The sequence below is a fragment of the Carassius auratus genome, unplaced genomic scaffold (genome assembly GCF_003368295.1).
Source record: "Carassius auratus strain Wakin unplaced genomic scaffold, ASM336829v1 scaf_tig00217198, whole genome shotgun sequence".
Taxonomy (NCBI): Eukaryota; Metazoa; Chordata; class Actinopteri; order Cypriniformes; family Cyprinidae; genus Carassius; species Carassius auratus.
Window position 1 is genome coordinate 219,254 of NW_020528938.1, and position 144,179 is coordinate 363,432.

General features: G+C 37.9%; 1 protein-coding gene and 1 pseudogene across 1 annotated transcript; both read left to right on the forward strand.

Annotated features, from left to right (window-relative positions):
* The first annotated feature begins 530 nt into the window (after nucleotides 1-530).
* Nucleotides 531-4,869, forward strand: LOC113100215 (patched domain-containing protein 3-like; annotated as a pseudogene).
* An 8,081-nt stretch (nucleotides 4,870-12,950) lies between these two features.
* On the forward strand, nucleotides 12,951-118,684 carry LOC113100219 (E3 ubiquitin-protein ligase rnf213-alpha-like). The gene is made up of 66 exons (XM_026265009.1): nucleotides 12,951-13,317; nucleotides 13,982-14,097; nucleotides 27,046-27,179; nucleotides 27,450-27,586; nucleotides 27,659-27,829; nucleotides 27,898-28,106; nucleotides 28,188-28,477; nucleotides 33,343-33,608; nucleotides 42,076-42,276; nucleotides 42,448-42,640; nucleotides 42,758-42,813; nucleotides 46,838-46,982; nucleotides 47,090-47,242; nucleotides 47,328-47,426; nucleotides 48,656-48,778; nucleotides 54,023-54,215; nucleotides 54,328-54,501; nucleotides 54,581-54,733; nucleotides 54,825-55,426; nucleotides 55,522-55,681; nucleotides 55,776-55,993; nucleotides 56,073-56,207; nucleotides 63,963-64,127; nucleotides 64,214-65,486; nucleotides 65,611-65,792; nucleotides 65,892-66,047; nucleotides 66,130-69,714; nucleotides 69,813-69,937; nucleotides 70,019-70,114; nucleotides 70,254-70,375; nucleotides 70,458-70,589; nucleotides 70,677-70,735; nucleotides 70,848-71,001; nucleotides 71,098-71,233; nucleotides 71,338-71,529; nucleotides 71,946-72,073; nucleotides 72,240-72,397; nucleotides 72,503-72,712; nucleotides 72,800-72,987; nucleotides 73,382-73,502; nucleotides 73,587-73,687; nucleotides 73,790-73,972; nucleotides 74,066-74,232; nucleotides 74,323-74,428; nucleotides 74,506-74,620; nucleotides 83,719-83,926; nucleotides 84,819-85,015; nucleotides 85,098-85,220; nucleotides 86,005-86,109; nucleotides 87,751-87,993; nucleotides 88,083-88,170; nucleotides 91,785-91,819; nucleotides 91,957-92,057; nucleotides 96,364-96,520; nucleotides 101,954-102,128; nucleotides 102,225-102,319; nucleotides 107,948-108,199; nucleotides 108,736-108,868; nucleotides 109,302-109,382; nucleotides 109,495-109,675; nucleotides 113,109-113,310; nucleotides 115,068-115,145; nucleotides 115,386-115,583; nucleotides 117,037-117,126; nucleotides 117,211-117,389; nucleotides 117,824-118,684. Exons 2-66 carry the CDS (start codon nucleotides 13,995-13,997, stop codon nucleotides 117,975-117,977), a joined length of 14,844 nt encoding a protein of 4,947 aa, XP_026120794.1. The 5' UTR covers nucleotides 12,951-13,317; nucleotides 13,982-13,994; the 3' UTR covers nucleotides 117,978-118,684.
* The last annotated feature ends 25,495 nt before the right edge of the window (nucleotides 118,685-144,179 follow it).

Genomic DNA, 144,179 nt, shown 5'->3' on the forward strand with positions numbered 1-144,179 from the left:
TACCAGCTTTCTCGTATTCCGAGTTTCTCCTTAGTCTTCTCGTCCTCCAAGTTCCCGATCCCGTTCCTTTCTTTTCCAGTTCCCTCCTTTGTTTGTTTTGTTTTGGACTGATTGTTTGGTTTTGACTCTGGCTTGTTTCGACCACGATTTGGATTATTCTAATAAATACATTTGCAAATGGATCTACTCTCTCCCTGTGTCTCTCTGGTACACGAACGTCACAGAAGGACTCCATCAACGAGATCCAGTAGTATGTATTTTAAAACTTCCTCCCCAGCCACTGAGCGGGATAGAGGAAATGGTTTTGAGGGTACCCGCCTGGTCGTGTTCCGTGGGACCAGGGGAGGTTGCTCAGGAGTGAGTAGTCGAGAGCAGGTCTGGCATCGCTCTCCACTGTGGCCCCCTGTCGACCCTGGGTTCGGATGGGAGCCGCCGTCTCCCCATTGTGGACGGAGAGGGGAGAGGAGGCGCAAGTCTGCCGAGCCAGCGCCGCTGCACAAGATGGCCGCCAGTTCAGTGCCGCTGCAAAGATGGCCGCCAACCCAGCACTGCTGTGCAGAATGGCCACCGACTCAGCGCCATTGCACAGGATGGCCACCAACCCAGCACCACAAGGCAAGATGGAAGCCAGCCCAACACCATGGCACAAGATGGTCACCGGTCCAGCGCCACTGCCCAAGATTGCAGTCAACCCAGCGCCGAGGCAAGATGGACGCCAGCACAGCGCCACAGCACATAGTGGTCACCCTCCAGAGTTGAGTCAGGTTCCGGTTGACCCTCCAGAGTCGAGTCATATTTCCGTTGACCTTCCAGAGTTGAGTCATATTCCTGTTGACCCTCCTGTGTTGAGTCAGGTTCCGGTTGACCCTCCAGAGTTGTCTCAGGTTCAAGTTGACCCTCCAGAGTTGAGTCAGGTTCCAGTTGACCCTCCAGAGTTGAGTCAGGTTCCAGTTGCCTATCCAGAGTCGAGTCAGGGTCCTGTTGATCCTCCAGAGTTGAGTCAGGTTCCGGTTGACCCTCCAGAGTCAAGTCAGGTGCTCGTGGACCCTCCAGAGTCGAGTCAGGTGCTCGTGGACCCTCCAGAGTCAGGGTTAGTCACCGTCGACCTTCCAGAGTCTGGGTTAGTCACCATCGACCTTCCAGAGTCAGGGTTAGTCACCGTTGACCAGCGCAACTGCCCAAGATGGCCGTCAACCCAGCGCCATGAGGCAAGATGGACACCAGCACAGCACCACAGCACAAAGTGGTCACCAGCCCAGCGCCACAGTTCAATATGGCCGTCAGCTCAGCGGCAACGCCCAAGATGGCCGCTGAGACGTTTTTGGATTATTTCTCCATGCTGTCAAAGATCCTAGAGATTCCCAGGAGTTTTCACGTCACGTCTGTTGATCCTGAGACTGTTCACGTCACATCTGTTGAGCCAGCAACTCAGTACAAGATGGTCACCATCCAGCGACACTGCACAAGGTGGCCGCCAGCCCGGAGCCACTGCAGAGGATGGCAACTACAGTGGGGTTTTCTGAGTTGAGTCAGGTTCCAGTTGACCTTCCAGAGTCGAGTCATATTCCCGGTGACCCTCCAGAGTTGAGTCAGGTTCCGGTTGACCCTCCAGAGTCGAGTCATATTCCCATTGACCTTCCAGAGTCGAGTCATATTCCTGTTGACCCTCCAGAGTTGAATCAGGTTCCAGTTGACCCTCCAGAGTTGAGTCATATTCCCGTTGACCCTCCAGAGTTGTCTCAGGTTCAAGTTGACCCTCCAGAATTGAGTCAGGTTCCAGTTGACCCTCCAGAGTTGAGTCAGGTTCCAGTTGCCTATCCAGAGTCGAGTCAGGGTCCTGTTGACCCTCCAGAGTTGAGTCAGGTTCCGGTTGACCCTCCAGAGTCAAGTCAGGTGCTCGTGGACCCTCCAGAGTCGAGTCAGGTGCTTGTGGACCCTCCAGAGTCAGGGTTAGTCACCGTCGACCTTCCAGAGTCTGGGTTAGTCACCATCGACCTTCCAGAGTCAGGGTTAGTCACCGTTAACCAGCGCAACTGCCCAAGATGGCCGTCAACCCAGCGCCATGAGGCAAGATGGACACCAGCACAGCACCACAGCACAAAGTGGTCACCAGCCCAGCGCCACGGTTCAATATGGCCGTCAGCTCAGCGGCAACGCCCAAGATGGCCGCTGAGACGTTTTTGGATTATTTCTCCATGCTGTCAAAGATCCTAGAGATTCCCAGGAGTTTTCACGTCACGTCTGTTGATCCTGAGACTGTTCACGTCACATCTGTTGAGCCAGCAACTCAGTACAAGATGGTCACCAACCCAGCGATACTGCACAAGGTGGCCGCCAGCCCGGAGCCACTGCAGAGGATGGCAACTACAGTGGGGTTTTCTGAGTTGAGTCAGGTTCCAGTTGACCTTCCAGAGTCGAGTCATATTCCCGTTGACCCTCCAGAGTTGAGTCAGGTTCCGGTTGACCCTCCAGAGTCGAGTCATATTCCCGTTGACCTTCCAGAGTCGAGTCATATTCCTGTTGACCCTCCAGAGTTGAATCAGGTTCCAGTTGACCCTCCAGAGTTGAGTCATATTCCCGTTGACCCTCCAGAGTTGTCTCAGGTTCAAGTTGACCCTCCAGAATTGAGTCAGGTTCCAGTTGACCCTCTAGAGTTGAGTCAGGTTCCAGTTGCCTATCCAGAGTCGAGTCAGGGTCCTGTTGACCCTCCAGAGTTGAGTCAGGTTCCGGTTGACCCTCCAGAGTCGAGTCAGGTGCTCGTGGACCCTCCAGAGTCAAGTCAGGTGCTCATGGACCCTCCAGAGTCAGGGTTAGTCACCGTCGACCTTCCAGAGTCTGGGTTAGTCACGGTCGACCTTCCAGAGTCAGGGTTAGTCACCGTTAACCTTCCAGAGTCAGGGCTAGTTCCTGTTGACCTTCCAGAGTCAAGTCAGGTGCCCGTTGACTTTCCAGATATGAGTCAGGTTCCGGTTGACCCTCCAGAGTCTAGTCAGGTGCTCGTGGACCATCCAGAGTTGAGTAAGGTGCTCATGGACCCTCCAGAGTCAGGGTTAGTCACCATCGACCTTCCAGAGTCAGGGCTAGTTACCATGGACTTTCCAGAGTCAAGGCTAGTCACCGTTGACCTTTCAGAGTCAAGTCAAGTCACTGGTCATCTTCAAGGACAGAGTCAAGTCACTGGTGATCTTCAAGGACCGAGTCAAGTCACTGGTGTTCTTCAAGGACAGATTCAAGTCACCGGGGTTCTTCAATTTTAGACATTATCAATTACAATGCTACTGAAATTGTTTCTTCAAACATAACATATCCGATGAATAATAACATATTTTTGGGAACAACCATTGGCAGTGTAACGCTGGATAGCTCAGAGATCACCAGTGCCAGAACAGTCAGGCTTTTTTACTTTTTAGATAAGAAGAAGACAAAGGAAACCCGTTGCTGGCTTGATGGCTTTCTAAAACTCTTCTTTCAAATCCACAGAACAAAAAACGGTAAGCTAAAGAAATTATTGTGATTTATGATTTATATCTACATGTATAAAAACACCTGATTTGATTGTGTGTGTGAGTCATCAAATGTGAAGTAATCTCCAATAACTGAAACTAAAGCACCTAAAGACATTTTGACAACAGTTACAAAATTGAGAAAATGAACCAAATTCATGTACATTTTCTTCATTTTACTGCAGGCTATTCAAGTCCTGTAAAGATTTTACCTAACTAATTCTTCACTGAGCTATATCCTAACTAATTCTTCAAAGTGATTATAAAGAACAGTCATTTGTATTTTTACAGGTCCATGTGTCTTACTTTACATCTATATCAAGACAGAATGAGTTTGAGAAGAATTCAGACTCTATCATCCCCCTTTTCTCTGTGACATATGTTCTGGCCATTGCCATTTCAGTTCTGTCTTGTTTAAGGTATTGTAAAGAATTTAAAATACCATTAGCACGTTTCTATCTATTCTAGCTATGTTAGACATCCCTCGTGTCCTTCTACAGGTTAGACTGTGTCAGGACGAAGGTGTGGGTGGCTGCGTTAGGTGTGGTCTCCGCTGGTATGGCCGTGTTGGCCAGTTTTGGACTGCTGCTGTTCTGTGGGATGCCATTTGCCATGACCGTGGAAACAGCCCCCTTTCTGATTCTTGGTAAATATAATACATTTCCTCACCAATTAGGCATCTCACAGCTGATGTTAACAGGCTTCGCTGTTTTCCAGGTGTTGGTGTTGACCACATGTTTATAATGATCTCCTGCTGGCAGAAGACTGAAGTTCATAAAGCTGTTGAGGTTCGCTTAGCAGAAACGTTTAAGGAGGCTGGTGTGTCCATCACGATCACCACGCTGATGGAAGTTTTGGCATTCTACATCATTTTGGCAACACCCTTCCGCTCAGTTCAGTCCTTCTGCTTGTACACCAGCACAGCTCTTCTGTTCTGCTACATCTTCAACATCACCTTCTTTGGTGCATGTCTCGCACTGAATGGAAGGCGAGAGGAAGGAAACAGACACTGGCTGACCTGCATGAATGTCCCAGAAGCAACTGATGATGCTATAGCTTGTTGTGTTGGTGGGGCGTATGATGTAGACACACATAAGGAATTTGAAATGCCAATGGATTCATTCTTTAAACACTATTACAGCCCATTTCTGACAAGAGTGTGGGTTAAGACCCTCGTGTGTCTGATCTATGCCGGATATTTGGCAGTCAGTATCTAAGGGTTCTTTCAAATACAGGAAGGTCTAGATGTGAAAAATTTAGCAGAAGATGGCTCTTATGTTGGTAGTTACTATGACAAAGAAGATGAATTCTTCTCTGCCTTTGGTCCCAATGTAATGTTAGTTATAAAGGATTAAGATTTTCAATACTGGAACCTGACTGCTTGTAAAAGTCTTGACTTGTGTTTGGAAAATTTTCAAAATCTGACAATGGCACATTTAGGCATTCTTAATGTTTCTTGGCTGAGTGAATACATGACGTTTGGACGGAAAGCTGGTTTCAATTTAGACAGTGAAATGCAATTCAAAAGCCATTTAACTGCATTTCTTAATAATTCTGGTTTTAGCCAAGATGCTAATTTCACTAACAATAAAATTTATGCATCACGTATGTTCGTTCAGACTGCAGACATCCGCACATCGATCAATGAGAAGAACAGGCTGAATGCATTTAGAGAGACTGCAGTAGAATGTGGGAAGTTGCAGATACCAATTGATCTGATTGTGTAGCACCCTGCCTTCATATATTTCGACCAATTTGCTGTCATCATCACTAATACAATCCAAAACCTAGTGGTTGCTACATGTGCGATGTTAGTAATTTCACTCCTGCTGATCCCAAACCCTCTCTGCTCTCTCTGGGTGACGTTTTCCATTGCATCTGTCATTGTGGGAGTGGCCGGTTTCATGGCATTATGGGATGTTAGTTTAGATGCCGTCTCTATGATCATTCTTGTTATTTGTATCGGATTTTCTGTGGACTTCTCTGCTCACATATCCTATGCTTTTGTGTCAAGTGAAAAATCCTCAGCGAATGAGAAAGCCACAGATGCCATCACTAAACTGGGCTATCCGATCGTTCAGGGAGCCGTGTCCACTATCGCAGGTGTGGTGGTGCTTTCTGCTGCCAAAAGCTACATCTTCAGGACCTTCTTCAAAATCATGTTCTTAGTCATTCTGTTTGGGGCCGTCCATGGGATCGTATTCATACCTGTGCTCCTGACCTCCGTTGGCACTTGTAGTAACAGTCATGAAAAAAGCAAAGAAAATCTTCCAGAGCACAGTGACACAAGCGAACGGAAAGTTAAAGCAATCGTGATTCAGAATATATGGTCTGCTCATCCTGACTGCTACTAAGCTTACTTAACTTATGGAGACTAAATTGTTCATAAGTGTGTGAGTGTGTGTGTGTACGTTCACCTTGTGATGAACTGGCCATTTGTCCTGGGTGTTTCACAGTTTCTGGCCCATGACCCTACAACTTTTTATTTTTGTATGAGCTTAGATCTATATGACACTTTAATGATTTGACCATGCAACAAGAATCCTAAAACAGTAATTATTCTGTTATGTTCTTATGTATACACTCCATGTTACATTTCTTGTCCATTTACATTTTAATCAAGGTTTTCTATTTCTTTTTTAAATCCTTGTCTTCAATATTTCTTTCAAACAATATTTTCACTCAAACAAGATCCAACAATGATTCAGAAGAGTGCCCTCTGGTGGCTATCATGAGAACACCAGCTGATGGCTTTGACAAATATAGTCACTGGTTAACAGCCAAACCGTAAAACTGTGTAGTAAGGTGACCAGATGTGCCATTTCCTGGAGAAAAGTTCTGGCCAGGATTTCTAAACTGCCTAAAAAACAGGTTTTGCTTAATATTCTGTTTTCATACTTGCAGAAGGTGATGATCTAAAAGTAGCTTGACCAATAACATGCAGGCATTGTACATAATCAACCAATCATGAATCAAGTAGGATTTTCAAGACAAGTAAAAATTATTGTCTTGATTTCAGAAAAAAAGGTTTTGATTAGAACAAGCAATATAATCTTCCAATGGGGTAAGCATAATAATCTTATTTCAAACTGAAAATATATAAAAACTTAATTGTTCATTAGTAATATGCATCATTAAGAACTTCATATTAATAACTTTAAAGGATATTTTCTCAATTCAGATTCCAGATGTTCAAATAGTTGTATCTCAGCCTAATATTGTCTGATCCTAACAAAATATACATCAATAAAAGGATTAGTTTATTCAGCTTCCAGATGGTTAAATGTCACATCTATCAATTCTGAACATCACAAGACAAGCTACTACAAAGTCACAACAAAAATAAAAGTAAAAAGAAATACAAACCCGATTCCAAAAAAGTTGGGACACTGTACAAATTGTGAGTAAAAAAGGAATGGAATAATTTACAAATCTCATAAACTTATATTTTATTCACAATAGAATATACATAACATATCAAAAGTTTAAAGTGAGACATTTTGAAATGTCATGCCAAAAATTGGCTCATTTTGGATTTCATGAGAGCTACAAATTCCAAAAACATTGGGAGAGGTAGCAATAAGAGGCCTGAAAAGTTAAATGTACATATTAAGGAATAGCTGGAGCACCAATTTGCAACTTATTAGATCAATTGGCAACATGATTGGGTATAAAAAGAGCCTCTCAGAGTGGCAGTGTCTCTCAGAAGTCAAGATGGGCAGAGGATCACCAATTCCCCCAATGCTGCGGCAAAAATACTTTTACTTAAAATTTTAGTCAGCTAAACACAAAATTGAAAGTTTACCTACAAGTTCACTTAACTTAATATATTATGTTGAATGGACATGCACAAAAGTTTGTACAACTAATGGACCTTTAAGTTGAGCAAACTCAAAAATCTGCTGAAGTTTGTTGCCTTAAAATTTTAAGTTGGCCCAACTTATGATTGAGGCTACCAGCTTTAACAGATTTTTGAGTTTACGCAACTTAAAGGTCAATTAGTTGTTTACAAAACCTGATATTTGAAGTTGCTTTAAAAAAAGCTCTCAACTTTTTTTTTCTTTTTTTTTTTTGGTTTTTACATTACAGTTTCAGAACTTTAGGTTTTACTCAAGCAGTTTAAAGTTCAGCACAAAACTGCCAATCCAATATGAGTGAATTAATTTGTTAAATGCTACTCAGTACAACATTGGTCTTCAAAAAAATCTTTGAATGGAGAGAATAAAAAAAAAAAACAATTATTTCATCAATATGAATTTTTTTTTTTTTTGTAGAACAGCAAGTTTAAATCACAAACCAAATCAAGTCATTTCATTCGCAATAAAATTAATTACAATAGAAAGTTTTTTTCAAGTTAAGAGCTTATTTGTCACATTTGTGTTGCAAAATTAAAAACTTCTACACCGTTTTTATTTGATGCTTTCCCAATTAAATTAACTATCACAAAATTCAAGTCCAAAATAATGTGCAAAAATAACAACGGGTCCAGCCAAAAATGTATTGGCTTCCATATCTGTCCTTCATATCTATCACAAGCAATATAAAATTAACTGCAATGGTGATAAAAGTGTGTGCATAACAACAGTTTGTGGCTCGCTGTCTTTTGGTTCTGCATTTTGAATAATGATATTTGCTTTAAAGTCTGTAATGGAAAAGCTGCAATGATTTTGACTTCTGTGACCACTGGATGATGAAATCAGATGTGTTTCAAAAACCACACTGGTTAAAAGGGCACCTTAAAGTTTCATGATTTTTAAAAAATGGCTCCTTATATGTTTGGAGTAATAGGGTGTTTTACAAATTTCCTTAAAGTCACACAATTCACCATTCAATGTTAAGTGACTCTCACGTGAAGATAAGCACTTGTGTAATCTTAAAATGTGAGGCGTCAACCAGTGGTTTTAAAGGAGCAGATGCAATCTGTGTAGAGGCAGGGTAGTTGGCAGTATCTTCCCTGGTAGTGGCACAACTGGTCATGTTACAAAAGGACCTCCTGGGCAGGGTGTTCAAATCTGCATATGTTGCACTGCATCAACCTAATAAAAAAAGAAACCACACAAAATAACGTTAGAACTAATTATTTTGGCAACAACATACAATTTTATTTTATTTTTACCACCAGTGATACATTAATTAATTGCTGGAGAACAATATAAAATAACAACTTAAAGGGATAGCTCACCCAAAAATCATAATTATGTTATTAATAACTCGCACTCATGTCGTCCCAAACCAGCAAGACCTCTATTTATCTTCAGAACACAGTTTAAGATATTTTAGATTTAGATTCCATGTGACATCAGAGGGTCAGTTAGAATTTTTTAAAGCATCAAGAATACATTTTGGTCCAAAAATAGCAAAAACTACGACTCTATTCAGCATTGTCTTCTCTTCCGTGTCTGTGTGAGAGAGAGTTCAAAACACAACAGTTCAGTGATATCCGGTTTGCGAACGAATCATTCGATGTAACCAGATCTTTTTGAACCAGTTCACCAAATCGAACTGAATCGTTTTAAACGGTTCGCATCTCTAATACGCATTAATCCACAAATGACTTAAGATGTTAACTTTTTTAATGTGGCTGACACTCCCTCTGAGTTCAAACAAACCAATATCCCGGAGTAATTAATGTACTCAAACAGTACACTGACTGAACTGCTGTGAAGAGAAAACTGAAGATGAACACCGAGCCGAGCCAGATAATGAACAACAGACTGACTCGTTCACGAGTCAAGAACCGTTTCTGTCAGAGGTGTCCGATTCGAGAACCGAGGAGCTGATGATGCTGCGCATTTATTGCGGTTTATTGAATCAAACTGTCCGAAATAACTACTGGTGATCCGAAAACCGACAAGTCAATGTTTTGTTCATTATCTGTCTTGGCTCGGTGTTCATCTTCAGTTCTCTCTTCACATCAGTTCAGTCAGTGTACTGTTTGAGTAAATGCATTACTCTGGGATTACTGCATTACTCCTGGGATATTGGTTTATTCTGACTCAGAGGGAGTGTCAGTCACATTAAAAAAAAGTTATTGGAGACACGAACTGTTTTAAACGATTCAGTTCGATTTGGTGAACTGGTTCAAAAAGATCCGGTTACATCGAATGATTCATTCGCGAACCAGATATCACAAACTGCTTTGTTTTTAACTCTCTTTCAAAACAGACATGGAAGAGAAGACAATGCTGAATAAAGTCAAAGTTTTTGCTATTTTTGGACCAAAATGTATTTTCGATGCTTCAAAATATTCTAACTGACCCTCTGATGTCACATGGACTACTTTGATGATGTTTTTCTTACCTTTCTGTACATGGACAGTAGACCGTACACACAGCTTCAATGGAGGGACTGAGAGCTCTCGGACTAAATCTAAAATATCTTAAATGGAGGTCTCACGTGTTTGGAACGACATGAGAGTGAGTTATTAATGACATAATTATGATTTTTGGGTGAACTATCCCTTTAAAGCACTATCTAAAAAGAAGCAAGTTGGTTAAACGAATATCAAAAAAAAAACAAAAACAAATGAATTTAAGCTTTAAAATAGCTCTTAAGTTATTTGCATTTTTAAAACATACAGATTTATAGCACGCCAAGCAAACATAAGCACATAAATTTAAAAGAAGTTAAAATAAGAAAAAACATCTTTGAGACGAAAACACACAAGCTTATCTTATACGGTTACATTTGTTTAAAAAAAAATATTAATACACTTATAACTTAAATAACCTTATTCAAAACTCAAAGGCACCCACACTGCTGTACAAAATGGACATATTATAAACAAATAAAGAAAACTCTATATCCTTAACAATAATTAAATCCCTTTACTTAATATGATATAAAACAGTGCTTACCTAAGTCATGATACTGTCTGGAAAAAAAAAGCCACCGAATGACTAAAAGACTTCTAAAAGATGAAGCAGGAGAGGTTGAACTGACCAGTTTGGAGCCACCTAAGCAGCTGAACAGAAGCACAAATTGTAAACAAATACATTCAGACCTTACTGTTAATTATTCTCATAGCCTGCATAGAACATTAATTTACCTGCCAGAGTGATTGCACTGTCGAGAAAAAAAAAAACTTGCGCTCGTCTGACACTTCTCATGCAACTCGAAGACGAAGCATGAAAACTGAAATGACCAGTTTGGAGCCACCTAAGCAGCTGTACAGAAGCACATATTGTGAACAAATACCATTCAGACTTTACTGTTAATTATTCTCATAGCCTGCATATAACATTAAGTTAACTTACCTGCCAGAGCGATTGCACTGTCGAGGAAAAAAAAACCTCGCGCTCGTCTGACACTTCTCAGGCAACTCGAAGACAAAGCAGGAAAACTGAAATGACAAATTTGCCGCCACCTACACCGTTGTAAAGATGTACATATTGTGAACAAATTTCATTTAAATCATGGCTTTAATTGATACACAAAGAACCACCACTTACCGGAGTGATAACAATGACGGACCAACGTTAACTTGGCGCCGCCTGAGGCAACTCTAAAACGGCATACAAAATCACATATTTTGAACAAACACATTTCAACTCTTATGGTAAATATTATATAAAGAACAGCACCTACCGGAGAGATCAATTTACACTGTCAGGCAGAAAAAATAGGTGACATCTGACCTGAGGAAACAATAAGACCAGGCGGGAAAATTTAACTGACTAACTTGCCGCCACCTATGTTGTACAAAAGCGCATATTGTGAATAAACTTCATTTAAATCATATTGTGAATTGATACACATAGAACTACACTCACCAGAGCGACCACAATGAGGGAATAAAGAGAGGCCGCTTAAGGTGACTCGAAAATGAAACAGGAGAAAATAAAATGGCGTTGTTTAAAAAAGCATTCGAACTGCGCATGCTCATCAGCCTTTGTGGGCAATACTAATAACCAACTTAAAATTGTTAGTTGTTCTAACTTGAAATATTAATTTGGTGTAAAAAATTGACCTAAACTCCTATTCAACTTACATTTCTGTGTTATCTCAACTTTTTTAATGTTAAATTGTTGAATTAACTTTAAAAACTGAGTTTGCAAAACAAAATGTAAGTTGGATTTTTTTTACAGTGCATGGATAAGCTTTGTACTTTGCTGGTACCCAGCATTCATTGCAACATGAAGCTTTTTTACCCTTGAAATTAGGTTAATAGAGCAATTTCAACAGGTGTCTTTGGTCTCAGGGTGGTAATTGGAAATTCAAATGTCAAAAACAGCACATCATTGTTAAACTTAAGGCCTACCCTTATGATTCCCATAGTGCAATATATTGTTTTTTATTGTTTTCAGAATAACAGAAATTAATTCAAGACACTCCGTACCATCTTGCTTTATGTACAGCAGGATTCAATGGCAGTAAATCATATCCTTTTTGACTTCTTTCAATAAAAGAAAAACATACACAAAACAAAAAATACAACTTATATGTATGTACAGGTTACAGTATGTTGAACTGGATGACAGAGTGACTTATAGCAATTAAAACTTTTAATTCTGAATTAGTAAAGCAGAATCTAACTGCCAGGAGAAGAGCTTGGAAAACCACACCAACATGCAACAAATGCAGCCTGCAGCAGCAAAAAGGAAGTAAATACAAATGCACTGAATTTTTGTTTATTTAGATACTGTTCACATTATCTTAATTATTAATTTTGACTTACCATTGTATCAGGTTTCTCATTGAATGTTAAATGAATCATGTTAAAGAGACTTGAATTGTTACCCTTTGACGATTTTAATTTTGAATTAACAGGGTTTACTTTTTAATTTTAAGCTGCTTAATCAAAAAAGTTTGAAGTATTGAAAAAGTATTCGACTTTAATTTGAATAATTTAAATGAATAACATCTCGTTATGGGAGAGATCTCTTTGAAGCCAGAAATTGAGATTTCTTTTTATAATTTTATTAATTATGGGGTTAAAATTCATTTTTTAAACAATAATGATTCCTATGTATGTTTCACATTTACAATAAAATAAAAGAACTGTAAAATAAACAAATTAATTAATCATTAAATAATAAATGGGGTTAAAATGATTTCACTATTCACCATTAAGAATAGTTTTCTTTTACTTTTAGGTTGATTTGCTGCAGTCGTTTGGTTGGAAATTCCCGAAACTGGGAGTGCCTCCAATAAAAATAAACCCATTAGGTTCGCTAGGGAAAAGGTGGATGTGCCTCCTCTGATTGTGTAGATCAGTGATCCTCAAATCTGACTCGCGAGATCCACTATCCTCTACCCTAATCAAACACGCATGAGTTTGCTAATCAGTGTCTTCAGGATCATTAGAAAATCACAGGCAGGTGTGTTTAATTAGAGTCGGAGCTAAACTCAGCAGGCAACTGGATCTCGCCAGCCAGATTTGAGGATCACTGGTGTTGTAGATCGTTTTACCGTGCTTGAACTACATAAATAAAATAAAAAAATAAAGCAAGCATTTGTCAGCTTTCGCATTAGACTGAGAAGCTTTCATAAGTTTGAATAATTTACATTTCTACATTTCAGTATTTTTTTTTTTTTAAAGAAACTAACAGTTTTGGCTGTCATTTCATGTTAAGCTGATATTTAACCTCATGCGTTCGTTTTTCCCGTTACCGTTAATGTCATTGACTTAATAAATGGATACAAGCCCTTTTTTATACTCAAAACGAAAGTAGATGTAAGATAAAATGCCCTGCCCTTCCTCATCAGCTGTGTGTGTGTGGAGAAAGCAAACATACGTGATCTGATCTGATCGCCTGAGCTGTGTCATTGTACTGTATACACGATGTGTGCTCATCTGTGACTCCTTCACTGGGTAAGAAACAAATCTGAGAATCCACTCGCTGTTCAGTAGGATTGTGTGTTTATTTGTTGTTTCATTTATTTTAACACTTTGTTTCCATGTTCTTTATCCTTACTCTCAAACTCAATGTCTTTCACCAAGTTTGGGAGTGTTATTATGCTCAAGACTAAGCTAAGGGTTAGGCTTCTGCATAATTAGCCTACTGTAACAGCTGGCTTTGCTTGTATTGAACTGCATCAACAACAGTATTATAAAATATATGAACTTTTACTAAACAGTTAAATGTAGTAATGATGATATTTATACTACATTCTTACCTTGTGACAATTGCATATGGTATAAGTTATTTTGCTCCATTTCAGGTCAGTAAATGTCAAGTGACTCATACAGTCAGAACTGTTTTTACAGGCTTTTTTGAACTTTTTCATTCAATGTCCGAACCCGAACTCAACATGAGGGTTAAACTAGTGCCCTGAGACTTTTGGATACCATTTGTTACAGTCTGTTTTAAACACATACACAAAGTGTTGCCTCTCTGCTGTTAATTGACAGCAAGAATCTGTATTCATAGAAACAGAAACTGAAAGCAATATGGAGTTCCTAGAAATCATGTAACCATTTGTGTGTTTTGCAACAATGGATAAGTTCCATTTTCTCATTCTCATGCTATTTGCAGGCATCATCTCAGAATGAAGTGTCCTAAATGCAATCATGAGTCTTCGGAAGTGGCACCAAATTTCTGCAGTAATTGTGGGCACAATCTGTCATCTCTCTCAACTAAAACAGCAACAGGTAGGTGCTCAAGTCTTCATTGATTACATATCTCTCCATTTTTCATTTGGTTGTTCGCTCTTTTATTTGGTTCTTACAAATATTTGTGTCCTTATTTTGGATGCTTATTTTTGTCCCTTTTTTTTTTTTTTTTTTTTTTTATCAAATAATGAATGTTATTTAATATATACAAATTAGACATTAACTCTATTTTGATAGGACATTTAATCGCACGTATCGCATCTAATACAAAGTGCTGTATTGTGTACAGTTGTGTCTGAATTCACTCACTTTCTTCATGTGTGGCATGAGTGAGTAGTTTCAGTGAACCGTGTAAAAGTATACACTTATATTGTCTGATGCATCTCATGAGTTCATGAGGGTGAGATGTCATGAACACTGTCCACCCCTCGACATGAAATTAAAACTGACACGTTTCTAGTATTATTGTGCATAGTTCAATTACACAAGTTATATTTTTGCTAAATTTCATCAAAATATAATAATTTGTGTCTAAAACAACTTACACTTCACTGTAAAAAAAAAATTAACGTAAAATCAACAGTAACTTACTGGCAACAAATAGCCAGTAAGCTTCAGTATTTTATTCCACGGTAATATTACTGTAAATCTGACTACAGTAGTTCACAACATACTGTATAATAACTTACAGTATATTTATACTGTGAAATTGATTAGTTCATGTTTTTGCACTGTATTTTAAAATACTGTGAAGTTACTATGCAGTGTAATTGATTACGGTAGTTTTTATATTCACATATATACAACATATAACTAACTACAATCTGTTACGTGCTTAAAAAATAATGAAATCTAAAGGCTTGTATGCAAAACAATTTTCACACAGTTATATTACTGATTATTAGATGTCACGTAAATTATGACAACACTCATAAGTCCATTTAAAAACTTTTATTACAATTTAATTAAACTAAAATCACTCTCCAGACTTTACAGGGCCAATCCAGATCTCAGGTTTTTGCTGCCTACAGAGAACAAAACACAAAAATTGAGTTGCACTACAGCTTGACAGACATCAATGTGATAAACAACTTGAAAATGACTTACCTCTTTATGAAAGGGGGGGTGAAATGCTATTTCATGCATACGGAGTTTTTTTACACTGTTAAAGAGTTGGATTCCCATGCTAAACATGGACAAAGTTTCAAAAATTAAGTTGTAAGTTTGAAGGAGTATTTTTGTTCCAAAAATACTCCTCCTGGTTTGTCACAAGTTTCTGAAAGTTTTTTTCGAGTATGTCTCTGTGTGACGTTAGATGGAGCGGAATTTCCTTATATGGGTCCTGAGGCACTTCTGCCGGAAGAGCGCGCGCTCCCGTATAGCAGAGCACTGAGAGCACAACAGACTTCACTGATCAGAGCGAGAGCGTCGCGAAAAGTCACAAAAGAAGTGTGTTTTTGGTTGCCAGGGCAAGACAACCCTGCACAGATTACCAAAAGAGAAACAGCATTAAGGGACCAGTGGATGGAGTTTATTTTTACAGAGCATCAACGGAGTTGTGTTCGTGTTTGTTCCCTGTATTTTGAAGATGCTTGTTTTACAAACAAGGCCCAATTTGACGCCGGATTTGCACATAGTTTATTTCTTAAGGATAATGCAGTCCCAACGAAAAAGGGTCACGATCGTGTGTTGGAACCGCAGGCGGTGAGTAAAACTGCTTCAAATATATCTGTGTTGTTAACTTAGCTATCGGCGCGTAAGCACATCAAGTAAACAACATGCGATGTTGTCATCAAACACGATACACACTTAAAGAAGTTTAAAAACATATTCAACACTGCATAGACCTACACAGAGATATTAATTTCACAATTCATCCCCTTTCTGAATTTCCTTCATACAATTAATGTAAAAATGCTCCTGATTACATTTAAATGTAATGTTGGTATTTCCCAATAAAATAAAATATTGAAATTGGATTTTTGTTTGTTGATACATTTAACTACACTGACCAATTTTTCCTCTTTACTAAATCAGTACTTAAAAGTCTTAACTCTACCAATTCAGCCAGTCATAATTTGTGAATTCCTTGATGAAGCTGGCAACATATGGATTCAGGGCCCTGTTTCTACATTGCACCATCCTGCTGCCATTATGGCTCTGCTGAAATTTGGCTTTGCATTTTGTGTTCTCTGGATTTATCCTGACCAAAAATCTGTAAATAGAAGATTTAAAAAAAATATATATAAATATACTGAATAATTAATTTGCTAAAAAAAAAAAAAGCCAAGTCTCTCACAACAGTGTATGCTACATTTATTTTCCCAGCTTGGGAAAGTAAAAAAAAAAAAAAACTTAAAATGTTCGCATGGGTTTGAATGACCAGTTCTTTCACTGTGGATGTGGACAAGCAACGATAGCATTAGTTGCAAAAATTTTTTATGTAAATCAGTCCTGAGTGACCACACTGGATACAAGTGTTCATTTTCTAGTACTCACCATGATCTGCTCATGCCAAACCGTTTGAATTTTTATGGATTCATCAATAGTTACCTTTGGATGAATTCCAGGGTTGATGCAGCCTCAGCTTGTTTCTCCAGGTTGAAAATGTAGAAAGAAAGAAGCAAAGAAGACAGCCAGGACAGATGTGAAGTCATCCTAGGGTTTAACTGACTGGGTGACCACCTTTCCTTCTATGCAGAGCATCAACTATTTTGATGCCAGGATGGAATCTCCTGAAAAACAAATTTGAAAACTTGACCTTATAGGGCCGAATTATCTCTTAGAAGCAACTAAATCAACTGGTGTAAGTCTGAATGACAAAAACACCCAGCATGATTAATCTTGGTGTATTTCGAAGAGTTAACTGAGCTTCAGCATCTGCATGGGTACTGGTGACCTGCATGCAAAAGGTCAGACAGAAGGAGCGCTTATGTGGGAGACAGCAATGTATCTTTATACATATATTCATTGGCCATTATATGAATCCAGTATAATAATTACATCAGCAAGAAGGAAAATGGCATCATCTTTCTCTTTAAAGAAGATCATCATCAGCAAAATTACAGCAATTGTTGACTCCATGTTTTCGCCTTGGAGACGTTCAATGTCGGTCTTCAGTCTTCACTTTTGTCCAGTGAAGAAGCTGAGTTTTGGAGAACTGGAGCACCCTCCTTCCTTTTCCAGCAATGCATTCTCTCAGCCTTTCGTCAAGTTCGAACCCAGTAAGTGAAGTGCTGCATTAAAACTTCTTCATAAACAGGAAAGGCCATTCTCTTTTCAATTCATCTACACTAAGTGAAGGTGTGGAGCTTATTGCACTGCGCTGACTTGCATAAGTTAAGACCATCAAATCATTCACTCTTACACGATCTGATCCACTTGGTCCTTCCTGAGAGAAAATAAAGTTCTTCTTTTTTATAGAGTAGAGAGTAATTGAGATGGCTGCCAGTTTATGCATCCATAGCGGTCAGTTTTTGCAAGTTTTTCTGGCTGTGCTGGGTGAACATCATTAGTATCAGCAGGTTTTTTGGCTTTGAGATCCAACAAAGTAAAATTAATTAGTTTAACCCAAGCTAAAGAATAAAAATTTGCATTTGATCAGATGCAACTACACTCACAATTTAAGAGACACATTATTCGAATGCTTGTTGAAAGCGATAGTTTTTAATCTAGATTTAAACCGAGAGAGTGTGTCTGAACCCCGAACATTATCAGGAAGGCTGTTCCAGAGTTCGGGAGCCAAATGTGAAGAAGCTCTACCTCTTTTATTAGACTTTGCTATCCTAGGAACTACCAAAAGTTTTTTGCAGTTTTTTTGACCTTAGGGAGCGTGATGGATTTTAACGTGGTAGAAGGCTAGTTAGGTACGCAGGAGCTAAACCATTTAGGGCCTTATAGGTAAGTAATGATAATTTGTAACTGATACGGAACTTAATAGGTAGCCAGTGCAAAGACTGTAAAATTGGGGTAATATGGTCATATTTTCTTGACCTGGTAAGGACTATAGCTGCTGCATTTTGGACTACCTGTAGCTTGTTTATTGAAGAAGCAGGACAACCACCTAGAAGTGCATTACAATAGTCCAGTCTAGAGGTCATGAATGCATGAACTAGCTTTTCTGCATCAGAAACAGATAACATGTTTCGTAGCTTGGCAATGTTTCTAAGATGGAAGAATGCATTTTTTGCAACATAAGAAACAGTCGTGCAACAGCAAGACAGCAGCTTGTAAGTGTTTTGTCTTGTTTTCTCATTAGACTACTGTGTGATTGTCATTGCTAGGAAAATTTTATCATGTGCAGCCATCGTGTGAATCCTCCTCGTGTGAAGACTAATGAGTGTAAAGACAATCGACTCTACCTGCGCGACTCCACTTAACAAGGTCACAGACAGGGCACTTGAGTATTGCTTTTCTCCTCTTTCTTTACTTTATGTATAGCTTGTTCTCAAATATTTCCTACACTAGTTGTCACTATGTGCTTTCAGATCTCTACTATCACTACTAACACTCGAAGAGCATGCTACATGCATCTTATGAAGGCATTTCCCTCTGACCTCTACTACTATGCTCTCTATTCCAGTTGGTCTCTGGAACTGCCAGTCTGCAGTTAACAAAGCAGACTTCATTTCTTCTATTGCTACTCATTCCGGTCTCAACCTCATGGCACTGACTGAGACTTGGATCAAACCTGAAGACACTGCCACCCCTGTAGCCCTCTCCACTAATTTCACTTGTTCCCACACTCCTCGTACCACTGGGAGGGGTGGAGGTACTGGTCTCCTTATGACCTACAGCCATCACCTACAGGTAATGGTTCATTTGAATCATATGCCATTACTGTAACCCACCCTGTCACTTATCGTCCCCCAGGTCAAATGGGAAACTTCTTGGAGGAGTTGGATAAGATGTGCTGCTATCAAACTTTCCTGAAGATGGTACTCCCCTAGTTATGCTTGGTGACTTCAACATCCACCTAGATAAACCCCAGGCTGCTGACTTCAACACTCTGCTCGCCTCACTTGATCTCAAGCAAATGTCTACTACAGCGACTCAAAAATCTCGCAACCAACTGGACCTCATCTACATGCGCTGTTGCTCATTAATGCTAACCTAGCACTTACTCCTGAAGCTGCACACACTCCAACGCAGGTCACCTTTCGACGGAACCTACGCTCACTCTCTCCATCTCGCCTATCTTCTGTGGTTTCATCCTCGCTTCCTGCACTCTCAGTTTTCAGCTCTAGACACCAACAGTGCTACTGACACTCTTTGCTCCACTTTAACATCTTGCTTGGACAACTTTTGCCCACTGTTGTCTAGACCAGCACGCACCGCCCCATCTGCCCCCTGGCTGTCCAAGTTTCTCCGTGAACATAGCTCTAAACTCAGGGCTGCAGAGGGGAAATGGCAGAAATCAAGAAACTCTACCGACCTCAGTGTGTATCAATCTCTCCTCTCTTCCTTCTCTGCAAATGTCTTCACGGCTAAAACATCCTACTACCGCAACAAAATTAACAGCACTTCAAGACTTTCTCTTCTTAATCCGCCACCACCTCCACCACTCTTTCAGCAGACGACTTTGCAAGTTTTCTTCACAAATAAGACAAGATCCATCATTGACCAGTTCTCCACACCACAGACTGAGGACAACTTCACAATGCCAGACGGACACTCTTTCTCTTCCTCCTCCTCCACTCTCAGAGATGGATGTTTCCAAACTTCTCCTGTCCAATCATCCTACTACTTGTCCACTTGATCTGATCCCCACTCACCTCCTCACCAAGCGATCTCTTCTTCAGTCATACCTTCACTTACTCACATTATCAACTCCTCTCTTCACTCTGGAACAATTTTCCTCAGCATTCAAGCAGGCTTGGGTAAGCCCACTGCTCAAGAAACCATTTCTTAATCCAGCGCTTCTTGATAACTACAGACCGGTATCCCTTCTTCCATTCATTGCAAAGACACTTGAACGAACCGTTGGTTGCCTGATTTGTGAGTAGCAGTAGTTGACACTCGGTTGAGATCAAAAGAGGTAAACAGAGTGTGGAAGTCAGCAAACAGAGGTTTATCTAGATGAATGTTGAAATCTCCAAGCATAACTAGGGGAGTACCATCCTAAGGAAAGGTTGAGAGCAACACATCTAATTCATTCAAAAAGTTACCCAGTGGTCCTGGGGGTCGATAGACAACTAAAAAAATGTATTTTAAGAGGGTAGGTAACAGTAACTGAATGAGATTCAAAGGAGCTGTTGATACCCAAAGATGGTAAAGGATTAAATTTCCAATCTTAAGTGATGAGCAGACCAGTATCTCCACCTCTTCCAGTCAAACGGGGGGAAAGGGAAAATTAGAAATTATGGGAGAGTGCTGCAGGTGTAGCAGTGTCCTCTGGTTTGATCCAGGTCTCTGTTAGGGCCATGAGATTAAGCTTTGAATGACTAATAATAGAAGTAATGAAATCGGTTTTGTTTACAGCAGACTAGCAATTCCAGAGACCAATAGGAAAAGAAAGTAGTGTATTAGCAGACATAGGCAAAGTGTGCAGGTTGTTAAGATTTCGCTGTCTGCGTTGAGTGATGCATGGTTTACGAGTGGTAATGATAGTAGGGATCTGAAAACACATAGTTTATAAACAAAAAATGAAACCGAAATCAAACAAGAAGGAAAAAGAGATTAATCAAAACAATACTTATATCCCCTGACGGTGTCGCATGGTAGAGTCGATGGTCTTTAAACTCTTCGGTCTTTACAAGAGGGCTTAACTGGAGGGCTGCAGCGGTATACTAATATTTTTTTAAACCCAACAAAACAGAAATTTTAATTCAGCTGAACGCACTGTACTGTTTATCACAACAAAGGACTAAGCAAGCGCACAACACTGATCTCGTACTCTGTCGCATACGTTGTCAAACGCAGCACGTTTCAACACAGTAAACAAGTGTTTCCTAGCAATGACAACTGCATATGACATGACTCATGGCTCACTGCAGAGTTGCCAGTTTTAATCATAACCGCTCTTACACTGAGTGAATGGTTAGATGTATGATGGGATAGTATAAAAAAAAAATCTGTCTTTCCAGCATTATGTTAAATTTGACTGGTAAATGATAAAGAATGATATTAAAACTTGTTTTGAACAATTTCTTTGTCATTTGAATATTAATTTTAAGTAGGAGGGCAAAAAATCTATTTAAATTGTAAATCTGATTTTTTTTTTTTTTGTGAAAACATCTGCGGAAACCCTGAACTTTTGATTGATTGACCCCTAACTAAGCTTACTCGAGGTATGTGGTTCCAAAAAGTTATCTGCACGTAAATTCATTCAATTTAGAGTTTGTTCCTGGTTAAGACTGGTTAAGTAATGAATCGACAATTCACTATGGAAAAGGACGCTAAGAAAAAGTGCACCATGCGGTTTCTTTATTCTTTTGTTCAGTAGTTGTTTACATGCCTAGTGCATATCGCCACCTAATTTGATGGTTGTGCAATTTTTTTTCTTTTTTTTTTTTTTGCATTTAATCTTGAATTCTTGAGAATATATATTTATATTGTTTGTTTGATGCCAATTATATATTAAATCCTATCAGATATGTATTTTGATTTAGAATTTATACATTATCATCTCATACGTGGATCAGCATTTACTATAATGTAAAGTGTAATTGATAAATATATATAATATAAAAATGTAACAACCTTTTTTCAAATTTATACAGATAACTGTTTTATATATATAATATATATATATAAATAAAACCATATTAGAATAATATATTAGCTTATTACTTCATCATTAACATATATATAAAATATGCTTTATTACATATTGTAATATTATATAATGTTGTATCTGTCACACCCACTGAAGGATCGTCAGTAGATCACACGTGTGCTGAAGTGAACTAACCCTGGACCATAACCTGTTCTGGAGCAGGTTATCTTCAGAGTTACTTACGTAGCCTGAAAGTAACATCCGATTTTGGAACTAAAGCTGATGTTATCCGCTTGCTTATCCTCAAACATAGATGTCACACGACAAGCTTTTTGGAATACCCTCCAGGGGTGTATTCCAGAAAGCAAGGTTAACTGATCATCTGCTAACCCTGAGCACTTGGTTGATTAACCCATACCTTGCTTACTTGAGGTATGTTGGTTCCAAAAACGCGTCCGGGAGTAAGTGGATTCAACTCAGAATAAGTTCCTGGCTAACTCGCAAGACATTCTAAACCTGTATGTGGGTTGTTACAACTACATGTAATAATATTATGCGCAATCTGTCATTCCCACTGGAGTCTAGTCAGTAGGTCACACATGCGCTGATAGCTCTTAAGTGAACTTGAAACAGAACCTACTACGGAGCAGGTTATGTTAATGGAATAAGTTACTATGGCTACTAACATATTCTGAAAATTGAAACTGAAATCGGAGTTTATCCGCTTATTTACCTTTAAACATACCTGCTTCCTGTACTATACCCCAGGTTCAGCGGGATCACAAAGCTTGATATAAACACAGTCTGTCAACTCAGGGTTGATCCAGAGTGTGCATCTGAAAGTGTGACACGTGCAGCAAACAGCCAATCGCACAAAACACGGAGAGCATTCTCGCAGGAGTCAGTGCAATTCACTTCTCTGTTAAAAATGAATAGATGTTATTAAAAATATAATTTAAATGCGTTTACAACGCAGAAATAAACACTGCTGTGACTGCAGCAGCAGAAAGAAAATATGCATTAAGTATGCATTATATATATATGGAGTTATATAGATAACAAAAAAGTGTGAAACAACTGAAAATATGTCATATTCTTCAAAGTAGCCACCTTTTGCTTTGATTACTGCTTTGCACACTCTTGATGAGCTTCAAGAGGTAGTCACCTGAAATGGTCTTCCAACAGTCTTGAAGGAGTTCCCCGAGAGATGCTTAGCACTTGTTGGCCCTTTTGCCTTCACTCTGTGGTCCAGCTCACCCCTAAACCATCTGGATTGGGTTCAGGTCCGGTGACTGTGGAGGCCAGGTCATCTGGCGCAGCACCCCATCACTCTCCTTCTTGGTCAAATAGCCCTTGATGCCTTCAGTGTGACTCTACAATTTTCATAGGCACCGGTACCATTTTAAAAGTATCAATTTGCCACCGGTATTGTTAAAAACCTGATCGATACCCAACCGTATTTCCATATAAATAGCACTAATGGGATCACATTAGAAGTAATGAGGTGATTCACTCCTTCCTTTTATACGGATTACTAACTGTCACCGATCCCTCCTACATCTACTTCACTATATTACAATTAAATCTAATCTAATCTTGACAAACCATATATTGTTGGAAAGGTCTAAGACTCTGAAATATATATATTTTACCAATGTTTTTTATTAAATTTATGTAGGAAAAGTAATTAGATTAATTTATGACGAGTGCACCCTCAAAAATCTACATTATAACAGGAGTCTTGACCTTAGAGAAAAAGGCAACAAAGTCATCTTGTTTTTTTAACAATCACATTTTAGAAATCATGAGAAATGATATCAACTGAAAACTTCAAATCTAAAAATTCATCCCTTAAACCCATTTTAAATGAATAAGTTTGGATCGTGCACTACAAAGTCTGTTTAAAAATATGAGTGACAGTTAAGGGGTTAAAATGAGATTATTTTGTTTTAATTTTGAATTGGTTTACTTAAAAGTAGACATTTCAAGCTTTCTATACATATGTATTATATATTTGCTGATGTTCAGGTTGTTTTATTTATATGTCTGTTAAGAAAGATTTTAGAGACCTAGATGGCAGAAAGTGCACACTCCGTTTTCTTTATTTTACAAAAGCACAGCATTTTGTTGTTATTTTTAGTATACACAAATAAAAGGAGACCCTCTATAAATTGGAATAATGTATAGCTCTTAAAAATGGCCATACAATGCTGCCATTTCTGATGGGCACTTTCAAAGCATTGCTTTGTGAAGCTTTGAAACCTTTGCAAAGCGGTTGTTTCAAACCGGCAGTTTGGAGCAGGGGCTGGTCCATGAGCTCTGTGAATCCATGAATCACTTATCACACCTGAGCGCCAACCACTTGCTTTCTCTCGTGAAGCGAACAAGGAAGTGACTAAAACTGCAATTCATCAGTCCCATAGACTCCACATGTTAAAATGCAGAACTTTACAGCAGAAAAAAAAAAACAGATTTACAGCCTGGTGCAAAAAAATGAGTTTGGTCTATATGGTAAAATATAGCTAATTTTGCCCTTCATCACAACTGTGAGGGGGGTTAATTTGTTAATAACTCATCAGTTTAAATTATATTAAGCCTTAAAGTTCTGCATAATTAAGGGGGGTGGTCACTTGAGTGACAGGTGGATTGTCGCTGCTGTCGAGCTAGGTGGGCGTGGCTTCAGCAACCAGCTCCCGCCTTTTTGCCCATTTTCGATTTGTCCAGGAGAGTCGCATGGTGACGCGCTGCCAAGATGGCACACTTTGAGCTTCAAACAAGCTTTTCAGGAGTTTACGAGTGATGTCACGGACACTACATCCATGTTTTTATACAGTCTATGATCACACCCAGTGTTGAACTATGGTTTTTACCAGATCTCCGATCCGATTTATAAATTTGAGTTTTTAATTAGACATTTGTGTAAAGGGAAGAGTAGTAACTACTAATCAAACAAAACAAGCCCTGCAAATTAGTAAAAGAACAGATCAAGATACATTTACTTGAGAAGCAAAATGCCTTTGGGGTCACATTAAGTCTTGTTTTCTAAAATAAAAAAAATTAGGGATTAGGGCTGCACGATATTGGGAAAAAATGACATTGTGATATTTTGTTTTTCTGCGATTTTATATATTGCGATATGAAATAATTTTTTTTTACAAACAAAAATGGGGTGAGCACACATTCTGATTTTAAATGATTAGAACATTGACAGTGTCAATTGATTAATATGAGCGAAGGAGAGAGAGCGTGCGCTCTATCTCTCTCGCGCGCTCTCTGTCGCACACGCTCTCTCTCTCGCGCTCTCTCGTGGCTCGCGCTCTCTCTCTCTCTCTCTCTCTGCCCTGTTAAACTTGCATGTGTCTTTCAGTCCTGTCAATGATAAACTTTCACTCGATGATGGTTAAGCTGTGCAATTAATCAGCGAATCACATTCGTTAAGGGCCGTGGAACAGCTGGCCCGTACAGTTAATGAATAACGGATCAACTACGACAGCCTACATCGCACATCCTGCGATGTGACTATCGTGCATTCATACATCGCGATATCGATGCTTAAACGACACATCATAAAGCCCTATTAGGGATGTCCAGATCTGATCAAGTGATCGGAAATCGGGCCAGTTCACGTGGTTTCAGACTCGATTGGAATCGGAGGTTACCTCCCGATCAGGACTCGGATGTACATAATAAACGTGTGAGTAAATACAGATTTAAACTCAAAGATACAGGATAGTCTGAAAACAGTTTTCTCAGAAAAACAGAAACTTTTGGAAACACAAAGACATTCATTTACAATTAATGACAATACATGGTTTTTCAAGTCCAGCAGGTGATAAATAAAGTATTTGAACAAGGGAAGTGCTGATTGAGATGGCATTTATTAGGGTATATAAACTATTCTGCCTTATGTGATAAACAGTGTTTGTAGTATAGAAACAAATCATGGTCCCACTTTATATTAAGTGGCCTTAACTACTATGTACTTACATAAAAAATAAATACAATGTACTTATTGTGTTCATATTGTATTGCAACTTTTTTTGCTGCTATTGAGGTGGGAAAAAGGTAAGGTTAGGGACGGATTTGGTGGTATGGGTAAGTTTAAGGGTGTGTTAAGGTGTAAGGGATGGGTCAATGTGTAATTATACATGTAATTACAGAAATTAATTACAGATGTAATTATGTGCAGATATTTTTCAAATATTACTATAATGTAAAAACATGTATGTACACGAAGTGTATTGTACCAAATTAATCATTAAAATGTAACTATATAGTAGTTAAGGCCACTTAATATAAAGTGGGTCCCAAATCATTATTATTTGTTATCGTCCAGCAGTTATAGATTTATAAGCCAATTAAAATCTAGAAATTAGAGAAAAATGAAAGTTGCCTATACTACCAGTCAGAAGTTTTTGAACCGTAAGCTTGTTAATGTTGTTTAAAGAAGTCTGTTCTGTTCACCAAGCCTGCATTTATTTGATCCAAAGTACAGCAAAACAGTACAATTTTGAAATATTTTTACTAGCCTATTTAAAATAGCTGTTATCTATTTGAATATATTTCAAAATGTAGTTTATTGAATATCCTGGATCTGTTTTCTCTTTATTGTCTTTTAATGTATTATAGAAGTATCGGATCGGGACTCGTTATCGGATGATACTGAAAATCAAATGACTCGGACTCGAAGGCAAAAAAACCTGATCGGGACATCCCTAAAAAAAATATCTAACAATGGGGCATGAAAAATAATCTTGTTTTATCTTTAATTTAAGCTTATTATTCTTACCCTGTCTTCAGATATTTTTTCTAGTTTTAAGCAAAAACAGATAACATTTTGATAAATGTAAAAAAAAAAAAAAAACAAGACAATATCTTCAGTAATGTGTGTAATTAAGCTTCTTGTTATTGGTTCAAGGAGAGGTCATTGGCTCAGACTTGTCATTGAATAAGTGAGAACATCTGCAATCGGATCAATCCAGGATGTGAATGAACCTTTATTGTTCCGTTTGTGACCCAATTCAACAGGTTTTTTATAAAAAAGATGAGCTCATTAATGAATCAGACGTGTCTCGGACTGGGTGTCATTTTCTTCTTTTTGAGATAACAAGGAAGGATGATTTTATTAAATGCTTAGAAATATGAAGTAAAAAAAAAAGTTTAACCAAAACGAACAACAACAACAACAACAACAAAAGCATGTATTTATGTATAATATCAAAGTAAAAATATTCACCACTGCTGTGTGACCTTGTTTTTGTGTTTATCAGACATGTCACAAGAGTCTCAATCATCCTCAAACATTCCACATGGCAAGACTGATATCAAACCTGAATCAGAAGTGCTGGATTACCAGGATGCCAGTGTATTTCGTACACAACCAAATGAAAATGTCAGAAAAGAGGTGCTGGACTTGGACATCAATTTTAACAAATGGCTCTGGATTATATTTTTTAAAATCATTCTTATTCTGAGATTCTGTTGTTGGTGATTTTAGTTGATTTTTTTAGTTTCACCCTGTGGACATACAATTGCTGAAATAAACTTATTTTACACAATATTCTTAATTAAAAATAGAAATAGAAAATTTGCAATGTTGATTAATCTCAGAAAGCATAAACATGGACATTTAAAAAAGGAGTTAAATTACTATTTTGGTTTATTTTGTATTTAGAAGAAACCTGTTTCAAGTGTAGATTCACCAGTGAATGCCCAACACAATCAAGAGCAGCAGAATTCTGATTTTGCTGGTGACCTGAAATGCAATGAAAGTGATGATCCAGAAAGTCAGTATGTTGAGCCTCCAAACAGGTAAATGAAGAATCGTGTAGTTATAAAACCTCTCTCGGGGTTATCGTCTTACAAATTTTTTTTGAATTGCAGAAATCCAGCATCAGATCAACAAATAAGTCCCAGTGATAGACTCACCATTTGCTTTCATGCAGTCCTTTCAAAAGACTTCAATTTTATACCAAACAAGGATTTTATCTTCGTAAGAGCCGGTGATCAGATTGGTGGCTGGGGAAAAAATTTGGTTGAACTGCATGTGTCGGGGTTAGTAAAATACTTTTTATTGATTGTTAAACAACGGCTTCCAGTAATGAATAATGATGTGATTGCAGGAAACTCGGAGAGCATGGATTGCTTGTGGAAGGGAAATATGTATGCAAAAAGACTGACGCTGAAGCTATATCAATCCCCTACAAGTATGTTGTGTATAAAGAAAAAAATCAGAAGTATGAATTGGACTATGAATACATCTACAAACTGGATTCAAAAGAAACCACCAACAGATGTCTGTTTGTCAAATCGCATCTCCTAAATAGTGAAGGTAGGTAAAGTTCAGAAATTTGTACTCAAGTTAAGATTTAGTTATTTAATTGACCTAATGTTTTCTTTTCATAAATTCCAGGAGAATGGCACCAGTATGATGATATCATCTGTTCAAAACCATCTAAAGATAAGCTGAAACGGCTAAAAGAATATTTGTGGTCTGAGGAGAAGAAAAAAATAATCGAGGGAAGAGAAATTGCTGGTTCAATCATGCTGCAAACTATCTTTGAACTTCTGAGAAGCTGGAGCAAAATTAACCTCAGCAACTTCTTTTGTCAACTACAACAGTTTTATGAAGTCTATGGCAACCCTTTTGTATTTGAAAAGACAACTGTGAAATGGGGCTCACTTGAATATGGTGAAAAAGATGTAAGTAAACCATATGTATCTCAAAACAATTTAATATTTGTCACTCAAAATCACCCCCCAAATTTTATCCATCTAATCTATCTATACAGTGGTGGCCAAAATGATTAGAACACTAGTATTTTCACCAGATAAAAATTGTTTTAAGTCCGTTATTTCTATCTTTTGCTGTAGTGTAGAAAATATCAGTAGAAAATATCAGTTTAGATTTCTAAACTATCATTTTGCCATTAATTGTAATAAATTAGTGGTAATTTTGCGCTCCACACAAAGATCTGATCTGTTCATCATCAATCTGGAATAAAATGAAGAAACAGAACAAACTGAGACAGACTCAATCCAGAAGAGCTGTGGCAAGGTCTCCAAGACGTTTCAAGAAACCTTCCTGCAAAGCTACAGGACTGTTAAAAGTTTTAGGCACTTGTGTAAAATGAGGGAAAAAAACAATGTTATAAATATTTTGTCCAAATATCAATGGACTTCTATTAACTAATTAAAATCAACATTAGGTGTGAGCATCCTTTGCGTTTAAGCAGGTTTTGCCCTAGGTGCACTTGCACATTTCTTTTCAGGTAGCTTTGCAGGAAGGTTTCTTAAAGGGTCTGGGAGATGTTGCCACGCTTCTTCTGGATTGTGTCTGTCTCAATTTGTTCTGTTTCTTCATATCATTCCAGACGGACTGGATGATGATCAGTTCAGATCTCGGTGTACAAAAATCTCACTGGATTGTTAATTAATGGCAAAACTATTATTTGGAAATGTAAATTGATATTTCCTATTGACACACTACAGCAAAAGATAGAAATGACTTTAAAACCATTTTTAGCTATTTACAAAAAAAATTGGCTACATATTACGAGTAACAGAGTGATATGGCTGTATATTGGCATGACTTTGCTGTCTTAAATACAATACTTTGGAATGCTGAGTTGCTTCATTGAAAGCGTATTGTATTTCTGTATTAAAAGCTCACTGTAGTATGTAGAGCAGGGGTTTTCAAACCTGTCATGGAGGCCCCCCTGCCCTGCACATTTTACGCCTTCCTCATCTAATACACCTGATTCAGCTTATTTGCTCATTAGAAGAGACTGCAAGACCTGAATTGGGTGTATAATAAGGGAGACATGGGCTGCGTATATACTTGGCATTAACATGCAACCCATATTTAGATGTTGTCCACATACACATTGAAAGGACAAGTGTAAGCGTGCTTCATATCATGTTTTTAGATCAATGTTTCTTGGGGTGCGCAATAATAAATCGGCCAATGATTAATGCGCATCTAGTCAGTTGTTAACTGACAAGCTGCGCAAATCCACGTTCATTAATCACCTTGGATTTGCGCAGCTTGTCAGTTAACAACGGTTCAGTGTAGTAACAGCTGCTCTGTGAAATTACGCATCTGATGGAATTTTCCGCTGATTAGAGAACTGGCTTTGACTAGATGCACATTAATTGTCGGCCGATATATATCGTGCACCCCTAAAAGTTTTCTGGTCCAGAGGTAGTCAAGGACGCATTGTGATCGGATCTCTGTGTAATTTAGATGCAACTGAGCCATCTTTTCTGCATTTGCAAGTCAATATCATGCAAAATCTTCTACAGAAACAAATCAATATATGAAGGCCTAGCAGACTAAATGCATAAATATGGTTTCGAGAGAACCTGGCTCTTATATAAATATTGCATAAGACAGATCTGATCGGCTATCCAGATAGAGAAGTCAGTTGATGTTGTCAAGTGTAAATTATGTGCTGATTGACTGATCTGCTTCATGGGGATTACATGTTAATGCCAAGTTTAAATGCAGCCAGAAAGATGGACTGAGTGAGTGTGAATTTACCTGCATCTGATCGAGCATTCATTCTTCAGCTCAGTCTCATTTTCATAATTAAAAATTAGTTTGAATGTGTCCGCTGAGGAAAGCGATCTCTTTGTCGTACTAGCCTTTAGTCTGTTAATGGCGATTTCCAGTGACCGCATTGAACAGTACATTTTTTTGACTGCATCTTAAAAGCTGTTGTTAAAAGAAAAATTACTTCCTTTACAACAGTCTTTCAATACAGAAGTTTTTCTGCTGACTCACTCATGAAAACTTGTCACCATCTAATGGTGGAATATACAAAATATACAGTGTTAACCCACAAGGAATTTGACTTGACGACAGTACCTTCCAGTACAGAAAAAAGTACAGACATAGTGAAAACATACATGATAGTGCAGACATGCATTGGAATAACACAATAGAGATGGAATATAACACTTATAAAAACTGAAAAATAAATAGTGCACTATATATAGAACTAGAAATATAGGATAAAACATGTATTGTTTAAATTAATGTACAGATATGCTATTTATAAGTGTGCAGTTTACAAATATAAAATTATGATTCTTTATACATGTCAGTTATGATGGACAATGCATAGTCCATGCATTAATATTGTAATTGTTGAAGCTGAATATAGCCCGCAGGGAAACAAAACCCTGTCTCAGGTTAAGAATGTAACCATGGTTCCCTGAGTAGGGAATGAGACACTGCGTCCTCTAAGAGTCGCTATGGGGGAACACTTCATCGTGACCCATGTCTGAAGCATACATTGAAGAAACTCCAATGAGTTGGATGGCGACAGCCCCTGACATCACTACCGGTGCGACTGTGGATAAATAGGTGCAGAGAGAACACATCATTCACTTCTACATCTGAAGCTTTTGCTGAAGCATGGCAGGGAGCTAGAGGACACAGTGTCTCATTCCATTATCAGGGAACCATGGTTACATTCGGAACCTGTGATTTTCCCTTTCAAGGAAACTCCGAAGCGTCCTCCAGGGGTCGCTTTGGGGAAGAGTATACCCATGATGAAGGGAGTGCAGGCCAGAATAATGTCGAACACTAAGTACCAACTCTACCACTTCCATGGGAGTTGACCCTGAGACGTTAGACGGCTGTCCATGACATTAACCCTTATGGCCAAAGTTACTTGTTAGGGCCTCGGCCCATGGTAGAGCTGAAGGCTTGGAATCAAGAAAGATTCCTTTAAATGGATACGGCTGAGAGCCTAGCATTTAATACTAAGTCTTGCCTGTCACACAGGCTACCGCTTGCTCTTGCATAAGCTTGCTGAAGGAGCTGTCTCAACAGATCCCTAGTATCAACATCCTGTTTAGATGGGTATCCGAGGATTCATAGGTGGAGTGGCACCCAAGATGGAAGGAGCAAGGGCACGAAGCAACCGCGTGAAGGCCTCACCATATAGGATTTAAAAAGAATGCATAGAACTAGTTTGCAAACTCACCAAAGTGTGGATTTCACAAAGTGTCCAAAGCTTTAACGTGCACAATTACTATAACATGGATTTTAAATACTGTTCTAAGGAAGGATCTCTTGTGCTAATCTGATAGAGGAGCTCATAGATGGAATGGTGCATCCCAAAACAATATGTTTGAGAGACATCAACTCGATCTGTGGTAATAATGCTGGAGTCACTACACTAGCCTTCTGTGCCCGTCTCTGATCCTCAGATTAATATGGAACAGGAACCCTATGTTGTTTGGGCTGAATGATAATGGAATGAAGGATTTGAAAGCAGCTGAGCATGCCTTTGCATCCCTAAACTTCTTGTCTACCATCTCAATAGAGGTACCAAAAAGTTAGGAAGACGAAACCGGAGCATCGAGAAGAAAGCTCCTTTCTTTCCACAGATGTCTCTCCGTTATCACCATGGCCACAATAGACCTTCCCATGGCGGAGGCAGCCTGCTTGGTAGCACGGAGAGAGCATTTAGGGTGTGGGGAGTAGACATAGTCTCAGAAAAATGGTTGCAGGAATCAGATTTGAAATAGAAACTCATGAGACATGTGGGTCTGGTTAACAGGTTAAATGCTTACTCTAGTCTCACGTGTATTTCTTAGAAAATATAAGTAATACTTAACACTAACACACAGTGATCCATATATTGTAGTGTCTATTTACACTAAGTGCAGATAACCTGCCTTGTTGGCAGTGGCTTCTTACACTAACTGGACCCACCAATGTGTGATTGAGGTAGTTAACACTACAAAAGACAATCATCAAACATAATTTCCAGTGGCAAAGAGGGTAAGGCATGTGCTTTTTGATGTGATCAACCAGTTTCGAACATTTCATTTTCTAAAAATAAAGAAATAATCAAAGTTGAAAATAAAGTATTGTCCCAATAAGGTGGAGTCATGTTAATAATTTAATTAAAATTATAATTTACAATCAATACATTATTATTGCGTACTGTTTTATAATGTACTACAATACTGAGTTGCGGATAATTGACATTATTTGTAATTTGTATAAATGGCAGAAAATCAAATTATAACCGTGTAAATTGAATCTATAGGTATTTGCACTTAGCATATTGTTAGAAATACAGCTATTGTCTCCTAATGGAAATAGAATCCATTGCTATTTGCATCTATCGCTTGGAAAATATGCTATTTTGAATAATGAATGAATGATATATAGCACTTTGTGTCTTGCTGTACACCCAAAGTGCTTAACAATTATATGACAATTACATTTACCACCAGTGTGCAGCATTCACCTTGATACGACAGGGGGGGTTCATAGTTCAGTGGTGCCCGGGACAGAAGAGGGAAGGGGGGCGCAAGTTCAGGAGTTAGTACAGCTTCCTGACAGCCTAATTATTTAAGCTGTCCTTCAATCTGCTGGCATCGATCGCTATTTCACTTTCACAGTGCAAATAGCCGCTGCTATATATATATGTATAATATGGTGAGCGGTGCCTTTTAGACCAGATAGAACTACCATTTAACATTATGCTTAGAAGCAAATTTTAACATGACAATCAGTAATTGTCTCAATTTCATCTTTTCAGGTGAGAAATCTTCTGAAGATTTTCATGCTGGAGTGGGTGATTCCAGAGCTACAGAAAGACCACAAAGAAAGGAATGCATTCAATATGAAGCCACTAAATACTGCCCTGATTTTGCTCTACGTGTGGAAACAATATAGTCTAGAATTTAAATTAGACAGCAGTACTCTTTCTCATATCTGCACTGCCCTCTGCCTGCCAAAATTGCATAAGGAGGAGTTTCTGTCTTTCTGGACTGACATAATGGAACCATTTTCAATAATAAACACGTGAGTACTGTTATATAATTTACAGTTTATATATAAATTATAAAGATCTCACAAGAGTGTTGCAAGGCAAAACAAATACAAAGTTCTGCTGTTAAACTGTGGTGGAGACTCTGGGGTCCGAGGTGATTTTGTGGCCTTTGAGATGTTTTGACATGCCCTAACATTTGTGCCTATTTCAGATACTTATACTTTTGACCAAAATGTAATTTTACATTTTTTTTTTTATTCAGCAGAAACTGGAATATGGATGTAGATGCTTTCATTTTTTTTAAATATGCATTATTAGTATGTTTTGGGTAGAAAATGTACCTGAAATAAGGCCATAAAACCCATACTGAATAATTCTGAATTAGACTTTTGAGTAATCAGTCTTGTAAGCTAGAATATTTACTACACAATTATGTGAAAATCATCATGTTTACTTACAACACGTAAGACGTAAACCATACCTGATATTTATAGTCCCCATTTAGTCACACGTGAAGTGTGCGCATCCATAATAAAACCTTTCTCACACGGCACTGCAGAGTACATAAAGGCCTCCTGTAGTGAATCCATGCATTTTTGTAAGATAAATATCCAGATTTCAAATGTAATAAACCCTTTTTTTTCTGACTCTGAATGCGTCTCTCACAGACTGGCAAAGAAATATTCTTTAAATGCTTGTGAAGTGAAGTGACGTTCAGCTAGGTATGGTGACCCATACTCAGAATTTGTGCTCTGCATTTAACCCATCCAAAGTGCACACACACTGTGAGCACACACCCGGAGCAGCTGGCAGCCATATATGCTGCGGCGCCCGGGGAGTAGTTGGGGGTTCGGTGCCTTGCTCACGGGCACCTAAGTCGTGATATTGCCGGCTCGGGACCTGAACCCACAACCCTAGGGTTTGGAGTCATACTCTCTAACCACTAGACCAGGACTCCCTCTTAACTGTTTGTGAAATGGAGCTTTGTGTTTGTGTATCATACCTCTCTCATTCAGGAAAATTCCAAATATTCCATAATATTTTCATATTTGTGATCAGGGTTTTAAATTAACTTTTTTGATCACCAGCCAATGTGGCTGGTAACTTTCTAAAGTTACCAGCCAATCAGAATTTCCCCTAGCCATTTTTTGTTTTCGGTAAAAATAACAAATTATGAGTGCCACTGAATGCATTTGATCATTTTATTAACATTTGTTGATATGAAAAACACATATAAAGTACAATGCATACAACAAAATATTCACTGACTCAAATTAAAAATGATTAGTTCCCACTACGAAATTGCTTGTTTTTTTTTCTTTTGTGTAACTTACATGCGGCAATCCTGACAAAGCATTACGACATTCTTGTGATCAAACACAAGCCATTCATGACCTGTCAGCCATTTGGCATTACATTTTCTTTTCTTTGTTTCTCTGTATTCTCATCCCCTGCCTCGTTCCTCTTTTCTTCAGAAATCTGTCCCAACCACTGCCGCATTTAGTTTAATCTTAATTTTGACACAGAGGCAGGCACACTGATGTTTGGTTCACTGTATTTTATTTTGATAAAAATTACCAACTTTCCTGTAAAGTTACCATTGCTGGAAATGGTGTGTGTGTGCGTGCGTGTGTGTGCGTGCTCAACTATTTTCTTATACCAGCAGAATCAACTTTAACCCCTTACTTGTCACCCCCCATTTTCAGTATGGACACAGAAATGACATACCCAAAATAAAAAGGTTTCTGCTCATGATTCTTTCTGACTAGATACATAATCCACCTTTGCTCACTAAGCTGACACTTCAAAGTTTACTGTTCAGGAATTACTCAGACTGTTATGATAACAGAGATATATATGCTCAAACATAAAAATATTAAAAAAAAATTTAAATGTATTTAAAAAATGTTGATGTAGGATATGATTTTAGGAACATACTGAAGCTAAAGTCTACTTGTACTTCATTTTGATATTTCAGAAAATAATCTCACAAACTGCGAATTTTATGAAACATTTTCTAAGACGATGTCATGTGTGTTTTTAAAGAAAGCTCATAAAAGGCTAGTAAAATACATTTATGACTCCTGTAAGCACTCCTGGAGTGCTATTATATAGTGTCTGGACCGGCAAACTGCCCGATTCATGATTCTATTGTTCTCATGAAACGAGCCTTTCACACATCGGCAAGGTATGACCCAAAATCCTCATTATATCCTCCATTCTTTTATCATTATTCTTTTGTTTTTATTTCACCATTATTAGCCTTTGTTCTGCTATTTCAAGGTTTACCAAGCTGCACGCTCCAATCCCAGTATACATTTACCCAACGATTATTAAAAGCCATACTATAAAAATACAACAAAACATTTTATGATCTTACGTGAATTATGAAAAAAGGCATTATGAAGAAGAAATGCACCTGCTATTTGTAGCATTAGAGCTAAAGTTAGCATCAAGCTATATAAGACTATTTATTAAATTATTAGTACACTTTTACTCAAGACTCACTTTAAACCCTGATCGAGTGTTTGTAATAACATCCTTTTGCGATCACGGAGTGGAATTTGGTCGTTTACTGTTGTAAAAATGTGCAGCGATGTAAAAGGCTATAAATAGAATAAGTTAGCATTACAGATGTGCATTTTCAGTATTGTTATACACATGCCCCAAATCTCATGAAAATTACATACCAACCATTTACTAATGTAAATGTGTTTATTTGGAAAATATATATATATATATATATATATATATATATATGTGTGTGTGTAATAATATTTAGAATTTTCACATCTAGGTGAAATTTTGTTATTTATTTGCCCTACTGTGTGTTCAAAACAAATGAAAAGAAACAGCGCATGGTAGATTTTTTTTTTTTCCCCCTGTTGTACTGAAATCGTATTGAACTGTGACCCCCGAACCCAGGTACTTACTGAACTGTGAAATGTGTACCATTCCACCCCTAGTCATTACACATACCATTGCATACTTTTTCAATTATAAAATAATATACATAATCTTAGATGTTGTATAAGTGATTTATTTCAGCACTAGAAAATTACAAGAATAATTTGAGTAATTAAAAAAAATGAGCTTTGAATGTCAAGTATATACTCTGATTGCCAGACATAGAGCATTCACGCTAATAGCTGGTCATACAGTCAGTAATCATGCTGACAACTAGTTATACAGATAGTAATCATACAGATGCATCCACATTCCCCACAATACACACACACATATATATATGAAAAATGTTGAATAGGGGAAAAAATGTTTTTTGTGCAAATAGGTATGCCCCCAACAGATGACCGGTTCATCACAGCATGCATCACGAGCAGTGTTTGGAATAACACAGTTTAAAAGAATGACGTTAGGTAACAACATTATTTTTTCAGTTACGTGGTAATCTAACTAATTACTTTTCCCGTCATTACAATGCCGTTAACGTTACTGAACATTAAATGCGGTGCGTTACTATGCATTGATTTAATAAACTATTCAATCCGAACGCACCCCTGGCTCACACAGCGAGTGAGCAGGTGGGTTAATGACCAGATAAGCGATTATGATTGGCCAAGGCAGAGTCATGTGTTTCATGGTAGCCAATCAGAACCAGTGTTTTTACACACATGCCGGCACACGCGGCTGCGCCAGCGGCGCCAAACACACACACACACACACACACACACGCAACAGCTACAGAAATGCTACAGAAATTCGCAGCAGAAATGGCGAGTCAGGAGCAATCCGATGAAAAGTTGGCATTTTCTAGGTGAAGATATAAGCACTACTTCAAATTCATTGTGGTCAAAGGCAAGAACGTGCATGTAATGTGTACATGTAATGTGTGTCACACGCATCCAAAGCTAGTGGCAAAAACACTTTTCTTACAAAGATAATACTTGAAGTGCAGGATAAAACTCTTGCTGCCTGTTGACATGCAGTAAATATTGAAAGTTATGTACCTGTCTGTTCTACTCATTTCAATTGACTTGTGAATACTGCAAAAAAAATAAAGTACAAATTCTCTGACATGAAGCAACTTTCTTTTTTTTTTTTTTTACAGTAATGCAAATAGTTACTTTCCCTGGTAACGAGTTACTTTTATTATAGAGTAATTCAGTTACTAACTCAGTTACTTTTTGGAAAAAGTAGTGAGTAACTACAACTAATTACTTTTTTAAAGTAATGTTCCCAACACTGATCACGAGCCATCACGAGAGCGGACCAGAATTCAAAGAAACAATATTTTGCAAATCTTTTTTTTTTTATTATTGCATAGTCTCATTCTGTTTGTGACACTGTATACTACAAAACAACATTTGTTTTTTCACTACCAAGACAGTTTTTCAATGTGTAAGTTATTCCATAACGGATTTAAACAATAACTCTTCTAGAAGAAATGAGACGTAAACAAAGGAATTACTATCCCTATTACAATGTTATTGCTTCGTTGGACTAAATGTGCTCCATGAGATGTTGTTCAGTGGACCCTTACCTTTCTAATTCGGGATTTACAGCTGTGGATGTTTGACTCGCTATCACAACGAATCTGGTACAGACTGTGTTTGATTGTACAAAAATGAGCAAATACATTCCTTATAAACTTTCCATAAAAAACTAAATCTATCATTGACGCTTGAGGCTTAGACTTTTAAAAATATATATATAGTTTAAGATTAATTATGTCCCTTTTCATTTAATCTATTTATAACCACTGACACGTGCAAACAAAGAGCATTCAGTGTCCGGGCTTCCTTGTATGAGTTATCAGGTTAAGAAGAAAATACTCAACAATGGTTCTGATTAATGGATGTTTGGCACATAGTTTGTCTAAAAACATTAAAAGCACTACATAGACAAATAAACAACATAACTTAATTTTCACTTCAGGAGGACTTTTAGTGTGTACTGCTTCTTTCCATGGGTTCAAGAAAGGAGCTTGTTTTACTATAAAGTATCAGTGTAGTTGACCATCTGACGTTGTTACAGCACTCTCAGAGGAAAAAAGTTTGAAGTGACACAAGTGGAAGTCGGCAGGATTCATTTTTGGTGCAGGTTTCTGAACACCACAAAACAAACAACAAAACCAATAACCATCTGTGAACATTTTAATATCAGGAGCATCTGTAATATATATATATATAACTCGAAGAAAACTGTAAAATTAGCACATTTCCTTTTTTAAATACTTGTCATTGACACACCGAGACACAACTGCATAAATGTGATTTTCATTTTAATTGTTTAAAACAATGCAAATACTATTTGGCCAGTGGAAAAAAAATGAGTTCAACTTTATTCTAAAATATTTATCTGAGAAGAATTTTAAACATTTATTCTAAAACCTAACTGGATTGGTTTTTAGCAATAAAAAAAAGATTGTGTATAGCACAAATGGCATTATAGTCTGTATTTCATATTTTTCTAATGTATCGTACCTTAACTGCATTAAACATGGTGTCACATGGATGGGAATATGCAACAAAACGATATGCAGATGAGATTATGCATTAGTGTTGCATGGTGCACCAATACTGAAAAAGTATTGCGATTCTCGGAAATTAAAGACGTCACGATTCCTAAATTTATTAGTATCGACACTTCAAAGAATGACTGCATTCCAGATTTGTAAGAGACGTATTTCATGTTGGTGTGTGTGCAATGCACGCTTCCAGTGTCTTCCTATGGACGTCCATATTTTTTCTCCTCACACACGCAGCAAAATAGCACTACAGCGAGATGGCTGCATTAGTGGCTTTACTAAACTGATTTGGCTTTACTAAAATGTGTGCATAATCGCATTAAATGGTTTAAATAAGTTGTTCAGATGAACAAAGCATGAGGTTTTCTTGCATAATTAACATTTTAATTGTTTGGTCAGACAGTTCATATATAATATAATCACATTAATCTGGAATTAATCATGGAGTTATGTTCTGTATGCTAAATATGAGAACGAGTGTATCTGCACAGTACCTATAACTGCGCTTTGTATCTGCTGATTGCTGATCAAGATTTACATGCTTGGTTCACTGACCCTGTATACTATCGATCACTTCATTCATGAACGAGATGTATCAGTTCAGTCAACTCGTTCACGAACGAGAAGATTATGGTGTTATTTCCCTGTCAAATGTCGAGAACGCATTATTTTAGTGGAAAAGTACATTAATATAAAAAGCAAACGCGAATCTCTCTGCTCGTGCGCGGAATATAATGTGCGAGGCGCGACTCTCTCATTATATTGAGCAAATTATATTTCCGCGCTCAAGGAGTATTAATGTACTTTCATGCTACAATAATGTGCTCTCGACATTTGACAGGGAAATAATGCCATAGAAGATCTCTTGATCTAGTTCAGAGAAGGGCTTTACATTCAACAAATAACATGCTCCATCACATTTTGAGTAACTCTTTGATAGGATGAAGCAATTCACACTTCACAGAGCTGTTCACGAGCTGCGCATGCGCTGCTAATAGCGCTGCGCTCGCGCTGCTGTGGAGGGAGAAACTTCAATGAACAAGAATGAACCATGACTAGAGCAATTTCATATAGCCTATATTAAATATTTGGAATATATATATTTTATTAGGTTCTTTGATAAGGTTACAATATGAAGGTATAGGTACCAACGTATCTTCCGTGATGTCCCTGATGCGCGGGTCGGGGTGGGTAAAGAAATTTTACTTTATTTGCGGGCTGGGGCGGGCCAAATAATTTTTATAAAAGCGGGACCCACGGGTTGGAAAAAAACCGACCCGCGCATCACTAGGCTGCATGATACTGTGGCCGCCTGTCCACGAAGTTCAGAATCAAGATAAATGTATTACTCTTATGTTTCTTATGATAACTGAGATTTCTTATGATAACTGAGATAATGCTGCTAAATCTATTCTTTCTTTGCCTTGAATGTCATTGCTCTATTTTATATATTTTGATATATTTAATATTTTGTTCAAATGTTTAATATATATGCTGTTCATATGTTCATTTATTAGTGTGTTATATGATTAGAATGTTGTCCCGGTTTTAAAATAAAGCCCAGCTATGATATTTGAGAGTGTATTTTCCCTTTTCAGGAAAAGTATAGAAAAAGTTTCGAAAAAGTATCGAAATCACAATTCTTGACAAGGTATCGAAACAATAATTTAGGTATCGTGACAACACTATTATGGATGGTAAAACTAGGCGTTGTAAGCTCCATATATAGTGATTTTGGGGAGGAGATGTACAAACAAGCTTCATTTGACTGGGATTTATAAAGGGATTTTTTGCAGGTTCTGGCATACGCATGGAATTATAAATCTGGAAACTTTTGTGTGCATGCAAAATCTAGCTTTTGTGTATAAATACACTTAGGATCAAATATACGGAGAGTTTTATAAATGAGACCCCAGATCTATTCCGCCACTTTATCATTGCCATGTATATAACCATTCAAAGGCTATATGATCTTTTTTTTTTCTGATATTTGTAATCCTTTCAAATGAACTGGACACCATATCAGGTATACATTCAGACATGTCATGTTTGTTTCAGAATGGAAATTCCAAATATTTTAAACACCCATCCTACTGTTATTTTGAACCCAGGCTATAGTGGATTGTGTATATACAATATATAAGAGAGGTTGTTCCATACACTGCTTTAAACACACACACGCAAAAACGTATTTACTCTTACTGTGAAACCAAAGTTTTGTGCGAGTTGTTGTTGTTGTTTTTTTTTTCATATTCTTGCCAACTAAAATATGTAGGCTAAATGTAATTTTCCATTCACTAGTAACTGTGGCTGGTGCGTACAACAATTAATTTCCAACCCTAGTCACAGTGTTTATATTACTCAGTCATTCAGATACAAACCTTGGGTCAGTCAATTATTATATTAAATTAAACAATTTTTCAAACTGTTATAGTCAGTAATATATAAACATTATATATAACTTGAGATATTCTATGCATCTGTAAACTTATTTTGTACATATCTGATCTATCTGCTCGTGTGTGTGTGTGTAGAAATGTTTGTTTTAGATGGGTGTGGCCTCTGTTAACCAGCTGGAGATTAGTCCTACTATGAACCTTACCTAGATATAAGGAGTGACCCAAACATTCGTCTTCTGCCTTTGAGCCTCGTTGACTTCGTACCGTCGTGTTTCGCGTTCTGATTGACTGTTTTCTGCTATTGTTTGTATCTTTGTCATCATTTGGTTGTGAAAGAGTATGATACCAGGGAGAGATATTCTAAGTGTAGTGAATCTGTCGAGTGTTTGTTATTGTAAGATCAAATTCTGAATCTCCTGTTTATCTGAACATTGCCTGTTTTGACTATGATTTGGATTCTGATTCTGCTTTCCGATCCACCAGTTCACATCTAGAGAGTGAGGAAAGTGTCAATTGCATGAGTCTCGCGCTAAATGCATGAGAGTTGGCAGCCCTTCTTAAGTCCAGCTTTTTTGGGAGAAGAGGTCTTGATAGTTTTTATTCCTTCTTCAGCTTGTCTGACATGGTGGAGGCGCTGATCAACTTCGTGATAACAGAGCACAAGTCCGATTGGATCATCGTCATTCCACTGCTACACCTTCTCAAAAGCACTTCAAAACCATTTCAGCCAGTATTTAATCAAGTCAATGCACAATATGAGAAGAACTGGGCTGGCCTGCAGGGACTCAAATTGGAGAATGTAAAAGATCGAAGGTATGAAATCTATATAATAAACAGTTTACAAATATTTGTGTGTGTGGGGGGGGGGGTGATTTAAAGAGAAAATTTGTAGATATCATTGAACCCACCCTTTCACTTTAAAGTAACATGAAAAATGTTTTTTTCAGATTTATGACTTGTCATTGTAAAATCCCTTTATTGCAGGGCGATGCTGAATCTCATGAAGAAACATGACCATTTGGTGGAGGTGGACAGACTGGTGGCACGGTCTTGGATGTATTTGATGACTTTAGATGAGTTGGTCGAGTGTGACTCCTTCATCCATGCAGAGCTCCTGGACATCCTGCAGCTTTTCACCATTAAATGCCCCAAAGAAATCTCAAAAGTCATTTCAACAGTGAGTGTCAAGCTAAATATATATATGCATATTTATATTTAATTTGGAACAAATTAAATTACCCTATAATATAATATAGCAGTCTGAACCCTATATATTTGACCAATATTATTCCAGAGCGTTTTGAAGATTCTGGAACACATTCAGCTTCACTTGGTTGAACAAAGATACAGGTACAGTTTTTTTACTAAAATCAAATTTCTTTAATTTGCCTCAGGCAACTGATCACTCTATATATCACTGAAATTGTTTATTTGTTGCTTGCCAAAATGTTTTATCCAAACTTTAACCCTGTGTGAATGAAGTATGCATTATGAAATGATAACCAATTCAATTGTTTGCTGTGTTTTTTGTCACATAACATGATTAGGTAGACCCAATATATGAGTCAATGTACGTTCCAATATATATATTTTTTTTGGACAAAAGTGGTTTCTTCCTAACAGCGATATATACATTTGTTTTATCATCACTAACAACTTAAAGCTACATGTGACCATGTGTTCCTACATGACTTTAGCTCAAGTTTACTATTTAATGTGAATACTAATTTTAATATAATATCCAGTTTAATATGCCAATTGAAGCAATGCATGTTTGTGCAATTTTGCTATATTTTAATTTTTAGTGGTATGCCGTGGGATTTTATACCTATTAAACTGCGCTGTAGTGCAAAAAAAAAAAAAAACATTCTGGTTTGGAAGCAATGAGGGAAGCAAGGTTTAGGAGATATATTAAATATGCTCAAAAGAGTGTAAAAGCATGACAAGCAATAATCACTCACCTTTGAATAGAAAAAAAAACATATGTATGATCAGCAGAAGCCAGAGAATACCTACTACAAGTTACATCTGTGCATTTAGAAGTGAAACCAAGTGTGCCTGTACCCTTCACCAATCAATACCAACAGAGTTATGCCAGATATTAATTTTATTAATATTAGCTGCCCAGTAATACAACATGAAATTGGGCAGAGCTGATCATCCATATATTTTTTTTTTTTAAGATTCTCCTTCCATACTCTTGTTACGGTAATCAGGGACAGGAGACTTGAATAACAGAAGAACACTGTTTATTAAGGCACAAGCAAAGGAGCAAGTAGTGAATGGTGCTGGAGGTTGGAGAGATGAGTTGATCCGGAGGGTAGTAACACAAGACGATGGTTGTAGCTGACACACACACACGATGGACACAGGAAGACTCTGGACTAGGGCTGGGACAACGCGTCAAGGTCATCGATGACGTTGACGCAAAAAATATGTTGGCGCAAATATATGCGCATCGATTCGTCGACCTATTTTTATTTCTCTAAAAAACGTTTGCAAAACGTTTACCTTATGAGCGCTGAATATACGCGATGGCCGGATCAACATTCTGTCCAACGTTATATAACCAATCCAGGGTTTTTTCTGCATTGATCTTTTTTGAAGCCTTATTTGATCGGTGAGTGATGTAGAATAGAATGACTGCTGCGCGCTCTCTCTCTCTCTCTCTCTCTCTCTCTCTCTCTCTCTCTCTCTCTCTCTCTCTCTCCCTCGTGCATATAAACCAAAATCATTAGACACGATGGAAAAAGGGTGGAACACCAAAGTTTCTCGTGGAGCATTCTGAGAATTTCTTTTTTCTCCAGGACAGGCTGCTGGCTCCCACTGTTCTTTATTTATTTATTTATTTATTTATTTATTTATTTATTTATTTTTTTTTTTGTTAAAGCACTCTCTGTATTAGCTTAAAGCCCTCAAGTTTACATTGGTTACTGTATTCTTTCAATTGCTCTAAACAAGTATTTTGGGTGACCTTTTTTATTGAATGCTAGACATCTAGTTGTTGTTATTTTCATCTGAAAAAATAACTTTTTTTCAGTAAGCTAGGCCCTATGTGTTCAGTAAGCTTGTTTCAGTAAGCTATGTGTTTTCAAGGCTTCAAGGTTTTATTGAATGCTACAAGTGCAAAGTAATGCATTCTTAGTCTTTTTTTTAATTTTAAGAGCAATAAATATATATTGCAATGTTAAGGAATTCATGTTTTTCATTCAGATATGTAAATCAACATGTATAAATGATTAGTAGTCAATTAATGGGGAGATAATCTAAATCGAATCGGTCTGAAAAAAATAATCGTTAGATTAATCGTTTAAAAAAATAATCTTTTATCCCAGCCCTACTCTTGAGATAGCTGGAGAGAGGTAAGCAGGGTAAATGGTTAGTCCTTAGAGTTAGCAGGTAGGTATTGACCTTGTTGCGAACGAGACCTGAGGGTGTGTGAGTGGCTTTTATACGGGTGGTTGATTGTAGGTGGATGAGGAGCAGGTGGGTGAGATTAGTCTTCCGGTGAGGGTGTGCGCTGTGATTGGTTGGTGTTGGAGCCTGGCGTGCCTGTTACAGTACCCCCCTCCCCACGGCCCGCTCCTGAGGGCCGGGGACCCCGACAACGTGGTGGACATCCTCTTCCCCGTGGAGCAGGTCTGTCAGGGTGGTTGGAATGGAAGGTGTCAAGCAGGTTCAGATTCAGGATGTCGTTGCATGGGACCCATGAGCATTCCTCTGGACCGTATCCTTCCCAGTCCACTAGATACTCAAGTTGTCCACCATGACGCCGGGAGTCCAGGATGTCATGAACCTTGTAGGCAGCTCCATTGTCAAGGATGAGTGGCAGGGGGGCTTTGGCTACGCCAGGCTCTGTGGAGGGGGAGACAGAAGGATGGTGAAGTTTAAGAAGTGACACATGAAATGTGGGGTGGATCCGATACTCAGGGGGAAGGTGTAGTTTGAAGGTGACTGGGTTGATCTGCGATGGTGAATAGGCCAATGAATAGGCATGGTAGACACAGGCAGATGTCTCGCTCTCTCTGAACCAGTAGTCGACAGAAGGAACGTCCAAGGGTTCACCTGACCATGGGAAGAGTAGTGGCTGTTACTCGGCCCACCCTTGGAACTGGTTCCAAAAGTCCTGGTGGCCGTGACAGAAGCTACGGAGGAAGTGGTCGATCTCTTTTGATCTTCCTCTCCGTCTGCCCGTTGGACTGAGGATGGTATCCAGACGACAGGCTGATGGCCACACATAGGAGGGAATGGAAAGCCCTCCAAACTCGGGAGATTAATTTGGGGCCTCTGTCAGAGACGATGTCCTCAGGGATGCCAAAGTATCGGAAGACTTGGTTAAACATCAGTTCGGCGGTCTCAATGGCCGTGTGCAGTCCTTTCAGGCGGTGAAGACGACAAGATTTAGAGAAACTGTCAACAATTATGAGAATGCATGTATGATTATCTGAGGGATGTAGGTCAGTTATAAAGTCCACCCCTAGGTGCGACCATGGGCAGTTCGGAACGGGCAGAGGGAGGAGCTTGCCAGATGGGCTTTTCGAAATGGCGCATTCCTTATATCCTTGCACGTACTTTCTGATGTCAGAAGCCATGTTGGGCCACCAGAAGCGTTCCCTCAGCAGTGAAAGGGTTTCATTGACCAACGGGTGGCCAGTGCCAAGTTATGTGTGATCCGAGTGGATGAGTCGCAAAGCGTCAACAAGGTCTTGGAAGGGGTCTGTGAGGCTCATGCTTGTGCCAATCGGTCTTGGTTCGGTCTTCTGTTACAGCAATCAGGGACAGAAGACTTGAATAACAGGAGAACACAGTTTTTTAAGGCACAAGCAGAGGAGCAGGTAGTGAATGGTGAGGATATGGTGCTGGAGGTTGGAGAGATGAGTTGATCCGGAGGCGTGTCTGTTACAACTCTGTATGGTCTGCTTTGTCATGTGGAAATACCTACAACAATAAAAAAAGGATCAGACCAAGACAAACACATAAGCGTACAAATATAGCCCTATGTTGCATGTTTTAATTCATTGAGTGGTGTTGTTTATCATCTTTTAGGTGAATTTGTTTTATTGCAATTTTTCCAGTACTGGGTAAAATGGCAAACTCTGGTTAAAGTCACTTTCTGTCAGTGTTAGAAATGAACACAGGCTTGGGATAAAGATTAAAATATAAGTTCCAGTTTATTCAAATATCATCAATTATATATGATGGAAAAGCCACTTCCTTTTCATTGGCATATACAGTATCTGCAAAATATTTTCTCAAGAAGGTTTGTTGATATGTGCTAAACTTTGTGAAAATTTAATTATACTAAAATAAGGACCCCTTATACAAAATTAAGAAAATCAAATTAAAAGAAAACATGCTTTCATTATTGTTGTAGCTGTCTAAATGAGGATTATCGCATTCAATGCATTCAAGCAGCTTGCAAACTTCTAGAGGTGATCTGCAAAAGAGTCAGTCATGCATTTACTGATATTCCTGTTGCTTGCATGAACCTTGTGGCGTCAGTATCAGGATTTGCCCAGGTATTCCATTCTGAGATCATAATATGTTTGTTTTAAATAACTGATTAAAGCCATTAGATGTTCAAAAAACAATGACTCAATATACCTGACATTTGTTCAACCCTAAGACAACTCAACAAACAGACACTTTCTCTGAGAAGACTCATGAATTACTCCGTTATGCCAAACAAACTGTCAGAAGATGGATTGGACAAAGTTTCCAAGGCAGACTTATAAACACAAGTTATCATACGGCTGGCAGCTACACTAAAGAGATTGAGGTATGCAATACAAGTATGTTTATTTAAACTGACCATCATCTATATCCATATAGTCTATTACAATTTGGTTTGTTCTGCTTTACAGATGTGGAATAACATTGTATCCATACATTTTATGAGTAAGGACTTCACTAAAGAATGGAGAGAGACTTTTACACGGGACTTTGAGGGAAAGTATCAAAAGGTATAGATTATTAATTTTTTGAGACATTGGAATTTAATTAACAAGTTCCATGTCTTTTGGTCCAGTTACAATTATTTAGTATCTATGTTCCTCTATTTTTTGCATGTAATACTGGACTAAAATAAAGCCCAATCTGATCTTTTTAATGATTCAGGCAAAAAATAAATAAAAGTATCAATAATAAAATATAACTAAATAGAATATTTATCAGTTTGTATACTCAAGGCTTGTCAGATATAAATCAATATAATTATTGATATTAAAATGTTTTCTTCTATTTAGTATTATACTGTGACCAATATTGGTTTAGATTTTTTCTTTGCAAACTTTAAATGCCATTTTATTATCAAATGCGGTTTATTTTGTATATAGGATTGATTATGAGGGATGGGGTGCTACCTCAAAACTATAAATATTATATAAATAAATATTATATTAAATAACTATAAAACTTTAATTTAAGAACCTGGAATTGTTATTGGTTTCAAAAGCTAAACAGGAATTGTTAAATTACTATCCAGGGCAGTAGCTGGGGTATGAGACGCTGATTGATGTGTCTGCATCGTCTGCACTGGAGCATTTCAGTGGGCTTAAACAGATCACTCTTTATAGCGGATTTAGTTCTCAAACAACTGACAATTTTGACCTACATATGATTTTCAGTTACAATAATTAATCCTAAATTTCGACATTAATAACTTACTTTTAGCAACATCAGACGCACGCAAGAATTGACAATAAAGAAGAATTGACTTGACGCATCTTGGGCTTGAATGGTTTTAAATTGCTAAGGCTTAACAACACATGCAAATGACAAACTTACAAATGACAAACTTCCAACTTGCTACACGTGCAAAAGTTAAAACCAACACTGTGGTCCCCTTGAATTGTCACCAGCTTTCTCCTCACTTGTGATAGCCCTGTTCCCATCACTAGAGTCTAGTCTGATCTAGCTCAGCTCAGTTCATTTCTTTGTTCTTTAATAGAAGTACATTCACCTGCCATCACACCACAGGATTTTGCATACTAGTACATTTAAAATCTATTGAAATGATTGAGACAAAGCATCTTAAGCAACTGAGATTTGCATCTGATTAAACTGAAATAAATGTGACCTGGGACTAACATTTAACAATGAAACATGTCAGTGAGGGCTGTCAGTTGTCCATGTCAATGTTTGTTGTTCTGTATTTTTGTTAATATACAAAACAATTTTTTACTGTTATTAGGAAGATCCTCTGGACCAAATCCAGTTTTATTGCTCAAAGGTTGAAGATCTTAAGGTCTCCAAGCCTTTTTTGGTGGATAGCGTGGAGAAGTGTGCTCTCCAGGCTGTTGCTGCAAAATGTCAGGTAAAGGCCTTTCACTTTGTTTTCACTGACAACATGAGTTAATTAGCATTATACATACATATTGTACCTTAGAACATTTTATAAAATGAGATTAGGTCTAAAACACAATCCAGTTTAAGGGTTTCTCTTTTTCGTTCTAGCAGAATTTAGTTTGAATTTAGCTTGAACCCTTACATGAATGTTTTATCAGTCATTAATATTTCAGGTCATTTCTGACAAAAGTTGTCAAACCTAGGAAATTGCAAATTATATTTAATATAGCCCTGTACTTACCAATGTTTACCTTTATTTTTATACTGTCCAGTCAAAGCAAAACATTTAAGGGTTAGTTCACCCAAACATGAACATTTTGTCATAACTTACTCACTTTCATGTCGTTCCAAACCCGTAATTAAGCTATTTCTGATGAAATCCGAGAGCCTTCTGAGCCTCCATAGACAACAAGGGAACTACTAAGATTAATGCACAGGAACGTAGTAAGGACATCATTAAAATGGTCCATGTGACATCAGCGGTTTAATCATAATTTCACAAAGCTACAAGAATAATTTTTGTTCGCATAAATCACAAATAATAACAACTTTATTCAACAATCTACATTACCCTATGGATGCATGCCCATCCTATGACCTGAATAAAGTCTGTAATGAAAATGTTTTCATAATTTTCTCAGCCTTACAAAATAGTTAGTTTCATTCCTTAATGCTGATTGGTCAATAGCTGTGTACATTTACCTTAGAATAACCATTCGGTGTCAATAAGCTCATCAGTCAGCTAAGAAGATAACATTTATAGTATGCATTGAGGAGGAGCCCAAACTGCCAAGTGATGTTTATGGTCCATGATATTGGTACAGATAATGAACAATTCTTTCTCAAATCATCGACAAGATTAATTAAAATGCGGATAAAGTCAAATGAAGATGAAACCGATAAACACGACAGTATGATTGAAATTTAAAAAGTTTAAAATAATAATAGTAATACTAAAATAAAACACGTTTATTCTGTAGCACCTAAAAAAGTTATTTGGTGCTTACGTTTTTTTTTTTTCTGAGTATTCTGACTATTTACCAATACCGATTCAATCAGATACCAGCGCAGTTTTTTTTTAATCAATGTAGAATTTCTATACTTCTCTGTGTTGACCTGATCAGAATCAGAATCAGAAAGAGCTTTATTGCCAAGTATGCATACAAGGAATTTGTTTTAGTGACATAAGCTTCCAGTACACAGAGACAACAACACACAGACAAAAAATAAAAAATAAAATAAAATAAAAAATAAAAAGAGATTTACAAATTGGCAAATAAATAAGTGTATAAACAATTGTGCTATAAATGATAATGGAATAGGATTGAGTGAGATGCAGGAATGTTCTAGGATGGAGGGTTAACGAATAAATATAAGGATATTGCACGTTTATAAGCATAAGTAGGGATCAACACTCCTATGTGTTAAATACAATTTACTAATATAAACGGCTTAATTATGGTGAAAAATAACAAAATATATAATCATTATGACAAAAATACTATTATAAATTAGGTTAGTGGATAAATCAGCAGCAAAGTATACTCTAGATTCTAGATCACGGGTCCACAATAATTTTTTTTAAATATAGTGAAATATTTTATTTACAAAAAGTCTAAAATCTGGTAACATTTTATACATTGCTCTCTGTATTGTAAAATACATTAATGTAAAAACAAGAATATACATATTTATATAGAAATATAAAAGACGTTTCTTTTAAATGTATAGCACAGTAATGAAGGCAGCAACATAAGATAGATAGGACAGAATAAGAGAGACTGTTAATTATCTTTGTGCAGAAAAGTATTATAATGCTTAATGCGCCAGAGCAGCACAGAGCGCTTATGCGCATCCTGTGCACAGAATGATGAGCTTGAAACAACACTGAGTCACAGTGTGCAGCTGCGCAGTCCTCCGAGTCCACATAGAACATTTAGTACCAGGGCCGTGCACAGACCTTTTGAGGGGCATGTGCTGAAACTGAAAAAGGGCACCCCCCCTCCCTTTTTTATATCAATTATATATTCTCTTTTTTTAGCTATTCTGTTTGGTTTCATAAGCTAATTAGTATTATTTGGTTAACATGATTATGAATGACATTGAGAAGAGGGGAAGGTGAGCAATGAGTCAAGTATTTTTGACAAACTTTTTTGAAATATAATTTAAGTAATTATGTCCAACTCAATTCCAGATTATAAGAAACTATAGCCATACGTTACTATAACATATCCAACATGTATCCGCCTTCCTGGCAAAAATTTGATACTGTGGTGGACCAGGGATGTTGGTCTCTTGAAGGTCTCTTATTCACTACACTTTCCCTAAAATAAGCCAGCAATGAAAAAATAAAGAAAAATAGTGTGAAAAGTACAGTTGCAGTGAAAAGCATTTCTGAAGGATCATGTGACACTGAAGAGTACTGAACTGGAGTAATCATGCTGAAAATTCAGCTTTGATCACAAAAATAAATTACATTTTAAAAATATTCAAATAGAAAACAGTTATTTAAAATTGTAAAAATATTACACAATATTACTGTTTTTGCTGTATCTTGGATCAAATAAATGAAGCCTTGGAATGAATCATGAATTACATTCTGCATGATAAAATATAAAGATTTCACAGTGATCTTCTGTAGTTTTTTTTAGTTACTACTACTACATTACTGTAGTAAAACCATGTTTTATTGCATTTTATACATGTGAGGACGATCGGAGAGTATACCATAATATGAATAACACAAATTAAGTGTATCAGCAATCATAAATCAAAGAAGAAATTTCTCAGAAATATATGTTAGGTGACGAGGATCATTCGTCGCTTTGTGTAAGTTCCAGTACGAAAAAGCGCGGGGGCGCACCGGTTATGATTTTCCGATGGTAAAAACAAATAATATGTTGTTGTATTACTTATCAATATATAGTTTTTGACCAGCGAATGTGTGCAAATGTGAATTTATTTTCTGTCTGTCATTAAAACGGCGACGGCGCCTGCCGCTGCCGGCATCACATTACATTTTAAACTACAGGTTACAAACTTTTTGTAGCTATATAGACGGAGCGCTCAGTTTTTCTTGTGGTAAAATGCATTTGGCCAAAATTGCATTTTATAAAAGATGAAATGCTACTGTATGCACAGGCTATTTAAGTGTGTTAATGTATTGGCTATGACTAGATGGCAAATGCTAGCCCTCTCTCTCAGGCGACGTCCCACATGTCTCAGTCAGTCAGTCAGACATCAAATAAATAAAATATGAGCCTTTATAGACATAGTGTTTAGTAGTACTTATTCACACAACAAGATATGTATTTACCCTTCGCAAAACTTTGTTCAGCTCAGCTGTTGTCTACTGTGCTGCTGCTGTGGAACTTCAGTTGATTCAATGAATATAGAGGGGGCGGAGTTATCAGCTTACTGACAGCTTGAGGATCGAATAAGATTTACACAAGCTCGTTTTAAGAACTTTCATTTGCTAAATATTTGTAAAACAGACAGACAGACGTGAAGGGTAACCAATAGCATTGATTAAAAAAAAATAAAAATAAAAAACACCACCAAACAAAGGGCACTTCGGAGTGTAAGGGCAAAAAGGGCATGTGCTCTGCACAGGTTGGGCCCTACCTGTGCACGTGCCTGGTTAGTACAAAACACAAGCTGCTCGGTGTTCATCTTCAGTTCTCTCTCCACAGCAGTTCAGTCAGTGTGCTGTTTGAGTAAATTACTCCGGGATATTTGTTAATTTCGAATCTACGGAGCTCGGCACATCACCTGTAGGAGAAAAAACAAACAATTCATGGCGACGGTTTTGCAATCCGTCCCCTTAGTTTATAAAACGTACTCACAAATTCTTAAACTGTTCCCTCGGTTTAACAAATCGTGTCCACAGATTAATAAACTGCACCCACGAATTTCCAATCTTTACGCTCAGATTTTGTAAACCGTACCTTCGGTTTTTGAATCCATACCCACAAATTCATAATCCGTGCACACACTTTCGCAATCCGTTCCCTCGGATTTGTAAACTGTACTTACGGATTCATGTTGCTAGCTCCTATAGGTAGTTTACGTGTTAACATACTGTTTATTGAATATTATTATGTGGAATATGCCTTCAGCAAAGTGTCATAAGTGATTCTCTATCAATTTTAGTATGTGGCTGCATATACAATGATTTAATAAGAAATATCTGCATCAAAATCTTGTATAATTTATGATAATCTTAGCACTTGATTATTATTGTATAATAAACCTGACTCTTGAGTAATTTGTTCCTCTTTTGTAAAAAAGATTAATTTGTGGATTAATGCTTATTGGAGACGCGAACCGTTTCAAACGATTCAGTCCGATATGATGAACTGGTTCAACAGGTTCACTAAAAAAGAACTGGTTAAATCAAATGATTATTTCGCGAACCGGACATCACTAGTACAAAGGGAAGATATATTGATACGTAGTGTATTAAATTTGTGCGTTAGTTTATTAAGCCTTTTCTTTGAAAAGTTTTACACCTCAGTTACTGTGCGCTCTTGAAGAGAGTTTCATTGTTTTGATAATCACTGTAGTAACCAAATGCAACACACAATTTGATTGCTGAATGGAAAGAAGAATGTATGTAAACTTGAATTTAATGACTTAAATATTAATTTAATCCAATGTCTATTGTGTAACCCTGCCCATCTTGTTCTCCGATAATTGTTTTCCTTGTTCGACCTGTTACCCCTTCATTACTCTCCTTATTTGGTTTCCAGTTTATTATCCTTATGTTTTCTATCCTGTGCTAGTCTTTAGAATATATGAACTCCTGAAGGATATTCAGTTATATTCTCTGAACATGTCATGTACTTATTTCTAGCCCCTGTATTTATGGTCCTTATAATAGTGTGTTCAAATTAGTTTTAAATGGTTCACTAGGTTCAAGGCACACTAAAGTCCTCTCACACACAGTTAAATATATAATATTAGTATAATTTCCTATGATATCATTCTAGTTATTATATTTAATCAAGATTAATGAACATATTCTACATTATATCCATTTAGAAAATAATTAATCCATTGAGATGGAAATGGATATGGTGTAGAGTTTGCAGTGTTTGAGCAATATATTAATTTATTATCTGTATGGATTTCACATTATTCTGCCAAAGTTCTATGCCTTTTAAGAAGATGGATAGCATGAAAGCAGTTACTATATATTTTTTTTTAACAGGCTAAATCTGAGAAGCAACTTTTTGAGAGATTTGACAAACTCCGCATAAACTGGAAATTGAAACCGCTTATATCGACCATCATTCAGAAGTCCTGGCCAAGAGATGACAAAGGAACCTATCTGAAGGATGAGGAAGTGGTTTTCAAACATCTTCTGGGCTGGACAGCAGCTAAGAATATCTTTCAGCTTCATGGTATTATAGGGATTCCCTCTGCATAGTGCAAAGCAATCCTATGTTAAATCTCCTCCCTCTGATACAGAATTTATATATAATGTTTAAGCTTATGCAATTTTTTACTCTGTAGGTACTGATGAACAACTGATTAGTCAGCTTTCTGAAGAAGCTAAAGATAAATTTACCATGGCAATATCATCATTCACAAATATTTTAAACCAACTTGTATCAGGGAAAATACAAATAAAGCTACTCAACCACATCCTGGAAAACAAGAGGGCATTCTTTGACTTACTTAATTTAGGTAAAATACTTTTACAAATAACATTTCTGCCTTTTACATACTGTAGTTTGAGGAGTAATGACCATACTGTTTTTTCCAGATTGTTTTTGTGACAATGAACAATTCAGAGACACCAATGCCATGAACAGGCTTCTTGACTGTAGACAAGAGGAGGTGAAGGCTATTTATCATGAGAATTCAGTGGTTGATGCTCTCATTAAAATGTGCCGCAATCTACAGATACATCCGAGGGGTATGCTTTCTTTTGAACAGCTGACAATAAAAGATTGCTTTTATACAGAGGTTTTAATATTACATTTTAATACTACACTTCTGTTGTACAGTTGATTTTGAAGGGCTGGAAAACAAACGCCGTGATGACATTGATGAGATGGACCTGAACAAGTTTGTGGATGTTCATTCATTAAATCAAATTCCCTCTGCAGTAAGAGTAGTCAACTACTTTGAGCTTGAAGATGATGTTCGATCTATGGCTGAGGTCCTAAACACATTCAAAGACAGCTACATCTTCGGAATGTGTTGGAAAAATGAGGCAACAAAGTTTGCTCAAGATTATGAAGCAGTTTCTTCAGAAGGCGATTCAGTTATCACACTCAAAATGCTTCACAGTGACATATTTACACCATGTTTCAATGCCTACAGAAACATATACACAGTGCTTAAAGATGGCAGTATCACTTTTGAAAATATTGATGTAACATTCAGAGACTACAAGGGAAAATATGAAGAACTGGAATCAGAAGTTGCAATCATATGCAGACTGGATCACAGTGATGTCCGAGGTTGGGTCAAGCAGAGAGTTTATCAGATTCAACAATACCATGAGCTTTATCTGGCAATACAGTCAGCTGAGGCAGTCATGATGGTCAAAGAGACGCTTCGCCTACAAGGAGACTTTCAAGTCTTGGAGAAGTTGCTTAATACTGTAAGTCATCATATTTTGCCATAATTAGTACATTTAAATTTTTATCATAGATAAAAAAGGAACATGATTAACACATAAGGCTGTCTTTCTTTCAGAGACACGTAGATTTTAAAAAGGAGCGTCTTGACAGCATTGATGATGAGTTAGTTCAGGCTAAAATTGTGCTTGTGGATCTCACAGAACCCCGCAGACTGTGCCTTCAGGAGCTCAGTCGCAGAAAGGATTTTGTCACATGGGTAAAAAATGTTCTTAAAGGTAAAAGTTTGTTTGAACTGGTATTCACATTGAATGTGATTTAAGCATTTTTCCGCTCTTTTATAAGCAAAGTTATTCCTCTTTATCTCTTAAGAAATAAAAGAGTTGAAAGCCTTTGTGGATTTGGCTTCAATCTCTGCTGGAGAGAATGATATGGAAGTGGATCGTGTGGCCTGTTTTCATGATGCAGTTCTTGGTTACTCCTCAATGCTTCATGATTTAAAGCAAGATGCTGACTTCAAGCATTTTAAGGAGATGCTAAAGAAACTATGGAAGGCACTTGACAATGACCACAACCTTTCAAAGAAACTGGTGAAAGAATCTGCTTTAACAACCAGAAAATAAAGCAGGATTTCTTATTATTGTTCATCAACATTTTCTCTGATTTCAGAGTGACTCTGCAAGACACTTAGAATGGTTCAAAACAGTCAAGGACAGCCATGGGTCAGTGGAAACTTCATCTTTGTCTCTGGCTTCAGCTATCAACATAAACGGTGTCTACGTTATTAGTGCACAAAATCAAAAGGTTTGTAATTACTGCATTACTTCCACTGATGAAGCACAATTTTGTGCTGTTAAATCAATTCATCGTAATTAATTCCTCCTAGATAATAAGTGTTTTCTACCTATTTGTGTATTGTGTATACTTAAGTTACAAAGAAATACACACACATACTGACGTGTGTGTATACATTATAATACAACATATATACTGATCTAGCAAAGAGCAAAATCAATATATTTATATTAATGCTAAAATATTTATTTTTCCTGATAGGTATTTACACTGCAATTCAGTTTTTATAGGCAATGTTATGAGATTAGTGTTTTACATTTATTTTTGAAAAATACAGAAATCCGAAATATATATATTTTTTTTAAAAACAAATAAAAATGAAATACCTGTAAGAGGTGGCAAACCTTTAAGGTCCCATGATGTGGATTATTTTCTTTTTTTAATGGTTCCTGAGGTGTACTTTTATATTGTTAGTATGATTGTTACATAAAAAATGTAGAAATAAAAGGCTAAAATTTCTAGCCACCTCGGGACCTAGGATAGGCAAAGGGAACTAGTATCAATTAAAAAAAAACTCAAAGTGAAATTTTCATGTCATGGGACCTTTAAAAAGTGTGTGACAGAATCATTAATTCACTGATTTGTTCAAACTCTAGTGTTCTGCTTTGTTTGAAATTATTGTAGTTGGTAAAACTAAAAATATATTTAAAAATATTAAATTAATATAAATGATTTATTGATCTTTACATGAATATTCAATTGCAGTCAAGATAGTCAAGAAAATAGCACTTTTACTGATGTAATATTGCTTACCTATATCGTATAAGATAACTTAAAATAATCATATAGAGGAAATTCATATCTTAAATATAATTTAGAGATTTATTTGTGCACGTTTTTCCCCCAGCGTTATAACAGATCACCAACTTTTGTGTTGAGTACATGTATGCCCTGGCCATGTAGAGGCATTTAGGGTGTACTCACACTGCCAGTGTGAACCGTGCCCGAGTGCGTTTGACCACCAAAGCGTGGTTCGTTTGACTAGTGTGAGTGCTCTACGAATCGTGCCGGGGCGCGGCTCGATTAGCCGGCCCTGGCCCGCTTGGAAGAGGTGGGCCAGGGCACGGTTCAGTTGGACTCGGGCGCGGTTCGCATGCAGTGTGAGCGCTAACCGTGCCGGATTATAATTTGAAGAGGTCTAAAACTTGAGACAAAAAGAGAAGAATCATGAAATGGCATAATGTGGTGATTAACTTCATAAGGGTATGATTTCATTTAATAAACAACAAAACAAAGTAAAAACGTGGCGCAGGTGTTTTGATATGAAATTATCTCTGAAGGGAACCACCTGCCCTCAGAAAAGTTTTGATGGTAATTTAATTTCATCTTGCCTACGTGTAAAGTCTGATAATTGTAATGTTAATGAGCACAGTTCTGTCAGGGAAAGAAAAACACGGGATCCACTTGCAAATGAAACAAGGTGTTTATTAAATGCACATGAGAACAAACAAGGCCAGATGGAAGGTAGAAGTCTCTGGTTGGCAGTTCTTCCTTGGCAGCGCAGGGACACTGGGCAGATTCCTTGAAGATAGGAATAATCTCCAGTACGCCGTAGGAAGTTTGAGGTGGACCGTCACCGGACTAAGGATCTTGGCGACGGTAAACGGGCCAATGAATTTGGGAGCAAGCTTTCTACAAATGGAGCAGTGAGGAATATCGGTAGATGAAAGACACATTTTTTGACCAATGGCGTAGACGGAAAGCTTCGACCGGTGGCGATCAACCTGGGCCTTGGTGCGCAACCCCACCTGGAGGAGAGTCACCCTAGGTGTTCTCCAGACAACTAGCGCAGACCGAGCAGTCAATAAAAAACAACGAGTGTCACAAGCCATAGATTGCCACCAGAACCGTTGCTTAATAAAAAAAAATTGTATGATTTACTCCTGGATGACAAGCCACCTTGGAACAATGACACCATCAAACAACGTTGGACCGTAAACTCTCTGGCACGAATAATCTACCCGGTGGACACCCGGGCGGAGGCACTACCACATGTAAAGCTGTGCGGACCTTCGATTTGATCTCCCAAGTTAGCATTGAAACCCCACACCTCTGTGAAAACGATTGACTCAAGAGATACCAGGCGTTCAGATTGGTCAAAAATACGGGATAAGGTGTCCGGTTTGATGTTCTTAGAACAAGGACAGTAAGAAATGGAAAAATCAAATCGACCAAAAAAAACTACCCACCGAGCCTGCCTAGAGTTAAGTCATCTAGCAGATCTGTTGTATTCAGGATTCTTGTGGTCGGTCCAAACAATGAAAGGTACCCCCAAGCCCTTCAACCAATGACGCCACTCTTCCAATGCTAACTTGACTGCCAACAACTCTCTATTACCAATGTAGTAATTGCGTTCAGGGGGAGACAAACAAATGAGAAAAATAAGCGCATGGGTAAACCTTGCCATCCGCAGAGGAACGCTGGGAGAGAACCGGGCCTACCCCCAATCTCTGATGCATCGACCTCCACCACAAACTGATGAGAGGAATCAGGGTCGGAAAGAATGGGGGATGAAACAAAGCAGTCCTTGAGTTTAGTAAATGCAGCCTCAGCTGCACTAGACCACCTGAAGGTCGTAATGGTCGATGTCAAGGCAGTCAGAGGTGCAGCTTGTTGGCTGTAATTGTGAATAAAATGCTGGATAAAAAGCCGGTTAAAATTGACAAAGCCCAGAAACCTCTGTAGGGTCTTGCGGGAATCTGAATCTTGCCGGGATCCATGTGCATCCCCTTGGATGACACAATAAATCCTAGAAAGGGGACAGACTGTGCATGAAAAATGCATTTCTCCGCCTTGACGAAAAGCCTATTCTCTAACAGCCTCTGAAGCACTCGTCTGACGTGCTGAACATGTTCCTGGAGAGAAAAAGAAAATATCAATATGTCATCCAGGTAAACATAAAAATTAATCTCAGTCTAGTGCCTGGAAGACCGCGGGGGAGTTGGACCGGCCAAAAGGCATGACCAAGTATTCAAAGTGCCCCCTGGGGGTGTTAAAAGCTGTCTTACACTCATCTCTCTCCCTGACGCGGACCATAGGCATAGGATAGGCGTTAAAAAGATCCAAATTTTGTGAATAAGGAGGCTCCCTGCAGTCTCTCGAAAGATATCAACAGCAAGGGATAAGTGTTCCTTACTATATTACTCCATGGCCTCCCTCTCTGGAGCGGAAAGTGAGTATAGCCCGCTCTTAGGCAGAGACGTATCTGGCAATAACTCTTAGGCACGGTCATAGGGACGATGCGGAGGAAGAGAAGCAGCCGGGACTTACTGAATCCTTCAGGTCGAAGTGCTCCTCGGGCACATTAGACAGGTCCGTCTGCTTCTCCTGCAACACAGAACAATAGACAGAAGAACAAGCAGAGACCAAACAAGACGCATAACAGTTTTCACTCCAGTACATGATCGCGTTTTGCTGCCAGTTTATGTGAGGGTTATGTAGTGTGAGCCAGGGGTGCCCCAAAACCACTGGAACACCAGCAGAGTCAATGAGGAGGAACTGAATTTCCTCCACGTGGTTGCCAGATGTGACCAGACTCACCGGTCCGTTTGAGTGTGTGATCGAGGACAGGAGTTGACCACCCAGAGTGTTGACCGTAATGGGATACTTAATGGGAATGAGGGGGGTCCCGAGTCTGCGGGCCAGGCTTTGATCCATGAAGCTTCCCTTTGCCCCAGAGTCCACCAAGGCGTTGCACTGATGGTGAGAGGTGGCCCACTGCAGTCTGAGCAGGAGGAGCGTCGATTCTCGGGAGGATTCACAAAAGGAAATGCCACCCATCAGGAACCTCCCTGCTACTGACTGGCTCTGATTTTTACAAGGCTCTTTACCGCAAAATGACCTGCTGCTCCACAATATAAGCACAGTCCCTGCGTTCTTCTATGCTACTTCTCTTCCCAGGAGAGGCGAGCTCTGCCCACCTGCATGGGTTCGGAATCGAGTGAGGTACTGGCCGCATCGCATGGAGGGGTGGTGGAACGAGCCTCCATCACTGGAACCCGGTCTCTCGGTCTCAGACAATCTCGACGCTGCAGCCATGCGTCCACTCAAATGGCCAGGTCAGTCAACCCATCCAATGTTGTAGGTAAGTCCAGAGTGTATATCTCGTTCTGGATACGGTCAGCCAACCCATGCAGAAAGATGTCCCACTGTGCCTCGTTGTTCCAGCTGCACTCCGTTTCCAGTTTCCGGAACTCGATGGAGTAAGCTGCCACCGACATGTTGTGCTGCCATAGATCTGCCAACACCCTGGCTGCCTCTCTGCCAGACACAGCATGATCAAACACCTTCCTAAGTTCATTACTGAAGGTTTGGAACGAGTCCAGACACCGATGTCACTGCTCCATACTGCTGTTCCCCACAGCGCCGCTCGTCCTGACAGCAGCGTAATGACAAGTGCCACCTTGGATTCGTAAGTAGGAAATGATGATGGCTGCAGATTCAAGAACAGTGAACACTGAGACAAAAATGCAAGACAACTCGACCGGTTGCCATGATCTGTTCATCTTGACGTTCAAACCGAATGTCGTTCCTCTTTAATATCTCTCGTACTTAGGTTACATTCGCTGGATCCATGAGGGTCAGATTGTTATGTCAGGGACAGAAACACTGGATCCAGTTGGGAATGAAACAAGGTGTTTATTAAATGCAAAAGAGAACAAACAAGGCCACATGGCAGGTAGAAGCCTCTGGTTGGCAGTTCTTCCTTCTGCAGGGACTGCAGTGGGCAGAATCCTTGAAGACAGGAACCGAAAACAGGAAGCTACAATGGCGACACGCCAACTCGAGCAAACAATCCCAGGCACTAGCACTAGCGGCAGGAAGTCCAAACAAACTGGAACAGGAGGACTCTGCACGGAGCGAGACAAACAGAGAACCAGTAACAACGATCTGACAAAGGACAAGACAAACACAGGACTATAAGTAGACCCACAGAATAAGAAGCACCTGTCACTATCCGAGTCATTATCTGGTTTGGCTCTGTGTTCATCTTCAGTTCTCTCTTCACAGCAGTTCAGTCAGTGTACTGTTAGAGTAAAATGAGTTACTCCGGGATATTGGTTTGTTTGAACTCAGAGGGAGCGTCGGCCACATTAAAAAAAGTTACCAGCTTAAGTCATTTGTGGATTAATGGGTATTGGAGACGCGAACAGTTTAAAACCATAACGTTCGATTTGGTGAACTGTTTCATAATGATCCGATTACATCTAATGATTCATTCGCGAACCGGATATGACAAACTGCTTAGTTTTGAACTGTCTTACAACAGACACGGAAGAGAAGACAATACTGAATAAAGTCGTAGTTTTCGCTATTTTTGGACCAAAATTTATTTTCAATGCTTCAGAAAATTCTAACTGACCCTTTGATGTAACATGGACTACTTTGATGTTTTTCTTACCTTTCTATTTTTCAGAGTGTGAAATATAAATTCTCACAGAATGTAGCCTATTCATAACCAATATATTGAACCATCTCTTTATGTTTTTCTAAATCCCAAACAGAGAAATCAGTAAAATATCCATCTATGAACATGTTTTATAGGCTATTTTAGATTTGGGAAATACACCAGAATAACACCAGAGTTTTGGGAGACATTATATTGTGTAGACTTTATGTGATTTGCAATGCACAAACAAGAAGCAACAATATCTGCAGAGAAGGTTTGGCCATTCTCAAAACGTTAGTTTTGTGTTAAGGTATCTCTCCATTACAGACCATTCTGAAAGAAGAATTTATGCAAATGCGTATAAAAATGCTTTAAAAACTTTAACAGAGATGTCTAGAGGGTATTTAACAGGTCCACCCCATATAAGATTTTTATTTACTAGTTTTCCATTTGTCAATATTCAACTAATCAGAGGTTTCTATTAAATTTACATCTATACTCCATAATGAACCTTAATATAGTCCATGCTCAAGCACATGCATTAAGTTTGCCACAAAGCACAGGCAGAAGTAGCCCAATGATTGTGAAAGAGACATTTTAATAATTTTTTAACAAACAAATGCCAGAAGAAATTCACAGTGCTGACTCTCTCCACATGGACACACCTTTAAAGAAAAATGCAACCTTCACAGATTACATAATGCTTTTGTCTTGAATTCATTTGTTTAAAAGACATTTCAAGCTTTCTGTAGATATATTTCTCATGTATGTGAGGCACCCCAATTTTAAGTTAATTAATTATCAAGAAAAAAATTCAAGTGATCGAGATGGCTCCTCCATGTAATTAATAATTAATAATAATAATTTATTACGTTTATATAGTGTTTTTCTAGGCACTCTAAATGCGACGGCAGGCATATTGCGCCAGAACGCTCACCACACACCAGCTTACTGGTGGAGAGGAGACAGAGTGATGAAGCCAATCAGCAGATATGGGGATTGTTAGGAGGCCATGATGGTCAGAGGCCAATGGGCGAATTTAGTCAGGATGCCGAGGTCACACCTCCACTCTTTTCGAAAGACATCCTGGGATTTTTAATGACCACAGAGAGTCAGGACTTCGGTTTAATGTCTCATCCGAAAGACGGTGCTTGTTGACAGTGTAGTGTCCCCATCACTACACTGGTGCGCTAGGACCCACACAGACCACAGGGTGAGCACCCCCTGCTGACCTCACTAGCACCTCTTCCAGCAGCAACCTAGTTTTCTCAGGAGGTCTCCCATCCAGGTACTGACCAGGCTCAGCCCTTCTTAGCTTCAGTGGGATGATATGGCTGCTGGCTGGTCGGCTGCCAGATGAAATTTACAGTGCTGACTCCCTCCACATGGACGCACCTTTAAAGAAAAATGCAACCTTCACAGATTACATACATAAGAATACATACATACATTAATGCATGCGCACTAATAATTTTAGCACAAACACTTGACTGCAGCCGTCAAATGTAACACATCAGTGAGGCAAAGTTGACGGATATTTGCGAAAATGTGGTTTGATGCGCTTGTTTGATAACTTGCGATTAAAGCACCACTCAGCGTTCAAAAGCTGCAAATGTGGCGGGGGCACGTGCGGCGGTAGAAACTACATTTTGGTTGGCCACCTACTGTATGCATCGTGAATGCACTGGTGAGAAGTGAGACACGGAGACTCAGAGGACAGAACAAAACAAAACACTGGTTACGAATTAGATGTACTAAACAAGTATTTGTAAAGAAAAATATTGGAGGATTTCTGTATAAGCCAAAAAAGACTCTTAAAACGGCATTCCCGGTTGAAGCTCTATTAATTTGTCAACATGTTTGATCAAGTCTTTGAACTAAATCAACTCAAAAGAGTGATTCATTTGCGAATGGGTCATTGTTCATACCCTAGAAGAAAAAAAAAACAGACATAGTTTAATAGATAAAACAGAGTTTAATAGTAAAAATTTAATAGCATACTTCAGCTACATAAAAATGTCAGATATTGAATAAGGAAGGACTGCATGACATGTTGAAATGCATCCTATTTTATTAGCAAATTATTAAATGTAAATATTTTGTAAATCCATGTATTGAATTGGTTACCTTTTAATTCTATGATGCAATATTATTTTATAATAATATATCATATGATTCAATTAAAAAAATGCTTTTACATAAAATAATACATTATTACAATGCATATTTTTAGTTCTCTCAATTCTGTTTTAATACTATATTTGATGCAGATAATACTTTGGAAATATCAACCCTTGAATATTGCTCTTTTTCAGTTATGCTTGGAAAATATTCTGAAGTTACATATTATGGAAGAGCATGATGAGGGCTGTGAGACACGCATTTATACTTTTGAAGACCTCATAGAACTTCAAAATAAATTAATGCTAATATCGGGCAAAGGAGATCAGGGCCAGCGTGAAGTCAATCGATTTGCAGAGGTGACTTTACCGTTTTTATGTTTTTTATTCTGCTGTCTTTCACCTTGGTTGTTGTAATTATTACTGAACTTCTTTTCTGTTTCCAGGTCTTTGCCAGTGTACAGAGGTTGGCCTGTGCATTTATTGACTTGTTTGTTGCTGGAAATCCATTGTTCAGACTTTGGACGGCAACGGTCAACTGTAATAGTAAAGAAGCATGCATAATTATGGACCTCAATTTAGGAAGTGTTGTTAGTGTCATGATGGAAGGTGAAGTCACAGAACAGTTGCCAGAAGTCTGTCGGAAAATGGAGAGCTGTTTATGCTTCTGGAAGGCTTTTATGGATAAGCAGAGATCTCAGCATTATTATTTAAACTATTTTACTTCAGAACAGCTGGTCTACTTATGCAGTCAGCTCACCCAGAAAAACGGCACTGAATTGAAAGATCAAGTTCTTATAATGCTCTCCTTTATCAAACCTAATTGCTCCTTTTCAGATGTGACCCAAGCTTGGGACAGGCTTCAGTGTGAAGTTATCAAGAAGGACATTAGGCAAAATGATGACTTAGAATTTCAAACGTTTGCAGAAGTTCCCAGCATGATTAAACATGATTTGAATACTGATAATCCATGTGCATTGTTTGACAACTTGGCAAGTCAGTTGAGGCATGCTAATGGGTCAGAAAAGCTAGATGTGATTTGGAATGCTTACATGCGAGACATGAACAACTTCCTGCCAGATTGCCTTGATTTTAGAAGCCTTGGATATCTTCTTGAAATTTTAGCCAACAGCCCAAGTCAACATGAGAGTGATTCCAAACAGGATGAGAAAACAAGTAATATTCAGAGAAAACTGCCAAATGGAATGGCTACTGGAAAACCAAATCTGATTATCTGCCCTTTTGAGGAAATTCTAATAACATGTATTTCAATTTACATGAGAAGCATAAGAGAGCCTCTACCAACCTATGATGAAGTACTTCTCTGCAGTGGTTCCACTCCGTATGAAGAAGTGGAGCTTTTCCTCAGGCGTTGTCTCTCTGATGGCTATAGTGGAAATAAAATATACACAATGCTTTATGTGGACCAACTTACCTATGAAGTCAGCTACAAAGTGGAGCAGTTTTTTCACCAGCAAAATGCACAAAGCAGAAATGATTACAGACTGGTGTTGATCTGCAGCTCTAATAAGGAACATACGTACCTTCCCTCTGCTTTTAGTCAGTTTAGATCGCACTTGGTACCCCAAGAACCAATAATCAGTATTCAGAAATACCTTGTTAGGCATTTTACAGTCCCAGCTGACATATCCAGTGCTGCTGCTGTGTTCAAAAACAAACAGTTTGTGGGTGTTGTATTCTCTGAAAGGTCAGGAGTCGGTGAGTATAAATTTGACCATATAAAAATAAATAAATGCATGAAAACTTAGTTTTCTGCGTATATGAATCGAAACATTTTTGCACTTCAATTTGTCAAATAAGTTAAATCTTTTGTGCGTTTTAGGGAAATCACTTTACATTAAACGAATGCATGAGAAATTAAAAAAGATCACCGATAAGCCTACACAGCTGAAGTGCATCCGGTTAACTGAGCCAAGAGTTGATGAAAATATCATCCTTAAGTCCTTGCTCAACAACTTCAAGAAACAGGAGCTTTCAGTTTATCATTTTGACATAACCACCATGGTAGCTACCTGTATTTAATTATTATTTTTTTATCAATTTGGTGAAGAAATAGAAATAATTTTTGTTGCCGTTTTTTATTATTATTTTTTATACTTACAGGTGAAAACAGGACTTCATGAGTTCCTGTTTAGGCTGTTGATTCTTGGTTACCTCATAGACTCGGAAGGAAATATGTGGAAAAGGAATAATGAGCACTTGTATGTAATTGAGATACTAAGACCAGATTGCAGAACATCACAATATGACAGAAAAACTGTAAGTAAATATAAATTTGCTTAAACCATGTAGGATTATTTGCTTGCAAATTTCTTATGAATTTATTTGCCTTTTATAATAGGATGCTTTCATGGATGTGTTTCCAAGTGTTTACTGCCGTCCACCTAAAGAGGTCCTTGAGCTAGAAATGAGGATCCAGGAAGATCCGTCATTAGCGGAGGGTGATGATCCCCTCATGGATGACCAAGAGTTCCAAAGTGAGGCCTACCAGCGGCCTTATCAGTACCTGCAACGTTTCTACAATGGTGTTAATTTGGATACCTTCAGGTACCAAGGAGTTGAGGGCACTCATGTTGAATGTCTTCAGATGTTGTTTGTGTACTGCGGCATCGTAGACCCCTCTTGGGCAGAGTTGCGGAATTTTTCTTGGTTCCTAAACTTACAACTTAGGGATTGTGAGAGCTCCGTTTTCTGTGAAGTTTCTGTTATAGGTGACATTTTGTTGGGATTTAAACAATTTATTGTTGATTTCATGATTCTAATGGCAAAGGATTTTGCCACTCCTTCACTTAGCATCTCTGACCAGAGTCCAGGAAGACTGCAAAATGACCTTTCTTCTGCCAATGAAGAGGATCTGGCTCCCTTTAGGATAAGAAAACGATGGGAGTCGGAACCACATCCATATATTTTCTTCAATGATGACCATGAGTCAATGACATTCATTGGCTTTCATCTTCAGCCAAATGCTCAGAAAATGATTGATGCAATTGATCCATTAACAAAAAGAGTGATCAAGCAGAACATCATGACCAGAGAGCTCTATGAGGGCCTCAAACTACAGAGAGTTCCTTTTAATATAGATTTTGACCAGCTTCCACGACATGAGAAAATTGAGAGTCTTGCCAGAGTGTTGGGAATACAGTCTCCTACTGACCCAGATGAAACATATGAGCTTACCACAGACAACATGTTGAAAATTCTGGCAATTCACATGCGCTTCCGCTGCAGGATTCCTGTAATAATCATGGGTGAGACAGGATGTGGGAAGACCAGACTAATCAAATTTCTTTGTGAGATGCACAGAGGTGGAATTGCCACTGACAATATAAAATTAGTCAAGGTTCATGGGGGGACCAGTTCAGATATGATTTACACCAAAGTGAGAGAAGCAGAGGACATGGCGTTAAGAAACAAGCAGAACTATGGATTAGACTCTGTGTTGTTTTTTGATGAAGCAAACACAACAGAGGCCATTAGCAGCATTAAGGGAGTCCTCTGTGACAACACTGCTGAGGGAAAGGATTTGACAGATGACACTGGCTTGCAAATCATTGCTGCTTGCAACCCATACAGAAAACACACAGACATAATGATCAAGAGATTGGAGTCAGCTGGTTTGGGATACAGAATTCATGCTGAGGAAACGGATGAAAAACTTGGATCCATTCCACTTCGCCAGCTTGTGTACAGAGTGCATGCTTTACCACCTAGTATGATTCCACTAGTGTGGGACTTTGGACAACTTAGTGACCATACTGAGAAAATGTACATCAAGCAAATAGTTGAAAGGGTATTTCAAACCCATTCCATTGATTCAAACTGCATCACAACCATTACAGATGTTTTGTCAGCCTCACAGATGTATATGCGAACAAGACAGGATGAATGTAGTTTTGTGAGTCTGAGGGACGTAGAGCGTTGCATGGAAGTGTTTGGGTGGTTCTACATAAACCATGAAATGTTCCTCTCAGAGCTTGACAAGTTTGAGAGAGGAAAAACAAATGATAAACATCAGAGGGATACTGAAATAACAAACCCAATTCTATGGTCCTTAATTATGGCTATTGGTGTCTGTTACCATGCCTGCTTGGAGGATAAACAGAAATACAGAGAAAACATTTGCAGATACCTTCCAGAGGCCTACAGCCCAATGAAAGTGATGCAGGAGATCTCACTTATTCAGGATCTTTTCCTGAGTGGAGTTCCATTGGGTGAAACTATTGCCCGGAACAGTGCCTTAAAGGAAAATGTCTTCATGATGGTTATTTGCATTGAACTAAGAATACCTCTCTTTTTGGTTGGAAAACCTGGAAGCTCTAAGTCTTTGTCAAAAACTCTAGTTGCAGATGGCATGCAAGGCCAAGCTGCTCATTCGGATTTGTTTAAACGGCTAAAGCAAATTCATCTTGTTTCCTTCCAGTGCAGTCCTCACTCTACACCAGATGGTATCATCAGTACATTCAAGCAGTCTGCCCGTTTTCAGAAAGACAAGAATCTGTCAGAGTATGTCTCAGTGGTAGTGCTAGATGAGATAGGCTTGGCGGAAGATTCCAAGAAAATGCCCCTGAAAACTTTACATCCATTGTTGGAAGAGGGATGCATAGATGACCAGCCAGAACCACACAAGAAGGTTGGATTCATCGGTATCTCAAACTGGGCTTTGGATCCAGCCAAGATGAATAGAGGGATATTTGTTTCACGTGGTGATCCTGATGAAAGGGAATTGATTGAGACTGCTGAAGGAATATGTTCCTCAGATCCCATGATCCTTGGGAGGGTAAGAAATGACTTTGAGCCATTTGCCAATTCTTACCTGCACATCTGTAATGAACAGGGCAGAGGTTTCTTTGGTTTGCGAGACTATTACAGTTTGATAAAAATGATATTTGCGGTTGCCAAAGATTCAGAACAGAGGAACAAGCCTAGTGCAGAACAGATTGTGAAAGCTGTGCTGAGGAACTTCAGTGGCAAGGATAATGTGGATGCTGTTGCAGTTTTCACCAGCAGACTACATATCAAACCCAAACTTGAGGATATCAGTCCCTTTGAGCTTGTAAGAGAGAACATCACAGACATTGGTCAAGATGAGGAATGCAGGTACCTGCTGGTTCTGACCAAAAACTATGCAGCCCTTCAAATTCTTCAGCATATGTTTTTTTCAGACCTGCGGCAACCAGAGATTATCTTTGGTTCAAGCTTTCCAAAAGACCAGGAGTATACTCAAATATGCCGCAATATTAACCGTGTGAAGATCTGTATGGAAACCGGTCAAACCGTTGTGCTTCTGAACTTGCAGAATTTGTATGAAAGCTTGTATGATGCTCTCAACCAATATTATGTTTGGCTCGGAGGTCAGAAATATGTGGATTTGGGGCTTGGAACTCACAGAGTCAAATGCAGAGTGCACAGAGATTTCAGGCTCATTGTCATTGAGGAGAAGGATGTTGTGTACAAGCAGTTTCCCATTCCACTGATCAACAGGCTGGAGAAACATTATCTTGACATCAATACCATACTCAAAAGTGAGCAAAAGGACCTTGCTGAGAAGCTGGAGCAGTGGGTTTCATGCTTCATTGAAGCTAAAAGCTATCACTCAATTGCTTCCCAAACATGCTGCTACTGTCCTGCTGATGCTTTCATTGGCTTCCACTCAGACACCTGTGCCTCTGTTGTCCTGCAAGTTACAGAGCAGCTCAAAGGGCAGATTTCAGATGATTCGAAGAGGATCTTAGATGAGGCTAAATTGATCCTATTGAACTGTGCTACACCAGATGCAGTGGTTAGGCTAGACTGCACTTCCTTCTCCAAAGTAGAAACTGAGAACTTGTCAAGGGTGTACTTTGAAGACCAGAAGCATAGCTCACTTGCTGACTTCATCCTTTCTCAAATACAGCAAGCAGGGCCTAGCCATGCCTTTTTCACAGAGGTAAACATATTGTATTTTAAAAATCTTGAGTATTTAACATTTCTATCTTTGCAAGTTGTGCACAAAATTGTTTCTTGCTATCTTTTTGTATCCTATAGGTAACTACATTCTCAAGGCTTCTGACCGCAACAGAAACTGAACAGCTACAGAACATAGTTCAAAACATTGAGCTCCTCTCACTACAGCAGTTTGACATGGAAACCTCATTTCTCAAGACAATCAGGTATTGTGCTTAAGACATCACTTCATATCACAACAACAAACGCATATTTTTTATTTATTTAATTACATTTTCTTTGTACAGGAATTATTCGGAAAACACCACTGGAGATAAGATACTTATCATTCAAACCAATTTTGATGAAAGCACCCAAAGTTTAAATTTCATTGCATCTGCAAAGTGAGTTAAATGTGTGTGGGGGGGAGGGGGTACTTGGGTTTTTACTTTTTGAGCAAAATGAACTTTGTGGCTAAATGTACTTTTACACTTCTTTATTTTTTAAATCCAATGAAATCAGCATTATTTTATATACTTCCAGATATTCTTGTCTCAATGAAATCAACAAATACAGGGAAGAGTCAAATGGAAAGATTTTTGTGTATTTCATCACTAAGCTACCCAGAATGGATGGTGGAACTTCCTATGTTGGATTTCATGGTGGTAAGAAAACTGATTATTTGAATCACTGACCAACATTATGTTTGTTTTAGACAAAATCTCAATAAAGATTCATCTTTTTTAGGCCCTTGGATGTCAGTTCACATTGATGACCTGAGGACATCGAAAGACATTATTTCTGATATAAAAGCCTTGCAGTGTCTGACCATCAGCCAGTTGTTTGAAGATAAAGCAGAGAAAACAGATGAGCCTGAAGGTGATGTTGGGTTATTTTCAGAATATTGAAAGTTGTCTTTAAAGAAGTGATCAGTGTGCTCAAAATATTTTTTTTTATTGATTGCAGATATGGAGGTTGAAGACATGCAAACAGAAGAAGGGAAGATGGAACCGGCAGACAATACTGTGGGTCACAACCTCAACAACAGCAATATATTTTAAGTATATTTTTGAACTGTCTTCACCCTGTTGAGTTTAATAAGCTTCAGAATATAGTTCTGTTTCTGATGCTCTATAGGGCTGGGAGAATGTTTTAGACACCAATGTGCTGGTTCGTAGCTGTGTTCAGAGTGCAGTTGGCATGCTAAGAGATCAGACAGAGGCAGGCAACCGCAGCACCAAGAGAGTAGAGATTCTTCTAATGCTCTTGGATGACAATGAGAGTCCACAAGGTGAGACTTATCCCTCTTTCTGTTAGTTTTTTTTTAATAGACTTTATTTGCCAAATTGCATGTGGTCACTGAAATGAATATATTTATTTCACTCAGCTGAATTTATCAAAGCTTTAAAGAAACGGCTTCATTCTCTATTGATGGCTGTCGATGAAAGCACAATCTCTGCCAAGAGCTGGGTCTTCAAGGAAGCACTAAATACTGATGCATTGCAAGAGGGGGGGACTTTTAGGTAAGTGAATGAGAGAAGGTGTAAAGTTCAAGTCTTGAATTGTATCTATGTGAAACTATAAGCTATACTTAAAACAACTCTACTTGTTCATTTATGTATTTTAGACATGCTCTTTGGAGACGAGTTCAAGCAGTAGTAACTCCATTTTTGGCACAAATTGTTTCAATTATTGACCGTGACTGCAACCTAGACCTCTTGCTGGACAGAAACTCTGATGAAGCCTTGAGGAAATTGTGGCTGGACATTTTTGGAGATGTCGAGTTACTGAATGTTGCTTACACAAGCCTAGACAACAGGTGAGTAATTTATTTGATATAAAGATATATTGTGTAAGCCTTTGGGCCCAAACATGCTTCTAGCTACAAGATTGATTTTTGATCATTCCACAATGTGTCGGACAGCAGTTCACAATGCAATGTATAAATCTGCAGCAGAGCTAAATAGCATTTTCTTTCAGTACAGTCGCTGTCATTTTAAAGCAGTAGTTGAAAACAGAATTCTTCTGAGCAAGTTAGTTAAAGTCAGCCTCTTTATAGCTAGCTACCTAAATGATAACATTAACAACATAAGACAAAATGTTTGATCACATTCAAAGCAAGAAAACATGTTAAACATGTAAACATGACTGAACACTGTCAATGTGCATTGTACATTTCTTGGCTTTAAAGTAATGTTGTTGTAACTAAAAAAAGAAACATTTGGTCTTTAACAGCTCAGAGAAGACAATCTTGGTTCAGAACTACATTGGAGTTGACAGCAATGTGGGTTGCACCATGCCTTTCAGCTGGAGAATTAAAGATTACCTAGAGGAACTCTGGGTACATGCTTTTCAGCAAGAAGGTATATTGACTTAATTGTTATCCTTGCTGTTTGTTGTTGTTGTTGTTTCAGCAATCACACTTACATCAGTGTGGATTCTCTCTTTAGAGCAGGTTTTTTTTTTTTTTTTTTTTTTTTACAGTTCTAGGGAAAACAAACAATATATCTCAATGCTTTTCTTCAACAGGACACTCTCTAGATCAATTTGAAGAGTTTTTATGGAAGATCCCCTTGGGCAGGTACATCTCCGAAGCAACCCAAGAGATGCAGAAGGAGTTTTTCCACAGGTATCTCCAGGATTTCATCTCCATGACCATGAAGGTAACATCAGTGGTGAATCTCAAGGTGAGGGTCAGTCTCTTCCAGAGATAGATTTCTATACATCATCTGCACATCCAAGGACATATACTTCTCGTTCTTGTGTTGATATGTTTGTATATCTGTTTTTAGCTCTTATGTGGAGCCCTTACCTGTGGTGTAAATGAGCTTAGAGGTAGTCAGGTAATCCATGAGAGAGAAGTCATTTCTCTGCCGTGGGTTCATGCTGCCTACCATCACTTCAAGAACCGAATACAGAACCTCTACAGGATGATCTGTATAGAGCCTCAGATTGCTCAGAGGCTTCTAGATAACACATATGCCAGAGAAGGAACAGAACTGGTAAGTGCTTTCATAATTTGTATTACATGGATTGGAATATGTATGTTTTACTTTGGTTACTTCTCTGACAGTCTTTTTGATTCTCAGGTGTTAGATGTGTACACTGCAGTGGCCTGTATTGAATGCCTGGAGTCCCAGTCTCTAGATGAAGATGGTCAAAGTCTGGCCTGGCTTAGACGGGTTAAAAAGCTACAGGTGCCAATTGAGCTGGTCTGCTGTGAGGAGAGTCGACGCCACTATGGAGAGAAAAGCAAACAGATTGTCGCCCACATCCAGTGAGTTATTAGCTCTAAAATATATTGTCTTATGAGAAACGTACATGTTTGTACATGTTCTTTGTATGTTGTGTTACATTCCTACATGATAGCAGCTACAGTTTGGGGAAATAAGCCATTCTTCAGTCTGTTTGTGTTGGTATTGGCTTTATACCTCTTAAGATACTGTAAATCAGTGGTTATTGTCATTTTTGATTCGAGATTCCCCATTAACTGTAACCATTTTCATTTTAATAAGTTGATTTTACTATCCTTATAACTACCTAGAAATACACTTAAAAGCCCCATTCCTCTGTTAGAGAGCCAGTGCTTTAGATTGTATTGCACTGATATAATTATTTACAGTTCATTTAATGAAGAAGCAGGTCATCTAAATAAATTTCCTTTACTATAGACATGGCTGGCGTCGCATATACTCTCTGGCCTTGTTTGTGGAGCACATGCTACTGGGTGTCGAGGATGTGCATTCGAACCTCAGGCCACTGGTTCTTGAACACACTCGACACTTAGCACAAGTGAGTCAGCTTTCAGTCCTTACTTGAAAATAGCTTCTTAAACAATTTCATTTCTGCTTATCAAAACTCATCTCTTCGCTGAAGGTCCTGGAGCAGGACTCAGACCTCAAAAACAAGCAACCGTTTGAGGCAGTGGTCACCATTCTCAAAGCTTGCAAAAATAAAGCGTCTCAGAGCATTTTTAGGTAAGTTTTTAAGTCAGGTTTTTAGGTAAAGGTTTGTTATTAATTATACTTACTGAAGGTTTCGTAAGAGGCTACTATTGAATACTGGTGATTTGTCCCCAGGTTTGGTAGTCAGCTTTGTCCAGTGTGCATGGGAGACCCACAGGACGCTTTGAGTCTGCCCTGTGACCACATTTACTGCATGACTTGTATCAAACAGTGGCTGGTGCCTGGCCAGATGCTCTGTCCTCTGTGTCGCTATGAAGTGCCTGATGACTTTGAGCTCAAGCCCTCTGACACAATACAGTAAATAGACTAATTGTCTGAACTGAACAGTTTTGCTTTGTCTCTGTTTGCCTCTGTTAGTCTAAAAGATTGTGTGCTTATTTTGGTCTTTAGGGGTCAAATCAGTCAAAATGCATTGTTCAGAAAACGATGCAATGCTTTCTTCATTGATCTGGTGTCCACTATGTGCTTCAAGGACAGCACTCCTCCCAGCATGGACATCATCCACCATCTGTTGTCCCTCCTGATGGTAGAGGCCCACTCGCTCCCTCAGATTAGAGGTATATGTCAGTCTGTACAGTATATGTGTGAAAGTCTAGAAAATGATTAGAATAGTTAAACGACCAGAACATTGTTCTTCATTCTCACAGGACAAGACTGCAAGTTCTTGACTAAGGCTCTTTCTCCCTTCGATGACTCTGTGGATAAAAATCCAGTGGTGCGTTCAGTGGTGCTGAAACTCCTGCTCAAGTACAGGTGAGTGCAGGGCTTTTAACAGCTCACAGCACACTCCTCTTACACATCCTAATAGTTTTTGTCTTATCCTTTTTTAGCTTTGATGACGTGAAGCACTATCTTCAGCAGCATCTGACAGAAGTTGAGCAAAGCAACATCATTCAGGAGACTGATAAAACTGAGCTTTATTCCTTGTACATAAATACTTTGGAGGTGTGTATATCAACTCATGTTCACTCTACAGTTACAAACGTCCTACTGCTTAATACATATATGTGACCCTGGACCACAAAAGCAGTCTTAAGTCTCTGCGGCATATTTTTAGCAATAGCCAAAAAAACATTGTATAGGTCAAAATTATACATTTTTCTTTTATGCCAAAAATCATTAGGATATTAATAAAGATCATGTTCCATGAAGATATTTTGTAAATTTCCTACCGTAAATATATAAAAACTTAATTTTTGATTCGTAATATGTATTGCTAAGAATTCATTTGGACAATTTTAAGGGCGATTTTCTCACTATTTAGATTTTCTTAAACTGTTAGATTCCAGATTTTCAAATAGTTGTATTTGGGTCACATATAACCATAATTTAACAAGCAGAATAATACAGCATCATACATCAAGTCAGCTGTCACTTTATTTTGAAATTTTTAGGAATGTTACATTTTATAAATTCAGGTCCATAGGGGGTATATATCATTTAGATTTTAGATCAGGCTGTATGCATTTTGAAAAAGAATTTTGCAGCCATTAATCCGGTGACTTAAATTAGGTTAGTCCATTTAGCTGCAACAGTGCCACATCCAGCTGCATGTCCCCTGACTGTAGTGTCTTACTGACAGTGTTCACAAATAAGGAATTCAAAGATTTCCAGGGAATTTGCTTTTTTAATTTTAGGGTCCTCTGCCACTTAAAGCAAAGCTTCTCTAATATCATTGTTTGATAGCATATTGCTTTTAAACTCTCTACGTGACCTTGTTTCAGGACTTTCACTTTAAGTTAGGGATGTAACGATTCACTCAACTCACGATTCGATTCACGATTTTGATTTCGCAATTCGATTCAATTCATGATTTTAATTTTTAAACAAAATGATATTTAAGACAAATAATGAATTAAATTTGTCGTTTGATTATTGAGCGGATAAAATGCTGTACATTTCTTTGATTGAGATTATAATATACTAATATAGCACTTGCATATTATTGCTCTTTTGCTCTTTTTAAAACAAGCCCCAAAACAAATAAAATAAATATCTTCATATAAACAAAATAAGGCTTTGTCTGCGTAACCACTGCATTTGAATTATGATCCAAACAAAGATGCTGCATACATGCAACATGAGCAGTTTTTAATCAAAATTAGATTGTATAATTAATAAATTTGGAAGCAAAAACAGAATGGTTTGACTTGAGTTTTGTGAAACTATACATAAAAATATCTGCATGAAACAGCAGACGAGCTGAATGAGATGCAGATTCACTCTCTGCCAGCAGGTGGCGCTTAAATAGTTTTTCATTGATTTCTTCTGTAAACGAAGCAGCACTGCACTTGAAGTTTAATGAAGTTTAATATGCATTATACAGAGGCAAGATGAAAAGAAAAAATACCATCTAAACTTTTCTAAAGACAGTAAGCTCCCCTCAGACATGCATTCATATAAACTCCTACACCTAAACAAACTCGTTTTAAATCGCAACATGAAAGAGGGATCATGCAAAACGTTCCATCAACAATTTATTTATTGATTTAAACATATGCCACAAATAATAATAATAATAATAACAGAAGTTTAGGGATAAGAGAAAACAAAGAAACATACAAACAGCTATAACAGAATTGACGCTACATGTGTAAGGAAAAACATATGAAAGAGACACTCCGGAGGAGTATTTCCCCAGAGAGTGCCTGCTCCAAACAACGCACAGCACTCTCATATATTCTAACTAAATATCAATTAACAATGAGAAAACCAATCAGGAACTCCCATGGTCAGCACCAATGGAATCAGGGGGAGGAGACTCAGGCTCGTCACACCTCCCACTCCAGAAGGAGGTTCTCCTAAAGAACCAAAAGAAAAAAAAAGAAAAAGAAAAATAGTACAAAGGCAAAACAACATTTTAAGTGCAAATGTACAATAAATATAATACTCATCTCCATAACTCCAACTCCATTTCACTCCCGGAATCCTGGGCCCTAGGACATCAGAGAGAAGAAAAAGACGAAAGGAGAAAAGAGAAAGAGGAAAGTGAAAGAGAAGAAAGGAGAAAGAGAAGAAAAGATGCCAGACACTCTGGTACATCTTACATCTGCGAGAGAGCATCAGCAATGATGTTGTTCTTGCCACGTATGTTTAATCTGTAAGTGGAAAGGTTGTAAGATAAGGCTCAATCTCATAATTCTTTGATTCTTGCCGCGCATTCGATCAAAGAAAGTCAACAGATTATGGTCAGTATATACAGTAATAGGACCACAAACCACGCTCAAATAGACCTCAAAATGTTGAATGGCTAGAATAAGGGCTAATGCCTCTTTTTCCACTGTAGAATACACTTGCTGGTGACTGACTGGATGTTCGATTCCGTTACAATTCTCTTGTAAAAGAACAGCGCCAGCCCCATAAGCACTAGCATCAACTGCAAGTACAAAACGCTTCTCAAAAGTCTCTTTGGGCTTATCGGTCAGAGGGGCAACTACATTTGCAAAATTATGACAAAAACCCCTGTAGTAACCCACCATCCCGAGAAATCGTCATAACTCACGACGGGTAGCTGGCTTGGGAAAACTACAGATCACATTCACTTTAGCGTGAATCGGTTTCACACAACCCCGGCCAACCACCTTACCCAAATATGTCACAGTAGCCTTTCCAAATTCACACTTAGCAAGGTTTATAGTCAAGTTGGCTTTGGCTAAATGCACAAAAAGCTCTCTAATTTGATCGAGATGTTCAGACCAAGAAGAACTATACAGAACAACATCATCCAAGTAAGCCTCACAACCACTCATTCCGGACAACACGTGATTTACCAACCGTTGAAATGTAGCAGGAGCGTTTCGGACCCCAAAAGGCATAACCGTGTACTGAAGGAACCTGTCAGGTGTAACGGAAGCAGATAATTATTTAGCACAGGATGTCAATGGCACTTGCCAATAACCTTTCAGGAGGTCCAATTTGCTAACAAATTTCGCAGAGCCAACACGGTCAATGCAGTCATCGATCCTGGGTAGAGGGTAACAAAATGGTTTTGAGTGTTGAGTTTCCTGTAGTCAGTACAAAAATCGATACGAACTGTCAGGTTTACTCACTAAAATACATGGAGAACTCCAAGAACTAAAACTGGGTTCTGCTAAGTTATGATCAAGTAAATAATCCACCTCTTTCTGAAGTAATGGTGAGCCAAGTTGACAAGCACTTCAGGGTTATTCAGTCGCCCTTCCACTTCTCCTCGAGAAGGACCTTTCATTTACTCAAAGTGGTCATCCACCTCTACAGATGCTTCTGAAACACTTGAATCTGTAGTTTCAGCAATTTTTACAACATCAACAAACAAAGAAGGTACAGGAGTCACATAGGATTTAAGTAAGTTAACATGACAAACATGGATTTACTTTCGCAGATCGGGTGTATTTAATAAATAGTTGTTATTCGAAAGACTCTTCGCAATCGTATACGGTCCAGCAAACCGAGCCTGGAAAGGACTAGTCAAAACAGGTATCAACGCCAGTACTTGATCACCTACTTGAAAATTCCTGGCCTTGACTTTTCGATCAAACAACCTCTGCATTTTCCCCTGAGACTTAGCTAACTTTCGTAGAGCTATTGCTCTAGTTTCATAGAGTCGATAAGGGAAACTACTTACATAGTCTAAAACATTCTCAGGAGGGTCAAACTTAGTCCACTCATCTGCCAAGACAGCAATAGGGCCTCTAACAGTGTGTCCAAACACTAACTCATTAGGACTAAACCCTATGCTCTCTTGTACAACCTCACGAATAGCCAACAACATCCAAGGAAGTCCTTCCTCCCAGTCACAGTCAAGTTCGACACAATAAGACTTCAAAAGTGACTTAAGAGTCTGATGGAATCTTTCCAGACTTCCTTGACTTTGAGGGTGATCACTATAGCACTAATATGTTATGTTTAACTTCAAGTTGTTGCATGACCTTAGAGAAGTTTCAGACATAAAATTCGAACCCTGGTCAGACTGTATGGTTTTTGGAATACCAAAAATAGACATGAAACTTGTTAAAGCCTTTAAAATAGCTTTGCTGGTGATTGATCTCAGAGGAAAAGCTAGAGGGTAACGTGTAGTCTGACACATTACAGTGAGTAAATAAGCATGCCCAGCTTTAGACCATGGTAAAGGACCAACGCAATCAATCGTCAAGTGTGAAAAGGAGTGGTAACTGCAGCAATAGGCTGTAAAGGAGCAACTGGAACTTTTTGAATTGACTTTTCCCAGACATTTCCCCCAGCTAAATCATTGCCCAGTATGAAAGTTACACCAGGGACAGGAAGCATAGCACGAACTCCAACTACCACATCACCTGACACGAGTTTGGAATTAAGATGACTGTGGTGTAGACGAACTTCGGTAAAGCCCATCTCAAGTCCTCTCACCAGCACCTTTGATCCCATAGCAGTACGTTCAGACAAGGGCAAAAGTCCTTCCATCAGAAAGGATTGCCCAGCACCAGTATCTCGAAGGATGTGTACAGGCACAGTCTCCTCAGAATTAGGCAAAGCCACAGTCCCTTCAGTGAGAAATGGTGCAAAATCAACATTATTTTTAACACTCTCCATCTCAGTAACATCCACCCGTTCAATCTGCTGGTTAAATCGAGCAGGAATATGTTTCACATTTGATGTAGAAATTAAACCAACATGTTTAACCCCTTTCTCTTTCTTTTTAAGAGCAATACAATCAGAAATTTTATGTCCTGGCTTTTTACAATAAAAGCAAACCAGCTCACCTTTCGTACGTGTGACTGAGATATCAGCAAAATTTGACACAGCCTTCAGGTGTGCAACCACCTTTTTATTTGTAACAGTAACACTCAAACTTAGATCTGCTCAGATCATTTAAGTGACTAACAGAAAGCTGATGAGTAAGAACAAATTCGTCTGCCATGAGAGCAGCTTCTGACATTTTACTCACTTTATGCTCATTAAGATATATAGCAACAGCATTTGGAACACAGCTTTTGAACTCCTCTAAAAAATTAGCTCTCTAAGCTCTTCCTTGGTGGTTATTTTTACTGAGGTACACCAACGGTCAAACAAGTTCTCTTGCTCTCTAGCAAACTCAAGATATGTGCATTTTTTTAGCCTTAAAATGACTTCTAAATTTCTGGCGGTATGCTTCAGGTGCCAGCTCATAAGCATGAAAAATAGCAGACTTAACGATTTCATAATCACCACTTTGCTCCATAGTCAACGCTGAATAAACTTCTGTGCCCTCCCTATTAAAACACATTGCAGCAATAAGGTCCAAAACTCTTTTGGCCATCTCAAAGACTCTGCAACACGTTCAAAATGTTGGAAAAACTTCTCTACTTCTCCAAAAATGGCGGCACTAGTCTAATGTTTTTATAAACATCAAAAGCAGGTGCAGCCAACCTAGGTTCAACAGATGACACGTGAAGAGGAGTTCGAACTGTTTGGGCATTCAGCTCTAACTCAAGTCTTCTCAACTGAAAATCTCTTTCCTCCCTTTCAGATTGTAACTCCAATTTACGTAACTCCAGTGTCTGTTGCAACTCTAAATTATGCTGCAACTCTATTTTCTTATCTCAAAATTATTTTCTAACTCTTTTTCTTTCAGCGCACAAGCATCACGTTCAGCACAAAGTTTTTCTGCATCAACACATAAATGTTTCTCTTGCAACGACATGTCACTAAACTTCACATTTTGATCAGCAGCGTAAAAAGGAGAGGTTAAAGACTCTTCAGAATGAATAACTTGAGCTCTCACCTTAAAAACACCACGCTCAGAAAGTGCGTTTCTCACAGTTTTCATCAGCGTTTCTTTAAGCTTCTTATCATTACTCGTTACCTCCACTCCAAAACGCTCTGCAATCTGCAACAGCTCTTCCTTTGTACATCTCTCCAGAAAGATTTCAGAAGGAAGTTTGAAGAAATCCTCCATTACAGACGACATTTCTGCTTTAGGATATGCAGCAGAGAAACACAACAGCAAAATAGCAATACAAACGCACGTGAGATGCCGCTAAACTAGAGCAGTAGTAATACAAATCCCATCAGCCACTTCGCCCGGAATTGTCACACATACACGCTCCGGGTGCAAACCCCACTTAGTTATGAGATAAAAAATAACTTACCACAAGTCATTCCTCAAATTATCTTCATACTTCAACAGGCATCACAAGCACAGATGCAGAAAACAACAAAGTGTCACCCTTAATGAAAATGAGAGACTCCAGTTCCTAACTGAATTATGAAATTTCGGTTACTGAAAAGTAACAAGCTTGTAGCTAAGGTCAAACATTTCATTGACTCGTGATGTGAGCGTTTTAGACAGAAGCAATCATGAATATATATTGGTTTTTAATAATTGAACTAATAATACAGCAAACTACAAATTACACAGAGTAAATACGCGTATGACAATACAGACAGTAAACTTTGTACAAGACATAACGGAATCCAAATGAGGGAGCGAGAGAGAGAGAGAAAGGTGAGAGAATAGGCGCGATCACCGAATAATCGCTCAGTTATGCAAACTCACAGACAGTAACCCTTGAAAGACAACAACAAATCAAATCACCTTGAAAAGGTAATAGACAAACTTTAAGCAGCATTTAAATCTCCATAGAGAATGATACTTGCATGTGGTCTCTTTTTGTGACTCGCCAGACCAGCGTGCGTGTGTGCGTGGTCCTTTGTAGCTGGGCGTGTTCTTTTGTGTCTTCCAGGGCTGCTGCAGAATCTCGCGATATTTTGAATGGTCCAACAAAGTAACGTTTCAAAGTTTGTCTTCCTTGTGTGGAGAGGCGAATAGGAGAATAAACTTAGTAAGTAAAAGAAACGAAAACAACGGAGATGAAAGCTCCCGAAGGAGCCATGAGAACGGCTGTTCTCTCAGCCACTGTGCTGAGATCAGAGACGATAGAAGAGCGGAACAAGAGCAGGGACCAAGAGCAAGAGAAGGCGGAACTTCCTGGGTCAGTTCTACTTATGGAGTGACTGGTTCACGCCTCTGTTTGCGCAAACAACCAATGAACGTTCGCGATCTGAAGCGGGAAAAACATTCCTTTGTCTCTGGGGTAACACCCACTTCTAATAAGTTATGGCTTATCGGATTTCAGCAGTGATATTCTAGCAAGTTCGTAATTCCAGATCAATAAATTTTTCATTAAATAAGTGAGTTCGTCAAAGCATGAAGATTCCACAGATACCAAAAATGACACACATAACTGATAGAGACACAACGTTACATTCATATGCAGAATTACACACATTTAAAGTTTGATTAACACACAATAAAATTGTACATACTCAAATTTTTGATTATGGAAAACATCTAATGCACCAAAAAGGCAATATTCAATACATCTTAGTAACACAATGATGAAGGTAAAGAACGTTAAGAAAGGTTTGTGTGTGTGTGTGCTTATGTGTGTGTGTTGTGGAAGGTGTTTCGTTTCTCCTTTGAGGCTCGGCGCATATCTCTGGACCGTTTCAATAGGTGTAATAAAACTGTCACCCACGCCAGGATGTTGCCGACATCGCGGCGCCTCAAATGGTGAATTATGTTGGAAGATGTTGTAAAACGAAGATCTTTGTTTACTCATGTTCTGGTCTTTGAGTGCAGAATGTGTTAGAGTCAGGATTCATTAATATGGAACAGATAGCTGAAATACCATCCGCTCATTAGTGCTACACTAATATTGACAAATTTATCCAGTGATCCTCTCCATGATTTGTGAAATTCTTATTTTTCTCACCAGCCAACTCATGCATACGTCATCAGTGCTCATGTGCTCTGTGAGACTGAGATTTCTTCTTCCTCATTCAATGAGTAGATAAATGGAGTGATCACGCAGGGGAGCAAGCACACAGCATCGAAATTCAAAAATATAAAACATATATATATAATAATAAATAATGAGTTTTTAGGTTCATTTTCACGGGCACTTGATTATGCATGATAGAATTGAGAGACAGCTGTAATTTTATTTAGTTGATATTTTTGTAAAAAATTATACATAAACTACAGTATTGCTGGCCAGGAATGAGCTCCTGTGCATCTGCACATTTGGCGTAGTTCTTGCAGTGGTTCTGCTATCTGGATTTTTGTTGCAGAAATGCAACTAATCAAAGGCTGGTTTGTACTGGTTAGTGCTGTCTTTTCTAATGAAGCTGGACATTTATCTTATGTATGAGCTATAATTTGTCAGTAACACTTTAAAGGACCTATTCTAACTTAAAACTAGTTGCTTATTTTCATGTATATTACTAGTACAGTATATTGGCTGTTTCTTAGTACTTATAAACCACATATTAATACCTTATTCTGCATGAGCATATTTTAGATCCCTTAATGCACATCATACTTAAACTTAACAACTACCTTACTAACTATAAATAAGCAGCTAACTAGGAATTTATTGAGGAAAAACTCCATCTCTGCACTTTCTGGGCTTTTCTAAGCCAATTTCATAAGATGCATCCTCGGATGCTTTTTAAGAAGTATTGGAGAAGCTACTGTGTTTGCTGAAAAATGTAATGTTTTTTTTTTTTCACCATGCACATGAATTTACCTGTTTTTTTTTTTTTGTTTTTTTTAATAATGATAAAACTTTAATTCATTTTTTAAGTTTGTCAGAGAAATACATATATGGGTGCAAATCATATTTTTCTACAAAACCCATTTCAAGCAACAGTTAGGTTAAAATATTTGTTGACTATGCAAACAATAAATTATATCCAGTATGTCCAAACATTTGACTGGGATTGCAAGTGTATGTTGTAATTACATTTTTTGTCCATAATCCTTACCAATTTTGTACAATTATTTGTTAGTTTTTTTTTTTTTTTAGGTTTATGCTTAAAAATGTTAAGTGTTTTAAATGTTATGTTTTAAATGTTAAGAAAAAGTAAGTTCTAAATTAAATGTTATAAATGTGTAGATGTTTTTACTGGAAAACAACTAAATTAATTTTTTTACTGATTAATAAAATGTTAGTTGTGTTTTCAGTGTTTAATTCCTTAAGAAATGGTGTTGAATATATTTAAAGCTTGGTTAAAAGTACTGTATGTTTCTCCTGTGTCTGCAGGACTCAATGTATGATCGGACACAATGGCACTCTGTGATAGAGCAGCAGATCTGTTTGGAGGAGGAAACCCACTTTCTTCTAAGGTTCCTTCACCCTGATTCTGTGTCTGAACACACTGCATCTATAGAGCACCTGCAGCAGGTGGCCAGAGTTCGATTGTGCCTGGATATGGCTGCTGACCTGCGCTTTAACAGAGTGACTAGTGCTGGTAAATGTTTTAGGGTTTATTTTTACTAGCCAGGTGCTTGACCATGATTTTTTTGAAATTCATTAAAATGTTTTAATCAATCAATCAATAAATGCATATTAGATTAGCAGAGCTGAAAGTGCCATTGGATGAATAAATAATCAGTATTACAGAGTATTGCATATCAGCATGGATGTGATTTACCCATAGGCATGATGCGACGGTGTTTAAATGCAATATAATAAGTGTGATTCCATTTATACAACAGTTCGATGGGAAAACTAAGTAAATAACAACCGTGAAATGTAAAAAAAAAAAAAAAAAAACACATTTTGTCTCAAATCTCTCTCCCATTCTTCAGCTCAATCTCATCTTCACAATAAAACATTAGATTGAATGTGCGCTGAGGAAAGCAATATCTTTGTCGTACTATCCTTTCATCTGTTAAGGGTGATTTCCATTTGTTGACTCTGATTACAAGCTGTTGTTGAGTGTAAAAATAACTTCCTTGTTTACATCAGCATTTCAGTCTCTTTCAATATAAAAGTCTTTACTGCTGATTATCTTGTCTCCATCTAATGGCGTAACAATGTAAACAAAATCACCTTAACTTACACCATTTCTCAATGCCAAATACTATTATTAAATAATACCATTATTTATATAATATATTATTTGTTGAATACCAATATTTATTAAAGTTGCTAAGCAATGTAGTCAAAAGTACAAAGGAATGACAAGTAAATGCGTTTCCCACCATCATATGAAATATGACCTGGGCAAGTTCATAAATTCTACAAAGAACGACAAATGTTTATCACTTGGTATTATTTTTTTAAAACTGAAGCTGAGAAATAAGTGTATCATATTTTAATGTTTTCACTTGATATTGATCATGTTTTTCATGGTTTAGGTGCACAGGATGATCCTTCATCTGTTACCTCAGCATTTTTGAACAGTGTGGATGATCTATGCTGCCAGAGCAGTAATGACTGGTACAGGGTTTACCTCATCAGAAAGATCTGCAGCCTTCATGGGGTTGAATATGTCCAGAAACTTCTGCCACAGGAAGAGTTCAAGTGGCTCTTTCCTCAGGAGATTCTTGATATGGTGGGTTTTGGTTGATTTACTTCACAATGCTGATATGATTCATAAGTATTCATGTTTTAACTGCTAAACTTGTTTCTCTTAGAATCAAGATGACAACAAAATTGACCACTATGTAGCATGTGGACTGGACTACAAAACTATTAGAGATGCAGTAGGCAAAGCCATGATGGATTGCAACATGAATGAAATACAGAAAGCGATTGAGGTATTGATATACTTATTTACACACACATTATGTATGTCCCAAACATAGAGAGTGTAACAAGGCGACAGGGACAAGACACGTGTGGATCCATTTGATCAGAACCAGGCGAGGGTCAGACAATGGCAACAGACATATTGAGGGCAAGACACAAGAGCAATCCAATAAACAGCCGTAGGTCGATCAATGGCGAACATAATCCAAAGGGCTTGACAAGAGGGGTAATCCAATAAAATGAGCAATAGTCCGGGTGAGGTGCAAACACAATCCGAGATACACAGGCAGAAGATCAGAAAACAGGCAAGGCAAGACTTTGACTAGACTAAGGAAACCAGAACTAGAAACTTAAACAAGGACAGGAAACTGGATCCATAAAGTAGCTACGCTAAACAGCATAAATGCTTAAACAATACACGGCAGTTTGAACAGGATCTGAGTGGGTATTATATAATGTGTGTGATTGGTTTCATGGAGAATGTGTGATTAGTGAAATGGCTGTAGGAAATGTAGTACAGTGTGACGTGAAAGTCTGTTTAGTGAGAGAGTCATAAAAATGAAAGAGCAAACTCTGGTGGTACTTGGGCGGAAGTCTATGAACCGGATTCATGACAGAGAGCCACATCTGTATGAATTGCATGAATTGAATGCATCTGTATGACTGTAGTGAGACTAGGTTTTGGAACAGAGCTATTGTGTCTGTGTGGACACTAATGAAATGTTTTAATTAAATGTCATTTCTCTTCCTCACTCTGATAAATTGTTGATTTGCTTTTATATTTGTTTGAAGCATTGCAAAAGTACACCCATGAAGAAAGCTGTTTATCTGCTAATGACTTTGTTCAGAGAAGTCACCTTCCTGTACAGAAATGGAAACTCGGACCCTAAACCTGAGGTAAAAACACAAATATATGCTACACAACAAAACATTTGTGCTTTACGAATCTGAAGTACTGCAATATGGTTTTGGAAGTACAGTATGGCTTAATGTTTACAACAGGCTTCTTAGTAAAATGAAATGATTAAAGGGCTCATGTCAAATAGGGATGTTCTTGATATTTTCAAATAAAAAAACATTTATGCACTATAAAAACATACTTTAACATCTGGAACTCAAAACTTCCTTTTTATTCCAACAAGCATTTAATACACAGATGACACTGGGTTCACAGATTGCCTGTTGGGTGATCAGAATTACAGTGACAAAATGAGGAGTAAGCAAGATGCATACTATTATTCCTAAATGACAGAATAATGGGTGCTGGAGGAAAATGTGGTATGTCAGACCAAGTGCTGTTCATGGCTGTGTGTGTAGCACCTGTCACTCTACTGATTTTAAGATTTTTTTAAAATAAATGTGTGGAGTTTATTTTTTAAAAAGATCTGTGATCATTTCAGACTCATTGATTCATCAAAAGGTTTATTAAGGTTTGATCCCTTAAATTTCATGGTTGAACATCAATAATGCTGTATGTAAAAAAAAAAATAATAATAATAAAAAAAATTAAGTTACCCATCCCACCGAACCTGGCTCTAACCTTACCTGCATCATACCTCAATATTAATCAACCAATAATCTTAACCATTCTACCAAACCTGGCCCTAAACTTCCCTGTATCACATCTCAATAATATCACTTTCCCCGTCAAACACCCGCCAGAATTTTACATTATTCATGAGGCAACACTTCCCCGCCAAACACAGAATTTTCAGAGTTTCTGCATTCTCACTGTTATATGGTAGGGGGTGCTGTAACGCATCTCCTGGATGAGTTCAGAGTGTGCTGACAGGCCAGGAAGATGCAGAACGAAGCAATATCATATGTAAGCATATGAAAAATGAGATCTTCAATACAAACTGCATATAAATGAAAACTGCCTAATGTTACCGAGTGAAATGTCAATCCAGAAATTGGTAAAGGCCTGTGCAAGCTCTGGGAGAACTGAGAAAGAGAAAGCCATCTACTGCATCTTTGCTTTCATAATAGTACTGAATAAGATCCAGATTTCCATTATTATGTTTTTTGAGCTTTTTGCTCAAAATATAGCTTTTTTAATGAACCTACCTACATTTAAGTGTTGTTAAAAAAATAAAAAATAAATAATAAAACAATGCTTGAAGCTAGAATAAAACAGATTTATTTATTTTTTTTTTAATTAGTGGGTTATTTTGATGTATTGCATGTTCAGATAGTCATACAACTAAATATTCTGGGGGCCAAGAAATTTGAGTGAAAATTAGCAAAAGAAGTGGCTGACATCTTTTTTTTTTTTTTAAATGCTGGCAGGGAAAGAGTTAACCAACCCTTAAACTTACCCACATCACCTGATCATTCCCACCTTCAATACCCACAACTGAGGTGCCCTAAAGCAAGTCACCAAACCCCTAATTGCTGTATGAATATATATTAACCTAACAATAACCCACATTATAGAATGTTTGTTAATGATCAATAATGTAAGGTATGTTAATATGTTACATTTTGGATAAATGTATATCCCTATGCCTGATATTCATGCATTTTTTTTTTTTATAGCAACGGGCTGGCCTTGAAGATTTTATCAGAAGCACAGACATCTTTGTCAATGACGAAACAAAAGCATTTGCTGAAGGACTGGTGAATAATCATCTACATGCTCTGCGTGTACAGCCTCAGATGTCAGGCAGAGAGCTTCTTCTGGTGGAGGTTACAGTTCACATGGCTGCAGTTCTGTTGTGTGGAAATCTGCCTTTACTTGAGCCACTGCAGCAGCTGGCACTGTCCCCAAAAAACATGATGGTATGAACCCTTCACGTTATGACATCATGGAGTCACATGGTGACTAGAATGTTTATGAGTGTGATATTTCTGTCATGTTCTCCTTACAGACTTCATTCATTCCGACTATGCCAGATGACATGTTGGCTGTTGCCCAGCAGGCCATTGAAGACCAGATGGGCATGGTCCGGTGGTATAGTGAGTGGATTCTGTGTCATGCATTTGTCAAAATTATATACACACCTGATCAGAAAGGCCACAAAAAATTATGTAATACAAGAAGCAGAACTTCATGATTGTGGTAATATAGGATAATATATTTTCAAAATGGTTTTCCAGGGTATTTACAAATAGTAAATAAATAAATAATTTTACTGTTATTTTGAGTGTCTTTTCAGTTGGGAAAATTAAGGCAAAAAGGAAAGTCATTTCAGAGGTGGAGCAAGATATATATATATTTTTAATGAATATAAGACAAACTGCATACATTAATAAAATAAAGCAAAACTTTATTTTAAGGGTCCAGAATTATGCATTAGTTAAGCATGAACAAACTAGTAATTACTGAATAACTTATCATATAGTAAGGGCATATTAGCTTGCCATTGAAGGATCTACATTCATTCGTTAAAAATAAGCAAAATCAAGCTAGCAATTAATGATTAACTGAATGTACAGTAAACATCTTTTAGCCATTATTTACGGCTTGGCAAACTATATATTATTTTTGTGTAGTAATGCACTTGTGTATATTTCAGTTTTTCACATCTATTAAGTTAACTGAACAATATGAAGCTAGTGATTGTTTAAGTGGTGCTAGTTTTACATTTACATTTAGTCATATAGTAGATGCTTGTATCCAAAGTGACTTACAAATGAGGACAATAAAAGGAATCAAAATTTACAAAAAGGCAATGCTGTGCTGAAACAGTGTATAAGGTGGCCTTAGCTACTTTGTACTTACATTTAAATTAAGTGCAATTATTGTGTACATGCATGTTTTTACATTGTACTTAGATTTTTAAAAATACCTATATGTAGTTACATCTTATTTAATTTGTGTAATTACATTTATAATTACACTGTTGACCCATCCCTTACACCTACCCATACCACCAAACCTGTCCCTAACCTGTGGCTGAGCTAGAAAGTCAAAACACATGATGTGTCCTGTTGATTGACTCTGCCAACGAATGGGAACGGCAGCGTAATCTGAAAGGAAGTGAGGTAATTGTATTTAAGGCATCTCCCAATATCCGCAGAAGTTTTTTTTTTCTTTTCTCTCTTCCCCTCTCTCTTTTTGACAAGGTGTCAAGGTGTACCAGTGCTGTAATTTTTTTTTTTTGTTGGACAATTGTATGTTGTGTATATGAAAATATAATGGGATTTTGAACTAAAGCCCTCTGTAACGTGGAGTCAGAGACGTGCGGATCCAATTGAAGTATTTATTTATAGAGTGGTCAGACAGGCAGAATTCAGGAACAGCATCAAGTGTGTCAAGGGATATCCAGAAATCAGTAATAATACCATAATATAATAAAATAAAACTAAAACAGATAGGATAGAAAATAAAAGAAATAGAAAGCTAGTGTTAGATGCCTTTTTAAAGAAATCAAGCAATTTTTTAAATAATAAACTGAAAGTCTGAAGTAATGATGTAAAGGGGTGCAGATCCATTGGTGGTTTTGTAGTTTCTTTTCGGCTCATTAAAAATTAATCTTGCTGCTGCGTTCTGGATTAATTGTAAAGGTTTGATAGAACTGGGTGGAAGACCTGCCAAGAGGGCATTGCAATAGTCCAGCCTGGACAGAACAAGAGCTTGAACAAGGAGTTGTGCAGCATGTTCCCGAAAGAAAGGGCTTGATCTTCTTGATGTTGAATAAAGTAAATCTGCAGGATCGGACAGTTTTAGCAATGTGGTCTGAGAAAGTCCGCTAATCATCATAACTCCAAGGTTTCTGGCTGGTTATGGTTATGAAGGAGTTATGGTTGATGTGTCTAACTTTATGGTGAAATTGCGATGAAACGATGGGTTTGCTGGAATCACAAGCAGTTCTGTCTTGGCAAGGTTGAGTTTTACAAATTGTTAAAACAGTGTAATAAAGACAATTTGACCCCCTGTTCCAAAGTGAAAGATAATTGTTGGACTTATTGAGTGGTATTCAAGTTTATTGACTAGAAAAAGTATTTTATATCATACAATATCTGTATAATTTAAATGTTAAATCCCTAAACCCAGTCCCAAACAAAAACAAAACCATTGTATAGAGAATATGAAAAGAATATATAAAACATAATGGACAGAAATGTGTAAGAAAATCTCAATGCTATATTGTTACTAAAATTGTTAAGATATTTTGAGACGCTAACTCCAACCAAACAACTGTAATCACAATATTTAAAATGTAAAAAGCAGTACCTAAAGCCATTCAAATGATGATGTGTTGCAGTCGCGATATAATACTTTTATATGAGGTAAAGAGAAGAATGTAAGATATTAATCAACAAAAATTGTATCTCGCTTCGCTTTATTCCTTGAAGGTGGCAAGATGTGAGTTTCTCATTTCTCATTTAAACACAAAACATTTTTGAATTCATAACATAAGGTTTATACATTTATATCGCTGCTGAGAAAGGAGATGAAGATAGCCGAATAAAGGCTTGAATTTGGATCTGTTCATCGCAATCGTATGGATTCCAAAGATGCGGATTACAGCGAGCGAATTAAATTGATGTCGTATGTGAATTTATATTGTGTTTTGGTGTATTTTGTGGTTTTATTGTTAGTCACAGCATAGTACTATACTGAGAAAATGCCTCTTGTGTCCCATGGTGAACAAAACAAGTATTACAGGACAAATAATGGTTAAAGAATTATAGAAATGTTACTAATTTTAATGTTATAGTGTAGTCTTGTTGTATGTAATCCTTCAAAACGAGCATTCTCGTGAGATCATGTTGCAGATTAACTGATAAACAAACTTATAGTGTAAATGAGAATCTGGTCTTTAGAACGGGGTCAAATTTTCTTTTATTAAAATTGTATTAGCGGCAGTTTAGCCATAATTATTGTCTTATCTTGTCAATAGACTTAATTATCATTCAATAATTGTGATAATTAATTTGGATATAAATTTTACTTTGAAAACAAGGGGCAAATTGGCTTTATTGCAGTGTTTTAGCAATTTATAACTGCAAAACTAGCACTAATCAAACATTATTACTTAATATAACTTAATATATGGTGAATAACTGAAATATACACAAGTGCATTATTACACAAAAATAATTTATGGTTTTAAATTATATGGCTACGTTGCAAATAATGCCTAAAAGTATTTTACTGTACCTTCAGTTAATAATTAATTACTAGCTTATTTATTGCATGAATGTGGATCCTTCAAATTCTTAATAAATAGTAAATAATGGCTAATATTCCCTTATTATATGTTAATTATTAATTACAACTGAGTCTTGTTTAACTAATGCATAATTCTTTACCCTTAAAATAAAGTGTTACCTATTAATAATAATGAAGTAAAAAAAAAAATATTTGAAACCTTTTTGACTGAAGAAGTTTTGCTTGGTAATATCACACAGACCAATAGGGTTTGTAGGACTATCTGATATATAGACTTGTATGATTTTCTAATCAGATACAAAATATCCTAAAACTGATTTCAGCCAATAGAATTGCTCTGGCAAACAAGGGGGTGGAAGTTTGACAGATCCTTGACAAGTCGTTCTGTATTTGAACATTTCTTCATCCTGTTTTTAAATTAATTCTTAATGTCTTCTTTTGTCTTTAACAGCCTGCCCTAATGGTCATCCATGTATTGTTGATTTGGTAGGGTTATTTAATTTCTATGATTCAGCATACCTTTAACTACATACATTAAAAGTTGCAGACTATAGCAATTAGTTTCAAATTGTTATGGTTTTTGTCTTGAATTAAACTTTTATTCTCTTCATGCATCTGTCCAGTGTGGTCGGCCCATGGAGGTTGGCCGCTGTCTAGACTGTAATGCAGAAATAGGCGGCATAGACCACAAACCTGTTGATGGCTTCCAAACCATGCAGATACAGTGAGTTGCACCAAATGCTTGTTGTTATTAATGTATGTGTTTTTAATTAAGTTTAGTTTATTACCTGGCTGTATGAAATATTTGATTCTGATTGGTCATTCAGCATTTAACTTGTTCCTCTGTATGGATTTCTGGGAACACTTTACAATCAGGTTCAATCTGGAAACTTTAGTTATGTATTGGGTATCACAAGCTAATAATGAACAGGATTTTTTACAGCATTTATTAATAATGATTAATTGTACAGTATGTGGCCAACCAAAATTAGCTTTTTGCCACCGCGAGTGCCGCCGCTGCCACGTCTGCAAAGTGATGTGTTACATTTGACGGCTGCAGTCGGGGAAAATGAAAGAAAAACACTGTGGTTAAAATATTTAATATTCACAGATAAAAGTATTCACAGATGTGCGTTTCTTAGAATGAATTCAAGCAGGATAAATGTCAAACCTATGAGCCTGTGCTTATATTTTCTCTAAGCTACACAGTATTACACCATATTTTAGATGTGACATTTAATAGGTTTGCAGTATTATTTGTTTAATATGAATTATGTGTTATATTATCCTAAAGAAATGCTTTAGGATACTTTGCATCGGAGCAGTAAAATAGGTCTATTTTAGTGAGCTAGGCTACATGGATTAATATGCAAAATGTCAATATTCTCACATATTAGGCATATATTTTAATTTATATATTAAAATTCCTTTCATAAAACAACATGCATTTTTGTCATGCACATACTTTGTTATTCGTTACTTGTCCTTTATTTTGACAGATAACTTCTTGGGAAAAAGATATTTGTCTGTACACTAAGAAATTGTTGCGTGTTTTATAAATTTGTTCCTTTATTTTAGTAAAACGTGAGACACTGTATAATTTCGCTCCCATTATTTAGGCCTAATTAAAACAAGAAACAAATAATTTAAACCTGCACGATTTAGCTAAATCATTGAAACTCTAAAGAATGGACGGAATAATAAAACGTCCTCACTTTTAAACTCAAGTTCTCTCATTAATAATCAACAAAATGCACACGATGTAAAAAAGAGCTTTATTAATTGACAACTTCAGTGATTTTAAAGGGAGCCATATTTACTTGCTTTTCATATAATTTAAGTAAAGTAGAAATAAATAAAAAAATAAATTGTAGCCACATTTAAATGCAGGTGTGTATCATATTCCTTAAAATATCAGAGTGCAAGATTTGCATGGCGCACATGATGCTGAGTGTGACATGCAGCATTTATTCTTATTTGTCTACATATTTTATCTTCATTACAAATCTTGTTTGGTTTTATTTTGGATAATTGCATGTAAAAATGATTTACTTTGTAATGCATATGCAAAATTTGAATTATTATTAATATTCAAGTGTTTGTGTGAAAATTATTAATGCGCATTAATGACAGGGAGGCACCCTCTTGATCACTTGAATTTTTTCCTGATAATGAAATAACTTAAAATCGGGGTGTCTCACATACATGAGAAGTATATCTACAGAAAGCTTGAAATGTATTTTAAACGAACCAATTCAAAACGAAAGCATTATGTAATCTGTGAAGGTTGCATTTCTCTCTAATGGCGCGTCCATGTGGAGAGAGTCAGCACTGTGAATTTTATCTTGCAGCCGACAAGAAAACATTAGTTTATTAATAAATAATTAAAATGTCTCCTTTTTCACAATTATTGGCCTACTTCTGCCTGTGCTTTGTGGTAAACTTAATGCATGTGCTTGAGCACAGAATATATTAAGGCTCATTATCGATTATAGATGTAAATTTAATATAAACGTGCGATTAGTTGAATAATGACTTAAATGAACGACTAGGCTACTAGTAACTAGAAAAATCTTACGTGTGGGGCAGACCTATTAACTACCCTCTAAACATCTCTGTTAAAGTTTTTAAAGTATTTTATACACGTTTGCATAAATTATGCTTTCAAAACGGTCCATAATGGAGAGATACCTTAACATTGATTTTTCCTCTCAATCACAAAAATGAAAATTTAAATAAAATGATATTTTATGTTTTGAGAATGGCTCACCCTTTTCTGCAGATATTGTGCTTCTGTTTTGTTTATTGTAAATCACAGAAAGTCTACAAAATATATTTTCTCCCAAAAAAAGTGGTCTTTTTTGTCACGTTCATAACGCATGTGTATTTCCCAAATCTAAATATACTATAAAACATGTTCATAGACGGATACTTTACTGACGTCTGGACTATGTTTGGGATTTAAAAAAACATAAAGAGATGGTTCAATATATTGGTAATGAATAGGCTATATTCTGTGAGAATTTATATTTCCCACTCTAAAAAATATTGTTTGGATGCAACAAAATAAAATGAATGCAACAGTTTGCATCTTTTTTTTTTTAAGGCAACTTCTAAAATTCATTTATAATAACTAATAAACTATTTTTTTATAGCGTACAGATGTCAACATTTGAAGTGAATCAAAACCTTTCTTCAAAGTTGTCCTAAAACCAAAATGTGTTCTTGTCTTAGGACAACTTTTATGAACTTTTTTGATCCACTTCAAATGTTACTGTATATTCTTAGAAAATTGTTTTAAAACTAACAATTATAAAGTTGAATACTCAAATTATCAAGTTGTTCTAACTAAGCTGTTCTAACTATTTTTTTTTTACGAGCACAAAAAGACAAAGTGTGAGTTTATCTGTGCATCATGTAGGCCTGTTCATTCAGATAAGAAAAAAAATAAGATGTTCTTAAGAATATATTTGAGAACTTATTAAGAGTTTTTCAAGAATTACACTTAAGAACATTCTTACGTACTTCGTGGAATTTATCTTATTTCTTAAGAAGATTTTCATGAATCCGGCCCCAGGTTTTGACTGCGAATGTCACATCAGTAACGAATTGCCCAGTAATGAAACCAAAGATAATTAGACCTACATGATGTTTTGGGACAGTTTCTTATTACTGCAATATATTTTTACATTTGTATTGCCAAAACGACTGCAGCATTGCCGCGTACAATTAAAGCAGTGCAAAAAGGAAAATAGTAGCTACAAAGCAACATATACTTTAAAAACAAAAGTTTTTCTCTCTTTGGCAGATGCGTGTCTCTTTCACCAGTTTCTTTGTCTCTCTCTCAAAGGCGCCTCATCTTTCCAGAGAAAAAAAAAATATATTATATTGTAATGTATGTAATACTCTGTATGCAGTTGCAAAAATGACAAAAGCCAAACCAAACGAGGCATGTGTCCTACTTTGCCTAAACCTGCTTTGCAAGTTTGAGACCCTCATAAGACACTGTCCATATGAAAGAGCTTCACACCTTTATTTCAACCCCCACAAGCAATACAGAACTACCCCCCCCCCCAAAAAAAAATTCTGTCTGTTTTTTGGCTGTGAGGAATGCTGTGTTGTCATGCTACTGGGTTGAAATATCCTGCCTGCACTCACAGCAGCCCTACTCTTATTATGTTATTATTTTCTCGCAGCCAGTATAATTTTTTTTTCTCACCAGGCCATAATAATAACAAATTCTCAATTGATAATTAATCATTATTTTTGCGAAAATCATTGTTATTTGTCAACGTAGGTGTTTGAGGAAGACTTTAAGACCAAGCGGATTCCTCTGCCAGGTGCTCCTGCTTCACAGCGATTGAGACTCGCTCTAAATGCATCCGTCAGCAAGTTTTGATTTTACAAAATCAGTTTGAGGCGAAAAAATTTTATGCGTACACGGTAGACTAAGACTATACCACGTTTTGAAATTAACTCACTGTACATTTTCAAATGTTTTTTAAGGTTGTTACAATTTTATATTATGTTATTGTTGTATACTTCGTCCTTTCATCTCCGTTTACAAACCAACATTTTACAATTACAGTCAGTTTGCAATCCGTCCCTTTGCGCCACCTGGCGGTAGTTTCGTGATTGATTTTAACACGCGACTGAATTGCAGTTAACGCCGCGTCACTGCGGTACACACTGCGGTATTACCCATTCTGGTTGTCCACCTACTGTAGCTTATTAATATAAAGATACTTTAATGCAAATTTGTAAAACTCGAAAAGAAAAAGGATTATTTACGTAGTTTAATCAAAATTATTATTATAGAATATATTTATTATATACGATTATTAAATGCATTGGTTAATGTATAGAACTTTATTGTAAATTGTTATTTAATGTCTTGACAAAACTTGTGAATTTCTGAGTTTTTTTTTTTGGCTGACAATTTCCCTACAAAATGGTGCTGAATATCTGTTTCAGTGGTAATTGTTCATTCAGTTGTTTCATGATTTTGAGGCAATTGTTCCTCTTTGCAGAGCAGACCGTACTCAGTCTGGACACATTCTGGGTGATGCACAACGTCGTGACCAGCCTGACATGCAGGATACTAAGAATATGTCACCTGCTCCCTTTGCTCTTCTCAGACTGCTCACACACTTGTCCATGCTGCTGGGAGCTCAAAACAACACACAGGTATTACATTCTTTCTTGCCATTTATGGTTTGTAACATGCAGATGTGGAAACAGTACTAAAAAATATACTCAAGTAAAATTACCATTGCCTTCCAAAATATTTAGTGTAAGTTAGAGCTTCCAAAAAATAGTTGAGTATACTAATTAATATCCTAATAAAAAAATACATTGCCCCTGTTTGCTCCATGCAAAGAGGTGTTATTTCAGGGCATATAGTTTCCTAGTGGAGGCAGCTTCAGCATTCAGCATTGTCTCAAAACCTTGTTTTAGAGACCAGAGTTTATGACTTGGTCTTCCTCAGGGGGTGGTCAGTCAAGCACCATAACTGAGACAGAAGATCTTTCCAGATGAGATTCTCTTATGGAGTGCTGTTTAGGAGAGATAAAAGGTTAAAAAACCTCTGGCTTGGAGAAAGGATACTTTTTGAGGTTTAATCTCAAACTTGATGGTAGGGTAGGTGATTTTGGACCAGCCTCCTAGGATGATCAGTCTGCAAAGCCACGCCTCCTCCAAAACACATTAACGTACTCAGACAGACCAGAGACTAACCAGCGATGCAATGAGAGACTGAATGCGCAGAGGTTTGCAAATACATATTTTGACAGGCAGGTGGGACAGCCTATCGTAACGAGCGAGCATTTTATGGTCCTACACCTTCCACCTATAATATACATACATTAAAAAAAAAAAAATTGTTAATTTTAACTTCTAATTCTATCGGGATGTGAAGAGACTTTTAACCAGAATAACAAAAAAATGTTCTTAACCAAATGATCTACCCTGCCTTTAAGCACTTAATGTGAGCGATGTAAAGGAAACATGTAAATTGGCAGAATGGGAATTGATTATTATATTAATTATTAGAGTGAGGAGGACTTCACTAAAGAATACAAGCTTAAAGATGACTAGACTTCTTTAAGATTTCTCGGTACCAGGATCGACAAAAGATTTATGGTTCTCCACTGTTTACACATTGAGTTCCCATTCTTATTTCTCAATTTCTCATTTGTGTTGTTTTAAAAATAGCGCAAAATGCTTGGAAATCAAATACAAATCATATATTGTCTTAAATGTTTATTAGTTAATATTTCATGTGTAGAAAATTTCTCTGGGTTTGTTATGGATGGAAGTAAATGTGGAACTTTTAACTCTTTGGAATGCTTGATTTATTAGTAAAACTAATAAGACAGGGTCAACCGGGAACAGCCTGGCTGGTAAATATATATATTTTTTAATATATTAATACTATTTTTATATTAATACTCAAGTGTTGAATATTCAATTCAATATTATGTGTACAATGTCATCTTGGTATCACGGATTAACTTTCTCGTTTCATACAAACGCTGCTACTGCAATGCTGCTACTGCAATGCTGCTACAGTGTTTTGTATACGGTAATGGATAACTAACAAACTGTTAAGATTTTAAAACAGTTTTATCTTCATTCAATATCTTTTATCGCCTTAATTATTTATGTGGTGAAATGTTGTGTAATAAGTGCTATGACTGCACCATATCCCTTAAATATTTGAATGCAAACCTTCCACAAAGAAAGCATTTGCTAGCAAGTGGCAAGTTCAAATTAGATTTAAACTCAGATCAATGTTTCAAATCGAATTATTTAATTTGTGGCAAGCAGGCATGTAATAAGCAGGATAATGTACATCCAGGCTTATCAGCAGCCCGATGCAAAGTCTGTTGTGTAAGACTGAAGAGCTTTATTCTGTTATAACAACCTGCTGGATGTACATCATCCCTTACATAAAAAGGGTCATATAATGCGATTACAAGTTTGCCTTTCTCTTTGGAGTGTTACAAGCTGTTTGTGCATAGATAAGATCTCTAAAGTTGCAAAGACTAAAGTCTCAAATCGAAAGATATTCTTTGAAAAAGTTAAGTAAGTGTCTACGTCACTGTGTGGTAAGATTTGCATAACACCGCCCAAATGTTCACTCAAAGGAAGAAGGCGTAACTTTTATTCTTGCTTTAGTATTGTTGCCGCCACTGCCATGTTGTGGAGACGCTGTGTGTTTTGTTGAGAAAGCGAAACTACTTTTTTTGGCCTTCAGAGGTTAAGTTGTATTTACAACACTGTTCCAGAACAGTTGTATGTGTGCAAAGCATTTAAGGGAGGACTGTTTCCTGAACCTGCAAAGCCGACTGTTCTGACTCACAGTCTGAAAGTATTAGGGGTGTAACGGTATGCAAAAATCACGGTTCGGTACATACCTCGGTTTTAAAGTCACGGTTCGGTTCATTTTCAGTACAGTAAGGGAAAGAAATGCAAACATTAAACTGCAGGTTGTTTATTACTATAAACTTTTTTTTTAACAATTTGTTTAAACTTTTTTTTTAAAATACTTTTTTAATAAAATATATATATATAATAAAAAAAGAATAAGAAATAAAATACTGCTGCAAAGTTCTCCACTAAATAAAATAACCTTAGTCTCAAACCAATATCTTATAATCAGATATAATTAAAAATATAATGAAAAAACTATGATTACAGTGCAGCATTACCAATCCCAGCTTGTAGGCCTGCTCATATTTAAAACATATAACTTTTCCAAAGTGTAAAGTGCAGCATCAACAGTTTCAGTTTTTAGAACTGCTCAAATTTCGTTATTGAGTTGGACCAATAGGAATTAAGAGCAAAGGTCTGTTTAAATGCCGATGGGAGCTGCGTCTGAATTACAATCGTTTTTTTCCTAGTTGTAGTGATGTTCACACTCGTGTGATGCCTTTTGAAAACCTTAGGCCGATGACACACTGGCATATTGCACCTGTCAAACATAGTCTATTTTGTTTGATATTGTTGTGGTGAAGACAAGAGCCTGATCTGTCGGCGGCATCCCTCTATGTCACCTACAGTAGCAGCAGCACGCCAGCGCCACGTCAGGCTTTTTTGGTGTGTAAAGACACAGAAAATGCGAGGCAGCCATCACGCAACTGACACGCAGCAGAAACGCCGCGCTCACGCCACGCAGCCAGTGTGTCACCAGCCTTAGAATCAGCTGCAGGGCGGGATTTGCGCTGAACGCGGAGACTTCCGCCACTTAATATGTAATAATCACTAATTATGTCCCCACTTGATACAACAAATGCCTCGTTTATGATGGGTTTCATTGGTTTTGTCTGGTCATGCCGGGAGATGGCATCACAGTATGTTAAGGGGTGTAACATTTCCATCAAAGGCTTGCAGCATTAGGCCAATAACAAAGCAATGGATAGCTGGACAATCAGAGCACAGCTCGCTTTTCAGAACGATGAGCCATGTAAAAATCGATGCATTTCAAATAGGCAGGACATAGAGGAGCAAAAATAATGTACATTATGTGGAAAATGTATTTTTTTAACCTTACACTGCATAAACACATTTAATTACACCAAATAATGTTCTTTTTAGCAACATCGGTAACACTTTATAATAACTGCACACTATTAATAATTAATTAAGCATTAGTAAACAGATAATTCATAATTTATAAAGCATTAATAGACAGTAATAATCAGTTTATAAATACAGATATAAATGCTTTTTTCTTGATTTAAAAGCATATCTATAATGTGTAATTTTATACTTTATTCATGATCAATTTATCATTTCTCAATGAAGTATAGCATTATTTACAAACCAGTTATTTAGGAGTTGCCAGTGATTCATAAGATCACAAGAAATGTAGTAAATTCAGGTAGTTATAAAGCATTTAGTAGTGGTCAGTTAACTATTTATGTGAGCTCATTTAAAGTGAGGACTAGTTATGCCTTGTAAAGCATTTATAAAGGATATTTACAGGCTCAGTTATCTTCTAAACAAAAAACGGAAACAAACACAACACAGTGATACAGAACATATAAATATTAACAGCCTTTAAATCTCATTTGTAAAAGCTTTACAAGGCATAAATAGTCCTCACTTTAGATGAGCTCACAAAAATAGTTAACTAACAACTACATATGTTTTATAACTACATGAATTAACCCTGAATTACAGTAGAAATAAATTTTAATAAACCATTATTAACACTATGTAAATATTACTATATGTCTGAATAAAAAGATGTATGAATGCACATTTAAATAGTTTATTAATCATTTACTTACAATTTCTAAGTGATCTTATGAACCACTGACAACTCCTTAATAACTGGAGTGTAAATAATGCTATACTTAATTTGGAAATGATAAATTGATCATTAATAAAGTATGAAAAAACTATTATTAAATACATTATAGATATGCTCTTAAATCAGGTATAAAGCATTTATATCTGTATTTATAAACTGCTTATTAATGTCTATTAATGCTTTATAAATGATGAATTAACTGTTTCCTAATGCTTAACTAATGATTAATAGCATGCAGTTATTATAAAGTGTTACCGCAACATCATATGACCCCTTTAACTGCCTGGGGTCGGCAAAGGCACTGTGATGACTTTCTGCAGGTGTATCATATCCGTTTCCAGGGCAACGATGATCTGTTCATGGGACGCTCCTCACAATACAAATATATATATACATTTTCCAGCAGAAAATGCACTTGTACAGAAAATGCATTTGAAGCTCAAACAATGATCTGACTTAGCTCTGACAAGCTGTCAAATTGTCATGCATGAAACTACATAACAGCAGACAGGCTGAATGAGACCCAAATTAAAATTAAAGTCAACATAAAAATCACAAAAAATTGTTGTGGGGACTTAAGTTCTATGGATAAATTGATTGAATTTTAAGATGTGGGCTTTGCACCCAATAATGGAGGCAGATGTGGACTGGAGCCCTACACCAGAGAAAACACTATGCAGTGACACACTGATTAGACATTATGAGATAAATATTTTTTTTTTTAATGAACACATGCATTAGTAGGGGTTTAACAGTTCTCAGGAAATAAAACATACTGTTTGCTACACATCTAGTTTTTATGTTGGTGATTTTTCTGTTGTATAGTACGGTTTTGCCAGTGAAATTTGGTGGGAGAAATTTCAACATTGGTTGATAATGCAGTTGTGTTGTACTGCGTTTTATTATGTATAATTTGTGAGTTTTTCCATCTTGCTGCTTTCAAACTGTTTATTTTTTTTATTATACCCAAAGTGATGTTTATAAAATTTATATTTGGGCACACAATGAAGAGCATATAACTATGTATATTTGTTCTTTAATTAACTAGCCCTGGGTGAAGCATAAAGATGCAGGTAAAATATATTTATAATAATTAAAAAAAAGAAAATTTTACTGTGCCTGCACAAATCAATTGTTCGCCAAAAATCAATAACATATTACAATTAGATTATAGATAGGACAGGGGTGTCCAAACTGTAAACTCTCCAGGACACCTGCCATCCAACATTGAGTTTGGACACCCCTGAGATCTGAGCAACTTTTACTATCTTCATTACATGTTCTTGCATGTTCTTGTGCAGAGTGTCATGCAGATCATCAAGCCTGCTGTGCCAGATCCCAGGCCATTCCTGATGGCCCATCTTGTGAAAGACATGGAGCAGCTGAGCAGAGCTCTGGGTAAAGGAGTGGATGATACGATCAGTACTATCCATTTGACCATCCACAGTCTACTTGATCCCCATCCGGCCAGCCAGTGTAAGAGTTTCCAAAACTTAACTTACATTTCCACATGCAATATTGATCTCCTGCCACATAAATTCAAGAAATGTTACATTTTGTTATTATAAACAGGGCCTGCTCCTTATGATAAAAACCTTTCCTCTAAAGATGCAAGAAATGGATGGGAAAATGCCATGAATAATGATGTCATTACACATCAGCTGAAGGTGAACAACATTCTTTCTTTTAGTGTATTATGTATCCAGTATAACGTATCATGTTTGATTTTGCTTTTTTTTTTTTCATGTATTTCCATGATTTTACATTATGTCTGAAATGGATAGACAATTATTTACAATAAAAGGGGAAAAAAAACTTTTTTCATTATAAGGTAGTTCTACAGGATTTAGTGTAACTATTTGTGTGGATCTCTGTCCCTCGTTAACAGGCAAAAAGCAGAAATCCAATAAACGTGATCCAAGTAAACAGGCACAAGGGAGATAATTTTATCAAATCTGATTCTGATTCTTAACAATTTCCAGTTTCTGATCCAAAATAATGAATCAAACATTTAGATATCAAAGATATTTATTTTTTTGTCTATATTTTTGCAAAAGATTTAGTAGCAGCTAAATACCATGAACAAAAATCAGTAAAACAGGAGTAGGAATATAACAATTGACTCAACTCACAATAATATAAGTTTACAATTTTGGTTTCACAATATGATTATTGTAACAAAATGTGATTTAAGACAAGCAAAAACAATAATCTGACTTTGCTCTCACAAGCTTTGTGAAACTGGTATGCATAAAACTACATAACAGCAGACAGGCTGAATGAGACCCAAATTTACTCTCTGACAGCAGTTGGCGCTTATGGAATAACAGTGATACTGAGTTAAAGAGCCAAACAGATGGGAAATCTAAAATTACCTGTATTACAGTGTATGATGTAGCTGTCCATCAGTGTAAACAATGTGCAAAGTAATTAAACCAAAAAGTACACGATTTATAAAGTTATTGGCTTCTAAAGTAAGGAGTCGACTCTGAATCGCTGAAACGAGTCGTTATAGATTTCAAATCTTTTGCCCATCTCTATGTACGTCACTAGGAACACTTTGCATAATAATCTCCGCCTACCGTCTTGAGAGAAACGAAACTCTGACCTGCCCCACCCCCACACACAGACTATCTGGTTGGTGTGAGAGCATCATGTCGAGGAGACAGTGTGTTTTTAATTATAAAGGCAAGTTTGTTTTATTTTCACTGCCAAAGAATGAAAATCAGAAGAACCAATGGCTAAAATTCATTTTCACCACAATACCAGAGCAGTACAACAAATCCCTTTTGTTGTGTTCACAACATTTCACTGATGACTGCTTTTCTAATCTCGGTGAGTACAGCGGGATTTTCAAAGCATTTGGCCATAAAAGATGGTTCATTACCAACTTTATTTAGAACAACGAGCATCTCCGAATCACAAGGCGAAGTATGATTATGAAGTTATGTGTCTGTTTTCTCCCGAGCGTCTTATCAGTATGTGTGCTGTCTGCAGCTGCTGATCTTCATTTACAAACACGTCATTAAAATGAAGTGTAACTAAGAGAGACCTGAGAGAGATATCTATAGAAAGCTTGACATGTCTACTTTAAAACTAAATAAGTGCTGCTAACAGATATTCTGTGATAAAGTAATCCATATGAAAACAACGCGATGTCCGTTTTTCACGTCTCCCTTCATTATATCTAATGTGACCACGCCCCGCGCTGAACGCGCTATTCAGATTCAAACTGAAGCGTGCCTTGAATACACCCACACAGAAGAAAAAGCAGCGAGACTGATCAAGTTTTTTATTTTACTGTTTGCTTCGCGATGAGAGGAAAAAGACATAATTCACCCCAAACAGATGCTAACGCATGGTTTACCGTGGAGGTGTGTGCGGAACAACCAATCAAACCTGCTTATGTCAGTTGACCAATCAGAACACAGTATGCTACCGAAAGGTGGGGTTTAAGGAAACGGAATCTTTTGAACAGCTTTGCGGGAACCGTTTGGGGATCTCTGAGAATTGAGGTAATTTAAAATGATATTTTGACAAAATGACAATGTTTTTTAACCTTGGATGGATTTAAACCTAATGTACAGGACTTATAAACAGTGATAGGAAGCTTAGAATTTTCTTCTTACTGGCTCTTTAAGGTTATAAACAGAAGAAAAAATGTGCATACAGGAATTAATAGTTTTTTTGTTTGTTTTTAGAAAATACAACACTACAATACAACACTACAATACACAACAACTCTAGAAAGTAAAATAAAGTAAAAATCCAATACAATATAGACAAAAAAAAACTTTAGCAGGCACATACATTCCCATATGTACACATATCTGCAAACATATTAATATTCATATATCAGCATTTAAAATTCTAACTGCAGTTGGCGAAAATGACATCTGATACACATTTGTAATTGCCAGAGGTTACCTAAAACGTTGCCTTGATGGCAGTAACTGAAACTGGCAGTGCAAAGTCTGTAATGAATCCTCTATAATAACTAAAGCTTTTTGTTTAACTTTAGCTGTATAAACATAATTTAATTAAGGACAATGGAAGCAATCAAAATCAACAAAAGAGCAATGATATGCAAGTGCTATATCAAGTCTCAGTTAGGTTAATCGCAGTACACATAGCAAGGGCTTTTAAATAATATAATAAATAAAAAGAAAACAGATAAAACAGAAAAAGTGCAAGCTACTGTTAGACGTCTTTTTTGCTTTTGTGAATAGTATAATAAATGAAAGGAAAACAGATAGAATGTATGTGTGTGTGTGTATATATATATATATATATATATATATATATATATATATATATATATATATATATATATATATATATATATATATATATATATATATATATATATATATATAAAAAAATATATATATATATATATAAAAATATATATATATATATATATATATATATATATATATATATATATATAAATATATATATATATATATATATATATATATATATATATATATATATATATATATATATATATAAATAAAACAAGTAACAAATTAATAGAGTGTTAGTCTAAAAGGGACAAGTGTTTTCTTTTTTCTTTTTTTAAAAAAGGATAGAATTATAATAGTGAGTGTTAAAGTTAGAGGGTCAAATAAAGATGGAAGAGATGTGTTTTAAGCCGATTCTTGAAGATGGCTAAGGACTCAGCTGCTCGGATTGAGTTGGGGAGGTCATTCCACCAGGAGGGAACATTTAATTTAAAAGTCTGTAAAAATGACTTTGTGCTTCTTTGGGATGGCACAATCAAGCGACGTTCACTTGCAGAACGCAAGCTTCTAGAGGCACATAAGTCTGAAGTAACAAATTTAGGTAAATGGGTGCAGAGCCAGTGGTAGTTTTGTAGGCAAACATCAATGCCTTGAATTTTATGCGAGCAGCTATTGGAAGCCAGTGCAAATTGATAAACAGAGGTGTGATGTGTATTCTTTTTGGCTCATTAAAAATTAATCTTGCTGCCGCGTTCTGGATTAATTGTAAAGGTTTGATAGAATTGGCTGGAAGAACTGCCAAAGAGGGCATTGCAATAGTCCAGCCTGGACAGAACAAGAGCTTGAACAAGGAGTTGTGCAGCATGATCCGAAAGAAAGGGCTTGATCTTCTTGATGTTAAATAAAGCAAATCTGCAGGATCGGACAGTTTTAGCAATGTGGTGTGAGAAAGTCAGCTGATCATCAATCATACTCGCTGTTTTTGAAGGAGTTATGGTTGATGTGGCTAACTTGATGGTGAAACTGTGATGAAGCGATGGGTTTGCTGGAACCACAGGCAGTTCTGTCTTGGCAAGGTTGAGTTGAAGGTGATGGTCCATCATCCAGGAAGAAATGTCAGTTAGACAAGCTGAGATGCGAGTAGCTACCGTCAGATTATCAGGATGGAATGAGAGGTAGAGTTGAGTGTCATCAGCATAGCAGTGGTATGAAAAGCCATGTAATATGTGTGTCTATATCTGAATTAAATAATCTTTTTTCTTTCTACAAAAAGTATAAGTTTATATATATATATATATATATATATATATATATATATATATATATATATATATATATATATATATATATATATATATATATATAATATATAATTAGTTTTAGTTTGTCGTTAATATGCTCTAGCTTCTTATATTTTTAATTCCTGTTCTTTTCTAAATACTGTTAATTGAAATGATTTGTTGTGGATAAACTAATAATTGTTTTTATAATGTTTTAAACATTTTACTTTAGACTAGTTACAGGCATTTTAGCCTTCATTATTTCGGAAGTAATAGGGCTAATAAAATGCGATGTGAGCCGTGACTTAAGTGTTTTTTTATTTTTTATTTTTTTTAGTATCTTACATTTGGCCAAAATCTAGAGAAGATGATGCTGTATTGGCTGTGACTAAGCGTTAGATCTCTTAAAGAAAACACTATACTTTATTTTTATTGTATTATTATTATTATTATTATTATTATTATTATTATTATTATTATTATTATTATTAGGCAAATTATAGGCAAATAATATTTTTTATTTTTAAATAACGTTATTAACCGGTATTTCTTCCACCCGAACTGATTTCGGACCGGTAATAATATCAGAGGAACGCAGAACAGAAATGTTAAAATATCGATTCTGCTCGGAGTGAACCAATTGAATTGTTTTTCGTTTTCAAGCTCTGGTAACTATGAGGAATGATTACCTCACAATGGATGTGGGAATGCAGTTTTCCCTGTTGCTAGAGACTCAAGACCAGAGAGATTAAAGCACATTTGTGACAAAGACTCTGAACAAAGTGTGTCTGTAAATGTGTTTTTCCTCACATTCTAGAAACTCAGAACGTGAGAATGTGCCACTGCAAGCATGTCATATTTGCCATACCTTTGACAGTTGGTGCTGATCTTTTTGCATCTTCAACATAAGATCGGTTTTTAAGATTGGCAAATTGAGAGATCAGCAGTTATAAGAAGCGATTAACTGCTTAATGATGATCAGAGCACCCTTATAGTTCAACTCCATTTCCAAACGTAGTTATTAATGAATGTGAAAGGATCTCTGTGATCTCTCCGTTTCACCTACAGTACTGCTGCTGCATCCGGAAGTCCTAAGGAATTTTTATTTAGGTCACAGGCCAAAACCTTAGCAATCAGTCTCTAGATGGGTGAAGGGCAGAAACTGCATGGACTAATGATAAGTGCTTCCTGGGCTTGGTTCTAAAGCTCTAGGTCAGAGGTGTCTGTTTGTTGTTTCATTATTGGATAACATTGGACATTTGTTTGTTTTAGTCCACCTTCATGTAATTAATTAATGAAGTATATAGTCAGTTGGACTGCATGTATCAAAGTGAACAACAGCTTTTAACATCTTTTAATGCATTTCCAGAGAGGCTTGGTTCACAGTATATGCTGCCTCTTTCAAACTTCATACATCTCTGCAAGTGCTGTGAGTGGACAGAAGACAGAAGTTTTTACCAATATGACATTTTAATTGACATTTTAGAAATATCAATATAAAGACAGATTAGAAAAAAAAAAGATTAGATATCTGTTTACTTGCAGGACATGTGACCATTAAGTGTCATCAGAGAACTGTGAACATGCAAAAGTGTTGTTAAATTGTTTAAATATTAACCTAAAACCTCAAGGGGTACTTCAAGTAAATAGATTACATCTAAGAGGTTCAGCTGACAAAAAGTTTGTCAACCTCTGGATTACTGAAATGACTATCAGTTGAGGTTCTACTTTTCATTCTTTTTCATTTTGATATATTTCTTTCTCTCAGGTTCTGGAGAAACGGCTAAAGGACGTGAATGAATTAATCAGGAAAGATGAGCGAGTGTCTTCTAATATAGTGATGAGGTTGACATTTGAGAAACCAGAGCTTTTCCTGCATTCTTTGCCCCAGAACTCCCTTATCCATAATTCATCCATCTGGAGCTGCAGGAGGAAGGTCTCGGTGTTGAGTCTGGCCCACATTGTGGAACAGAACAATGGCCGGGACACTTTACCTATACTCTGGAGGTTCCTTCAAAAGGTAAGATATTAATGTCAGTTTTATCTTAAGTTATTTCACTATAATAAAGCAGCATGGGGGAAAAATAAGATAAACAGGTGTAGAGGAATCTAAGAACAATAGCAGAAAAGTGACTTTGTAATCCTAATTTATGTCCAAAAGAAAGAGTGTACAGATTAAACAAGTTAAACTGACTATACAGTTGAATTAACAAGAAAAATAATTACTCTCAAGTTGTCTTTTGAGAGATTTTTAGTTTGTAGTTTATTTACATCATAGTGCACAGTAATCGACATATAAATAACATATCCCTTACTCCTATAAAAGTGTGAATGATCATAAATTCCCCTCATTTTATCATGCTGATGCATCTTTGCTGCAGTGGTAACCAGTTACCCGTGTTACATTTGGAGTTATCTGCAGTTCAGGGGAGGGATTTTATATGACTCTACCATCATGGTTTGCTTGTTGGTTTGTTGTAAATTGTTTGTTAAATGTAACATAACTTGTAACATGTAATTGTGTAACTGATCTAACCAGTACACTGTTAATTTCAGGAAGCAGAGTTACGGCTAGTTAAGTTCCTTCCTGACATCTTGGTTCTCCAGAAGGATTTGGTAAAGAAGTTCCAGAACGTGACAGACCTAACCTTCAAAACCATAGGAGATTTTCTGGATAACCATAAAGAAGGTACTGGACAATTGCTCATAGAGAATGAAGAAATAATTTGCCACGGCTAAATGTTGTCTTGGTGTAGGGGTGGACAGCTCTGGCCTTCTAGATTCAGTTTTCTGCAGAGTTCATTCCAGCCCTAATCAAACACACATGAACAAAATTATCAAGGTCAAAATAAAGAGTTTTAATTAGGCTGGAGATTGATCTCTGCGAGAAAGTGGATCTAAATGGGCAGCCTTGGCCAGCCCTATCTTAGGGTCCGTATGAGGATGTTCATGACTGATAGATGATAAATTGTTATGAATAATTTTAGCAAGCTTGTTTGTGGTTAATTTACCCATTTTAGTGCAAACGTCTTCAGCAATCCTGTGGGCATATGGCATTTCTCTATAAATAATTATTATTTTCATTGTAAACCCAGTAATAGTGTCAACTTTTCAACCAACAGCTTCACTAGCTTGGTATAAAAAGTGCATAAACATCTTCTTGTCAACATGGAACCAACTCAGGGCATCTCTGGCCACGGCAGGTAAACCAACCCCCTACATACTAACAATGTTTAAGACCACTATTAAATCATTTCTTTGGCAGATGAGCAAATTGTATTGTTTTCTGTTGATTAATTAATATTTTTGTATTAGGAGAGATAAAGCTGCCGGCTGAATACACTCAGAAGGATCTGAGTCTGGACGATGACCTGCAGGTGCTGCTGCCACAAAGACGTGGTCTGGGCCTGTGCTCCACTGCCCTTGTCAGCTACCTCATTGCCCTTCATAATGACCTTGTGTACACCATGGAAAAACACACCGGAGAGGAGTCTGGGTAAGGAGTTCAGATGTCCCCTGTCTAGTGCATCTGTTTTCTCAGAAGGGAGTTGGTCAATATGATAGCAAATCACACCAACAAATGTGCATAGTCAGTGCTAATCTGGCTGAACTCATTCAGGGGGAAAAAGCAGTTACGTTCAAATTATTTCAGAGGTTCCTGGGGCATAAGGCATCTGCAGCCATGGTCACCCTGCCCAGTTTGCTTTATACGAAACCGCTTCAGCATTGGGCAATGAGATACTGGGTGACCATCACGCAGCAATATCACTGCACATTCAGCCCTTGATCGGATATTGCCTTTCTATGGGCCAGTGTGCCCTTAGAACAAGAGCCCAGGCATGTTGTTGTCACTATAGATGCCTCCAGTATGAGCTGGAGTGCCGCAAGCAATGGGCATGCAGCCTGGGGTTTCCTGGACAGATTTCCTGGAGTTTCTGGTGGTGCTTCTAGCCCTCCACCAGTTTCACCAAGGTGGAGTATGCTTCTGTAGCATGTCTCAGCTCGCCTGCCATCTCCTCCATTGGGGTCAGACATGGCTCAGATCACTGCAGGCCGATCACAACACAGGAGATCTCAATTGTGCACCCAATGTGCTTTTACGACAGCCCACGCTCCTTAGATCAGGGGTCTCCGACCTTTTTTACACCACAGACCAGTTCATTTTCTCGTGGACCGGCTGGATGCGGTGGGTGGTACAGTAGGTGGACAGCCTAATTTGGCATTAACGCCACGAGTACCGCTGCCACGTTGCCGCGGAGGTTACTGTAATTCAGTCACGTGTTAGAATCATTCGCAAAACTACCGCCTGGTGGCGAAAAGGGGGGGATTGCGAAATGAATGTAATTGTAAAATTAGATAAATAAAGGTAAAACAGTAATTCAAACAGTAAGTAAAACAACAATAACATTATGATATAACATTGTAACATTTAAAAAAAACATAAAAAAATGTACAATTTGTTAATTTCAAAATGTAGGATAGTCTTAGGCTACAGTCTACTAAACAAAAGTTTAAAGACCTTTACACAAAGGATCATATGCATGCTATTTTTATTAAACAGTAAATAAATATAAGGCCTATATTATATATATATATATATATATATATATATATATATATATATATATATATATATATATATATATATATATAAGCTAAATGTTTTCTTTTCATTTTCATTTCGATTCATTCTTGGTTTAAAAAAATCTTCAGGTTCCATATGCAGAGCGAAATGGGAATGGTCCAGCATTTAGCAATAATAAGTATTAACTCTGCTCCTGGATGGGACGTGGAGGACTTCAGTGGTCTTCCTGCATCCGTTGTCGCTACTAACTCCCTCTACGAGACAGGCCTACACTCTGAGGTTGATTCTGTTCAATGAGTGATGTTCTTCTCCTAAAGAAGACCCCCAAAGAAGTCAAATCGGCATTGGGCTTTCCTTCCTGCAAGAAGTATTGGAGCGGAGGCCGTCCCTCACTGGACTGCAGAGGAACCTTTTGTCTCACTCGAGTCAGTCAAGCTGAAGATCCAGTCTCTTAAGACAGCGCTCCTAACCATGCTAACTTCCATTAAGAGGCTGGATCTCTAAGTGTTTTCGGTCAATGAAACGTGTCTAGGACAATTCGGGCTGGTCGACTGTCACGTTATCCCCGGCCTGGGTATGTGCCCAAGGTTCCCACCACTCCCTTTCGGGACCAGGTGGTAAACTTGCAAGCACTGACACCAGAGGAAGCAGACACGGCTTTAGGATTACTGTATCCCATCCATGCTCTGCACATTTATGCATCTATTGCTTCAGAGTCTCTGAGCAGCTCTGTGTCTGCTTTGGAAGACGGGGGAAGGCTGTCTCCAAGCAGAGGTTAGCTCACTGGATAGTGGATGCCATCGCCTTGGTGTACCAATTGCAAGGTGAGCCGTGCCCCTTCGGAATGACTGCTCACTTAGCTGGGAGTCTTGCTGTCAATGGCAGTTGGAGCATGGCTGATATTTGTAGAGCTGCAGGCTGGGCGACACTGTGCCAGATTCTACAGTCTCCGGGTTGAGCCAGTTTCTTCGTGCGTGCGTGGGTACAAACAGGTGAATGGCAGAAAGCATGCTTGGTGTCTCGTTGCTGTGCCATTCCCCCACACCAGGGGGGAACATTTTAGCTCTCCTGTAAGTTCTTCTGGCATCTTCTCAGCAGTCAGACTTGACGAAGGAGTCAGACGTTAGCCCCAGCACTTGTGTTAGCATACCTGGGACCGGTACTTCTTACTGGTGTATCTTGTCCATTCAATCCCTAGTAAGGTACAAAGAGATTATATGCCACCAGTAATACATTGGGTAGGTTATGATGTAGTGGTGACATTTGTATGACACATAGGTCCTGTCAGCATTATGCATCACCAAATTGTCATAACGAGTTCAGTGCTGTCATCTATTTGCATGTATAACATGATAAGTAATTAACTGCACTTGAAGCTTTCAGTAAATTAAAAATGAAACACCCAAAACCATATATGGAATCACAATTAAGACAAACTATATGTTAATATGTGAATGTCTAATGAGGATGTGATGTCAGATGGTGTTGCGTGGTGACAATGACGTGTGCCATTAATACTATAACATGTTAAATGGGAACATGAAAAGAATATTCTAACAGCAACTCATGTAAACACCTTAATCGTAATATTGTCTTATTCAGAAAAAGGTAAATAATTAGATTACTGATGTCAATGTAAACATAGTCATTGATGCTTGCATTGTGGTACCATCACAGAGAGGCACAAAATCACTTTCGAGAACATTTTTGTTCACTGATCCTGGCTGGTGTAATGATTTTCCCACCCTTATACGAAATGCTGAATCCCTGACAATTTTCAAGCAACAGCTGAAAACTCATCTCTTTCGACTACTTGAGTTAATCCTAAATGAAAAAAAGAAAGAAAGATGAATCGCTTGATGTATTCGCCAATTATAAGTCAATTTGGACAAAAGCATCTGCAAAATGAATAAATGTAAAGTGTCATTTGTTAACATTAGTTAATGTATTAACTAGCATGAACAAACAATGAACAATACATTTATTATTTTTTGTTAATTTTAATAAAAATACAACAGTTCATTGTTTGTTTATGGTAGTTCACAGAGCAAAATCAATATTGACTAAGATTAATAAATGCTGTAGTATAAAAAGTATTGTTCATTATTAGTTCATTTTAACTAATGTAGATAACTATTGTTAATTGGTGAACTTTATTTTAAAATTTTACCATGTTATGTTTAGTGAAATAAAAGCCTCCCAAAATAAAAGTTTCCCAAATTAAAAATACTCCAGTAAAGTGCAAATGCTTAAAAAATGTACTTTAGTACAGTAACAACAATACTTAGTTACTGTCCAACTCTGTATTTTTCTATGTTATTTTTCTCTGTCCTGTTTCCATCAGTTACACAGTAAGCCCAGCTGACCTGACGGAGCTGCATGTGATCCATTACGAGTATGAGCGGGATCTGCTTCCACTGATACTGTCCAACTGCCAGTACAGCATGGAGTGCGGACAGGAAACACTGATGGAGTACGACCTGCCCAATATTCAGCAACAGATCGTCACCCGCTTTCTACAGGGCAAACCTTTCATAACCCTTAATGTATGTCACAACACCACAAGAACTGAAAATGCATGTTCAGAGTTAAAACAGACGTTTTTTAGGAGATCTTGAGGATTATAAAATACTTGGTTTAAGGGTAGTTTATAAAAAATATTTTTTGAAAAAGAAATGCATATATTTATGTAGTGTGAAGTCTAATCTTTGAGAAAATATAAAGGGTCACTAACTTTGTAAATTATTTCACTGCTTTTTATTTTCTTTTTTTTTTTACATTTGTATTAAACTAAACCATAAGTTTGTCCTATGGTTGTGACCGCAAAAATTAAGAAAAAAAAATTTGAGATAAAAACAAATCTGTGGTTCTTTTATGTCAAACCATAGGACATTACGTCATACTAAAGGACAGAAAGTCCTTACAAGAAAGGTAGTTATTAAATTATTTATATTTCATTTTGAACATGTCAAAGGAAAAAGAAAGTTTAATTTTGATAAAAAATAATTTTCATCAACAAAATTCAGTCTCTTAGTCAATCAGTTTGTTACTAAAACTTTTCTAGCCCCCCGCTGCATGTGTGGCACAGCTAAATATGATTGATATTCAAACTATATTCATTAAGATGTGAATTAATTTTTTATATATAACTATATGGCTGCTCTTTTTAAGGCATCATTTTGATACTGTTTACTTTCTGCATCGCTCTCTTAGGATCTCCTCCATTCTGATGGATCCCTGTTAATTTTCTGTCTATATTTCCATGTCCTCTCTCTTCCACTATTTTTTCTGCCTCAATTATTTCTCTCAAAAACAAAGTATCACATTTTATACTTATTTTCATGACACTTTATAACAGTACAAGTTTTCTGTAAAAACATCAGAAAATAGTTTAATGTAATTATTGCTTTTAAGAACACTGTTAATTATTAAAAAGAAGAATACAAATTAGTTAAACAAATCTTATTTAATTATTTAAACTGCTTCTTAAAGAGACCTAGTCCTCTGATGTGACATCTGTGTCCTGTGGTGTGACAGTATAGGTGTCACACCGGATGACATTTTCTTTCACACCAAAGGACGTTTTAGACTTTTACTATCAAATAATGACCTTGCTATTTCAAGCTAACCTGTCATTAGCGGTTTGCAAGACACATTTGCATAATCTTCAATGATTATGTAGTTCAACATGCAGTTTTTAATTTAAAATATAATTTAGGGGTGTCACACCAAAGTACAATAAAACATAACACTTTGGTAGTGGTTCCAAAAAAGTTAAATATTTGAACAATTTTGAGACCGAAATTTATCATGTGCACGTGTCGGGTTCAATAACATGATCATGAATGAGGTCCTTCAGATAAGTTTTCTCTGGAATTGGCCGATTTAAAATCAGGATATGATGTCACACCAGAGGATATGGTTTTCAGAGACAAAATGTATTAAGTTCTTACACTTACAAAAATATAAAAAATGATTGCCATTTATTAAAAAAGACACTTGTACAATTATGCTGGAGGTATTTATTAACATTTTTCTGCTTTTCTTTTTCATTTATAAAAGTTGTTATTTATTGAACCATGCTTGAGACAGTCACACCACAGGACAATTTTGAGATTTGGCTCCAAAATTTAAAAAAATCTGATAACACTGCAGCTTTTATAACAGGTCTATGTATGACAAAGACATTTTTAACCATTTACTGAATATTAAATAACAACAATATTAATTAAAAAAAAAAAAATTCTGTGAAAATATCAGGTCACGTCAACAACCCTTAATTATTTATCTTTTTTTTGTGTAGGGTATTCCAACAGTGGTGAACAGGCAGGACAGAATATATAATATCATATTAAAGGATGTGAAGGGCAAAGTTTCACAAGTAAGTTGTGTTATTCGTTTTAACATAATACGTTTAATCACTAAGTTAATGTATTGGTTACAATTTTGTTGACACAGGTCCACAAAAAAGGCTTTAGTGTGAAAATGCTCTTAATGAAAATTTCTTTACATTGTTTAAATGCAACATAACATTTTTTTATATTTAATTAAATCCATGTTTACAATGCGTAGATATATTTGTTAAATTTTTCAAGCCATACTGTGATTTTTGCATTCAAAGGAGCCGCTGCAGGCTCTTGCAAAGCACAACCTGGTGAAGGAGCTGCAGTCCTACAGTGATGTGTGTGAGGCTCTGTCTACAGTCGAGCTGGCCCTAGGTTTCCTGGCCATGACCGGGGGAGAGCCATGGGTGCTGCTGGGTACTTTTTTGGAGGAGGTGCTACAGATGACTGACAACATGGCCCCACACATCTTCAAGGTTGGTCATGAACACTTTCTTCATTATTTGTCCATGCAGATCAGGCCATTCCTCACTGGTATTAAGTCTGCCTTGAGACACAGATTTAAAAGCCGAACTACTTTTACCGTAATGTCACCTTAAATGTGCAAAATTATAGAATTAAAGTAGTTCAGAAAAGTTATTCAGTAGTGTAAAATATAATGAACCCTTTATGTATGTATTAGGGGTGTAACGGTACGTGTAGTCGTACTGGACCGTTTCGGTACAGGGCTTTCGGTACGGTGCAAGTGTGTACCTAATGACCGAATGCAATATTTTGATTGTGGAACATAGTTACATTTTCTTGTTTCCAAACGAACATATTAAGTTGCGAAAATCTACACGTTCAGCGCAAATCCTGTCCTGCAGCTGATTCTAAGGCCGGTGACACACTGGCTGCGTGGCGTGAGCGTGGCATTTCTGAGCGTGTCAGTTGCGTGACGTCTGCTTCACGTTTTCTGTGTCTTTACACACCAGAATCGTGCCTGAGGTGGAGCTGGCGCGCTTCTCCTCCTGTAGGTGACATAGAGGGAGACCGCCGACAGACCAGGATTTTGTCTTCACGACAACAACATCTATACTTCACGTTGAGCATAAATATAAAGCCTACTGATAAAGGACACCATCAACAGTATTGACGGCAAAATAGACTATGTTTGACAGGTGCAATATGCCAGTGTGTCACTAGCCTAAGGTTTTCAAAAGGCATCGCGCGAGTGTGAACATCACTACAACTAGGAAAAAAACGATTGAAATTCAAACGCAGCTCCCGTCGGCATTTAAACAGACCTTTGCTCTTAATTCTGAACCGTCCAACGCAGTAACGAAATCTGAGCAGGTCTAAAAACGGTTGATGCTGCACTTTACACTTTGGAAAAGTTATATATATTTTTTAAATATGAGCAGGCCTACAAGCTGGGATTGGTAATGCTGCACTGTAATCATAGTTATTTATTTATATTTTTCATTATATTTTATTATATGATATTGGTTTGAGACTGAGATTATTTTATTTAGTCGAGAACTTTGCAGCAGTATTTTATTTCTTATTCTTATTTTATTTTATATATATTTTATTAAAAATTATCTAAAAAAAAAAAAAAAAGTTTAAACAAATTGTAAAAAAAAAGTTTATAGTAAAAAACAACCTGCAGTTTAATGTTTGCATTTCTTTCCCTTACTATACCGAAAATGAACCAAACCGTGACTTTAAAACTGAGGTACGTACCGAACCGTGATTTTAGCGTACCGTTACACCCCTAGTATGTATGTAGCATTTTTGTTTCCCCATTTACTTCAACAGCAAAAGAAGAAGGAAAACATAATAGTAATAATTCCACAACTTTCCAAAAGCGGACAAATATAGAAAGGCTAACTAACTGACAACTCTGTGTGTGATGCTTTAGTGAATGAGTGCTAATTGTGTGTACAGGCATTAAGCAGGTTCAGTCTGAAACACTGTGTGGCGCTGTGGCAGCTGCTCAGCTCTCTGAAATCAGAGACCCTGCTGTGTCTGAAGAGGGTGAGACAGTCAACACACTTAGTATTCTGCTTTGTGCTTTAGTGAGTTTGTATGTGAGCGTGACTGTGTTCATCTGCTCTTTAGGATCCATTTAAGGACATCAGCGAAGAGTACAAACATCCTCTGCAGGAGGAACACAAGACAAAGCTCACTAGTTTTTTGACTAAGCCCAGCGCCGGGGCCGTCCTGTTGGAGATTCATGAAATTCTGCTTTTAGATCTGAAGAACCGAAAAGACACGGACACTTTCAGGCCTGACTGGGGGTAAGCAAAATTTCTGTTTTGAACACACCAATGTCATTCATTCAGAATCCACATCTGTTAAGTGTTCTAAAAGCCTCAGGAGAAGCTTGTTAATTCATTATTTTCTCTCTCGTTACTGGCTTGCTTTACATGTAGCCTACCAATCTGCCTTTCTACTGCATCTGCTGCACATTTGTGATAAACCATTATCTAAGTGGGGTGAACAACTGACACACACGAGTCCATAGCATAACTTTTCAACCTTTATTTTTGCACAATCACAATCCGTAAAATTAATTAGCACCCAACCACACACATACTTTTAGAAAATTGTCTCCCCATTGCTTCCCATTACTGCCCCACCTACTTCCTTACCTAAATGCATAATCAAACTCAAGAATATTTTGAACATCTGGGAATGTATCGTAACTGATTGATTTCTGTCTGTCCTCCAGTCTGAAAGAAACCGTTGTGTCCAACATGGAGCGTAAAGACCTGGACGTTCCTCCTGAGCTGGACGAGTTCTTCCCTGAAGAGATTCTGCTCTCGCAGTGCGTCGACGCGTGGAAGTTCTCTGCTCTTCTCAGACAAGAGAGAAATCAAAGTTAGACGCTGGATGAAGTACTTCAGTGTTCCTACCCAAACACTCGGGAGTAGACAAGACTTGGCTTTGATATACAAATGATATACACATTTACAACAATTTCTCAGTACAGCATCATGTCTTGGAGAATTCACTTACTCCATTTATTTAGCACTGTATACTGTAATATTATACTCATGATCTATAGTACCTCTCTAGGATAGTTAGCAAGCATAGTACAACTAATTACAAAGTATAGAAAGTTGCTGACAATTGTTCAACCATTCTTTTTTTTATGTGTTTACTTGATGCATATAAACTCATATAAGTCCTGACTTGAGGACCTTTACAAATCACATGCCTCTTTCTCCACCTCTTCACTTTCTTGCTGTCTATTCCTATCTGTCATAATAGATTAAAGTAAAAAAAAAATAAAAAAATAAATAAATAAAATGGAATAAAAGGAATGTCAAATATATATCATATAAAATCCCACATCTTAACACACATCTTAAATTTATGTTTTTGATTAGTAATAATGTCATTGAATTACGTAGTGTAGATTAAAGGGTAATCATTTTTCAGGTGTTTTATCTTTAATTTTACAACAATTAGATATGATTTCTATCTATAATCAATTTTCTATGGATCAACATGTATGCTGAAACACTGCTGCATGCAAAATGTTTTTTTCCCTGTGACTTGACTTGATTTGAATAAAATTTCTTAATGTTTACCTTCTCTTTAAATCTGGCATGTTGTGTTGTTTATTTTTGTTGTTACGGATGACAAGTATGAGGAGATATATGAAAAACGAAAATACTGAATATGGAAAATGTATTTTCTAATCCCCTTCGAAGCATTTGAAGGTTTAAACTAAATCTATTTCCAGGTTTATTGGGAATACACACACACACAAACACACACACTACCAGGCAAACGTTTTGGAACGGTAAGATTTTATGTTTTTTAAATAAATTTCTTCTGCTCCAAAATACATCAGAAGCAGTAGAAATATTGTCTTCAATTTGATTATAAATTAAAGTGTAATGTATTTCTGTGATGTGCAGCTGTATTTTCAGCATCATTCCTCCAGTCTTCAGTGATACATGATGAAACATTTTCTTTATTATATATTACTATTAAACCATCTCCATATAGCCATATAGGAATATTTAGCCTAACAACAAGCAACCTAGTCTGGTATTGACCTAAAATTGCATTGAGCAAGGTCAGAAATGACACCAAGATGAATAAAAATGCCCCCAAAATGTAAGCTATTAATAGCCTCTATAAGAGTTTTTCTCTCTCTCTTTATAATATAATAGATATGAAATATCAGACAAACAAGAGTGGAACTTTCCAGAATGTCCCTCATGTGTTCCTATAACTCTCACATAACACACATTTAAACATTCACTGGTATGTTCTATAGTCTGGGTTTGTTAACAGAAGCCTGATCTTGCTGTCTTGTAAAAATGTATGTAAGAGGTGATGCTCCACACCAGATGGCTGCATTTGTAGGCATTATGGCATATTCACACTATATGCATTTCAACTTTGATGAAATGTAATGTAATGAGAACTGACCCCTCCTTGGAAATTTACATGCCTCTCTCCACACTTCCAAAATCAAATGTCTGCACTTTTCTTTTCTCAAACAAAGTAATAATTCCCTAGCAAGTTCACAAATCACACTTTTAATGACAAAACTTCGGACAGTCCATTTATAAATAACATAATTAACTAAAGACACTAGAAGCAAATATTTCTGAGATATTTCTAACATTTCTAACAACAATCCACAGAAAGTTTAATGTTGGTTGGGGGTCCGATTCCCCGGGAACACACGATAGGTAAAATTTTATAGCCTGAATGCACTGTAAGTCGCTTTGGATAAAAGTGTCTGCTAAATGCATAAATTTAATTTAATTAAATTTTAATTTAATTTAATCGCTGGATCTTTTGGTTATTAAGGATTTAGAGAGGAACTGTAAAGAGGATGTGTACATACCTGGTGACCAACTACAAAAAAAAAAAAAAAAGTCTTTCCTCTCTGTGCTTGCCAAAAAGGGTTTCTGCACCAAGTACTAAGTCATGTTTTACTTGGGCATCAAATACTTATTTCACTCACTAAAATGCAAATCAATTTATAACCTTTTTTTTTGGGTTGTATTCTCTACAAAAGAGAATCATGAGGTCAAAGGAACTGCCTGAAGAGCTCAGAGACAGAATTGTGGCAAGGTACAGATCTGGCCAAGGTTACAAAAACATTTCTGCTGCACTTAAGGTTCCTAAGAGCACAGTGGCCTCTGTAATCCTTAAATGGAAGATGTTTGGGATGACCAGAACCATTCCTAGAGCTGGCCACCCAGCCAAACTGAGCTATCGGGGGAGAAGGGCCTCAGTGAGAGAGGTAAACCCAAAGATCACTGTGGCTGAGCTCCAGAGATGCAGCCGGGAGGTGGGAGAAAGTTGTAGAAAGTCAAACATCACTGCAGCCCTCCACCAGTCGGGGCTTTATGGCAGAGTGACCCGACGGAAGCCTCTCCTCAGTGCAAGACATCTGAAAGCCCCCGTAGAGTATGATAAAAAACACCTGACGAATTTTCTGCTCTGATGAGACCAAGATAGAACTTTCTGGCCTTAATTCTAAGCGGTATGTGTGTAGAAAACCAGGCACTGCTCATCACCTGTCCAATACAGTCCCAACAGTGAAGCATGGTGGCGGCAGCATCATGCCGTGGGTGTGTTTTTCAGCTGCAGGGACAGGACGACTGGTTGTAATCGAGGGAAAGATGAATGCGGCCAAGTACAGGGATATCCTGGACGAAAACCTTCTCCAGAGTGCTCAGGACTTCAGACTGGGCCAAAGGTTCAGCTAAAATATCGAAGGAGTGGCTTCACAACAACTCCATGATTGTTGGATATATTTCAAAACACCGCCTTTGCGTCTCGTCTCGACGGCGAATCGGTACATTTTCTCAAAATATGCCGTCATCAGCCCATGTCTCGCCCCTAGTCAAACACCACTACATCACGAACAGCAACAAAAACATGAACAAACACTGAACGCTAACATTAACACGTATTAATAAACAGTGTTTGGAATAACACCGTTTAAAAGAATGGCTTTAGGTAACAACGTTATTTTTTCAGTAACGGGTAATCTAACTAATTACTTTTCCCGTCGCTATAACACCTTTAACATTACTGGACGTTAAATGCGGTGCGTTACTATGCATTGATTTAATAAACTATGTAATCTGAATGCACCCCCGGCTCACACAGCGAGCGAGGAGGTGGGTTAATAGCGAGATAAGCGATTATGATTGGCTAATGCAGAGTCATGTGTTTCATGGTGGCCAATCAGAGCCAGTGTTTTTACGCCATCGGCGTCAAACACACGCACACGCACTCGAGATTTTGCAGCAGCAGCAGAGATGGCGAGTCAGGAGCAAACCGAAGAAAAGTTAGCATTTTCAAGATGGAGATATAAGCACTAATTCAAATTCATTGTGGTCAAAGGCAAGAATGTGTAATGTGTACATGTAATATGTACATGGACGCATTGGATATGTGTCGAATTTTGACACAGCATTCACCTTTCTGTAATCCACACAGAACCGCACTGAGCCGTCCGTTTTGGGAACTAACACTATCGGGCTCGCCCAGTCACTGTTGGACTCTTCTATTACTCCCATTTTTAGCATTGCCTCTAACTCCCCTTGAACCACCTTTTTTATGTTCGGGTAATCTATATGGCCGACTGCGGATTACCACGCCCGGCTCAGTCTCAACATGGTGCTGAATGAGATTCGTTCGACCAGGCAACGGGCGAGAACACATCAGCAAAATCGGCTTGTATGGACTTTATATCAGTGAGCTGCGAGGGTGAAAGGTGGTCTCCTCCAGGGGCCAGAGCGAGAGATTGGGATTTTGAACTCACTTCTGGACCGAGATCCTCCTCCCCACTCACTACCGTCGCCAGCATCACTGATTCAGCCTCAGACCATGTTTTTAGTAGGTTGAGGTGATATATTTGATGTGCTCCACCCCTATCCGTTCGAGCTAGCTCATAGTTGAGGTCACCAACTCGCCGTGTGACCTCAAAGGGTCCTTACCACTTTGCAAGTAATTTTGAACTAGACGTAGGGAGTAATATAAGCACTTTATCTCCCGGTGCAAATTGACGTAGTCTAGCCCCCCTGTTGTACAACAGACTCTGTTTGTCTTAAGCCTGCAACAAATTCTCCGTTGACAGCTGCCCCAACGTGTGGAGTTTAGTTCTCAGGTCCATGACGTATTGAATTAAATATTTGCTATTTAAAGGTCCGTCCTCCCAAGTTTCTCTAAGGACGTCAAGGACCCCGCGGGGCACCCGATACAAATCGAGCACAGAGTCAGTTCAGTCAGGCCACGGAGGCAAGGCTGTGAACAGCTGATGCGGTCAGCTGTCAAATCGCTCCAATCACCACATCTCTCCTATTAGACATGGGACATATACAGTATTGTTCAAAATAATAGCAGTACAATGTGACTAACCAGAATAATCAAGGTTTTTCGTATATTTTTTTATTGCTACATGGCAAACAAGTTACCAGTAGGTTCAGTAGATTCTCAGAAAACAAATGAGACCCAGCATTCATGATATGCACGCTCTTAAGGCTGTGCAATTGGGCAATTAGTTGAATTAGTTGAAAGGGGTGTGTTCAAAAAAATAGCAGTGTGGCATTCAATCACTGAGGTCATCAATTTTGTGAAGAAACAGGTGTGAATCAGGTGGCCCCTATTTAAAGATGAAGCCAACACTTGTTGAACATGCATTTGAAAGCTGAGGAAAATGGGTCGTTCAAGACATTGTTCAGAAGAACAGCGTACTTTGATTAAAAAGTTGATTAGAGAGGGGAAAACCTATAAAGAGGTGCAAAAAATGATAGGCTGTTCAGCTAAAATGATCTCCAATGCCTTAAAATGGAGAGCAAAACCAGAGAGACGTGGAAGAAAACGGAAGACAACCATCAAAATGGATAGAAGAATAACCAGAATGGCAAAGGCTCAGCCAATGATCACCTCCAGGATGATCAAAGACAGTCTGGAGTTACCTGTAAGTACTGTGACAGTTAGAAGACGTCTGTGTGAAGCTAATCTATTTTCAAGAATCCCCCGCAAAGTCCCTCTGTTAAAAAAAAGGCATGTGCAGAAGAGGTTACAATTTGCCAAAGAACACATCAACTGGCCTAAAGAGAAATGGAGGAACATTTTGTGGACTGATGAGAGTAAAATTGTTCTTTTTGGGTCCAAGGGCCACAGGCAGTTTGTGAGACGACCCCCAAACTCTGAATTCAAGCCACAGTACACAGTGAAGACAGTGAAGCATGGAGGTGCAAGCATCATGATATGGGCATGTTTCTCCTACTACGGTGTTGGGCCTATTTATCGCATACCAGGGATCATGGATCAGTTTGCATATGTTAAAATACTTGAAGAGGTCATGTTGCCCTATGCTGAAGAGGACATGCTCTTGAAATGGTTGTTTCAACAAGACAATGACCCAAAACACACTAGTAAACGGGCAAAGTCTTGGTTCCAAACCAACAAAATTAATGTTATGGAGTGGCCAGCCCAATCTCCAGACCTTAATCCAATTGAGAACTTGTGGGGTGATATCAAAAATGCTGTTTCTGAAGCAAAACCAAGAAATGTGAATGAATTGTGGAATGTTGTTAAAGAATCATGGAGTGGAATAACAGCTGAGAGGTGCCACAAGTTGGTTGACTCCATGCCACACAGATGTCAAGCAGTTTTAAAAAACTGTGGTCATACAACTAAATATTAGTTTAGTGATTCACAGGATTGCTAAATCCCAGAAAAAAAAAATGTTTGTACAAAATAGTTTTGAGTTTGTACAGTCAAAGGTAGACACTGCTATTTTTTTGAACACACCCCTTTCAACTAATTGCCCAATTGCACAGCCTTAAGAGCGTGCATATCATGAATGCTGGGTCTTGTTTGTTTTCTGACAATCTACTGAACCTACTGGTTACTTGTTTGCCACGTAGCAATAAAAAATATACTAAAAACCTTGATTATTCTGGTTAGTCACATTGTACTGCTATTATTTTGAACAATACTGTATATATGTGCCACTAATGCTCGGTAAGTATGTTCAACGACTCGCAACCCTCCCTCCCTCCCCATTATATGCACGAGCACATTACTGCACACCTTCGGGCTGTTGTCTTGTTTGTTTCAGATCACTAAGGCTTCCAAAAATCTTAGCTGGCATGGACCTCTTTGCGGAGAGACACCCATCTTCATAACCAGGCTACAGGATAGACGTACCACTGCCACATCTACATGATTATCACTGTTTGCTTTAAAGACTTTATTAAAAGTCTTATTATTATGTATTTCTAAATTAATGGTTCCGAGGGGTTAATGTTAAAACTCTTGTATGTTCAGTTATTCTGGGAGCAAGAACCCCCATAAGGATCCATACCGCCAAAGATAAATTGTGTTCAATAAACTCAAGTAAACTTGCCAAAGTGGTTCCTGTCTGAACTTATCTTTTAAAATTGAAAAATAAGGACAAGAAAGCGGTTGATCAGGGTGGAGAAGCTTTCCATCGATAGAACGAACCTGATCAAAGGCGTTTTTCAGTGTTTCATCGCGGGACTGTTCCAGGGGAAAATCATCACGCTCAGGGAGGATGTTCCGCTCCAGAGTACTCGGTTCCCCTACATCAGGCTCCGAAAGTTCCGGTGCAGCCTTTCCCAACTGCGCAACCGCTAGTCTAGCCTTCTCTCGTTTCCCCCAAGAGACATCCGAACATAAATACCCCAATAATTTATTAAACGAGGGCCAATTCGTACCCAAAATTGCTGATGCTGATGCACTTCTTCCAGCCAATTAGAATAGAGTATTCAGAGAGACCATGGTATAAGTAAGGAATAATTGATGACGAGCTGTTCAATTATACTCATATAATGCACACTCGAGGTAATGCTGCCACAGCGCACATCGAGTGTGCATTTTAAGTATAATTGACAGGATTCAATTATTCTTCTTATACCATGGTTGCCACACCACAAAACATTGTTCAGGTGTTTAATTTTAGATTATAAATGCTGCCCTGCGGTAGGAAAATCTGACAGGGTAGGACAATTTGAACACTGGTACAGCCTCCGCAAGCGTAAGATTTTGCTTTGCCGTTGCAGATTGTCTTTCTCTTGGTCTATCTCTGTGGCAACCAGCAGAAAACAGCAGCACATATTCAACAAAACAGCGTTTCCTGAATTCTGCCACTGTTACTGACTGCCTGGGCTTATGAACAACATAACGTTCACACCAAATCTCCGACTAGCAGTAACCCATGCCAGTGGTCCCGCACTCCAAGCCACACCACCGATCCCAATCTCCAACTCACAGCACTCCATGCCACCGGTCCAAATCTCTGACTCACAGCACACCACCCCAGTGGTCCCGCTCTCCATGCCACTCCACTTCACGCCACCGGTCCCAATCTCTGACTCACAGCAACCCACGCCAGTAGTACCGCACTCAACGCCACTGGTCCAAATCTCCAACTCACAGCACCTTACGCCAGCAGTCCCGCACTCCACGCCAATGAACTGCAGGTGTGAGCTAAAAAATCTGGAAGGGCAACTGGGCGTTGAAGAAAAGAGGAATGTGATGGTCAGTATAACTATGCCAGGCCAATGCTAATACTGTTTTGTTCAAAATCGTTTCAGGGGTTTTGGTTAGTCAAGATTCGGGGTGCAGACCTTGAGGACTGTGTAAAAAATATGATGAAAAGGTAAATGATACCATTCTTTTGGTGCATTTCTCAGATGATTCTCAGTCGATTGTTTGGTCAATACGTTCTGGCTCAACCAAAATTTTGATTGGTCAATTTTTTGCTGCATTCATTTCATCAGTTTTACCGTGTTCATTTCAAAAGTTCCGGATTCGCTTTATCAGTTTTGCCACATTAGTTTTTGGATTACCCAACCCACTGGAGAAGAGAGACCGATTGAGGAAAGTAGGCTACTAGAAGGTTTACTGATTAATGCTGAATTTTATTTATTTAATTGTGAGAGTGTTTCATTCACAGTCATATTTTTATTCCATTCACCAGTAAAAGTTTCCATGTTTCATTAACAGTTCTTGGTGTATTCACCTTGGTAACCGTCGTATCCATATTAGGGGAAATCGGCCATCGAGGTCTGTTCAGACTCTGAATAAGTAGAATGCACCTATTATTTATCTACAATGTTTCTGTTCATTAATTTGTTTATCTACGAAACAAATTACAAAACTGGTTTTATTTTAATTTAACTTGCTCTTTGTTTTTAAAGGTCTTGAGAGCTTTGATGTAAAAACCTGTAAGATGTCTGTCGTGATGACACAAAATGCAATTGTTTATCAATTAAGATTTATATCAGATTAAAATTTATATATACAATTCTGATAAAAACCAGTGGATTTAATAAAACAGGTCTTGCATTTAATACCGTTTTGTCATTATTCTTGCGGTGTAGAATAGGACATCAATGTGTTAAAAAAGAAAAAAAAAGCTAATCAAATGAATGTCAAAACTTGACGTCAATTTAATGTCAAGTTTTGACATCGATTTGATTTGCATTTTTGACCAATTCTTTGATTACTATGTTTGATGTCAATTTGATGTCTATTTGGCATCAATTGCCCGCTGGGTAGCTTAACTATTTGGTGTTTTAAACCGTGCAGGTGCTCGAGAGAAAGAGCCTAATGAATCACCAATAATCAAAAAAATATACTTTCAAACATACTGATAAATGAACGTTAAATATAAAAATACTGTATTTAAGACAGTTAGTTCATATATAGTTGGATGCAACTGTCATATCGTGTGTCCTGTGACAAGTCTGCCGCATCTGCGCACAGAAGTTATCAGTATAAGGCCGGTGACACACTGGCTGCGTGGCGTGAGGACCAGCGTAAAGCCATAGCTTCAAAATTTTTGGACAAGTGAAAATTTCCAAACTGCTTGCGTGCAATAGATGGGAAGCACATTACCATCAAAGCACCTCCCAATTCTGGAAGTCTGGTTTTCAATTATAAGAAAACATACTCCATTGTTCTTCTGGCACTTGTGGATGCAGACTACAGGTTCACCTACATCCAGGAGGGAGACTTTGGCCAGGCCAGTGAGGGGGGGTGTTGGGGTAAACGGCTCTTCGCGGCTTGGCAGGGGCATGGAGGACAAAACATTGAAGACAGCCCTTTACCAGGTTCAGGTGTGCAGGGTCCCATGCCCTATGTCATTGTTGGTGATGCGGCATTTCCGTTGAAAACCTACCTCATGAGGCCTTTCCCAGGATACCGTCTCCCAAAGTGGCGAGGAAATTTCAATGGTTGTTGAGTGTGCCTTCGGCATCCTCACTGCGAGATGGAGAGAGCTGCTTTCGAGGCTGCAGATGGCACCACACTTTGTGGACACTGTCGTTATGGCTTCATGCATCCTGCACAACTGCCTATGTAGTGCGTGATAAATTCAGCGCTTTCTTCAATTCTCTGTAAGGGAGCATGTGATCACATCACAACATTCATTCATTGTAGATCATTTAACAAATTTATTTTCTATTCCTGTATATAGTTTGTCATGTTTGTTTGTAATTAAAATTTTCTGCATGGCTCCTCGATTAAAGACAAATATCCTTCAACTAATATCATTTTTATATTCATAATTATAATAATAATCTTAAATTAAGATTGACATGGTGATCTCTAAAAAATGAGATGTGTATATTATCACAGTCATATGGCCTAAAACCAGTTATTAATAATAAAAAAGCTCTGTTTGGTGACTTTTTTTCCTGTGGTATGCACTCAAAAAAATGATTCAAGGCATTCTTAGGTATGACACATTTAAATAGTGTTCACTTTATTAACATATAGCTAATTAGGAATAATATGTATATATATTTAATAAGTCTAAGGTAAAGTGTATAAATAGTTTTATCTATTGATGCAGGCATTTCCATACAAATGGGGAGACAAAACTAAATCGCCCACATGCCATACCACGCTCTTTCGCATCCAACAACGCTATAAGTGGCAATGCACATGAAAATTGGACCTAAGTTTGCTTCCTTTCATTATTGGGCAAATATTGCCAGATGATGAGCAACCATGGCAAGTGATCTTAGATCTTAAAGACATAGTTGAACTAGCTGTAGCCCCTGTTCACACAGACGAGACCATTGCATATCTTGAGTCCAAGATTTTTGAACACAGACAGCACCATCTTGAACTCTTTCCTCATGTCAAGCTCCTACCAAAGCATCACTATTTAGAGCAATACCCGCAAATGATTCATTACTTCGGACCTTTAATTGGACTTTGGACAATGAGATTTGAGGCTAAACACAGCTTCAAGCAGGTTGAAGGTCATACTAATTGTTTTAAGAATATAGCTTGTTCGCTAGCTATTAAACACCAGTTCATGTTTGCCTATCACACACATTCCTGGAGTCTCAAGAAGTCTTCTTTGGATGTCACTGATGTCTCAATTATGCCTGTTGATGTCCTTAATGAAAGCGTAAGGTGTACACTGAAGCAAAGATACCCAAATGTGACTCAAGTTCATATGGCAGAAAAATGTGTCTTGCAGTGGTATACATTACACTGAGGGGATGCTTATTGTACATGGATCTGTAGATGGACTGCCTACATTCAATGAAATCTTGAAACTGTGTATTCATAAAGAGTTGTGCTTCCTTGTGAAACCTTTATGTGCTTGGTACAGGGAACGTTATAGAGGGTTTGAGATGATTTCCTTACCCACTACAGAGGTTGTCCTGATTGAGTTTAGTGACTTGGAAGACCCATAATTCCTTGTGGATTACATGGTTAGAGGTTGGCGTATGGTTTGCTTGAGAAGATTCATCATCATTAAAGGTTAGTATAATCCTTTTCAGTCTAGTCTGCATTCTGGAGACCAATGTCTACCATATTTATTATGCTCTCTTTTGCTAAATCTCAGATTATATTTTAATTTCAAATGATAACAAAATATAATATATAATATAATTATAATTATTAAATATAAAAATATATTATATAATATAATTTGATAATTTCTTGTTCTTTTAAATTTTTCTCTTTTTTTCCTCCCCTCAAGATTAAAGGTGTTCCATTATGGTGGGTCCTTTTGCACTGCGGATTATCTTTGGTGATGAAACTGACTCCAGGAAACTGTCCCTGATATCTGGAATTACAGATACTGTGGAAGAACTTCATGAATTTATAAAGACAGTCTTTCAGATAAATGAGGACTTCCAGTTACAATACATGGATGCTGACTTCAAAGAGTATATTAACTTAAAGGGATAGTTCACCCAAAAATGAAAATTCTGTCAGTAATTACTCACCCTCATGTTGATCCAACCATGTAAGTCTTTCGTTCACCTTCGGATCACAAATTAATATTTTTATGATTAAATATGAGCGCTGGAATACTCCTCCATTGGCTTTAAGGGGGCCCAAACTTGTCCGTCTAGAAAGTCAGTGAAGAAAATGTTTAAATAGTCCATGCCACTACAGTGGCTCAACCGTACGTTTCCCAAGCAATGATAATACTTTTCATGCGAAAAAAACAAACAAAAGAACGACTTTATTCAACTATTCATTTTCTCCCTTGTAGGCCTCTGACGTTAGTTCACGAGAGCTCCATGACGCATCCGCGAGAACTAAACTGATGACGGTCTTCTACTACTACTTGTTACTGGCTGCTCACTCTTTAGGAGTATTACCACCACCTAGTGTTCAAGATTAAGTGCTGGTATAGCCGGAAGCGCTAAACTTTGTTTACAAGCAGGTGAACGAGCGCGCGGTGTAAGCTATTGAATTCGACATTGATCGTGCTTTTGGTCTCGCTCTAAGTAATTGTTTACGATGGTTAGAAAGTGTGCATTTCCTGGATGTCCGAATCGTGAAAATCTAACGGGTAAACGTAAAGGTGCCTTAATAATGCCACAAAATGAACGGCTTACCTTTCACCGTTTCCCATCAAATAATCTATGGCTGCTGGCTGTTCAACGGGATGTTAATTTACCGATTAATTTCATCAAGCACATGAAGTTGTGCAGTGAACATTTTTCTCCAGACGACTTCAAATCAGTTCAACAAAAAAGATTACTGAAATCAACAGCTGTGCCCAACTTGTTTATGTAACCGGCCTGTCTATGGCACGGTTTCGATCTGCGTTGTGTTATAAATGAAGACACGGATCACAGGAACTGCTGCTGATGGAGGGTTTATTGAAATGGGGCATGCAGGTGCTGGATGGAGCAGAGAGAGTACAACAATGAGAAAGGTTTTCGTTCTGTGATTTTTCCACCTCTCCTCAGCGTGCTCAGCGCGGTCTCAGTGAAAATCACAATGATAACATCAAAAATACAGTGCCAGATAAATCGTTACAGACATTTATCCAGATATGATATAATCTTCTGCAGCAAATTTTTAAATCAAACATGAATTGGAATTGATGAATTGAACAAAGTGATACAAAAATTAATTGAAGATCAAATGAACAATTATCTATACCTGGATGGAGCAGAGAGAGTACAACAATGAGAAAGGTTTTCGTTCTGTGATTTTTCCACCTGGACAGATACAACACCAGTTAATTGATTCACTAAAATCACTATGTCCTACTGACGCACATACATACTCAAACCGCTGTACTCAATGATAAACCATTAGATGTCATCCATCCACACATAAAACAATTTTCAGTACGTTTGTAACACTCTTAACAATAATATTTTAGCATATTAAGTACTTACTAACAATTCTGGTAACTTTTACAACTTTATATTGGCGGAGCACCGCTAACTGCTTACCTCTCCTCAGCGTGCTCAGCGCGGTCTGAGGACGCAGCGCGGGCTGAACAGATATGACGTCACAACGTAAAATCAATATAAAACTCTTTTCCCAAAAATGACTCAAATAAAGGACAAACCTAAATTATCACATTTTCGTGAACGGCAAATACAAAATAAATACATGAAAATTGAAAGGAGGGATCATTAGTGAAATACATTAATATAGATTGTGAGTACACACCCTTATTAACATCCGTCACATTCACCCCTCCTGAATTTCACTAATATCCTGACCAAAATGACAAAAGCAATTGATCCAATAGAACCAGATTTTCAACGAATCTCATTCGCAGTTCAACATTGTAAGTTATCTACTTAAAAGATTAAGAAAAGTCCAAGATTGATCAAGTCTTAGACATTCTCAGAACAGCATGCTGCCTTGTACAACACACAAAAATCTGGCCTATATTACACTTAATGAAATTCATACGTCACACACCCCTTCACAGTACTGTGACTGAAAAATAACATATTAGATTTTTAAAATAAAGAAAGAACTGATCCTGATCTCTTGCCTAATGATGACCCCATCATCTGACTGTAAAATGGTCTCGGTGTCATGGATTCAATCAAACGGCTAACTTTTTTGACAACCCTTCCTGCACGAGTCCTAACACCCTGTGTGTCAGTGGGAATTTGTGCTTGTGTGTCAGGAATACTGTTAGCATGAGAGTCATCCACAGTCTGTATTTGTGAGTTAGTGTTATTATCATGAGATTCAGTTTCTATAGCAGAAACTTCATCAGAATAACCACCAACGGCCTCATTTTCTCTGGGATTTTGATAACAGACACTTCTTCGACTTTGGATTGAATTATCAGATTCCAAACCACCATCATCACACAAAGGTTCTTGATCTTTAACTTCATCTCGTTCATCAAGCACACATTCCTTTGTTCCATCATCAAGACTCTCTTCTTCTGATGAATCAGATAACTCAGACATACAAGACTCTGTCTCCATAGTCTCAGCATTTAACTGGATGTCCTTGCCATCTTGAGGTGGTTCAATTGGTAGAAAGCTGACATCCAAAATCAAATTTCGATGCACCACCTTGGATTTCCCAGCATCATCAATCAGTTTGTAGATGTTAGTTTGAAGGTTTCGATCCTTTACAATATAGACCGTTGGATCCCACTTGTCAGCAAGCTTTTTCTTTCCTCTTTCACTTTTGTTTGCAAGGAGCACTCTGTCTCCAATGTTCAAACATGTACCCTTGACTTTCCGATTATAAGCCTTAGCCTGCTTTTTCTGTTCTTTTTCAGTGTGTTTCTGGGCAATGTGCGCTGCTTCACGAAGGTAAGACATAAGTGTTTCTGCATAACTGTCATGGTCAACAATCACAGGGTCATGCAACACCTGCCCAAAAATGACATCAACAGGTAGCTTTGGAATGCGACCAAACATCAACTGAAATGGGGCGTAACCGGTGGTCTTGTGTACTGTGGCATTGTATGCAAATGTCAATGTCTGTATCTGCTCAGGCCACTTGTGTTTCTCCTTGAGAGGCAGAGAACGAAGCATACTGCCCAGGGTCCGATTGAACCGCTCTGTTCCACCGTTTCCCATCGGGTGGTACGCTGTAGTGTGTGACTTCTTAATACCTGCCAGCTTGAGCAGTTCTGCAATGAGGGTACTTTCAAAGTTGGTCCCTTGATCCGTATGAATGCGTGTCGGGAAACCATATATGCAGAAGACATGATCCCACAGCTTCTTCGCAATTTGTTTTGCTTTCTGGTTCACACATGGAAAAGCATGAGCCAACTTTGTAAAGTGATCTGTCACGACTAACACATCTACAGAACGCTGCTTGCTGTCCTCAGCACTCCAAAAGTCCAAACACACTAACTCCATAGGGGCCGAAGTCCTGATGTTCTCAAGTGGGGCTCGAGCAGATGGCTCAGGTGTTTTGGCCAATATACATCTCTGACAACATTTGACATACTCCCTTATGTCACGCTCCATTCTAGGCCAGAAAAAGCGTTGTCGAGTTAGCTGAACAGTTCTTGACTGTCCCTGATGTCCAGCGAGATCGTGCACACCACTTAAGGCTTTAGCCCTGATACTAAAAGGAAGTACAAGTTGGAACTTCTTATAATGGCTCAAAGGATCTTTTGAAACACGATAGACTATTCCATCTTGAACCTTCAGTCGATCCCAATGCTTAAGAAGATCTAGAGCCTTGGTATCCATTCTAGCCACTTCTCGCCTTGACGGACGTTTATTCTGACTCAGGAAGGGTATAACCTTCGAGATTACTGGGTCTGACTCTTGGCCCTGTCGGATCTCATCGAGAGGGATTACTGCAATTGTGTCGGTTCCAGGGATTGCTGCATTCTGAATGGACTGGATTGCCTGCATGGCCCGTAGCTCAGTTACAATCTCCCATTGATCGTGGAGGCTCAAAAGGGTCCTGACCGTTGTGTGATCACAAGACACTGAGTTTGACTGAGACAATACATGAAGGGTGTTCACTTGTAAACGGAAAATGTCCTGAACTCCATCTTTATCAACACTTTCAGCCTCAGAGACTAGACTGCTGTATTGCTCTGTGATAAGCCTGCGACTTACAGTTTTTGTGAAAGGATCACGGCTCAAAGCATCAGCTACTGTGTTCTTACTTCCAGCAATATGCTTGAGATCAAAAGTATAAGCAGCAAGCTTAGACACCCAGCGCTGTTCACAAGCATCGAGTTTAGCCTTTGTTAGGATATAAGTGAGTGGATTATTGTCTGTCCATACAGTGAACGTGTGGCCCTTTAGCCAATGACTGAATTTTTCACACACACTCCACTTTAAGGCTAAAAACTCGAGCTTGTGTGCTGGATATCTCTTCTGAGAGTTACTCAATGACTTGCTTGCAAATGCAATCGGGCGTGCTTTTTCCTCACCTGCTGGTATCTGCGATAGCACAGCGCCAAGCCCTTCCAGAGAAGCATCGATTGACAAGACTAATGGAAGGGAAAAATCGGGATGTGCCAAGACCACACTCTGCAGCAAGCTCTCTTTCAGCTTAGAAAGGGCATCGTCACACTCTGGGGTCCAGTCATCTGGCTTCAGCTTTCTGTAAGTGCCTGCCTTAGCCTCAGTTTTGACCTTTGTCCTCCTCTTCTGTCCAGCAGTTAGGGAGAAGAGTGGTTTGGCAATGGAGGAGCAATTAAGGATAAAGTGCTGGTAATAGAGGATCATCCCCAAGACAGATTTAATCCTCCGTACAGATGGAGTGCACCCATCTTCTTCCATGAGGTCAGCTTTTGACAGTTTTGCTATGGCTTCAACCTTTGAAGGATCAGCGGAAACACCATTCCCATCGATGATATGACCTAAAAACTTAACGGACGCTTGCATCAGATGGCACTTTTTTGGGCTTAATTTGAGATTGTGGCTCCTCAATCGTTGGAACACTAGCTCTAACCGCTCCAAAGCTGAAGTCTCATCAGGTGCAAACACCAATAAGTCATCCAAATAACACAGCAGACTGCTAAAATTCAGGTCCCCGAAGATACTTAACATCATACGCATAAAAGACGCTGGGCTATTACACAACCCTTGAGGCATCCTGTTGTACTCATGGAGACCTACTGGAGTTGCAAACGCGGTGTACTTTTTATCTTCTTCAGCCATGGGGATGTTATAAAAGCCTGACGTTAAATCCATAGTACTGAAGAGAGTATTTCCACCCAAAGCAACGAGACAGTCTGATTGGTGTGGGAGCGGGTGCGCATCCTTAATGGTCCTAGCGTTCAGCCATCTAAAGTCTGTACAGATCCTTAAGCTGCCGTCCTTCTTCCATACTAAAACCAAAGGTGAGGCATACTCACTCACTGATTTACGGATTATTCCTTGCTCTTCCATTTCTGAGAGAACTTGGCGTAATTTTTGATAGTGAGCAGGTGGTACCCGACGGTATGGAAGTCGAAAAGGGCGTGTGTCAGTTAAGTGGATGCGGTGAACAAAACCTCTGACCTCCCCACAATCCAGAGCATGTTTGGAGAATACATCATTGTAGCTCTCAAGCAACTGGACAAGCCTTTCCTTTGCCGCATCACTGGCAGAACATGAGTCAATGTCAATGTCATTGAGGCTTACGGCCCTAAGTCTCTGTTTAAGATCTCCTGTGACACCAGGTTGGTAAATTTTCTCGGATGTGGGCACCTGAGCATGACTGACACCCTGCAACAGCTCAAAATCTTCCACAGCAAGACACGGGAATACATCAGCTAGTTTACAGTTCCTTTTAAGGGTGACCGGCTTGTCCGAGAGGTTGGTAACTTTTAAAGGAACCCAACGATCTCCCCACAGAGGTGTAACAACACGGCCTATGATGATGTCCCGTGGCATAGTTCTGGAAGAAGTGGCCTCCACGACTACAGTGCTCCCTGGTGACATGATAGTATTACTCGGCAGCCGTCCCCAGACAAGGTGTTCTTGTTTGGCCATTAGGGTGACTGACTGTTGGAGCTTAGCAGTCCCAACCTTGTCTGGTGGATCTCCACCTCTCCAGCGGCAAGTATTTGCCATGACATCCAAGAATCGTTCACATGAGAAAGATGGCTCTGAAACACTGTTAGACAAAATCCTCCAGTAATCATCACTGATCTTCATTCGGTGCATGAGGAACTTAATTACATTGGTACCGATGATTAAATCATCCCGTTGCCCTGGCACGACTAAAACAGGGACTAAACATCTCTCACCATACACTTTCAGCTCAACTTCATACATGCATTTTGGCTTGGTTATTTTACCTCCACATCCTATTAACATTATTTCTTGTGTCAATGGTGTGGGTTTTGGCAACACATCTTCACTGAGCATTCTACTCTCTACTGCTTCACTGAAAGTGCATGCCATAGATCCTGAGTCCAACATTCCCTTCATCTGGAATCGGTCATTCACATATACAGGGGCATAAAATAACTCATCAAACACTTCAAGAGCTAGCGTATTCTGTGCAATCACTTTGACTTCAGCTGGAGCTTGTGCACATGCACTTTCATAAACTTGCTTAATATCTGCATTTTCGAGGGTTTGTTCCATTCCACCCACACGTCCCCTCTCCAGGTGTGGGTCGACTATTTTAAAGTCGGTGAACCCTGAAGTGGCTTTGTGAACTGATTGCCAGTGCTGGGTTGACTTTCTGTACAATTCTTCTTTATGTGACCAGGTTGGAAACAGGCGAGACAGAGTCGTTGTCTCCGACAGTGCGCTAAAGTTGAATGCTCATGAGAACGGCATACCTTACATGGTCTCATAGGTGGTTGGCTTGGTCGAGGACACCTAATCTCCGCTTGACTATTCTGGAAAAGAGCACGGTCAAGTAGACTGATGAGTGTCTTCATACAATTATCATCATTCTGTGGAGGAGATGGAGTGCCAGCATTAAGATTATCGGACGGCACAACAGGGAAACCACTAGCTGCAATCTCATTCTCTGTAAGTGACTGAGTATGAGCTGTAGCATTCCTCATAACAATGTTACGCTTGAATTTGACTGCTAACTGTTCCTTTTGTTCAGTATGATATCTGTCGAGATGCTCTTGTACTTCACTCGCCGTCCACTTATCTGGTGCTTTCAAGCGGAAAATTGCTGACAATGTTGGGTCTGGGCAGTATTTGACAAACATCATAGCTGCCTCCTGGCATGGGTTATCCATCTGCCGCCCAAGTCTATTTAAAGCCTCCTCTGCAACATCCACAGCCTTATTTAAACGGACCCAATACTCAACTGGATTTTCCCCGGCAACAGGTACTGTGCCGTAGAAATCCGCTAAAGGCATAGAGGAGAACCTGACCTCACTGAAATGCTGTTTCAGAATATCAAATATTACTCTGGGGTTCTCAGAGGGTCTTAGGGAAGTGTTACTACGAAGGGTTATTCGAACAATGTCTTTGGCTTTACCCATCAGCCTCGAAAGGATTTCATGATGATGCTCAGATACTGGTAGGCCTCTTTTCCGCAGGTAAGTGTCCACTAAATCCTCCCACTCATGCACACTGAACTTATCAGTTACATCTCCTCGGAAAACAGGGGGCTCCCTTACTTCAGACTGCATGACCAGTTTAACTCCTGTTAAATTTAGTGAGGGTGCCTCTGAGAATGACTGACCTGCACCTAAACTTTTTGTCTGTGCATTACTGGCTTCTCTTTCCCCACACCTTTCCCCACTTTGAGCAGAAATTATAGTCTGTCCTACTTCCTGAGCAATGTGTGTTATGAGGTTATACCATGCTGCATCATTTAAATCAGGGCTGACTGATAATGGGTTACTCCTTAACTGGCTAGGTGTTTGTTCAGTTACTCGAGTAGAACAAAATTCAGGTGTTCGTTCTACATTACCCCTCCCTACAAAAGGAGTAAATGAATGATCACTGAGGTGTCTTCCTCTTGCAAAACTTGAATCTGACATGTCCCTATCAACATGAAAAGTATCTGAATTGAAACCATATGCCATTATTCCTGTTTAAGTTATCAAAACACTGAATAAAGAATTCAAATGGCAAAAACACCAGCAAAACAAAATCATTAAATAAACTAGAGAAAGAAAAATAAAACTAGTAGTGCTAATTGTATAGTAAAGTGTCCAGTTCTTTGAAAGTGCATCACTTTGTGTTACTGCTCATCAGAACCTGGTCGGAAGTGCAGCATCCACCGGTGATCAAACGGCATTGACTCTTGGACGAAGATCCGAGGTGAGCTGATCTTCATCCGGGTCACGGCACCACTGTAACCGGCCTGTCTATGGCACGGTTTCGATCTGCGTTGTGTTATAAATGAAGACACGGATCACAGGAACTGCTGCTGATGGAGGGTTTATTGAAATGGGGCATGCAGGTGCTGGATGGAGCAGAGAGAGTACAACAATGAGAAAGGTTTTCGTTCTGTGATTTTTCCACCTCTCCTCAGCGTGCTCAGCGCGGTCTCAGTGAAAATCACAATGATAACATCAAAAATACAGTGCCAGATAAATCGTTACAGACATTTATCCAGATATGATATAATCTTCTGCAGCAAATTTTTAAATCAAACATGAATTGGAATTGATGAATTGAACAAAGTGATACAAAAATTAATTGAAGATCAAATGAACAATTATCTATACCTGGATGGAGCAGAGAGAGTACAACAATGAGAAAGGTTTTCGTTCTGTGATTTTTCCACCTGGACAGATACAACACCAGTTAATTGATTCACTAAAATCACTATGTCCTACTGACGCACAAACATACTCAAACCGCTGTACTCAATGATAAACCATTAGATGTCATCCATCCACACATAAAACAATTTTCAGTACGTTTGTAACACTCTTAACAATAATATTTTAGCATATTAAGTACTTACTAACAATTCTGGTAACTTTTACAACTTTATATTGGCGGAGCACCGCTAACTGCTTACCTCTCCTCAGCGTGCTCAGCGCGGTCTGAGGACGCAGCGCGGGCTGAACAGATATGACGTCACAACGTAAAATCAATATAAAACTCTTTTCCCAAAAATGACTCAAATAAAGGACAAACCTAAATTATCACATTTTCGTGAACGGCAAATACAAAATAAATACATGAAAATTGAAAGGAGGGATCATTAGTGAAATACATTAATATAGATTGTGAGTACACACCCTTATTAACATCCGTCACATTTATACAGATCAACAAGGTAAGTGGAAGCAGTATGTGGTAATTGTTAAAGTCATGAAACACTCATTTAGTTTTATCTTTATTTGTATTTGGCTATATATTAAATAAAAAAAACATAATACGTGATACAGTGAATTAAAGCAACACTGACTTGAAATGTTTTAGGAATCAAAGGATCCATCACAACTCAGTCAGGACCCCCAGTCAGCAGGTCCACTCCTTACATGTCTTCTTCCACAAGTAACTGATTAAAGTGAAAACACAGTTACAGAGGAAATATCGTCAGCTGTAAATTTATCTGGTGTTCCTCAGTTAAGCCAAATATAATTAATAGTTCTACGCAAATACCTGACTCCATTTCATTCAAGATTTCTGTTGGTGTTATCAAGTCCTGAAAAATCTATACAGTGTTCAAAGCCACCTACATCAGGGATGTACTATGCCTTACCAGCAATAAAGTCCTATCAGTCAGTAAGTTAACTTTTAATTAATGTCCTTATTCTGTGGTTTTTAATAATAAAATCATAATTTTTATGAGGGACATAAAATGTACTTTATCATATATTTGTTACTATAGTCCTATGTTGTTATTTTAATTTTGTTAAAAATATTATTATTATTTTATTTAGAATGAAGAAACATATGCTGAAAGTGAGAACATCAATGAAGACCTTAGTCTTGATGTCAGCATGCTTTCCCTGGATCCTACAACAGAAAAGGACCTAAGTTTTGTTCCTCTAAGTTCGACCTCAACATCAACTCCAACTACAGAAGAAGAAGAAGCAAATTGTAGATTCAAAGATAAAAAATGGATCGTCAACGAGTCCAGTTTGATGGAGCTGTTTACCAAATGTCATCATTGTGGAGCATCAGTCACTGAAACTAAAAAAAACTACTTGTGGAAGCCTCAGACGTGTTGCTTGGGAATGTTCAAATGGTCATCAAGGAAAATGGAACTTGTGTGATGAAATTAGAGGCATGCCAGCTAACAACCTTCTTGTGGCAGCGTGTACACTTTTCACTGGGGCAACATATGCGAACATTGATAACTGGGCTTCATTACTCAACCTCCAAATACCAGAGAAAACCACCTTTTACGCTATCCAGTCCTCTTATTTAATCCAGGTTGTAGACATTATGTACAAAGAACAACAGGAGAAATTGCTGGAAGCCTTGCGGACACAAAACATTCTGCAAAAAGGAGATCATTTGTCAGGAGATGGGAGAAATGACAGGTAAGTTTAAATCTAAACTGCGTGTATAAGTAAAACAAGTTGCAAACTAGTTTATCCTCGTTAGCCATTTTAAAATTTAAATCATTATTGGTGGTGTTTTTTTTGCAGCCCTAACATCAAAAGTAAAAATGTTTGGTAAACCTTAAACCTAAATTACAAACAAAAGACAATATATTTTTATTAACATTTTTATTAAACAAGTATATCAGCAATACACAAAAATGCTAAATGTAAATATTCAAAAAAATAAAATAAATAAAAATAAATTAGTGTATTGACTTGCTTTTAATTTCTTTACATTATCATAAAAGCTTCTTCGGCATCCTTGAAACCAACATATATTCCCGAGGATGAGGGATATCTTTCCCGTATGGCTCGCACTACACAACCTTTCAATATCCATTCAAAAACCACGCGGTATGCCTCCAGTCTGTACTGACTGTAAACAGAAAAAAAAAGAATTAGAAAGTGTTTACACACATAAGGATATATGATAAAGAAAACACATTGTAAAAAGCTAGGCTGCACGTTTAATTATTCTACAGTCAAAACAAACCTATTTACTCCATAGATGAAGTTCCAGCCGGTCCTTCTGGCCTCGGACGTCTCTTCCAGTTCACTTTAGGCAAATTAAAAAACACTTCTAAAACACTTTGACTTAGCAGGGGCGGAAAACCGGGATCCTTGGTTATACAGGTAAATACACTTGTCCCATTGTCTGCGTTATCCAAACTTTCAAGCTGTGGTATGACAATGTCCCAATCGATGCAGCACATGCTCTCCTGTTCAGTTGGCATCGCCTGGCACTGACTACATTTACACCACCAGCTCTCCAATGCTCTCTGTCTTTCGGAAGCCTGAGACTGTGGTTGTGTTGCAGCGGCAGCGGCAGCCTCTTCCATCTTTTGCATTTCAATGTCTGTGTATTCAGGTTTGAATAAGTAAGGTTGGTTAAAAAAATTCAAGTCTTCATCTACGTCAAAATCTGCCGACATATTTACAAATAATGGTTTTAACTACTGCGCGCGCATTCACCTGCTTGTAAACAAAGTTTAGCACTTCTGGCTATGCCAGCACTTCATCTTGAACACTAGGTGGCGGTAATACTCCTAAGGAGTGAGCAGCCAGTAACAAGTAGTAGTAGAAGAAGACCGTCGTCAGTTTAGTTCTCGCGGATGCGTCATGGAGCTCTCGTGAACTAACGTCAGATACCTACAAGGGAGAAAATGAATAGTTGAATAAAGTCGTTCTTTTGTTGTTGTTTTTTTTGCAAAAGTATTATCGTCGCTTGAGAAACGTACGGTTGAGCCACTGTAGTGGCATGGACTATTTAAACATTTTCTTCACTGACTTTCTGGACGGACAAGTTTGGGCCCCCTTAAAGCCATGGAGGAGTATTCCAGCGCTCATATTTAATCATAAAAATATTAATTTGTGATCCGAAGATGAATGAAAGACTTGCATGGTTGGATCAACATGAGGTTGAGTAATTACTGACAGAATTTTCATTTTTGGGTGAACTATCCCTTTAACTTCAGTTTCTGAAATTGAATTAATGTGCAATTTGAAAGGATATATTACCAGAGATTACGTTACCTTAGAAAACTATCTGAAGTCTGCCGTTAAAACCGTTGGTCATTTAAAAACGCCACAAGCAACACTGTTAATCAAAACAAAATGTGTAATTTCATTTCTATTAAATAATTATTTGACAACTATTTTGAAGAAATTTACAAATTGTAATGAAAATGTAAGAAATTAACTGAGAAATTTAAAAAGCTTACCGGGTTGAGCGGAGCTGGGCGGTATCAGTTGAAATCGGAATGACAGCTCATTACTTTTTTTAAAGAAAAAGGTTATGTTTATATATTAAATATATTTTCTATATAAAATATAAGAATATAAATATAAAAATGTATATACGTGTGTGGTATAGACCCTTTTACAGTTGGTAAACAAGGTGACGTATTTGTGTGGGCGGGGCTTAGCTGGAGGCAGAAAGATTCCCCTCAACACTTGAACAAATGGTAGCTAGCGAGTTTTCTTAGCTTGTTTTTTTTTTACAGTGGCTGGAGAAAATCGGAATTTATCTGCTTTATCTGATTATTTAAGGTCACTCACTGTCCGGGACCGCGATAATTATTTGAAAAAGTTAACTTTAACGGGCGGAACCAGATTGGTCGACCCGTACACAATCACTCATTGGATGGACGATCTGACAGGATTACCTCCGATTGAGTGGCCTGACATCTACACTTACCTGATAGAGAAACCGAGTGTGTAAAGTAAAGAGAAACTGAGGGCGTATAAATTCTTAGATTAAATAAAGAGTGATATTACAGTAAAATTATTATTAAGATGTAAATATTTTCTAGAAATAAAAATTCCGAAGACTGCAAATTAATTATAAACTTTCTGTATTTATTCTTTCTTACCATGTTCTTAAATTCCGGTCACAATCACAACAATGTATATAAAATGTTATACGTCGATTCTGGCAACCAACAACACAACAAGACGACATTTTAAGCTCCTTGAGTAGCCGACTATGTGTTGGTTTGTATTAGCCGCCTCCAGTTTTCCGTTTGTTTTGCCTCCAGCTAGCGCCGTGACGTACCTGTGACGTCCGCGCAAAAGGGGTCTATAGTGAGATACATGTGTGAACAGTAGGTGTCGCATATATGCCAGTGGGCACAGATATGTCATGAAGAAGTGAAAGTAAACTGAGATTAAAGATAGTTGAAAGAACGCAGCTTGAGATCCTGAAGTTCATTACTGTGCAATACACAACATATTGGCGACAAGGATGGCCCTTATTGCCCTCTCTCCTCCTCCTGCTTTTTTGGAAACCCCTGGTGAGCCGACTATACCGTTTAATTCATGGATTCGCATGTTTGATAACTACGTGACTGTACTATCGGACGAGGATATTGCGGAAAAGAGGAAACGCGCTTTGCTTATCCATTGCTTGGGTACGGAGGGACAGAGGATTTTTTATACACTTACAGTGGCTGATGATGGTTATCAGACTGCGCTGACTGCCTTGCGAGCATTTTTTGTACAGAAAGTGAACGTGGTTGCTGAGAGAAATAAATTTCGTCAGCGCGCTCAGAGACTCGCCGAACCTATCGTGCAGTATGTGGCTGCGCTGCGTGAGTTGCTCGTGAACTGCGAATTTGGCACGCTCGCGGACGATATGATGAGGGATCAGATCGTAGAGAAGACATGCAGTCCGCGCATACGGGAACGGCTGCTTCTGGAAACGGACCTTACTCTGCAAAAGGCGAACACTATAGCGGGACAAATTGAGTCTGCAGTAGCTGAAGCTAAAGCTATGGAGAGCACTGAAACTTCAGTTAATGCAGTGCACACTGGCTCACGTGATGGTGCAAAACAGCGGTGGAGACCGAGATCTGCTCCACGTAAATCCACATTTTCACATCAGATGCCTTCAAATGAATCACAGAAAAAAAGGATGCAAAAACTACGTTGTACCTGGACGAACACCATTACTTGGTATGGATCTCTTTAATGCTTTGCACCTTGAAATAAGGGATGGATCTGTTGTATCTTCTGCAGAGAACAGCCAAGTTGCTATTAACCTCACTGAGCCTTTGGGTGTGGCTGCTGGCTTTGTACACAAAGTTAATGTGCGTTCAGATGTGCCACCAGTTCAACAGAAATTGCGTAGACTGCCATTTGCAGTGAGAGATGCAGTCTCACAATTTGACAACTATTTTGTCAAATTGTTTTGTTTGACAATAGTTGGCTTTATTGTTTTACACGGGTCCCTTATGGGCTGGCCTCAGCACCTAGTGCATTTCAGAGGATGATGTCTCAAATTTTGGCGGGTCAGGATGGTGTGCAATGTTATCTAGATGACATCATTGTTTATGGGAATAATCCAGAGCTGCATGAGAAACGACTTCAATCTGTACTACAGCGGTTGCAAAACAGTGGGTTGAAGCTTAATGTAGAAAAGAGTCGCTTCAGGAAAACTGAGTTACCGTTCCTTGGCCATGTCATTTCTGAGTCAGGGTTGCATCCAAATCCAGATCATGTTCTAGCTATACAACAAGCTCCTCCTCCTCATTATGCACAGTCCTTGCGTTCTTTTCTTGGACTTGCCGGCTGGTATTCCAAATTTATTCCAAATTATGCAACATTGGTTGAACCTCTCCGTGCACTGCTCCGGAAGTCTATTGGCCTTTGCTGGACAGATGAGGCCCAGGAATATTTTAACCACCTGAAACATCTGATCACTACTAGCACAGCCCTTGCACTGTATGATCCTTCTTTACCAACAACAGTCACTACAGATGTGTCAGATTATGGTGTCGGTGCCGTGCTGACTCAGAGTCATGGAACTGATGAAAGAACAGTTGCGTTTGCATCTAAAACATTGTCGGATTGTGAA

Bases quoted from the DNA above. Each gene is read 5' to 3' on its own strand.
- LOC113100219 (XM_026265009.1), top strand. From the start codon at position 13,995: ATGAAGTGTCCTAAATGCAATCATGAGTCTTCGGAAGTGGCACCAAAT. The intron at 47,427-48,655 runs GTATAGATTATT...TACTGTTATTAG, and splicing joins TTGAGGGAAAGTATCAAAAG to GAAGATCCTCTGGACCAAAT. The intron at 113,311-115,067 runs GTATGTCACAAC...TTTTTTGTGTAG, and splicing joins AACCTTTCATAACCCTTAAT to GGTATTCCAACAGTGGTGAA.